Genomic DNA, 116,341 nt, shown 5'->3' on the forward strand with positions numbered 1-116,341 from the left:
GCAGGGGCAGGAGGTCTTTTGCTGCAGCTTTTGTTAAGACATCCTTGGGATCAATGGTTGCAACATCAGCACAACCCCCTTTCCCATAGCAACCAGGATGGTTCTTGAGGACAGGCACCAGTGGAAAGCCCCACAAACAGTTAGATCAGGGGTCAGCAACCTTTCAGAAGTGGTGGGCCGAGTCTTCATTTATTCACTCTAATTTAAGGTTTCGCGTGCCAGTAATACATTTTCATGTTTTTAGAAGGTCTCTTTCTATAAGTCTATAATATAGAACTAAACTATTGTTGCATGTAAAGTAAATAAGGTTTTTAAAATGTTTAAGAAACTTCATTTAAAATTAAATTAAAATGCAGAACCCCCCAGACCGCTGGCCAGGACCGGGGCAGTGTGAGTGCCACCTTCGGCACACGTGCCATAGGTTGCCTACCCCTGAGTTAGATTGTTACGAAAGCGGCACCAGGTTGGGGTGGAAGGGAGATGAACAGAAAGTGTTGTGTGCCCCCCCCACACACCTTTTAAATGCTGGCTGTAATACACAGTGATCCCTTCCAACCACAACCAGGGCATGCTTGGGAAAGCGTGGTTGTATGACCCAGAATTCGCCAAACAGGGGATTGTTTATCAAATTGCTTGCAGTTTAAGGGCTAGCATTTCAAGTTTTTCCCAGGTGACCCTATGTGACATCACTCTCCTGAGGGTAAGAGAGGTGAAAAGAGAGCAGATGCTGCAAGTAGGGTACCAGATGTCCCGATTTTTGGGTCTTTTTTCTTATATAGCCTCCTATTACCCCCTCCCCCCCGCGCCCCCCCCCCCCCCCCACACACACTCTCTGTCCTCATTTTTCACACTTGCTGTCTGGTCACCCTAGCTGCAAGAGTCTGGGTACAGACCTGGTCCTTGTGCTGCAATGATGCCAGAAGTGTTAATACTGGAGTGGGGTGGGAAAGTGTCCTACTGTGGTGGATGAAATAAGGCAGCCCTTCCCAGAAACCTTCTGCAAAGCATTGCAGAGTGTCTCCATGAGAGCTTCTTAGAAATCTCAAGGGAGGATTCCTGGGCCAATAGGCTCTGACTTCCTCTCTTTTCCCATGGGTGCTAGACCCCCTCCCCCTCCTGCCCCCACCCCCACTCCACCCCTTCCATACCTAGAAGAAATCATTAGAAGGCAGGAAATATTTAGATAGATGCGATCAGGATTATTTCTTTATTTTGGCTTGCGGCTCTCCTGTCTCCTCTGTACTAACCCAAGATGCTTTTGTTTGCTTGTAACCTTTAAGCTGAACCCTCAAGAAAGCTATTTTGGGTGCTTAATTTTTTGGAATTGCTCTTTAAAAATCTAGCAAAAGCCTAAGTTCCAGATGTATTTTCTTCTTTTTTGTTTTTAATAAAATTTACCTTTTTTAAGAACAGGACTGATTTTTCATGTCTGAAGAGGTTTGTGCATGTTTGATTAGCTGGGAGCAACAGCTAATTTCCTTTGTTTTCTTTCTCTGCTCTTCCCCGGAGGGGGATAAAGGGCTGGAGGGTACCTCACAGGGACGAATTCCCAAGTGCTCCTTCCTAGGGCCAAGGGGTTTTTTGCATTTGGGTGGTGGCAGCGTTTACCAAGCCAAGGTCAGAGAGAAGCTGTAACCTGGGGAGTTTAATACAAGCCTGGAGTGGCCAGTATAAATTTTTAGAATCCTGGTGGGCCCCTCTTCTGCACTCAGGGTGACAGAGTGGGGATTTAGCCCTGACAGATGTCTACTGAAGCGCTACACCTCTCGTGGAGGTGGAGTACGGACGTCAACTTTACAAGCCCTTTAGGTCGGTGGAAGGGATGAGGAAGTGTAGACACATACATTATTAACTCGACCTAACGTGGCACATGTCAACTTAACTTTGTAGTGTAGACCAGGCCTCAGGCATGACAGGGCAGTGGGTGAAGAAAGCAGAGTAGATTTGCAGCATGAGGCCAGGATCCAGCTAACTACAGGACCTGGAGATGCAGATCCCAGCTGCCTGAGTACCATCCCCACAGGATTCCTCCCTGGCAGAATGAGCCCCCTTGGCAGTGCCCATCCTGTACAGGGTCCCCCGGCAGCACCCATCCCTGCAGGATGTCCCTGGCACTGCCAAGGGGTGGCTTAATTCCCCCAAGCCGCATCTCCCCCATCTCAGGCTGACGCGACTCCATCCGTCTGGGAGCCAGGGCAGAGGACCAGGGAGCTGTTCTGGCCTCAGGCTGGCTATGCCCCACTGACTGGTGCCCTTGTTTGGGGCTGGCGAGCCAACAGCTGGGGCTATTGTATGCCAAGTGCCTGAGCAGTAAATAAAATCCCTCTGGCTGGTTTCCTCATGCTGAGCAGCACTGCGGAGATAATGACCGCACTGGGCATCTATGACACACAGGCCCATTGTGTGCCCCGGTGCTTCCCCAGGCTGACACCCGCCACTGGCCAAATAATGGCAGGGGAGCCCTGGCCAGCCAGTGGGCAGAACAGAGCCAGCCTGGGTCCCACGCACCCATCCGGGAGAGCATTCTCACTCTACAAAGCCAGGGTTGCCCACACAGATGGGCTCGAACCCTGACTCAGGGAGAGAGCAAAGAGTATCTGGGAATGGGGAGCCATCACCCCTGGGGCATGTCTGGTGGGGTCCTGCAGGGCTCTGCTCCTGGCCCGACACAAGTCAGGAGCTTTATCAATGTTCTGGAAGACAGTATCTAATGGCTGCTGGTGAGGTTACGAGGGACACGCAGAGTGGTGCGGGGTGGTGAGGACAGTTCCATCTCACGGAGTGATCGGGATCACCTGGGCTGCAGGTGCCCTGGGACCAAACAGGTTTAAAAGCCAACAGCAAGGTCATAATCAAAGGACAAAGGGTGTTAGCCACATGTCCAGGGTGGAGGCAGTGTCCTGGGAAGCAGGGACTCTGCAAAAGACGCGGGAGTCGTGGGTGGATGAGCTGCGGTGGATGAGCAGGGGTGGCTAGCAGGAGCAGGGCTGATACAGCACTGGTGAGACCATCACTGGATCCTGCGTCCGGCTTTGGTGGTCACACGTCAGACAAGGCACTGATAAACTGGAGAAGAGCTACAGGAAGGATGTGAGGGCTGGATGAGGCTGAAGGCGCTTGACCTGGGTAGTTTGTCCCAGAGAAGGGTCAGAGGCACCCAGCCTACCAGCACTGCCCTGGGGAGCAGGATTCGGAGAGCAGAGAGCTCTGCGAACAGCAGCCAACGGCAGACCCAGAGCTGATGGCGCAAAACAAATCTAGGTTTGAAATAAGGTGGTGCTGTAAGAGCGACAGGAATGAGCTCCTGGAGCAGACCCCTCCGAGCCTGGGGCAATCGCCAACACTTGGGGCTTTGTGCGGAGGCTGGGGGTTTCTTTGTGAAAGCCCCACTGTGGAAGTGCTGGGTGGGATGCCAGGGGTAGGCGTAGCCCTGGAGGTATGCTGAGGTCTTCCGCGAGGTACGTCAACTCATCTAGATATTGGTCTAGTTTTACAAAAGGCTTCAAAAAAGTACCAGCGAAGTCAGTACAGACTCAGATTTCATACAGGCAATGACTTGTTTGTATTGCTCTAGATATGATACACTGAAAAGTGAGCACAATATTTAATTCCAGTCAGTTTATTTTATAATGATATGAGAAAGTCAGCGATTGCTCAGTAACTGCGTGGCTGTGACACTTCAATATTTTGATGTCTGATTTTGTAAGCAAGTCGTTTTCAAGTGAGGTGAAACTTGGGGGTACAAATCAGCTTCCGGAAAGGGGGACAGTAGGCTGCATAGCTGGAGCACCCGCCCATAACTCAGCACCCAGCAACCACCCATGGATCAGCTGTTCAGTGGGCCCCGCCAGTCACCACCAATCAGATGCTCAGCAGCAGGAGGGAGGTGCTGGGGGAAGGGGACAGAGTGGGGTGGGGAGGGTGGAGTAGGGGTGGGAATAGGAAGGTCAGGGGTGAGACCTCGGAGGGCGGGTGAGAAGAGGTGAGGATTGAACTCACAACCTTGGGTTTAGTAGGCCAATGCTCAAACCACTGAGTGTATGTGAAGGGGTAAATAATATTTCCGTATTCACTGTCTCCACACCAGTCATGATTTTGTAGACTTCTACCGTATCCCTCCTTAGTCGTCTCTTTTCCAAGCAGAACAGTCCCCAGTCTTTTTAATTTCTCCTTATGTAGAAGCTGTTCCATGCCCCATAATAATTTTTGTTGCCCTTATTTGAACCTTTTCCAATTCTTTTCTAATATATCTTGAGATGGGGCAATCAGAACTGCATGCAGTATTCAAGATGTGGGCGTACCATGGATTTATATAGTGTCATGACGATATTTTTGGTCATATTATCTATCCCTTTCCTACTGGTTCCTAACACTGGTATCATTCTGGAGTGCTGCTGCGCACTGGGCAGATGTGTTCAGGAAACTATGGGTCCAAGGTCTTTCTTGAGTGGAAACAACTAATTAACACTCCATCCTTGCGTATGTAGAGTTGGGATTATGTTTTCCAGTGGGCATCACTTTGTACTTATTGAGAGATCCTTTTGTAACCTTTCTCAGTCTGCCTGGAACTTAACTATCTAGAGTAACTCTGTATCATCGGCAAATTTTGCCACTTCAATGTTCACCCCTTTTCCCAGATCATTTATGAATATGTTGAATAAGATCGGTCCTTGTACAGACCCGAGGGACACCACTATTTACCTCTCTCCATTCTGAAAACTCATCATTTATTCCTACTCTTTGTTTCCTATCTTTTAAGCACTTACTGATGCATGAGAAGACTTTCCCTCTTATCTCATGACAGCTGACTTTGCTTATGAGCCTTTCATGAGGGACATTGTCAAAGGCTTTCTGAAAGTCCAAGTAAACTCTAGCCACCAGATCACCCTTGTCCTCATGTATATTGACTCCCTCAAAAAATTCAAATGGATTGGTGAGACGTGATTTCCCTTTACAAAAGCCCTGTTGACTCTTCCCCAGCATATCATGATTTTCTATGTGTTCTTTACTGTAGTTTCAGCCAGTTTGCCTGGTACTGAAGTTAGGCTTGTAATTGCCAGGATCATTCTGGAGCCTTTTTTAAAAATTGTCAATCCTCCAGTTCTGTGGTCCAGAGGCTGATTTAAGCGATAGGTTACACACCCCGGACTGGAGTTCCCTCCGAACTCCTGGGTGATTCCATCTGGGCCTAGTGCCTGTTGGATGTATCAGTTTGTTCCAAAGCTGGATGTGGAATCTCGAGAAACCCCTGTTTCTAGGAGGGAACAGCCTGGGACACTCCCTCCTGCCCCACAAACGCTCCCCCCAACACGCACACAAGAACACCCTGTTTCTGGTGCGTCGGTGCCTGGGCCGCGAGCAGCCCAGCCTGGGTCATGCACTGCAGCCCCGCTCCCTGGCTGGAACAGAAACGCGCTCAGCTACTTGCAAGGCTCTGACAGGGTAGATGGTGCTCGGGGTCGGGGGGCTAGTCAGGAAGATGGTGCCAGGGAGGGCTCTGGCAATGCTGGCTTGGGGTAGAAGGTGCAGGAAGCTCCGGCAGGGCAGATGGTGCCCAGGGCTCCAGGGTGGGTGCAGACAACCGTCAGGCTCAATGAATCACCTACAAACATACAATTTCTATATAGTTCAGGAAATGGGGCTGAGTGGGGTTCGAGAAGGGAAACACTCAGAACAGGGTCCTAGCCCAGTGTCCTCCCAACACCACCCACTGCCCGGAGCAGGCCCCTTGGCCTAGCCCTCCCCCATTGCACAGGGTGAGAGTGAGGGGCCCAGCCAGCCTGCCATACCCTGGCAGACTCTTGGTCCCCTCTAGCTAGGCCTGGGAGCAGCACACAGAGGGGAGAGGGGACCCTGCCACTGCATGGGGCCCCAGTGAGGGGGACCTGAGGAAGATCCTGGCCTCCCTCAGGCTGCCAGATTCCCTGCCCCACCCCCAGGCTGCCAGCCCCCCAGCCCCACTGCCAGCCCCATTGCCAGTCCCTTGCCTACCTCAGTCTGCCAGCCCCCCCACTTGCCTGCAAGCTCCCCTGCCTGACCCACTCTGCCAGTCTCCCCACTCACCCACCCCTGCCAGTCGCCCCACCCCTGCCAGTCGCCCCACTCTGCTCCCCTGCCCGCCCCAAAGGGAGTGTCAGACCCAGGGCACCCAGCTGCGCTGTCCGCGCTGGGGAAGGCCACAGGGGGGCAGCAGAGGGCCAGGAACGAGGTGTCGCTGGTGCCTCGACAGACACCTGCCACTTGTTCGCTACATTATTTCAGTGAGCTAATTTGCATGTCAGTAAATAATTTGCATATGAGCAGGGCTTCTCTCCAGGGCTCTGCTAACGGTCTGGGTCTCCCCATGGCCTGCCCTGCCCCCTCGCCCAGAGGGGGAGTAAAGCCTTTGTGGGGTCCTGGGCCAGAGCAAGAGGGGGCCCTTCCCCACCCCTTCTGCCTGACACCCCCCCACACGTGCTCCTGCTAGGGAAATTGAGTCGGGGTGGGGAGCACCCATTTTTGTGGGGTCCCCCAACTGGCCGTGGCCCCTGAGCATGGGCTCTGTTGGCCCAATGGCTAATCTGCCACAGACCCCCTCACCCCACAACCCAGTGCTGCAGCTCCCTGCTCCCCTGCCCACCACAACCCAGCTCTGGAGCTCCCCGCACCCCCCTCAACCCAGCCCTGGAGCTCCCCACATCCCTGCCCTCCTGCACAGCCCAGCGCTGCAGCTCCCTGCCCCCCCCCCCCCGCTCCCCCACAACTCAGCTCTGGAGCTCCCAACCCAGCCCTGCAGCTCCCTGCACTCCCCTCCCCACCCTCTGCATTGCCCAGTCCTGGTGCTCCTTGCCCCCTCCTCCCCTCACAACCCAGTCCTGGAACTCCTCATGCCTCCTGCGCCCCTCTTCCCACATGGCTCAGCCCTGGAGCTCCCTGCACCACGCTTCCCCCCTCACCCGAATTGCCCAGCCTTGGAGCTCCCTGTCCCCCCTGCCTCCCTCTCGCCCCCCTTTTCCCTGCATGGCCCAGCCCTAGGATTGCCAACGCTCCAGGACTGGCCTGGAGTCTCCAGGAATTAAAGATTATGTCATGTGATGAAACCTCCAGGAATATATCCAACCAAAACTGGCAACCCAACCCAGCCCTGGAGCTTCCCATCCCACCCATGGCCCAGTCCTGGAGCTCCCCATCCCTCCACAGTCCAGCCCTAGAGCTCCCCATCCCCGCTGAACAGCCCAGCCTCGGAGCTCCCCATGCCCCTGGACCCGCCCACATGTCCCTGCCCAATCTGGGATTGGTCCAGGGTTGGTCGCTCTCAAGGGCCCAGCTGGTCTTGGCCTCACTGCTGGGCCTGGGACACGTGGGCTGAGACCCTCATCCCCACATAAGGCCCCCCGCGGTGGCCGTGGCATCTTTGCCCTTTGCTCACAGCCGTAGCCGGGAGGTGCCACACAGATCCCCAGCAACCGTGTTCCCCAACTATGCAGCACAGCAGGCCTGGCCGCCCGCACATTCGCGCCCCTACAGGGCTCACCGACTAGTCTAAGGGATCCCAGCCAATGCCTGCACCTACCGACGGGGCCACCCCTCAGTCCCTGCTGCGCTGGCGGGGCTCGCACTGGGCCCTCCGGCCCAAAGGCTCTGTAGCTCCATGACCCTGAGGCAGCCAGGCCCCCAGGAGAAGGAGGCTGGACAGCTCAGATCCGGCGAGAGGACACAGGCCGGGTCTCCCCCAAGCCGCAGACCCGCCTGACAACCTCCACCAACCACCCCCTACAAGCTAGTGCCCTGCATGGCTCCCTTCACCAAAGCGCTGCCTAGCAAAATACAGCAAAGACAATCACAGAGTGCACTGCAAAACCAGCCTCATACAAACCTAACGGCCAGGGGCCGGGAGCTGGGGCTGGAGACCCAGAATCCCAGACAAACTCAGCCATGCGCGGGCGCCCAGGTCAGGCCCACGCTCGGCACCAAAGCAGGCGGTCCCTCCCAGGCCCGTCAGTGAATGACACTGCAGCCAAGGAGACGCGGGTTTCCTTGGGAGTTCCCTGCCCAGCCAGGAAGCGCTGTCTGTTGGGGATGAGGCACCCAGAGCGAAGAGCTGGCTTCTTGGCTTTAAACGGGAAACTCGGTTCAGCCTGACCCAGGCCTATGTCTATAACCTTTTATCTAAACCAATGAATGGGAAAAAATGGTATGGGGGGGTTCCCACAGACTTAACAAGTACCCCACAAAACCCTGATGTGTGTACATACCTGTCATCAATGCGCACATACATATTAGCCTCTGAGGTGAGCGTACCCGAACATTTCTGTGGGTAAAAAATAAAATTTGGACATAAAAGAAAAAATGTCCTGCATTTGCCCTATAAAAAAGGTAACTCACCTTAATAAAGTATCTCCATTTCTCATTCTCCATTTCTAACTTACTTCCTCCACTCTATCTATCTACAATAACTGCTACTATTTGTAGGCTGTACTTGTTCTTCTGAAACTTTAAATTTCAAGGAAACTAGGCTAAGTTTGGTTTCCCTAAGTTTTATTCTTAGTTTGTTTATTAGGTTTCAATTTAAATTTAAGCCAGTCAGGTAAACCCTAGTCAACTTTAATAGCTCTTAGCATTTTCTAAGCACTGCATCCCTCGCTCAAAAATTAAAAAACCTAAACCACAAGGCCGTTCCTGTGTCTCTTATCACCAGGTTATCAGAAAAGGGTGTAAGTAGATTAGCCAAAGCTTTGTTGCATATAATACTATATTATCATCTGTATCTTTTAAATAGCAGTAATGCAATTATAACTTTGTAACTCTAAAGTATTTTACCATTTACTATTATTAATTTTAATAAAAAATCTTTAAGGTTATATCTGTCTCAGTGTGAGCTTCCTGTTAGACCCCTGAGGGTCCTTTATAAATTCTGTAAAGCCTAATTCAGAACAAAAACTTTTATCTTCTAATCAAACAAATTGGCAAGCCTAAACCGATACTAATTAATGATATAATAATAATATTAAAATAAAATAAAATTAAATTAATAAATTAAATTCCCCTCTTATCCAAATTAATATTATCAGCACACCCTCAGTCAGGCTACAACGCCTCCTCTGGACCCCGTGTGCCCAACTGGCTACCCAGGTTCAAAGATGAGGGGTTCAGACTGGCGCAGGTGCCGGGATGGGCTGCTGGGTCTGTTCAGGCACCATGAGCACCTTTGTCCTAGGTTTGTTCAGCGCCGAGCACAGCGGGGTCCTGGGGCAGGGCTGGGCTCCTCGGGACTCGGTCACGACCATATCAGAGAGCAGGAGATGGGCACAGCTGGACTCTTTGGCTGGCAGTGCAGGCTGCCCGGAGTGGGGGGTGAACACCAGGGTGGGCACAGAGCTAGTGAAGCGCAAAGACAGTGTTGGCACCAGCACAGCTGGGATCAGCTGGCCAGGAATCGGTGTCACCCCACGGAGGGGGTGGGTCAGGACCAGCCTCCCAGCAGGAGCAGGGAGCAGGGCTGCCCAGAGGATTCAGGAGGCCTGGAGCAAAGCAATTTTGGGGGCCCCTTCCATAAAAAAAAGTTGCAAAACTATAGAATATTATATTCTTGTGGGGCCCGGGCAAACTGCCCCACTTGCCCCCTGGGCGGCCCTGGCAGGGGGCACAGACTCGAACTGGTCTGAGGATGGAGCTGGAGAGGTTTCTGGCCGGGATTCTGTGCCAGGACCCCCCGGCCCTGTTGCTGCTCCCCTCTGGCACATGAAGGGACCCTGGGTGGGGATGGCCCCAAGGGGGCAGTGGCTGGGGTGGGGGAGCTGCAGGTCCGTGTCTGGCAGCACCACAGAGGATGCCCTGGGGTTGCTCCAGCCCTGCCCTGGGCAGCGCCTTTGGGTCCCGTTCGCCGCCGCCCAGGAGCAGCGCGCCTCGGGCCTGACGTCAGCTCTGCCCCCGGGAGCCCGGTCTCCAGCTCCGCAGACCTGCACCGAAGCCAGCCCCCCAGCAGCGCCCCCTAGCGCCCTGTGCTGACGCTCTCCTGGGGCGGGGCGGGGGGGGGGTTCGGGACGGGACCCCCTCTCCAGACAGACACCGGCGCCCCCCTTCCCCCCCCCAGCCCAGGAACGGTGATTACCCTGCTGCGGCGTGGGAGGTGTCCAGCCAGGGCCACAGGGAGGGGCTTCCTCTCAGGAAACCCCCCCGCCACCGTCCATCTCCTCCAGGCGTCCAGCTCGCTGCGGAGCCACTGGCCAGTGCGGCTGGGTCCCGGCAGCCAGGAGATGGAGTGAGCCCCCGAGTCCCCTTCAGAGCACGGTAAGGGCGGGGGGGGGGTGCCAGGCTCCCGCTCCCATCCGCCGCCACCCCCATCCGCCCCACCTCCTGCCCCTGTCCGGCTCTCACTCCCGCCAGCCCGGGGGCCCAAAGCGCTTCATCAATATCCCCAGAGGCCAGGCAGGACCGATCCCATTGCAGGGAAGAAACTGAGGCACGGGGAGGGGAAGGGAGCTGCCCTAAGGTGACCAGACAGCAAGTGTGAAAAATCAGGACGGGATGGGGGGGGGTAATAGTAGCCTATATAAGAAAAAAAAACCCAAAATTGGGACTGTCCCTATAAAATTGGGACATTTGGTCACGCTAAGCTGCCCAGTGTCTCACAGCAGGTCAGGGACTAAGCCAGGAATCAGAACCCTGGACTCCTGTGGCTTAGCTCCCTGCTCTAACCACTAGACCCCACTGCTCCTGCAGGATTCTGTGTGTCTGTGAGCCTCACAGCAGGGAGCCACAGGGCTGGGGCAGGCTGTGTGGTATGTCAGGGTCATTGAGCCACTGCAGTGCTGGTGCCAGGTGCATGCCCTGCCAGCTGGGGGAGCCGGAGCCAGTGCTGGGTACGTGCCCTGCCAGCTGGGGCAGCCGGAGCTGTGTATGTGCCCGGCCGGCTGGGGAGCCGGAGCCAGCGCTGGGTACGTGCCCTGCCAGCTGGGGCAGCCGGAGCTGTGTATGTGCCCGGCCGGCTGGGGAGCCGGAGCCAGTGCTGGGTATGTGCCCTGCCAGCTGGGGCAGCCGGAGCTGGGTATGTGCCCGGCCAGCTGGGGAGCCGGAGCCAGCTGGAATTGTCGGTGCCAAGTGGATGGGAATGAGCCAAGTCTCTGCCCAGCTGCTGCCTTCCCCATCCTGGCGAGTCCCTGGTCCTGGTGTGGTCCAAGCAGGGTTCCCCTGGCAGGGCAGATGGGCACAAGCCCCGGCAGCAGCCAGCCCTGCCTTGGGGTCCCTGATCTCAGGCTTGTCCCTGCGGGGTGGGGCCGGGCTGGACCTACTGGCCTTGTCTTGGTGCCACACCCCTGGGGCGGGGCCCAGTGGGACTGGGTCCCCGGGAAGGGAAAATGGGTCCTCCCCCATCTATGCGTCTGCTGGACTGCACATACCCCCATATTGCCCTGTGCCCGTCCAGCCCCCCCGGCCCACCCCACCCCCACAGCTGCCCCATCCCCCACATCCCTCTTCTCCCTCTTCCCACCTGTCACCCATCCCCCCATGCCTCTGTTGCTGTTGCCCCCCCACTCTGCCCCCACCAACTACCCCTCTCTATTGTCTCTCTGCCCCCTGCTCCGCCAACTTTTCCCATCCCCCTCCAGCACCAGAGTGCAATTTGACCCCAGGGAGCCTCAGGCTCTGGGACTTACCCAGGCCCCTGCTGCAGGACAGAGGCAGAGTCAGGAAACCTGGCATCTGCCAATCTTGTGGCTCTAGAAGGCCAGCCACTGCTAGCGCCAGGGAGAGAACCTAGGAGTCCTGGCTCCCATCCCCCTGCTCTAACCACTAGACCCCAGTGTTTCCTCAGTTCTCCTCCCCATGCAACCTGGCCAGATTCTGCAGCATTTTGCTCTGACGCTGTGCAGAGGGGAACTCCTCATCGCCCTGCCGTGGGAGCAGAGCTTCCAGGGACATGGGCTTTGGCTGCTGGTAATTACTATATGGATATAACCCCGTTCAAATGCACTGTCTGCCCCCCTCTCCGTGGATGCCCCACAAGGTCTCTGTCCCTGGGCTTGGCCAGGGGCCATCCTGCAGGCCTTGCTTCTGCACCAGCCTCAGCTCCTCCTGTCTGTCATCCCCGAGTAGCCGCTCCTGCCTGGTGTGCTTGGGGGTGCGAAGGTGACTGGGGCGTGTGTGTGTATGTAGGGGGATTGGGCAGGGAGCAGAGGGATGGGGGGAGCACATTTGAATTATGATCTGTGATACTGTAGCCTCCAGGAGCCTCAAATCAGTCCCCTCCCCCATGGCGCTAGGTGCTGTACAAACACACGGCAGACAGTCCCTCCCCCAAGGGGGCCTTCCCAGTTCTGGCCGGTGTCTAATCTGCGCCTTTCACTGTCCCCAGAGCCACTCCCATTCCCCGTGCCCTGCCCCACCCCCAACCCCCCATTGTCAACTCCACAGGGCAGGGGTCTCCTTTATCTCCTGCATGGCTGGAAAGTGGTGGGTGTCCTGGGGCATCTATGCGCCTGCCAGCCTGATGGCAGGAGCGGGTGCCCCTGCCCCACCGGTCGGGGAGGGGTGGTCCAGACCCGCTCAGGAAGCTGCCAACTGGTGTGGCAATAAGAACCGGCAGACGGCTGGGCTCCCTGCAGGCTCTGGGTGAGGAACAGCTCCTTGTCCCCCAGCCAGGGGCTCTCAGCCCCCAGCAGGCCCAACAATCCAAGCCCTGCTAGGCACCTTTCAGCAGAGGTGCTAGGGTGCCCTGAGGGAGCGGGTCCGAAGCCTTAACTCCTGTCCCTGATGCAAAGAGGGGCAGGCAGAGGGTTGATGCAGATTGCAAAGCAAGGCAAATGGGCAGGGGTGGGGGAAGACCCAGAGTCCTGTCCCTGCCCCCTGTCCTGCCATCAGGGCACGTCTACATTGCAAAGAACAAACGCTGCAGCCGTGAATCAGACCCCAGCTCGCGGGGCTCGGACTGTGAGGACAAGAACAGCAGCGTAGTCCGACTCCCAGGGAGGTGGAAGGGGCTCAGAGTCTACATGGCTATTTTTAGCCCTGGAGCCTGAGTAAATTGACCTGGGCGCTAGGACTCATTGCTGCGAGGTTATTTTTGCAGTGTAGATGTACGCTAGACCCACTCCCCTCCCAAAGCTGGAGACAGAACCAGGAGTCCTGGCTCCCACTCCCCTGCTCTGACCACTAGATCTCACTCCCCTCCCAGAGCTGAGAGTAGAACTCAGGAGTCCTGGCTCCCAGCTCTTTCTTAAGCTGCCAGACCCCAGTCCTTCCTCTCGTGGACATGAGCTCTGACCTGCTGCCAGACCCTGCCGCCCAGGCCCTGTGTGCTGCGATCAGGGGCCGCACATGCTGCCCCCTCCCCCGCTCCTGCCTGGGTTGCCAGTTCAGCGCAGAGGGAGCCAGACCCGTTTCCTGCCGTCTGCAGCCCTCCGGCCTGGGGGTCATTTCCTGGTCTCAGCCGGCGCCTCCGGAGTTTGGGGATGTGACTCACGGGCTCCCTGCCCCCCAGGGTCCCAGTGCCATGCCAGCATGGCTCCTGTCCTGCTGCTGGGGGCAGCCTCCGGGCAGGGCTCCCAGCCTCTGGACCTGCGTGGCACCAGGCACAACAGGTGCACTGCTCATTGCTGGCCTGGGCACAGCTGGTATCTGAGCCAGGCAGGGAGCTGCAGAGGGTTTACCTGGCTTCCCCTCTGTCTAGAGGCCTCCAAGGGGCACCCTGGGGTGTTGAGCCCCACAGGGCTGGGGTGTGTGTGGGGGTCTGCAATAGTGCCAGTTGGACACAAACAAGGGGAGACATGGCAGTTTTCAATGTTCAATCCCCGGGTTTGGGCTGGAAAACAGGTTCGCTCTGTTTCCCCAGAGAGCTTTGCTGGCCTCTGAGCTGTAACCTCCAAGCATGGGAGCAAGTCAGAACAAGGGGAGTTCCTGCCCCCAGGGCTGGCTCCAGGGGTATTGCCGCCCCAAGCAGCCAAAAAAAAAAAAAAGCCATGATCGTAATCTGCGGCAATTCAGCGGGAGGTCCTTCGCTCCAAGCGGGAGTAAGGGACCCTCCGCCGAATTACCGCCGAATAGCCGTACGTGCCGCCCCTCTCCGGAGTGGCCACCCCAAGCACCTGCTTGCTAAGCTGGTGCCTGGAGCCTGCCCTGCCTGCCCCGCAGGCTCAGCTGGGAGCCCCGGCAGGCCCTGGGTGGGAAGCAGAGCCTGGAGCACTGCCTGCCCCGAGTGAAGGGCGCAGACATGGGGCCTGCTTCGGTGCCTGTCTACACTGCCTATGTTACAGTGCATCTGTGGCAGCGCTGTGACCTGGCCAGTGTAGCCACGCTTTATTGCCGGGGGAGACCTCTCTGGTGATAAAAAATAACCACCCCAAAGGAGGAGGGGTAGCTCTATCGGTGGGAGCACGGCTTCTGGTGATAAAGTGCTGTCTGTACTGTTTTCTTACACCCCTGCATGACTAAAGTTTTAGTGCCGAAAGTGGCAGTTTAGACCAGGGCCGGCTCTAGGTTTTTTGCTGCCCCAAGCAAAAAAAATTTTGGCTGCCCCCAACCCCAGCCCTGGGCTCCCTCCCGCACTCCCCTGCTGCCCCAGCCCTAAGTTCTCCCCCCCCACCCACACCTCTAGCTGCCCCAGCACTGGGCTCCCCTCTTTCTCCCACACCCCCCCCTGCTGCCCCAGCCCTGGGCTCTTCCCCCAACCTGCACCCTCCTGCCGCCCCAGCCCTGGGTCACTGGTAACTCGCTCCCAGGGCAGGTCATTCAACAGGAATTTTGGATGTGCACAGAACACAGACAGGATTGATTCCCATACGGTTACAGAGCTGCAGTAAAGTGGAACAATTTTCAGCTTGTGTGATTGGAGGAGATCTGGATGCATGTTATAAGACCATCCTCCAGAAATGAGGAAAAGTTGAGGTGCCTTTGTTATTCTTTTGTTCCACTCCTTCTTTCTATGGGGAATTTGCCAATGCAATATCACTGTCTTCCTTTTAAACAAACAAAAAGGCAATGGCTGTTGAAAATAGCAATTCCAGTCCTAATAACCACTGGGAAGCATTTCTTGCTCAATTTTATCCTACTTTTTCTACAGCAAGTTACAGTGGATCAGTATATTTGATTTGGGAGAAATGAAGTAACAGCTGCCCAAATTGAGCTTGAGCGCTCCTGAGTTTTGAGGGTGTTCAAATCTGGAAGGCAGGTGCTAGATTCCCTTTCTGAATATTCGCTAAATCTGGAAAGGAAAAGTCAATTTCTGCTTCCATGGCTCAGAAGTGGAAATCCTCCTGCGTGCCTGGTACTGTGTCTAAAGCGGCCCAGGTCCAGAGCCTCCCCACCCTTACTTTTCATTTTCATTCCCACAATTCTAGTGGGATCCACGTACCTCCCTTGCTAGCCTTCAGAGAGAGAGGGGCACGGTCCATTTACACCACCCAATTCCTTCTTTGGGGGCTGCAAGGTGAGGTCACACCAGTATCCCTAATCCAGTCTGGGGAAGTCTTCTGAAGGAGATATCTGGGGCAAAGCCTTCTACTCCTTGGGCACACTTGTTCCCCATTCACAGTGCCACCTCTTTCGACTCATAGCAAGCTGCAGCATGGCTCAGCTACCTCACTCCCTACCCCTTCCTTTCCTGTTGATAGCTGCCAAGAGATTGCTGGGAAACATAGTTCTTTCCCTGCTCTAGGGCTGGCTGTCTAGGCAGGGAGCTGGCCAAGGAACTACAGCTCCCAGGGCCCTGTGGGTCCTCAGCTCCCATGCTGGATCCCCAGCTGCTCCGTGGCTCTGCTTCTGCAGGATTGTGAGAGGGGAGGAAGTGAGTTTAAAAAAAAAGGATGTCCCAGATGCCGCCCCCTGCAATTGTGCTGCCCCAAGCACCTGCTTGTTTTGCTGGTGCCTAGATCCAGCCCTGGTTTAGACACAGTCTTAGCTCCAGGGAAAGGGGAATGAAGGGGCTGGGAAGGGCCCATCCTACTCTAGGCTCCTTACTGTTCACCAGCTGGGTTTTCTGAGTGCTCTAAAATCCACAGGCTGACTCAATGGCTGTGCCCTAAAGGTGCAGGGGGGTCCCTACCTAGCTCTGGGAGGGGTGTGGGGTCTAGTGGTTAGAGCAGGCAGAGACCTGGAATCAGGACAACAAGGCTCCTTTCTTGGCTTAGGGAAGTGGGGTCAGTTGGTTAAAGGAGGAGGGCTCAGAGCCAGGACTTTTGGGTTCTGGCCTCAGCTCTGAGAGCGAAGTGAGTCTGCTGGTTAGAGTGGGGGGACTGGGAGCCAGGGCTGCTCTAGCTCTGAGAGGGGAGCGGTCCCAATCTGGGATTCTTTGAGCCAAGCGTTCCTAAGAGATGGCGCCTTGTTGTAAAACAGAAAGGACACCAAGGTTCTGCAGATCTTATCACGCCTGTGTGCACACCCGGGGCTCAGACTCTGGCTCCGACCCTCCCTTGTGAGGAATTCAGGGCTGGTCCAGCCTGCCCCGGGGATGTGGGCACCCGAGCGTGGGGAGAGGACTCTGCAAAATCAGCCAAGGTCCCAGCTGCCTGCACCCCAAATCAAGGGCCCCTTTGGATCTGGGGGCAGCTGAGCCTGGCCCGGCTGGGGGCTGCATTGGGGCCAGTGAGGCTTCTCCCCTCCAGGGGCATGTAGCACATTCCCATCTGCAGGGCTCAGGTACCAGCGATGGGCCCTACACTCCCTCGCCTCAACAAACACCCACACAAGGGGGAGGTGAGAGGGGCTGGAGACAGCCTGGCTCAGGGGCAGGGCATTGGCAGGACCCAGCCTCCCACAGCAGCTGCATCCAGCTCCTGGGGAGGGGGAGGAGGGTGTCTGGGTGCAGGTGTGTGTACATGAGCATGTGGCGTGTTTGTGTGTGCACCCTGGGCATGTCCATATGAGCATACAACTGTGTCCATGCATATGTGTGTGTTTGTGTGCATGCTCACACCATTCTGCAGGAGCCCCATAACCCGGGTGGCTCCGTGCGGGCAGCTCTGCACCCTGCACCAACGCAGCTCAGTGTGGGCAGCTCCGCACCAGTCCCACCCCATAGCCCGACGCAGCTCAGTGTGGGCAGCTCTGCACCCGTCCCACCCCATAGCCCGACTCAGCTCAGTGTGGGCAGCTCTGCACCCGTCCCGCCCCATAGCCCAACGCAGCTCAGTGTGGGCAGCTCCGCACCCTTCCCACCCCATAGCCCGACGCAGCTCCGTGGGGGCAGCTCCGCACCCGTCCCACCCCATAGCCCGACGCAGCTCCGTGGGGGCAGCTCCGCACCCGTCCCACCCCATAGCCCGACGCAGCTCAGTGTGGGCAGCTCCGCACCCGTCCCACCCCATAGCCCAACGCAGCTCCGTGGGGGCAGCTCCGCACCCGTCCCACCCCATAGCTCCACACAGCTCAGTGTGGGCAGCTCTGCACCTGTCCCACCCCATAGTCCGACGCAGCTCAGTGTGGGCAGCTCCGCACCCGTCCCACCCCACAGCCCGACGCAGCTCAGTGTGAGCAGCTCCGCACCCGTCCCACCCCACAGCCCGACGCAGCTCAGTGTGGGCAGCTCCGCACCCGTCCCACCCCACAGCCCGACGCAGCTCAGTGTGGGCAGCTCCGCACCCGTCCCACCCCACAGCCCGACGCAGCTCAGTGTGGGCAGCTCCGCACCCGTCCCACCCCACAGCCCGACGCAGCTCAGTGTGGGCAGCTCCGCACCCGTCCCACCCCACAGCCCGACGCAGCTCAGTGTGGGCAGCTCCGCACCCGTCCCACCCCACAGCCCGACGCAGCTCAGTGTGGGCAGCTCCGCACCCGTCCCACCCCACAGCCCGACGCAGCTCAGTGTGGGCAGCTCCGCACCCGTCCCACCCCACAGCCCGACGCAGCTCAGTGTGGGCAGCTCCGCACCCGTCCCACCCCATAGCCCGACGCAGCTCAGTGTGGGCAGCTCCGCACCCGTCCCACCCCATAGCCCGACGCAGCTCAGTGTGGGCAGCTCCGCACCCGTCCCACCCCATAGCCCGACTCAGCTCAGTGTGGGCAGCTCCGCACCCGTCCCACCCCATAGCCCGACGCAGCTCAGTGTGGGCAGCTCCGCACCCGTCCCACCCCATAGCCCGACGCAGCTCAGTGTGGGCAGCTCTGCACCCGTCCCACCCCATAGCCCGACGCAGCTCAGTGTGGGCAGCTCCGCACCCGTCCCAGCCCATAGCTCCACGCAGCTCAGTGTGGGCAGCTCCGCACCCTTCCCACCCCATAGCCCGACTCAGCGCAGGGTGGGCAGCTCTGCACCCGTCCCGCCCCATAGCCCAGGTGGCTCAGTGCTGGCTGCTCTCTGCTGCATAGCCCTGGGTGTCTCCATGTAGGTGGCTCCCTGCCCCATATTTAAAGCCTGTTAGCAGGACCCCCTCAATCTTCTGTTCTCAAGACTAAACGTGCCATTGGGGGAGGAATAGCTCAGTGATTTGTGCATTACCCTGCTAAACCCAGCGCCTTGAGTTCACTTCCTAAGGGGGCCACTTAGGGACCTAGGGCAAAATCAGCGCTTGGTGACTGGACTGGGTGATTTTTCAGGGTCCCTTCCAGCTCTGTGGGTTAGGTACAGCCCCGGCTGCTCCCCGCCCTGCCCCCAGGGAGGGCGGGGCCGGGGCTGGCCTGTTGCCCAGGAGTTCCCGGAGCTGCTCGCCCAGCCCCAGCGGTCAAAGGGATGGTGGCGAGCGGCGGCGCGGGGTGGCCACCTGCCGAGGCGGACGCGGGGGGCCCGGCTGTGGGGGCCGCTCTCAGGGGGGCGATGCAGACCCAGGTACCGCTGCTCGGGGCAGAGTTTGGGGCAGCGGGGACCGCCGCAGGGCCACACCCGCGCTGGGCTCCCGGGGGACCGGGCGGGGGGTTGCAGCCGCCCAGGGCTCGGGGTGCCCGGGAGCCCCCCCCCCCGTGCCAGCGCGTCCTCGGGGCTCGCGCCCGGGCACGGTCCGTGTGGCTGCCGCAGCCCGGGGAGGGGGCGGCACCGGGGCACGTCCAGCCCCGGATCGGGTTACGGTGTCGAGCTGGGGGCGCCCCGCGGGGCGCTGTGCCGGTCTGGACCTGCGGGGGGCTCTGTTTTGGTTGGGGTTGAGAGGGGCTGTGTTGGCCTGGGGTGTGTGGGAGGGCAGTTCGGGGTCTGTGTGCGGGAGCGGGGATCGGGGGGGGCTGTGTGCTGCTGAGGATGCGGGAGGAAGTTCAGGGGGGCTATGTGCTGGCTGGGGGGTGCGGAAGCGGGGATCAGGGGGGCTATGTGCTGGCTGGAGTGTGCGGAAGGGAGTTTGGGGGGGCTGTGTGCTGGCTGGAGGTGCGGGAGGTGGGTTCAGGGGGGCTGTGTGCTGGCTAGGGGGTGCAGGAGGGGAGTTCGGGGGGCTGTGTGCTGGCTGGGGGTGCGGGAGGTGGGTTCAGGAGGGGCTATGTGTTGGCCGGGGTGCGTGGGAGGGAGTTCAGGGGGGCTGTGTGCTGGCTGGAGTGTGCGGAAGGGAGTTTGGGAGGGCTGTGTGCTGGCTGGGGGTGCGGGAGGTGGGTTCAGGGGGGCTGTGTGCTGGCTAGGGAGTGCAGGAGGGGAGTTCGGGGGGCTGTGTGCTGGCTGGGAGTGCGGGAGGTGGGTTCAGGGGGGGCTATGTGCTGGCTGGGGTGCGTGGGAGGGAGTTCAGGGGGGCTGTGTGCTGGCTGGGGTTGCGGGAGGCTGGTTCAGGGGGGCTGTGTGCTGGCCGGGGTGCATGGGAGGGAGTTCAGGGGGGCTGTGTGCTGGCTGGGGGTGCGGGAGCAGCGTTCAGGGGGGCTGTGTGCTGGCTGGAGTGTGCGGAAGGGAGTCTGGGGGGGCTGTGTGCTGGCTGACATGTGGGAGGGGACTTCGGGGGGGCTGTGTTCTGGCTGGGGGGTGTGCGAGGGAGTTCGGGGGGCTCTGTATTGGCTAGGGGGTGCAGGGCTCAGTGGGTCAGTGCCAAACACAAGTTTGGTCCACTGGTGCCTTCCCCATTGCATGGCCACGTACACCAGTGCCCGCTCTCCTGTCGGGATTCCTGGGGTAAGTGGCTTCAAAAGGTGAGGGCCAGGAGCGTGGCTGGGCTGACAGGGAGCCGTGGCTAGCTGGGCTGTAGCTTGGCGTGCGGCCAGGCTGTCAGCTGGCATCACCATAAACTAGCCTGTGCTGGATCCTGACGCAGTCAGTGCCTGGAGAAGCCTCCTCCCTCCACCCTTCTTCCCAGGTCTGGGCTCTGCTCTAGGCCTCTGCGGAGCCAGGTGCTCAAGGCCACTGCGGAGCCTGCTGGCAGAGCAGGGCAAAGTCCTGTACTCAGGCCTGGCACGTGGGTGTCAATCTGCTGGCTTCAGGACAGGTGGGCACCGGCTTGCAGAAGCCCTTTCTCCTCTGGGTGGCAGAGGCCCCCGGGGTGTTTGCTCTGCTCCCAGGGAGCAGCACTTTCGCTTTCATCTTGGCTGCCTGCAAAGTGGGGGAGGGGGCATTTCCTTTGGCAATGGAGCAGAGCTCAGCTCTCCCCAGCGTTCCCCGGCCCCTGGGCACTCAAAGGGCAGGGAGAGCCTGTGGGTCGCCCCTGCGGAGCAGTCACCCAGTGCTTGTCAGCCTCCCCCAGCAGGGCAAACTCACCAGGCACCTCCCTGGGCATGGCTGGCATCCTGCCACTCTCTCTGCCTCTCATCAACAGCCCTGGCAAATCTGGGGGCCAGGGGGCACTGCCCTGGGTATGGCTGGTGCTCTGTCTGCCTCTCACCAACAGCCCTGGCAGAACTGGGGGCCGGGGGCACTGCCCTGGGTATGGCTGGTGCTCTGTCTGCCTCTCACCAACAGCCCTGGCAGAACTGGGGGCCGGGGGCACTGCCCTGGGCATGGCTGGTGCTCTGTCTGCCTCTCACCAACAGCCCTGGCAGAACTGGGGGCCGGGGGCACTGCCCTGGGTATGGCTGGTGCTCTGTCTGCCTCTCACCAACAGCCCTGGCAGAACTGGGGGCCAGGGGGCACTGCCCTGGGTATGGCTGGTGCTCTGTCTGCCTCTCACCAACAGCCCTGGCAGAACTGGGGACCAGGGGGCACTGCCCTGGGTATGGCTGGTGCTCTGTCTGCCTCTCACCAACAGCCCTGGCAGAACTGGGGACCAGGGGGCACTGCCCTGGGTATGGCTGGTGCTCTGTCTGCCTCTCACCAACAGCCCTGGCAGAACTGGGGTTGAGGGGGGATCAGTCCCCATGGAATCCAGTTCTCTTTGCCACTGGGCCTTGCCCAGCCGCCCAACCCTGGGGAAGCAACGCCCCCTCCGGGCCTCCATCTGGCCCTGGGCGAAATGGGAGGGTGCTCCTACCCTGGCGAGGAGCTTGGAGATCAAAGGTTGAGAAGCCCTGTGCTAAGGTTATTAGAACTGCTGTTGTCTGAAAGTTCGCCCAGGCCTTGGGGGTGGGGGGCTCCGCCTCCCCATTGTGCGTTTGCGGTGCACGGGGAGGCTGCAGCTGTGCTGGGTCTGGTGGTGATAAGCATCCGTGAAAGGGGGTTGGAAGGAATCCACCTCCCCAGTGGGGCAGCTCTAGCTCCCAGTCCGAGTCCCCCGTGTGTGCCTCTGTGGGCTGGAGGTGTGGGGGGGTGCGGAGAGGAGGGCGTGGAAGGGGGGCTGGGGGGTGCGGAGAGGTGTTGGGGGGGTTGTGTCAGTATATTTGGTTTGTCTCTCTCACTCCATTAAAAGGAATTCTTGTGACCTACGCTCCCCCATCCAATGTTTGCAGCAGATCTTTGCTGTTCAGCTGAACGCACCCCTTGGGCCTTTGCTTTGTCCCAGGAAATTCCCTTCCCGTGTGGCTGACCCTTGTCTACGTGGGAGAGTCCGACTAGTTCTACAGGTGTAACTAGCTCTGCCTGGCTGGGGAAATGGCCCAGAATGGCCCTTGCGGAGTCTGTCCCCTGCCCCCCCCCCACCCCCGACACTGAGGTAGGAGCACCTGGGATGGGTTTAGCTCAACCCTCTTCCCCAGGGACGTGAGCTCAGGGCTTGTGTACACCTGAAATTCTTCCCAGTGTAGTGAAAGCCCTCCAGCCCTGCTAGGGCGAGGGCAGTTATACTGGGATAACTGGCAGAGCTGTTACCATGCTGGACGGGGAGGGAGTTCTCTGGGTATATGGCCCCTTTGTCGCAGTGTTGCTGCGGCCAACTAGGCTGGTTAAAATCAGATGACGTGCTCAGCGTAGCCTCATGGATAGACTCAGGCCTGTTCCTGGCTCTGCCACTGGCCTGCTGTGTTACCCTGGGCAAGTCACTTTGCCCCTCGGTGCCTCAGTTTCCCCACCTGGGGATAATGACAGCGACCTGCTTTGGAAAGCATGTTGAAACCGACTGTTGATGAGAGCTGGTTGGGCACGAAGAGCATCCCCAGGGATGGCGCCGTCTGAGTGGGTCACTTTAAATTCACACCTGCCGCAAACACTTCCCATGGGGCCCAGGCCTGAGCTACAGGGGGCTCCTATGGGAAATGTGCGCAGTGCCAGAACCAGGGAACATTCCCAGGCCAGGCTTGCACCCCCACCAGATACTGCGCTGGGAACCCCTGGGCCCAGGCTTCCCCCTCTGCCAGCGTCCCATTTCCCCTAGGAGCACCACATGGGCAGGAGCCCCCTCCTTCAGGGTGGGGAAGAGAGACAGCTGGGTTGGGCACCCTGGCCAGTCTGTGTACCCAGCACTTCTCCCCTCCGAGATAACAGCTAGTCCTGACATGCCAGTGCCCGCAGTCTGGGTGATGGTGCTGAAGGGTCAGGGTTCAGACCCACCCACGAGACAGCCCGGGGGGGACAGGGACAGATGCACATACAAGATTTTGTTTTACCTCTGTCTTTTCAAAGCCAAACCCAACCCTCGGAAATGGTGGGGAGGGGACAATGAGGCTGATGTCGGGGGGGGGGAGGGGAGACAAGGAGGCTGATGGGGGGCAGGGACGGACAGGATGATGAGGTTGATGGGGTGGGGGATGATGAGGTTGTTGGGACAGGTGGGGACCATGAGATCGATGGGAGGGGAGGGGCCCATGAGGCTGATGCTGGGGTAGGGGGCAGGGGAAGGGATGATGAGGCTGATGTGGCGGGGAGAGATGAGGTTGATGGGACAGGTGGGGACCATGAGGTCAATAGGAGGGGAAGGGACAATGAGGCTGATGCTGGGGGGGCGAAGGGATGTTGAGGTTGATGGAGGGGGGAGGGATGATGAGGTTGATGGGACAGGTGGGGACTATGAGGTCAATGGGAGGGGAGGGGAGGGGAAGGGACGATGAGGCTGATGGGGAGTGGGAAGAGGAGGGGACCAGGAGGTTGATGGTGGGGGAGGAGACCAGGAGGGTGGCGGGGGGAGGGATCTTGTCTGCTCTTAGCAAATATCCCCAATGGCTGCTGGACGTGGGGTGCTAGACAGGGAGGACTCTGAACTACTATGGGGAATCCTTTCCCAGCTCTCTGGCTGGTGGGTCTGAGCGCTAGAGGTGGAGCCAGGGCTTAGTTTCTACTAGCTGTGGTCTCAACTTGTATGTTCAGCTTGGCAGAGGCCCTGGGAGGTTTCCTCTTCCCCTGCAGCCTGGGACACGAGTCACTTGCAGATTTGAACCAGCGCCAACAGTGGATTTTCTGAGACTCGATTCATGTAGGGAGCCAAGGACATTGGTGACTCCACCCGAAGTCCTGGGATACCGTGGGGTGAGGAAGTGGGGGAGGATCTGTGGCTGGATGGACGAGAAGCTCTGGCTGTGGAGGGGGCATAGACAAGTTAATGAGCCCGACTGACAGTTGCCTGGGCAATCCTAGCCCTTCACCCCGATGTGGGCACCAGTCCTTGTTACCACAGGCTATCTGGGGTTTTGGATCAGAACCACACACTTGTCAACATTTAATTTTGACATTGGAGAGTTTAAGGGTTAAAAATCAGTTACAGTGAGTGACCCGTGATCGAGATCCTGACAGACAAAGCCTGGGAGAATTGTGCGTACAGAGAGGGGGGTCTTTTAAGAAAAAGGCCCCAAAGCAGGAACAGAAACATCTGTTAATTGCCAGTAGGGTGATCAGATAGCGAGTGTGAAAAATCGGGATGGGGTGGGGGGTAATAGGAGCCTACATAAGAAAAAGCCTCAAATATCGGGACTGTCCCTATAAAATCGGACCATCTGGTCACCCTGTTTGCCAGTGTTAAAGAAGCAGACCCAGCGAAAATGCTTGTAGTGAGAAACCAGCAGTTAGAACTTGAACAAGAGCAAAAACTAGCTGATCTGGACGGAGAAGCTGCTGGAAGAAAATGCCTGTGTTTGGAACATGCACAAAGAATGGCAGATCTTCGAGAGCAGGAACTGGAGGCTAAGGCAGACGTGGACAGACTTAGGCCTGGTCTACACTACGCTGTTAAACCAATTTTTAAGAGCGTTAAATCGATTTAACGCTGCACCCGTCCACACTACACTGCTCTTTATATCAATTTAAAGGGCTCTGTAAATCGATTTCTGTACTCCTACAAAACGAGAGGAGTAATGCTAAAATCGATATTACTATATCGGATTAGGGTTAGTGTGGACGCAAATCGATGTTATTGGCCTCATTATTTTACAGTAGCTACCCACAGTGCACCGCTCCAGAAATCGACGCTAGCCTCAGACCATGGACGCACACCACCGAATTAATGTGCCTAGTGTGGACACGCACAATCGACTTTATAATATCTGTTTTATAAAATCGGTTTAAGCTAATTTGAATTTATCCTGTAGTGTAGACGTAGCCCTAAGCTCCAACTCAAGAGAATGAAAGAACAACAGGAACTGTGTCATCCTGGAAAGCCAGCTCCTCTCACCAACAGAGATGGGGATAGAATCTACCCAGTTTGTAACAATGTTGGTAGGTTGTTTGACTCTAAGCAGTTGTCTGCGTGTAACCAAATTTACCCCAACGCTGCCACCTTTTATGTAAATGCTTTTACTGGGAGTGCAGGTGAAGGGAACCCCATAACTTGCGCAGAGAATGTAAAAGTCAATGGGAAAAGCTGCTTAGGGCAAATTACAGCTTCTAACATCACTCTCGTTAAAGCAGATCTTGTCAAAGAGGAAGATCATTTACCAAATAAGAGGATGGATATTGTAATCCTCTATGAGTTTACTGTACGTGTGCCTTTAGCCAGAATCCATCTTGAATGGAATGATGTTAAACATGAAGTTATAGCTGCTGTAAGGAAGTTATTGCCTAAGGAGCTTATGATTGGGGATGATATTAATGCTTCGTTCATTCAAGTTGATGACATAAACCTGTGTCTACTAGGGGCAAGATTTGCCTATGGAGGGCTTCTCCAAATGTTTATCTGAGGAAGATGGTTGTTTGTCCGTGCAAAGAAGCAGGACAGTTGTGGAAAACATTTCTGAGTGTCTGTCTGGTATCTTAGAAGTGAATCTGGCATTCGATAAGGCTCAGGAAGATGCTTCTCTAGAGCAAATTAAAGTTGGTGATCAGGTTAAAGCCCTAACTGAGGAAGGAAGAGGGACAGTCTTGGGGAGTGATACACTGTTGGCAAGTAAAGCTTGGGAAAGTGAGTCTGACCCAGGTAAAAGTCATGTGCTGAAAGTAGCTTAGTGTAATAAGACACTATTTGGAGAAAACAGCAGTTTACCTGTTAAGGGAGGGGAAGGCAAAGAAAGTTTAGATGAACCTAGGCAGCCTTGTGAGCTGATGGCTTTGTCTAACGAGCAGTTTGGGGAAGGCAAGGTCAGTGATGAGTGTCCCTGTAGGTTACCTGTTATCAGTGTGGAGAATTGTAACAGTGAAGGAAACGTTCCTGTGTCTGTTGGGGTAATGACTTGCCTGTGGAGCTACCCTGATCTCCAGGCAACTGTCCATGAACAGCCCTGCATGCTGGGACAAGGGAAACGAGATCCCAAGCTGTCTGGCTGTTAAAGGGGAATGTTTCTCCAGCTGTTTTCTGTTTGTAGAGCAGATAGAAAAAGCCTGTCCGCCTATGATGGCTGAAAATGTATCAGTTGACCCCAAGTTGATTCTGGATACAACTAAAGCCCAGGAAGGAAGAGGTCCTGCTTGTGTGTACGTACTGTGCACATCAGGGTGTATCGGTGGGGGGCTGCCTGGCATGGGACAGGAGTGTGGCATGGCATGGAGTGGGGGCACATGGGATGGGTGTGCATGGGAGATCATAGGGGGTAAGTGGTGTGATGGGTATGGTGAGTGTGGGGTGGGGATACACGGTGTGTGATGGGGGCATATGGTGTGGGTTGAGGGTATGCTGGGTGTTATGGGGTACAGGGCATGTGCGATATAGGGTACAGGGTTTGCAATGCGATACAGGGCATGTGCGATACAGGGCATGTGCGATACAGGGTACAGGGTGTGTGATACAGGGGCCATACTGGCTAATATGAGGGGGCACGGAGTCCAGGAGAGCTGGCTGTATTTTAAAGAAGCCTTATTGAGGGTGCAGGAACAAACCAACCCAATGTGCAGAAAGAATAGCAAATTCAGGCAACCAGCTTGGCTTAACAGAGAAATCTTCGGTGAGCTTAAACGCAAAAAGGAATCTTACAAGAAGTGGAAACTTGGACAGATGACTGGGGAGGAGTATAAAAATATTTCTTGCGCATGCAGGGGTGTAATCAGGAAGGCCAAGGCACAACTGGAGTTGCAGCTAGCAAGGGATGTGAAGAGTAACAAGAAGGGTTTCCACAGGTATGTTAGCAACAAGGTGGTGGTCAGGGAAAGTGTGGGACCCTTCTGATGTGGAAAAAACTGAAGTACTTAAAAATATATATATAATAAAAGTCGGAAGGCCAAAAAAGAATTTGAAGAACAGCTAGCCAAAGACTCAAAAAGTAACAGCAAATTTTTTTAAAGTACATCAGAAGCAGGAAGCCTGCTAAACAACCAGTGGGGCCACTGGACAATCTAGATGCTAAAGGAGCACTCAAGGACGATAAGGCCATTGCAGAGAAACTAAATGAATTTTTTGCATTGGTTTTCACAGTTGAGGAGGTGAGGGAGATTCCCAAACCTGAGCCATTCTTTTTAGGTAACAAATCAGAGGAACTGTCCCAGATTGAGGTGTCATTAGAGGAGGTTTTGGAACAAATTGATAAACTGAACAGTGATAAGTCACCAGGACCAGATGGTATTCACGCAAGCATTCTGAAGGAACTCAAATGTGAAATTGCAGGACTACTAACTGTAGTCTGTAACCTATCATTTAAATCAGCTTCTGTACCTAATGACTGGAGGATAGTTAATGTGATGCCAATTTTTAAAAAGGGCTCCAGAGGTGATCCTGGCAATTACAGGCTGGTAAGCCTAACTTCGGTACTGGGCAAACTGGTTGAAACTATAGTAAAGAACAGAATTGTCAGGCACAGATGAACATACTGTAATTTGTTGGGGAAGAGTCAACATGTTTTTTGTAAAGGGAAATCATGCCTCACCAATCTACTAGAATTCTTTGAGGGGGGGGTCAACAAGCATGTGGACAAGGGGGATCCAGTGGATATAGTGGATTTAGATGTTCAATCATTATGGAAGTTCTCTGAAAACATCCACTCAACGTGCAGCGGCAGTCAAAAAAGTGAACAGAATGTTGGGAATCATTAAGAAAGGGATAGATAATAAGACAGAAAATATTCTATTGCCTCTGTATAAATCCATGGTACGCCCACACCTTGAATGCTGCGTGCAGATGTGGTCACCCTATCTCAAAGATATATTGGAATTGGAAAAGGTTCAGAAAAAGGCAACAAAAATGATAGGGGTATTGTTACCAGATTTGCTTGTTACTTTGGGGTACACTCATTTATTAGGGTTACTCTGGGGGGGTAGGGGTTCTGTAATTCTATCAATGTACTGCCTGTGTCACATGTGTTCACATGGAGCTCTGTTCCTCCCTTCTGCAAGTCCCCTCCCAATGGAGCTATTCTGCAGGACCTAGGTTCCCCAGGGCTGGGTTCCTCCAGCCCCAGAATTAGATGAAAACACCTCCACCCCCACCCACCAGAGCAAGTCTGAGTGGACCGGGTCAATCAAACTGACCCCCTTATATGCTCCTGGACTCCACAGGCTGGGCCAAGCAGCACTTTCAGCTGCCACCCTTGTATGTCACAGGTTCAGCACGTCCCTATCCCCACTTTCACGTTACTATTGTTCTGGTAGTAACCCACCTGATGAGCAAACCCCACAGTATTTTGGGGCACTACAGGGATCTTTAGCTTAGGTAAGAGGAGCGTTGCTGCAGAGTAAAGTTCAGAGAGAGAGAGAGAGAGAGAGAGAGACGCAACCAGCTTAACCATCCAAGTTATGTATTGACTAATAATGATAATGACACAGGAACTGCCTAAACCAACATAACAGTTACATCAGGAGTAGGCAACCTGCGGTATGCGAGTTGATTTTCAGTGGCAGTCACACTGCCCAGGTCCTGGCCAGTGGGATTGGGGGCTCTGCATTTTAATTTAATTTTAAATGAAGTTTCTTAAACATTTTAAAAACTTTACATACAACAATAGTTTAGTTCTATATTATAGACTTATAGAAAGAGACCTTCGAAAAAGGTTAAAATGTATGACTGGCACGCGAACCCTTAAATTAGAGTGAATAATTGAAGACTCGGCCCAGCACTTCTGAAAGGTTGCCGACCCCGAGTTACATTATTAAAGAAAACACAGAGAGAGAGAGGGATCTCACCCACTCCATGAGGCTTGAACTGGTTGGGGTTCCCAGGTGATGGCGATAGCTCAGGGTTCTGAGTGCTGGAGACAGGCAGAGCCCCCAGCACGATCGGTCAGGAGAAGACAGTGGAACTGATGCGGAGTTTGGATCCAAGTATCAGACACTTACTTTGGCATGGATAGGGGGTTTTGTAGAGAAAATGCAATGGTTCAAGGGAGAACACTAGATTCGTTTATGGGTAAACAGACAACTCAAGGGTTTTCTTTAGGCTAGATGGTAGGAGCTGATCATTCTTGGCTATGGATGATGTTTCTTCCAGGGAACTTACAATGCAGTTAGGCTGCTTCAGTATCTTGGATATCAATCAAGGATTAATTACTAGAATTGGTCTGATAACTGCTGAGCTGGGTGTGGGCAGGCATAGGTTCATTAACATCTGGAGCAGAGATTCCCATGATGCAGTGCGTCCCCGCTTTTCTGGTCCCAGAGTTCAGTTCTCCATTCTGTATGCTAATGGAGATGTTTTTGTTTTTGTCACCCTTTTCAGGAGGGGTCTAGGTGTGTCTCCCAGTGCCCTTCGCTGCTCTCTGCAAGTCTTTTCTCTGATTGGTTTTGGCTCAAACCTCAGAGGGGTGAGGGGTCTTTCATGAATCAGACAGTCTGGATACTGCCCCCTGGTTCTCAAAGAGCACAGAGCTGAGTGGTATCAGGATGGAACAGCTGCTGTATGATTAATAAGACTGGGACTTTTCAGCTAGGAAAAGAGACGACTAAGGGGGAATATGACAGAGGTCTATAAAATCATGAGTAGTGTAGAAAAAGTAAATAAGGAAGTGTTGTTATTTACTCCGTCTCATAACACAAGAACTAAGGGCTACCCAATGAAATTAATAGGCAGCAGGTTTTAAGACAAACAAAAGGAAGTATTTTTTTCCACACAACGCACAGTCAACCTATGGAACTCCTTGCCAGAGGATGTTGTGAAGGCCAAGACTATAATAGGGTTAAAAAACGAACTAGATAAATTCAGGGAGGATAGGTCCATCAATAGCTATTAGCCTGGATGGGCAGGGATGGTGTCTCTAGCCTCTGTTTGCCAGAAGCTGGGAATGGGTGACGGGATCAATCACATGAGGATTACTTGTTCTGTTCATTCCCTCTGGGGCACCTGCCATTGGTCACTGTCAGAAGACAGGATGATGGACTAGATGGACCTTTGGTCTGACCCAGTATGGCCCTTCTTATGTTCTTACTCAGTGCTTTTTTTGCCTTGGTCTTCACAGATAAGGTCTCATAGACTTAAGATCAGAAGGGACCATTATGGTCATCTGGTCTGACCTGCACAATGCAGGCCACAGAATCTCACCCACCTGCTCCTGTAACAACCCCCTGACCTATTTCTGAGTTACTGAAGTCCTCAAATGGTGGTTTAAAGACCTCAGGGTGCAGAGAATCCTCCAGCAAGTGACCTGTGCCCCACGCTGCAGAGAAAGGCGAAAAATCTCCAGGGCCTCTGCCAGTCTTCCCTGGAGGAAAATTCCTTCCCGACCCCAAATATGGCGATCAGTTAAACCCTGAGCATGTGAGCAAGACTCACCAGCCATCACCCAGGAAATAATTATCTATAGTAACTCAGATCCCACCCCATCTCACATCCCATCACAGACCATTGGGCATATTTACCTGCTAATAATCAAAGATCAATTAATTGCCAAAATCAGGCTATCCCATCATACCATCCCCTTGTTAGGTAATAAAGCAAGTCCTCACTCACCTCTCCAGCACCCGAGTTCGTGCGGAGTTGGTATGGGGCACACAATTCTGTCAGAGACCAGACACCAATGCGTTGATCAACGGGCTCACACTATCCTTAGCTCTAAAAAGCTTTAGATTAAGTGTGGCCCCTTTATTAGGGGTGAGCATCAATATTTATACACAGAAGTAAACAAAGTGATTAACAAAAGATAATGGTCATGCATAATTAATCAAGATTTTACAGGAAAAGCAAGTTAACAAGTAAATGCATAGAGATAAAGGCTAATGGCTACTAGGGAAAGGGGGTGTCATGAGTAGTTTGCAGGTCAGTGCTTTGTTCAAAAGGGTTCAGGAAGGATTATGCAGAGACAGTCAGTCTGGGTGTGTTTTGGCTCCCCAAAGTTCACCAAAAGTTTAGACCCAACATTCCTCCATTTGTAGCTTTGAGATAACTATTAATCAAAAAGCTACACCCTATTTCAAGATCTCAAGGGCCGCTTGGCAATTTCAGCCTGGGCCAATTCGAAGAGAGTAAGGCTTTTAGCTGAAGTGGGAAAAGAATAAACTGACTTACATGAGTTTATGAGGGAGGGGACACACTGAATACAGCAACACAGTATTATAAGGACTACTATGGCCCCAACAACACCCACCAAGAGTTTTTTTAACCCACCCAAATCCGGGCAGCCAATTTCATAAGGCTCCCCACCAATCATAAGGTGGCTGGCCAGAGGAGTAGTTTTTAGCCATTTCCCTTAGGTGTTTGGTACGTTGAAAAGTGTCAGAGTAGGTGTCATTTACAAAAACACAGCATTCTTCATAAGCAGAAAATAAACTAAAAAAGCATAAAAAAAACATACAGTTGTCAGAATAAAGGGTCCTCTCATTTTTTTCGAGTCAATTTAAGTCTAATGTCTGAGAGAGGTAAGCTGGTCCACTGGTCGAAGGCAGTGTCCTCAGTGGTGACAAGAGCTGCTGGTCCGTCACTGTGGTCCACTACGGCTGGCTTGACGTGGGAGTGGTGGATCCAAGATTTGCGTCCTTCCAGGAACACTGCAGTCTGGGTTGTTAAAAGAACCTGGTGGGGTCCAGTAAACCTTGGCTGGAGGGTGTCGTCACGAACGAACTTTTTGGCCCAGACGAAGTCCCCTGGTTGGAACGGGTGGATCTGTTCCTCCAGCGGCACGGTCTGGGAAAACTGCGAGGCTTTCCAAAGGGTACGGAGGCGAGCCTGTAGGGAGAGAAACTGACACGCGGTTAAATGATCCCCTCCCAATAGTGAAACATCAGCACGTGGTAGCGCCCCGCCTTTGAAAGGGGGGTGTCCATAGAGCAGTTCAAAGGGGGATAATTCCAATGCGCGGGTTGGGCGAGTACGAAGGTGAAACAGGACCAAGGGAAGTACCTGAGGCCATTTTAATCCTGTTTCCTGACAGTATTTAGCCAATGTAAACTTAAGTTCCCTATTTATACGCTTAACTTTCCCGCTAGACTGGGGGTGGTAGGGTGCATGAAAGGAGTGTGAAATGCCCAGTCCTTGTTCTAAACGGCCAAGGACATGACCAGTAAAGTGAGGTCCGCGATCTGAGTCGAGCACAAGAGGGATGCCAAAACGGGGTACAATGTCTCTAAGGAGAATTTTCGCCACTGTGGCAGCAGTACAATTAGCAGTAGGAAAAGCTTCGACCCAGGAAGTCAGAGGGCAAACCAAAACAAGGAGGTGCTTTTTCCCAAAAGCCTTTGGCATATTTGCAAAGTTAATTTGAAGATGTTGAAATGGAGCAGCAGGCGGAGGTTTTCCACCCTTAATTTTGTTAAGAGGTGGAGCAGGTCCATTACGCTGACATGTGCTGCATGCTTTTACTATTGATAGGCAATAGGGTTGAATGCCTGGAGCATACCAAAAGCGAGCGATGGTGTTCACGAGGCGTGCGTGCCGTAGTGACCCCCTTTATCATGGTGCCAGCGAACTGCCACGGGGTATGTGGAGCGAGGGAGGCAGGCTCGGCCATCTGGCATAAGCCAGGTCCCTTTGACCAGAGTGGCCCCGAGGCTCTTCCACGATTGTAGTTCAGCAGCGGGTACTGGTACGGGGTGCGGTGGAGTAAAGGAGGAGGCTGCAATAGCCAATGTGGGCATGGCTAAAGGTAAGGTGGCAGCCTTCTTAGCGGAGGCGTCAGCCAGGGCATTCCCACGGGTAACGGGGCTACTATCTTTAGTATGGGCCCGGCAGTGAACTACAGCCAGGACAGAGGGTTTTTGGAGGGCGTCCAAAAGCTTGTGGATGAGGGGGAGGTGCTGAATGGGTTTACCGGCAGCTGTCTGGAAACCTTGAAACTTCCAGAGGTGGATATGACAATGCACAACTCCAAAAGCATATTTGCTATCAGTAAAAATGGTAACGGTCTTACCAGCGGCCAACTGGCAAGCTCGGGCCAGGGCATAGAGTTCAGCGGCTTGGGCTCCCCAGTTGCCTGGCAGTGAGGCGGCCTCTTGAATGTCCCATTCAGAGGTGACAGCATAACCAGTGAAACGCTTGCCATCAACATAGAAGGAGCTTCCGTCCGAGAAGAGGATGCAATCGGGGTTGTCCAGTGGCACGTCAAACAGGTTGTCTTTTATCTGTAAGATGCTGTAAACTACTTTCACACAGTCGTGCTGATCCTGGAGGACTGGCAGGTCAGGAAGCAAGGTAGCTGGATTAAGGGGTCCACACCTTTCAAAAATTAGGTTAGTGTTTTCTAAGAGTTCGGCCTCTAGCTGTTGCTGACGATGGGCCGAAAAGACTTGGGTTGTGCCCCTACGCAGAAGGGCTGACAAGGCATGAGAGGTCCAAACCGTAGTAAAATGACCCAGGGTTAGGCTCTTTGCCTTTGTGATCAGCAGGGCAGCTGCTGCCAGAGTTCGGGTGCAGGATGGGGTTCCCTGAGCGACAGGGTCGATTTGCTGAGAGTAAAAAGCAAGCGGGAAATGGTGGGGCCCGCTCAGCTGGGTAAGGACACCACTAGCAATTCCGCCCCTCTCGTGGACAAAAAGGTGAAAGGGTTTGCTGTAATTGGGGGGGTGGAGAGACATGGAGGAGGCCACACTGTCCTTGAGTAACTGAAAGGCTTGAATAGTGTCCGGGGACCACTGCAAAGGGTCAGGAGCAAGGTTAGCAGTGAGTCGGTGGAGCGGTTTGCTTAACTCCCCGCAGGACGGCAACCAGGGGCGACAGAAGCCAATTAATCCTAAGAAACCTCCAAGTTGTTTCTTGGTGTTCGGTAGAGGGCAGTTTTGAATAGTCTTTATGCGGGCTGGGTTCATCTGTCTTCCCTCTGGGGTTAACAGGAAGCCCAGATATCGGACCTTTTGTGAGACCCACTGAATCTTTTTAGGGTTTACCTTGTGGCCTCTGGTGTGTAGGTATAATAAAAGTGCCTTACCATCGATGCGGAGGGCAGCTTCTTCGCGATTACCTAATAGGATGTCATCTACGTATAGGACCAATGTGGATTCCTGCGGACTGGTGAAACCTTCCAAGTCGTGGCGGAGGCACTGGCTGAAAATCGTGGGGCTGTCTCTGTAGCCTTGAGGAAGTTGTTGCCAGACATAACTTTGTCCCTCCCAGGTGAAACCAAAGAGATACTGAGAGTCTGGGTGCACAGGAATGCTGAAAAAAGCTGATTTTAAGTCAATAACAGTGAACCACTCAGCATCCCAGGGGATTTGGCTGATGATAGTAGCTGGGTCAGGAACTACTGCATGAAGAGGGACCACATACTGATTAACAACTTGTAGATCCTGTACAAAGCGCCAACGAACAGGGTCTCCGTCCTTTTTAGGAGGCTTTTTGACAGGCAGTATAGGGGTGTTACAGGGAGTGCGCTGAGGGCGGACTAGCTTTTGTGCAATGAATCCCTCGATAATGGGGCGGATGCCCTTCCGGGCTTCCAGCGACAGGGGGTATTGAGGGACTGACGGGGGGGTTAAGGAAGGCTTTACCTGAATCCTTACGGGCTCTGCCGAAAGGAGCAGGCCAACATCAGTGTCAGAAATTCCCCAGAGGGTTGAAGGCAAGTCAGTGAGGTCAGGGGAGAGAGAGAGGGGTGTTTCCCAATTACCCTGAGTAGGGGCCGAATCTCCTAACACTGTCATCAATAATCCTACCCCTTCAGGAGTGCAGGTTAAAGTAGCCTCAAGCTTACAGAGTAAATCCCGGCCCATCAAAGGGATCGGACAAGCTGGGGAAAAAAGAAAACGGTGAGGAAAACATTTATCAGCATAAATAACATTCAAAGGCAAAGTGAGTCCCAGAGACTGTGGGTTGCCCTTCACCCCAGTCGCAGTTTTAACCTCAGAGGATAGCCAGGGAGAGGGGGCATGATTTAAAAGAGAGAAAGTAGCCCCAGTATCAATGAGGAAAGAGACAGGCAGTCCCTGGACTGAAAGGGTTAAACGAGGCTCTTTGCTGGGAGGGGAGAAAGTGAGAAAGGAGCCGGCTAAAGACATTAAGGAAATAAGACCATCACATTGTTTGTCTTCGCCCCCGGGGTACCGTCATTGAGGAGGCTGAGTTTGCTGCGGCTGCTGCTGTTTCCCGTAGTTGATCCAGGCCTGGGGAATGGGCTGAGCTGGTGGTGCACCTGTAAAGGCATCTCTTTAACTATACTTTTATTACTCGCAAGAGATTTGACGGGGACATCCTCTGGGCTATCCTCGGGGGGGGGGGGGGGCATGCACCCTGCTGTATCTGTTTGGACATTAGCCTAGTAACTACTCCTTCCGAGGTTTGCCCCTTTATTTTTTCCTCATCCTTCTGCAGAAATTCCAATTTGGGATTCTGCAGATTCCCCTCTGCTACATGGAGAGAGTCCCCCTGCGGAGGAATAGGGGCAGGTGCAGAGGGGACCAGCTGACGAGTCAAAACACGCCGTGGTCTACACCCTTCATCGAAATAACCTGGAGGGGGTTCACTCTCGGGGGTTCACCTGACTGCCATAATTTTTAAAGATTTCCACAGCTCTGCTGCTGTGTCCCAACAAAACCAGTAACATAACTGTCCCGGATGGTCTTTTTCGATCTGGCTCTTTACTTCTCTTAAGGCAGCCTGTTCGAAAGAGCCATACGAAGGCCACCTCATCTCCGGGTCGGCCAATACCGCGGTATACCCAGTCCAATTCCTTACACATAGTGTGTACAACTTCTTCCTAGACATTCCTGTCTGTACTGGGAGTTTTCCTTCGTTCCATAACTTATTTACAATCCCCAACGGACTCTCAAGAGGCACGCTAGTCCCTTGACCCATGGTGTCTGACAGGAGCCCTCCAACTGGCGTTTACCCTGCTGTCCAATACACAACCCCTCAATATTGAATTGGCTGGGAGAAATCTCCTGTGGCGCCTTGCCAATTTATATATGAGTGGTCTGACCACTGGACAGAGGTACCGCACCAGAAGGAATCCCGGACGAGCCCCCAAATTGTTAGGTAATAAAGCAAGTCCTCACTCACCTCTCCAGCACCCGAGTTCGTGCGGAGTTGGTATGGGGCACACAATTCTGTCAGAGACCAGACACCAATGCGTTGATCAACGGGCTCACACTATCCTTAGCTCTAAAAAGCTTTAGATTAAGTGTGGCCCCTTTATTAGGGGTGAGCATCAATATTTATACACAGAAGTAAACAAAGTGATTAACAAAAGATAATGGTCATGCATAATTAATCAAGATTTTACAGGAAAAGCAAGTTAACAAGTAAATGCATAGAGATAAAGGCTAATGGCTACTAGGGAAAGGGGGTGTCATGAGTAGTTTGCAGGTCAGTGCTTTGTTCAAAAGGGTTCAGGAAGGATTATGCAGAGACAGTCAGTCTGGGTGTGTTTTGGCTCCCCAAAGTTCACCAAAAGTTTAGACCCAACACCCTCCATAAACTTATCAAGCTTAGTCTTGAAGCCAGATATGTCTTTTGCCCCCACTACTCCCCTTGGAAGGTGTCACGGAGTCCCCAGGCGATGCTCTGGAACTGCTCCCCACCAAGCCAGTCAGGACTTTGGGGAGCCTCCTCTCCCTTGGAGCAGACTTGTTCAGGGCAAGAAGCTCACACAGCTTCACCTCCTGGGTCTCTCCTTGGAGCATTCAGCATCCTCTGCCCCTCCGTGCGCTTCCCACAGCGAGTCCACCCCAGCGGGGTCCTGGGAAGCCACTGGGTCCTGCACCCCCACTTTGCAGTCAGACGTGACTCTCAGCCAGCCAGTAAAACAGAGGTTTATTCGATGACAGGAACAGGGTCTAAAACAGAGCTTGTAGATACAGCGAACCGGACCCCTCGGCTGGGTCCATTCTGGGGGGCAGTGAGCCAGACCCCCAGGTCTGCCCTTGACCCCAGCCAGCTCCAGACTAACAACCCCTCCCAGCCCCTCCTCTCTCCTCAGCCCCTTTCCCGGGCCAGGAGGTCACCTGATCTCTTTGTCTCCAACACCTTCAGCTGGCACCTTTGCAGAGGAGGGGCCCAGGCCATCAGTTGCTAGGAGACAGAGGGTCAGGCATTTAGGTGCACTGGCCTTTGCTCTGCCAGATACTTAAGAACTGCCATGGGGACACTGAGGCACCAACACAGTATTCAGGGGAAATATTAAGAACTTTCCCAGTTCGTCACATCTCTCCCCCCTTCGAGACCGAACTGAGCGAGGTCACTCCAGCCAGTGACCTGGGGAAGTTCGAACCCACCAACTTCCATGGATGCCCCAGCATCTCTCCCATTCCTTGGTGTGAGTTACACCAGGACAGTCCAGTCTCACGCCCTCCCTTAGGTCGGGTGTGCTTGATGGCACTTGCAGGCCGCATGTGGGAAGGTTTATGCGGCTTGAACCCTTTTGCTACCCCAATACCCCTGGGGTTCAAACTGGGACGGGGTCTTCTCCCCGCATGCTGGGCTGCGATTCGGGCTCTCTTGCTTAAGAGCCCCCATCTTGGCCTTGGCCAGCTCTGGGCTTGGGCAGCTGCTTTCCACTTCGTGGCCCAGATACAACACCTCTGCCATCCCCAACTTACACTTTCCAGCTTTTACCGTCAGTCCCACCTCCTTGAGGCAGCTCATCCCCCTTTTCACCTGGGACACCTGTTCCTCCCAGGTCTGGCTAAAGATGCACATGTTATCAGTGTCTGCCAGGGCCAAGTTCTCCATCTCCCTCTGCTTGTTTAGAATCTCCCCAGGCCTAGGCATGGCGTCGGCATCGGACACTGTGATGGCTTTAAGCTTCTGATAGCCCCCATAAAACCAGATCATCCTGTCTCCCTTGGGGATCAGCCCCACGGGTGAGGCCCATGGGCTGTAAAATGGCTGGATCCCATCTAAAGGCAGCATGTCCCTGACCTCTCTCTCCAGATTCTGGGCTGCTTTCCCAGTGACTCTGAACGGGGAACACTTGATGGGGAGATTGGCTCCCACCTCAGGAAAGAGATCCCCCAGGGGGTCTTCCCCCTTCTCCATCCAATCCTCCCCCTTCAGGTCCAGGGGTCCCCTCACTCTCCTCCCATCCAGCAGCTCAAATGGGAAGAGCCCTGTGGATTCCTGGAGCACCACCAGCTGCCTCCCGATTCCCCCCAGTTCTACATCCCCTTGGGGAGCCCATTCCCGGTACAGGAATCCCTTCTCCTGCAGGACTCTGTCCCTGCAGCCTTCCCCAAGGGGGTTTGCAGCGCTGTGGCCAGCAAGTTCTCTCAGCTTCTCCAAGGAGGGATCCTTCTGCAGCTCGGTCTGGGATTCAGCAGCTGGGGCAAGGAGTGGGACCTGCTCCCTCTCACTGGCTGGGCCTGGGGTCACAGCCCCCCTGAGCCCTGTCCCTGGTAGCTACCTCCCTGCTGTGTAATCACTTCCCAGCAGCACATCTGGACCAGGCAAACCTGTTTGGCAGCCGACCTGCCTTTCCTGGGTATGTCCCCACCCAGCTGGGGTCTCAGCTCCCCCCGTGCTCAGTGCTGCCCTTGCTGTCCCAGTGGGGCAAGGCAGCGAGCTCTCTGCTCTGGTCACAGCATCAGAGCCAGCGTGAGCCCCGTCTCCGGTGTGCAGGGGGGCAGGGAGCATCTCTCCCTCCCATTCAGCCCCAGAGGGCTGGTTACAGGTAGGCAGGTATCCTGAGCCCTGCAGCCCCTCCCCCCTGCCAGCCAGGTCATTTGCATTTTCACTGACCATTTCCATCCTAGCCAATTGGTTCCCTGGATTTGAATTCAAACCCTCGGCCGTTACAGGAGCGGGGCCTGGATCCTGTCCCAAGGGGAGACAGTCACTCCCCAACAGGGCCTCCCAGCCGATATCCTGGAGAACCCCAACGACCAGCCAGCCCAACCCCTCCTGGGTCTGCACAGGGATCTGGGCCATAGGCAGGGCAAGGGGCTTCACCCCAGGGAACTTCACCCATGTCCCACAGTCCCTCAGCATCTGGGGCTGCACCACCACAGTTCTCTCTGTCCCAGGGTCTCGCCCCTGCAGGCGTGTTTCCCCACTGACCCCTGGGCAGCCCCCTATGTCTCTCTGCTCCACCATCACCAGTCCACGCTGCTGCTGCTTCTCCTGCAGCTTTTCCTCGGGCTCTTGCTCTCTCTCACGGTCCTCTCGCTCTCTCGGGCTCTGCTCCCATCCCATCCGTCTCCAATCTCCCGATGAGGAACCCAGTCGTGAAGACCCTCGTCTGATTGGGGACCAGACTCCCGGGGATGCCTGGCTGATGCTCCAGCTGCTCTCAGATCCTCTTGTAGCCTCACCTGGGCCAGGAATCTGCTCCTCAGAGCGGTGCTTTTCCTCCAACTGCACGATTAACTGTGCCTTGGTGAATTTCCCCATGCGTAACCCTCTCTTTGTGCACAGGATCACAATGTCCTTCTCAAGGAGATGGTGATAGGCCATCACTTCACCGTTCCCAAGTGGCTCTGGACTCACAGGCCTGTGTGCTCTTGGCTCCCCCATGGTTTCCAGGAAGAACCCCTGGTGTGCCAGCCCTTCTCGTGATCACCACCTCTTTGCCAGGGTCGAGCTGCAGACTCCTCCGCCCCTGGGACTGCTCCTGCAATCCCCCCGGGGAACCCTGCTACTGCAAAAATCCTTCTCTCTCCCAGGGTCGAGCGGCAAGCTCCTCCGCCCCTGAGACTGCTCGCTGCAATCCTCAGGGGGACCCCGTTACTCCAACAGTCCTTCTCGCTGGTCACACACTCCCAGACGTTAACTGCCCCCTGAAACCGTGCCTCTCTGAGCCTTCAGCACACCTGGTCCTCATTATCCCTCCTTTGTTTTACTGTTCCCCAGTCACTTACTGCAAGCAGCGCCATTCACAGGGTGCAGTATATCCCACCGCTGCCACCAGTTGTCACGGAGTCCCCAGGCGATGCTCTGGAACTGCTCCCCACCAAGCCAGTCAGGACTTTGGGGAGCCTCCTCTCCCTTGGAGCAGACTTGTTCAGGGCAAGAAGCTCACACAGCTTCACCTCCTGGGTCTCTCCTTGGAGCATTCAGCATCCTCTGCCCCTCCGTGCGCTTCCCACAGCGAGTCCACCCCAGCGGGGTCCTGGGGAAGCCACTGGGTCCTGCACCCCCACTTTGCAGTCAGACGTGACTCCCAGCCAGCCAGTAAAACAGAGGTTTATTCGATGACAGGAACAGGGTCTAAAACAGAGCTTGTAGATACAGCGAACCGGACCCCTCGGCTGGGTCCATTCTGGGGGGCAGTGAGCCAGACCCCCAGGTCTGCCCTCCACCCTTGACCCCAGCCAGCTCCAGACTAACAACCCCTCCCAGCCCCTCCTCTCTCCTCAGCCCCTTTCCCGGGCCAGGAGGTCACCTGATCTCTTTGTCTCCAACACCTTCAGCTGGCACCTTTGCAGAGGAGGGGCCCAGGCCATCAGTTGCTAGGAGACAGAGGGTCAGGCATTTAGGTGCACTGGCCTTTGCTCTGCCAGATACTTAAGAACTGCCATGGGGACACTGAGGCACCAACACAGTATTCAGGGGAAATATTAAGAACTTTCCCAGTTCGTCACATCTCTCCCCCCTTCGAGACCGAACTGAGCGAGGTCACTCCAGCCAGTGACCTGGGGAAGTTCGAACCCACCAACTTCCATGGATGCCCCAGCATCTCTCCCATTCCTTGGTGTGAGTTACACCAGGACAGTCCAGTCTCACGCCCTCCCTTAGATCAGGTGTGCTTGATGGCACTTGCAGGCCGCATGTGGGAAGGTTTATGCGGCTTGAACCCTTTTGCTACCCCAATACCCCTGGGGTTCAAACTGGGACGGGGTCTTCTCCCCGCACGCTGGGCTGCGATTCGGGCTCTCTTGCTTAAGAGCCCCCATCTTGGCCTTGGCCAGCTCTGGGCTTGGGCAGCTGCTTTCCACTTCGTGGCCCAGATACAACACCTCTGCCATCCCCAACTTACACTTTCCAGCTTTTACCGTCAGTCCCACCTCCTTGAGGCAGCTCATCCCCCTTTTCACCTGGGACACCTGTTCCTCCCAGGTCTGGCTAAAGATGCACATGTTATCAGTGTCTGCCAGGGCCAAGTTCTCCATCTCCCTCTGCTTGTTTAGAATCTCCCCAGGCCTAGGCATGGGGTCGGCATCGGACACTGTGATGGCTTTAAGCTTCTGATAGCCCCCATAAAACCAGATCATCCTGTCTCCCTTGGGGATCAGCCCCACGGGTGAGGCCCATGGGCTGTAAAATGGCTGGATCCCATCTAAAGGCAGCATGTCCCTGACCTCTCTCTCCAGATTCTGGGCTGCTTTCCCAGTGACTCTGAACGGGGAACACTTGATGGGGAGATTGGCTCCCACCTCAGGAAAGAGATCCCCCAGGGGGTCTTCCCCCTTCTCCATCCAATCCTCCCCCTTCAGGTCCAGGGGTCCCCTCACTCTCCTCCCATCCAGCAGCTCAAATGGGAAGAGCCCTGTGGATTCCTGGAGCACCACCAGCTGCCTCCCGATTCCCCCCAGTTCTACATCCCCTTGGGGAGCCCATTCCCGGTACAGGAATCCCTTCTCCTGCAGGACTCTGTCCCTGCAGCCTTCCCCAAGGGGGTTTGCAGCGCTGTGGCCAGCAAGTTCTCTCAGCTTCTCCAAGGAGGGATCCTTCTGCAGCTCGGTCTGGGATTCAGCAGCTGGGGCAAGGAGTGGGACCTGCTCCCTCTCACTGGCTGGGCCTGGGGTCACAGCCCCCCTGAGCCCTGTCCCTGGTAGCTACCTCCCTGCTGTGTAATCACTTCCCAGCAGCACATCTGGACCAGGCAAACCTGTTTGGCAGCCGACCTGCCTTTCCTGGGTATGTCCCCACCCAGCTGGGGTCTCAGCTCCCCCCGTGCTCAGTGCTGCCCTTGCTGTCCCAGTGGGGCAAGGCAGCGAGCTCTCTGCTCTGGTCACAGCATCAGAGCCAGCGTGAGCCCCGTCTCCGGTGTGCAGGGGGGCAGGGAGCATCTCTCCCTCCCATTCAGCCCCAGAGGGCTGGTTACAGGTAGGCAGGTATCCTGAGCCCTGCAGCCCCTCCCCCCTGCCAGCCAGGTCATTTGCATTTTCACTGACCATTTCCATCCTAGCCAATTGGTTCCCTGGATTTGAATTCAAACCCTCGGCCGTTACAGGAGCGGGGCCTGGATCCTGTCCCAAGGGGAGACAGTCACTCCCCAACAGGGCCTCCCAGCCGATATCCTGGAGAACCCCAACGACCAGCCAGCCCAACCCCTCCTGGGTCTGCACAGGGATCTGGGCCATAGGCAGGGCAAGGGGCTTCACCCCAGGGAACTTCACCCATGTCCCACAGTCCCTCAGCATCTGGGGCTGCACCACCACAGTTCTCTCTGTCCCAGGGTCTCGCCCCTGCAGGCGTGTTTCCCCACTGACCCCTGGGCAGCCCCCTATGTCTCTCTGCTCCACCATCACCAGTCCACGCTGCTGCTGCTTCTCCTGCAGCTTTTCCTCGGGCTCTTGCTCTCTCTCACGGTCCTCTCGCTCTCTCGGGCTCTGCTCCCATCCCATCCGTCTCCAATCTCCCGATGAGGAACCCAATCGTGAAGACCCTCGTCTGATTGGGGACCAGACTCCCGGGGATGCCTGGCTGATGCTCCAGCTGCTCTCAGATCCTCTTGTAGCCTCACCTGGGCCAGGAATCTGCTCCTCAGAGCGGTGCTTTTCCTCCAACTGCACGATTAACTGTGCCTTGGTGAATTTCCCCATGCGTAACCCTCTCTTTGTGCACAGGATCACAATGTCCTTCTCAAGGAGATGGTGATAGGCCATCACTTCACCGTTCCCAAGTGGCTCTGGACTCACAGGCCTGTGTGCTCTTGGCTCCCCCATGGTTTCCAGGAAGAACCCCTGGTGTGCCAGCCCTTCTCGTGATCACCACCTCTTTGCCAGGGTCGAGCTGCAGACTCCTCCGCCCCTGGGACTGCTCCTGCAATCCCCCCGGGGAACCCTGCTACTGCAAAAATCCTTCTCTCTCCCAGGGTCGAGCGGCAAGCTCCTCCGCCCCTGAGACTGCTCGCTGCAATCCTCAGGGGGACCCCGTTACTCCAACAGTCCTTCTCGCTGGTCACACACTCCCAGACGTTAACTGCCCCCTGAAACCGTGCCTCTCTGAGCCTTCAGCACACCTGGTCCTCATTATCCCTCCTTTGTTTTACTGTTCCCCAGTCACTTACTGCAAGCAGCGCCATTCAGGGGGTGCAGTATATCCCACCACTGCCACCAGTTGTCACGGAGTCCCCAGGCGATGCTCTGGAACTGCTCCCCACCAAGCCAGTCAGGACTTTGGGGAGCCTCCTCTCCCTTGGAGCAGACTTGTTCAGGGCAAGAAGCTCACACAGCTTCACCTCCTGGGTCTCTCCTTGGAGCATTCAGCATCCTCTGCCCCTCCGTGCGCTTCCCACAGCGAGCCCACCCCAGCGGGGTCCTGGGGAAGCCACCGGGTCCTGCACCCCCACTTTGCAGTCAGACGTGACTCCCAGCCAGCCAGTAAAACAGAGGTTTATTCGATGACAGGAACAGGGTCTAAAACAGAGCTTGTAGATACAGCGAACCGGACCCCTCGGCTGGGTCCATTCTGGGGGGCAGTGAGCCAGACCCCCAGGTCTGCCCTCCACCCTTGACCCCAGCCAGCTCCAGACTAACAACCCCTCCCAGCCCCTCCTCTCTCCTCAGCCCCTTTCCCGGGCCAGGAGGTCACCTGATCTCTTTGTCTCCAACACCTTCAGCTGGCACCTTTGCAGAGGAGGGGCCCAGGCCATCAGTTGCTAGGAGACAGAGGGTCAGGCATTTAGGTGCACTGGCCCTTTGCTCTGCCAGATACTTAAGAACTGCCATGGGGACACTGAGGCACCAACACAGTATTCAGGGGAAATATTAAGAACTTTCCCAGTTCGTCACAGAAGGCTGTTCCAGAACTTCACTCCTCTAATGGTTAGAAACCTTTGTCTAATTTCAAGTCTAAACTTCCTAGTGTCCAGTTTATATCCATTTGTTCTTGTGTCCACGGTGGTACTGAGCTTAAATAATTCCTCTCCCTCCCTGATATTTATCCCTCTGATATATTTATAGAGAGCAATCGTATCTCCCCTCAGCCTTCTTTTGGTTAGACTAAACAAGCCAAGCTCTTTGAGTCTCCTTTCATAAGACAGGTTTTTCATTCCTTGAATCATCCTAGTAGCCCTTCTCTGTACCTGTTCTAGTTTGAATTCATCCTTCTTAAACATGGGAGACCAGAACTGCACACAGTATTCCAGATGAGGTCTCACCAGCGCCTTGTATAACGGTACTAACACCTCCTTATCTTTGCTGGAAATACCTCACCTGATGCATCCTAAAACTGCATTAGCTTTTTTAACGGCCGTATCACATTGATGGCTCATAGTCATCCTGTGATCAACCAATACTCCGAGGTCCTTCTCCTCCTCTGTTACTTCCAACTGATGTGTCCCCAATTTATAACCAAAATTCTTGTTATTAATCCCTAAATGCATGACCTTGCACTTTTCACTAATAAATTTCATCCTATTACTATTACTTCAGTTTACAAGGTCATCCAGATCTTCCTGTAGGATATCCTGGTCTTTCTCTGTGTTAGCAACACCTCCCAGCTTTGTGTCATCCGCGAACTTTATTAGCACATTCCCACTTTTTGTGCCAAGGTCAGTAATAAAAAGATTGGTCCCAAAACTGATCCCTGAGGAACTCCACTAGTAACCTCCTTCCAGCCTGACAGTTCACCCTTCAGTACGACCCTTTGTAGTCTCCCCTTTAACCAGTTCCTTATCCACCTTTCAATTTTCATACTGATCCCCATCTTTTCCAATTTAGTTAATAATTCCCCGTGTGGAACTGTATCAAATGCCTTACTGAAATTGAGGTAAATTAGATCCACTGCGTTTCCTTTGTCTAAAAAATCTGTTACCTTCTCAAAGAAGGAGATCAGGTTGGTTTGGCACGATCTACCTTTTGTAAAACCGTGTTGTATTTTGTCCCAATTACCATTGACCTCAATGTCCTTAACTACTTTCTCCTTCAAATTTTTTTCCAAGACCTTACATACTACAGATGTCAAACTAACAGGCCTAGAGTTACTCGGATCACCTTTTTTCCCTTTCTTAAAAATATGAACTATGTAAACAATTCTCCAGTCATATGGTACAAACCCTGAGTTTACTGATTCATTCAAAATTCTTGCTAGTGGGCTTGCAAATTCATGTGCCAGTTCCTTTAATATTCTTGGATGAAGATTATCTGGGCCCCCCGATTTCATCCCATTAAGCTGTTCGAGTTTGGCTTCTACCTCGGATGTGGTAATATCTACCTTCATATCCTCATTCCCATTTGTCATCCTACCATTATCCCTAGGCTCCTCATTAGCCTCATTAAAGACTGAGGCAAAGTATTGGTTTAGATATTGGGCCATGCCTAGATTATCCTTAACCTCCACTCCATCCTCAGTGTTTAGTGGTCCCACTTCTTCTTTCTTTGTTTTCTTCTTATTTATATGGCTATAGAACCTTTTACTATTAGTTTTAATTCCCTTTGCAAGGTGCAACTCTACATGGTTTTTGGCCTTTCTCACTTATCCCTACATGTTCTGACCTCAATAAGGTAGCTTTCCTTGCTAATCCCACCCTTCTTCCACTCCTTGTAGGCTTTCTGCTTTTTCTTAATCACCTCTCCAAGATGCTTGAGTTTACAACTCCCGCCTATGATTTTTTTCCCCTTTCTTGGGATGCAGGCTTCTGATAGTTTCTGCAACTTTGACTTGAAGTAATTCCAGGCCTCCTCTGCCTTTAGATCCACAAGTTCTTCAGTCCAATCCACTTCCCTAACTAATTTCCTTAATTCTTTAAAGTGAGCCCTTTTGAAATCAAAAGCCCTAGTCCCAGATCTATTTTTGTTTATCCTTCCATCTAGTTTGAACTGAATTAGCTCATGATCGCTCGAACCAAGGTTGTCCCCTACAATCATTTCTTCTATGAGGTCCTCACTACTCACCAAAACCAAATCTAAAATTGCATCCCCTCTTGCTGGTTCAGCAACTACTTGGTGAAGGAATCCATCCGCTATCACATCCAGAAAAATCTGAGCCCTATTATTATTACTACTAGCACTTGTCCTCCAGTCTATATCTGGGAAGTTAAAGTCTCCCATGATCACACAATCCCCATTAGTTTTTACTTCATTAAAAACAGTAAAGAGGTCTCTATCCATATCCAGATCAGATCCCGGCGGTCTGTAGCACACCCCAAGCACTATCTCAGGGGATGCTCTAGTAGCTTTCTTCCCCAATGTAATTTTTGCCCAGACAGACTCTGTCTTATCCATTCCATCACTTCTTATTTCTTTACAGTCTACCTCATCATTGATACACAATGCTACTCCACCACCTTTGCCTTTATTTCTGTCTTTCTTAAACAGCACATAGCCTTCAATACCTGTACTCCAGTCATGACTACTATTCCACCATGTTTCTGTTATCCCTATAATATCCGGTTTCACTTCCTGCACCAGTAGCTCTAGTTCCTCCATTTTGTTACGTAGGCTCTTGGCTTTAGTGTACAAACATCTTAATTTTTGCCATTTGGCTTCACTGACATTCTTCATCCGGTTAGGCACAGACATTCTACCACCAGTATCACTATAATAACCTTAGTCCCAGATTTGGACCTTAGCGTCCAAAATATGGGGGTTAGCATAAAAACCTCCAAGCTTAGCTACCAGCTTGGACCTGGTACCTGCTGCCACCACCCAAAAAATTAGAGTGTTTTGGGGCACTCTGGTCCCTCTGAAAAACCTTCCCTGGGGACCCCAAGACCCAAATCCCTTGAGTCTCACAACAAAGGGAAATAATCCTTTTTCCCTTCCCCCCTCCAGGTGCTCCTGGAGAGATACACAGACACAAGCTCTGTGAATCCAAACAGAGTGAATCTCCCTCTCTGTTCCCAATCCTGGAAACAAAAAGTACTTTCCTATTCCCCCAGAGGGAATGCAAAATCAGGCTAGCGATCCAACACACAAATCTCCCCTTGATTTCTTCCTCCCACCAATTCCCTGGTGAGTACAGACTCAATTTCCCTGAAGTAAAGAAAAACTCCAACAGGTCTTAAAAGAAAGCTTTATATAAAAAGAAAGAAAAATAAGTACAAATGTTCTCTTTGTATAGATGATACAACACAGGGTCAATTGCTTAAAAGAATATTGAATAAACAGCCTTATTCCAAAAGAATACAAATCAAAGCACTCCAGCACTTATATTTATGCAAATACCAAAGAAAAGAAACCATATAACTTACTATCTGATCTCTTTGTCCTTACACTTGGAAACAGAAGACTAGAAAATAGAACTACTTCTCCAAAGCTCAGAGAAAACAGGCAGGCAGACAAAAGAAAAAAGACAAAGACACAGACACTCAATTCCCTCCACCCAAAGTTGAAAAAATCCGGTTTCCTGATTGGTCCTCTGGTCAGGTGCTTCAGGTGAAAGAGACATTAACCCTTAGCTATCTGTTTATGACAATCACCTATTAGACTGGTATGTACAGTACCCTTCCTCCTTGTGTACATTCTCCTACCCACAGCTGTATCCTTTCTTACTTTGTTTTCTTCCCTCTCAATGTTAAATTCCAGCGTGGAGATTACCTGGACATCTCCCAACCATTTCCCCTAAATTCCTAGTTTAAAGCACTCTTAATCAGTTGTGCCAGCCTCCATCCTAGAAGTCTATTTCCCTCCTTACTCAGGTGAAGTCCATCCCGAGAGAACAGTCCTCTTTCCATGAATGCCTCCCAGTGGCCATACATCCCAAAGCCCTCCTTATAGCACCATTGCCTGAGCCATCTGTTGATCGCCATAATCTTGTCATACCTTTATTTCCCTTCTCTAGGAACAGGCAGAATCCCACTGAAGATCACCTGAGCCTCGATTTCCTTAAGCGTCTTCCCCAGCCTGGCATAGTCTCCCTTGATATGTTCCAGCGAGAATCTAGCCGTATCATTCATTCCCACATGAAGGACAATCAGCGGATTCTTTCCTGCTCCCATTAGGATCCTTTTCAGCCTCAGGTCCACATCCCTTATCCTAGCACCCGGCAGACAGCACACCCTTCTGTTCTCCGGATCAGCTCTAGTTGCTGGCCTGTCTGTTCTGCTCAGTAAGGAGTCCCCAGTCACGTAGACCTTCCTTTTTCTGGTGACGGTGCGATTCTCCAGTCTATCCCCTGTTCCCTCTGGCTGCAAGTCAGCTCCCAGACTGCTGCACTGGGCAGCACAGTATGGGGAGGAGGTGAGCAGCTCTCAGTGGTGAAAGAACAGGTTAAGGACTATTTAGAAAAGCTGGACATGCACAAATCCATGGGCCCAGATGCACTGCATCCGAGGGTGCTGAGGGATTTGGCTGATGTGATTGCAGACTCATTGGCCATTATCTTTGAAAACTGGCGATCAGGGGAGGTCCTAGACAGGCATCCCCAATGTGGTGCCCACGGGCACCAGGGCGCCTGCCTACTGGCCGCTGGACAAGCAGCTGCCGAAATACCATCGAGAAGTGGCAACGTCAAAAAGCGCTACTGCCGAAATCCCACCGAATTTTGGCAGGATTTCAGCTGTGATGCCTCTTGATGATGCTCCTTCATGGCGGCATTTCGATGGTGATGCCTCTTGATTTTGCCACTTCATGGCAGCATTTCGGCGGCTGCTTGTCCAGTGGCCACGGGCCTCAGTGGCTAGTTGTCTGGTGCCTGCCCCACAGAAAAGTTTGGGGACCACTGTCCTAGATGATTGGAAAAAGGCAAATATAGTGCCCATTTTTAAAAAAAGGAAGGAGGAGAATCTGGTCCTACCGACGGGTCAGTCTCACCTCAGTCACTTTAAAAATCATGGAGCAGATTCTTAAGGAATCCATTTTGAAGCACTAGGAGGAGAGGAAGGTGATCAGGAACAGTCAACATGGATTCACCAAGGGCAAGTTGTGCCTGACCAACCTGCCGTCTGTGATGAGATAACTGGCACTATGGATATGGGGAAAGTGATGGTCATTATATACTCTGACTTTAGCAAAGCTTTTGATACAGTCTCCCACAATGTTCTTGCCAGCAAGTTAAAGAAGTATGGATTGACTGAATGGACTACAAGGTGGATAGAAAGCTGGCTAGATCGTCGGGCTCAACAGGTAGTGATCAATGGCTCAGTGTCTAGTTGGCAGCTGGTATCAAGCAGAGTACCCATAGGGATTGGTTCTGGGGCTGGTTTTGTTCAACATCTTCATTAATGATTTGGATGATGGGATGGATTTCATCCTCAGCAAGTTCACGGATGAGCTGGGGGGAGAGGTAGATACCCTGGAGGGTAGGGATAGGGTCCAGAGTGATCTAGACAAATTGGAGGATGGGGCCAAAACAAATCCAATGAGGTTCAACAAGGACAAGTGCAGAGTCCTGCACTTAGGACAGAAGAATGGCCGACTAAGGATGGCTAAGCAGCAGTTCTGCAGAAAAGGACCTGGGGATTAGAGTGGACAAGAAGCTGGATATGAGTCAGCAGTGTGCCCTTGTTGCCAAGAAGACTAACGGCATATTGGGCTGCATTAGTTGTAGCGTTGCCAGCAGATCAAGGGAAGTGATTATTGCCCTCTCTTCGGCACTGGTGAAGCCACATCTGGAGTATTGAATCCAGTTTTGGTCCCCCTCACTACAGAAGGGATGTGAACAAACTGGAGAGAGTCCAGCAGAGGACAATGAAAATGATTAGGGGGCTGGGGCACATGATTACTAGGAGAGGCTGAGGGAAGTGGGCTTATTTAGTCTTAAGAAGAGAAGAGTGAGGGGGGATTCGATAGCAGCCTTCAACTACCTGAGGATGGAGGATGGAGCTCAGCTGTCCTCCTTGGTGGCAGATGACAGAGCAAGGAGAAGTGGTCTCAAGTTGCAGTGCGGGAGGTCCAGGTTGGATATTAGTTTCACTAGGAGGATAGTGAAGCACTGGAATGGGTTACCTAGGGAGGTGGTGGAATCTCCACCCGTAACTTGACAAAGCCCTGGCTGAATCATAGAATATCAGGGTTGGAAGGGATCTCAGGATGTCACCTAGTCCAACCCCCTGCTTAAAGAAGGACCAATCCCCCAACTAAATCATCCCAGACAGGGCTTTGTCAAGCCTGATCTTAGAAACCTCTAAGGAAGGAGAAGAAAGGAGAGAAGCAGAATATGGACCCTGGATTTCAGAAAAGCAGACTTTGACTCCCTTAGGGAACTGATGGGCAGGATCCCCTGGGAGAATAACATGAGGGGGAAAGGAGTCCAGGAGAGCTGGCTGTATTTTAAAAAAATCCTTGTTGAGGTTGCAGGAACAAACCATCCCAATGTGTAGGAAGAATAGTACATATGGCAGGCGACCAGCTTGGCTTAACAGTGAAATCCTTGCTGATCTTAAACACAAAAAAGCAGCTTACAAGACGTGGAAGATTGGACAAATATAAAAATATTGCTCGGGCACGCAGGAGTGAAATCAGGAAGGCCAAATCACACTTGGAGTTCCAGCTAGCAAGAGATGTTAAGAGTAACAAGAAGGGTTTCTTCACGTATGTTAGCAACAAGAAGAAAGTCAAGGAAAGTGTGGGCCCCTTACTGAATGAGGGAGACAGCCTAGTGACTGAGGATGTGGGAAAAGCTAATGTACTCAACCTCTACGGCTGGAATAATTTAGTTGGTGTTGGAACTGGTTTGAGCAGGGGTTGGACTAGATACCTCCTGAGGTCTCTTCCAACCCTGATCTTCTATGATTCTGTGATATGGGATACAGGTTGTGCAATGGAGTACAGGGCATGGGATGGGATACAGGGTACAGTAACTCCTCACTTAAAGTCATCCTGGTTAACAGTTGTTATGTTGCTGATCAGTTAGGGAACATGCTCGTTTAAAGCAGCTGCCTGCTTTGTCCACTGCTTGCAGGAAGAGCAGCCTGTTGCAACTAGCTGGTGGGGGCTTTGCAACTAGCTGGTGGGGGCTTGGCATCAGTGTGGGCCGCAGCCCCCCTGTGAGCTCCCCCATCAGCTGCCCACTCTTCTAAGTTCCCTGTGCAGCAGCTGCCCAGCAGGCTAGCAATTGCTGGGCAGTTCAGCTGTCCCTCCCCTCACTGCCCTGTCTTGGAGCTGCTCCCTGAGACTCCTGCTTGCTGTGCGGGGGGAGGGGAGGAAGAGGGGGGCTAATGTCAGGGTGTCCCCCTCCCCTCTGCTCCTGCACCCTGCTTACCCCATCTTCCGTAGAGCAGGGGACACACATGACAGGACTCAGGATGGAGGGGGCTTGCTGGCAGCAGCTGTGTCTCAACAAGCTGATCTAATTAACAAGGCAGTCTACTTAAAGGGGAAATGCGCATCTCTCTCACACACACAGTGTGTGTCTGTCTGCCATGCTGTCTCCCCTCCCTCCATTCCTGCTGCCTTGCAGAGTGTGAGAGTTAACCCTTGAGGGCTCAGCCAATTGGTAGGTCATCATTTAGCAGTAAGGAATTCCCTGGGAAGTATCCCACCCTCTGACTCTTCCACCTCAACCAAGCTTCAGAATCATCATCACTGTGTACCAGTATTAAAGTGTTTGTTTAAAACTTATTTTGTGTGTGTGTGTGTGTGTGTGTGTGTGTGTGTGTGTGTGTTTTTCCCTGGAACCTAACCTCCTCATTTACTTTAATTCTTATGGGGAAATTGGATTTGCTTAACATCGTTACGCTTAAAGTCACATTTTTCAGGAACGTACCTACAACATTAAGTAAGGAGTTGCTGTATGTGCGGTACAGGGTACAGAGTGTGCTATGGGGTACAGGGTATGTACAATACAGGGTACAGACCGTGCAATGGGGTACAGGGTATGTACAATACGGGTACAGGGCATGCGATGGGGTACAGGACGTGTGATGAGATACAAGGTATGTGCAGTACAGGGCATGGGATGGGATACAGGGTATGTGCGGTACAGGATACAGAGTGTGCAATGGAGTATAGGGCATGGGATGGGGTACAGGGTATGTACAATACAGGGTACAGGGCATGGGATGAGGTACAAGGTATGTGTGGTAAAGGGTACAGAGCGTGCGATGGGGTACAGGGCATGGGATGGGATACAGGGTATGTACAATATGGGGTACAGGGCATGGGACAGGGTACAGGGCATGCAATGGCAGTATGTGTTTCTAGGCTGCGGTTGGGTGTTCCATGTCCCCAGCTGCTCCTCCTCCTGTGGCACCAGGATTGCTGTGTCCCGCACTTGGCGCCTGACCCTGTCTCCTGTGTTGCCAGGTCCCGGGCAGAGGTGGTCATGCCGGTCCTTAAGAACCCCTACAAATTGAAGATGGCCAAGGCCAACAGGGCACCGGGCAGCACCGGGGAGCTGATCCTGGCCCAGGAGAGCAGCACCAACCCCTTTGAGGAGGATTTGGAGGAGAACTTGGGAGACTCTGTCCTGGGGGACCAGAACCCCTTCCTGGAGGAGGCAGAGGAGGAGGGTGGTGGCTTTGAACGTGACCTCTTCAATGGCAGCCTGGACCAGCGCCGGGTGACGCTAGAGAAGCTGGTGGGCCTGTCCCCCTTCCGGCTGGGCAAGGGCAAGAAGGGGGCAGGCAAAGAGAAGGCTCCTGCCGGGGACAGGGAGCCCGACCGGCGCTCCTTCCTGGGCCTCAGGGCCCTGGAGAAGAGGAAGGCGCGGCGCAGCTCCGAGGACTTCAGCCTCCTGCAGCTCTTGAATGGGCGGCGCAGGGAGAGCCCGGGCGGGCCGGAGAGCTCCCCGGCCGAGCGCGAGGGTGTCCCCGATGCCGGGAAGCGCATGAGCTTCCTCAAGCTGGGCCTCGGGGGCCGGGTGCGCCGGGCCTCGCTGGTGGACAAGCCCAGCCCCCCCGAGGCCCCGGAGCCGGCACTCGCCGCCCAGGAGGTGGAGACCGTCGCCAAGACCCAGGAGCCTCTGTCAGGTAAGCTGGTGCACGGCCAGGGGAACCGGGCCCTGGGCTCGCCCTCCGTGTTGCAGCTGGGGGGCCCTGCCACGAGGGGGGATGTGGGGGAGGGTGTGCCCACATACATCCCGGAGAGGCAGCCTGCCCGGACGGAGCCACTGATGGGCCGAGTCATGTCACCGGGGCGCCCCCTCCCCTGGACTGTGAGGAGCTGTGGGGGAGCCCCTCCTCTCCCCCTCTTGGGCACCCCCTGCCCCCCAACCCCATGAGCTCCTACAGCTACCCTGTCCCAGGAGCCTCAGCTCACGGGGGAGCCCCCTCCCAGGAGCCTCTCTCTTCCCCCCTCCAGCCTTGCTTCTTTCTGTGCTCCCCCCACAACTAAGTCCTGCCCTTGGGTGACAGGTCGGTCCCGCTTCCCGGCCAGCCCCGGTGCTGGGAAGAGCTGCCGCGGTGAGAGCCAGTCGCAGGGCATCCTGCTCGCAGAGTGGGACCCTGGTGCTGACCGTGACATGCTCCCAGCCAAGATGTGTGTGGGTTCTAGTCCTGGGTCTGGGTGGGGGTCTAGTGGTTAGAGCAGGAGGCTGGAAGCTTGGACTCCTGGGTTCTATCCCCAGCTCTGAGAGGGGACCAGGATCTAGTGGTTAGATTAGTGGGGCTGGGAGCCAGAACTCCTGGGTTCTATCGCCAGAGTGGGGAGGAGAGCGGGGTCTAGTGGTTAGAGCAGGGAAGCTGGGCGCCAGGGCTCCTGGGTTCTGTCCCTGGCTCTTTTGTATGTCCATTTGCCTCTCTGCCTCAGTTTCCCCATCTGCATAGTGGGCTCTCCCCACAGCTGGGCTCGGTGTAGAGCATCACTCTGCATGAGGTGAGCCCTGTCCCTGGGAGTGGGGTTCCCAGACAGGGCAGCCCTGCTGCTGCTAATGGTTCTTGGCAAAACCCCTAAAACCACAGAGGTGCTGTGAGTGACACAGGACGTAGCTGCATGGGAGGTCCCGGCAATGCCCCGGCTGGTGCCTGACGTGGGACTCCGCCCGAGGGGAGCCAACAATGGGAGGCAAATGGGAAGATAACAGGGCACCAGGGCCTGGAACAGCCAGTTCTGAGCAGATCCCTTATCATCCCATGGAGCCGCCCTGTCTGCCCCCGGCCCCAGTGAGGCCCCATTGTCCCACCCTAGGGCACCAATCCCAGTGGATGGAGCGCAACACCAACCCATTAAGGATCCTTTGAGGTGCAAATACATCCCCCCCTACCCCCACCATGTGTCCGCTTTAAAGCCAGCCGGTTCCTGATTGGAGAGCTGGTGACCATGAGGCCTGCACCTGGGAGGTGCTGGGACCGATACAGACACAGGGGGTCAGGTCTCTACCCATGGGTGCCTGGGCAAGGGGGGGGTGCATTCTGAGGCTCCCTCTCCAAAAACCATTGGAAAATTCAGAGTCAGGTGCTATGGATAGTCTGAGCTGGGCCTAGGAACCCTGCCCTTGGTGCCCATGCTGAGGCCCACTTTGCCCCCTGGCATCTGCGCCTCGGTCTCCCTAGGCCACGTGCCCAGCTGCCCTCCGCAGGGCTGGATGTGGGATGTTTCCATCCAAATGCCAGTGGAGTTTCCCCCGGCACGGTGCTGGGAGGGGGCACGGAGTGAAGTCCTGCTGTGCCCCCGGAGCGGGCATCCCGCAGAGCTCAGCATGCACCGCCCCATGGGAGGATCTGTCTTGCTGGGGGCGAGGTTTGGCGGGCGCAGGAGCTGGCCGGTGGGGACATGTGCCTGGAGCAGGCAGGCTGGGGGGAAGCAGGAGATGACCCCAGTGTTCGCTTTGCCAGGGCCGCATGGTGCTCAGTGCCCCTTTCCCTGCTCAGAGGGTCCTGCTGCAGGGCAAAGGCAGATGGGGGGTCACTTGCAGGTCACAGAAGGGGATCAGAGGTCATCTGAGAGCACCTCCTGCCCCCCCAATGCCCAGATTAAAGACTCTTCCACCCCTGTGCTCTGCCGCTGGTCGAGCGCCCCTCCCTGGCAGGGGAGGAGAAGGGGGGGCACTGTCTGCTCCCCCGGCAGGCCCAGCACCCCATGTCACCAGCCTGTCCGGGCTGGCCGTAGGTCCCAAGGGCTGGGCAGCGCTGTGCCCCCAGGTGTTGGGCCATGTACTGTGCCCCTCACCCCAGCCAGGGGCCATGCTGTGGGCCATGCCTCACCCCAGCACTGTGCCAGGTGCCGTTCTCCAGGGCCAGGTGACTGGACACCATGAGGGCACAGTGGCCGGCCCCTGGCTGGGTTGGGGCTCAGCTCGGGTTGGCTCATGGCCATGCTTGGGGTCGTCCCCTGTTCTGCCCTGCCCAGCCCAGCCAAGCTGTTGTTTGATTGATTGTTTCTGCTGCCGGCCTCCCCGGACACTGGTCCAGCAGCCAGCGGGCTCGGGCAGACGGAGTGTCCCACCCCACTGGGCCCATGGGACGCAGGGCAGGGTCAGGGCAGTGCAGAGGTGGGAAGTTCCCAATCAGCATGTGGGGCACAGACACTCTGTCCCCCATATATGCCCCTGCCAGCCGGGCACAGGACCTTCCCTTCCTGACAGTTGTAGCTGCCCCCCTGGGCTGGGGTTGCTGGCTGCTGGCTCTTCAGCTGACCTCTCGGGCAAAGGGCAACCCTGGCATGGGGTGCAGGGTGGCAGGGGGCATGTCTGGCTCCCACCTAGAGTCCAAGTTCTCCAGAAGGACTGGGGCCAACGTAGAGCCAAGCTGAGACTCTGCCTCCCGGCTCCGCTTCCCCCCAGGCAGAGTTTGCACTGGGGAGATGGCCAGAGCCGGAGTGTGTGTGGGGTTAGCGCTCCTGACCCACAGCCCTTCTGAGTCCCCCGCCCAGCACTGCCGGTGACCCTCACTCCCAACCCACAGCCCCCTGCTGTGCCAGCCTGGGGCTCCCCCCCAGCTCTGCTGACACCCCTCACTCTCAACCCTGCAAACCCGAGCCCTGGGCTCCCCCACTCTGCCAGTGCCCCTCACTCCTGACCCGCAGCCCCCTGCCAGCCCAGCCCTGGGCTCTCCTTCCCCCGGGGTCTGTGCTGACCTCTCTGCTCCGCTGCCCGCAGTGCTGGAGATCCTGAACCTGATCCAGCAGCGGGACCTGCTGGCGGCGGACAAGCACATCATCGAGCTGGAGGCAGAGTGCGGGCGGGAGGGCCCCCCGAGCGGCGAGGCTGGGGCTGGCAGCCGCAAGGCCAAGGACGTGGCGCTGCTGTACGAGGCCCTGCTGCAGCAGCTGTGGGCTGTGCTGGCCGAGGCCCTGGCAGCCCGAGGCACCTACCCATCCCTGGAGCTGGTGGTGCGGGTGATCGAGCAGGAGGAGGCCGCGGACCGGCGGTGGCTGGAGGTGCAGGAGGGCGGCACGGGGCCCCGGCCCCGGGCCATGCGCCGCAGATGGGCCGAGGAAGTGAAGCGGGCGGTGGCCGAGCGGCTGGGCCAGTGCGCGGAGGACAGTGGTGGCCCCCTGGCGGGGCACGTGGAGCGCCTGACCCGCTGCCTGGTGGAGGACCTGAGCGCCGTCAGGAGCCACCTGCTGCCGGCGTATCCCCCCGAGTACCAGGCCCTGGACGTCTACGCCCGCAGCTACCATGAGGGGCTGGCGCAGCTGCTGGGCAGCATCGCCCAGAGGAGCCTGTCCATCGCCGAGCTCTACTTCCTCCTGGACTGGCACAGCAACACCTACCCCAGGTGTGGGGGGGACGGGGATGGGGATGGCTCTGGTACCTGGCACTGGGGGGTTGGGGCAGGGGCAGGGCCGGTACCTGGCACTGGGGCCCTGTGAGCTGGCACTGGGAAGGGGCCCATGCAGGGAGGGTGCGGGGGGGCCCTGGTCTCATGGCTGTCTCTGTCCCCAGGGAGGTGCTGGGACGGCTGGACATCGCCCCGCTGCTCAGCGCCCACGAGCTAGAGCCCCTGCTGCCCCCCGATACCCAGCACCGCTTGGAGGAGGCCTGCGCTGCGGCAGTGAAGGTAACAGCGGGGCCTGGTGCCCACCCCTCACGGGGCCTCCTCCCCCCACTCTGCCTCCCCATGGCAGCGCCAGGCCCCTCCCCTCCTCCCCTGCGGTGCTGCCCCGCTCCCTCCCCATGGCACCTCCCCACCCCCTTCCCTTCCCTGTGGTGCTGCTGAGCTGGGAGTGGGTGATTTTCCCCACCCCCAATAGTCCAGGGGGTTGCGGGTGTCAGTCCTTTAATAAGTAGGTGGGGGGAGCTGCTCGGGGGGGTGCGGAGGTTACAGTCCTGCTGAGCTGCAGGAGCTGGCTGGGAGCCGGCCAGCTGGATGCCAGGCCATAGGGCGAGTGGTGCTAGGGCAGCCCATGCACCCCCCCTTGGAGCTCCCTCCACCTGTGACATCTTCTCTGTTTCCACCTAGACCAAGATCATGGCAGACATGAGCCGGGAGCTGCGGGAGGAGGAGCAGCGCTGGGCACAGGAGCCGGGATGGGACCACAGCCAGCTGGAGCTGTCCAGCCGGGTGATCTCTGTGAGTCAAGGGCCAGGCCGCTCACCGCTGCTCATCTGCACTGGGCCCCCGACTCCCTCTCCTGCTGTGCCTGGCCCCCGGGCTCCCCACTCCCCCTCCTGCTGTGCCTGGCCCCCGGGCTCCCCACTCCCCCTCCCCCGCCATGCTTGGCCCCTGGGCTCCCCACTCCCCCTCCCCCTCCCACCGTGCCTGGCCTCCCCTGCCACACACATACCACCCCCCCATGCAGTCAGCTGTTCACCCTCCAGGCGCTGGTGGCCTCAGCCTCTCATGCTGACTGAGTGGGGCCAGGAGTCGCCCGTTGGGCCCAGGGGTGCCAGGGCAGAGGGGCAGCCCCTGGCTCAGCCGAGGGGGGAGATTCATGGGAGCCTCTGAGCCGGCTTGGGGCCTGATTGAGGCTCCTCCCCTGCCCCCCTTCCCTGATGGCTAGGTCCAGCCTTCCCCTCCCTCACCGCCCCCCATCCCGCCCTCAGAGCCGCAGCCAGGCCCTCCCAGCTCCCTGTGGACCCTGGGTGTGGAGTGAGCCCATGGGCCCATCCCCCTGGAGCCAGGGCACGGCTATAGGCTTATCCCCGGGCTTGCCCATCCTGGATCCCAACCCCTGCCAAGACACGGCTGCCCCCCACCGGCTGCCCCAGGGCTCTTCGCTTGCCCTGTGGGTGCCTGGCCTTGGGGATGCCGTCAGGGGCCCATGCTGATCAGCTGCGGGCTCTGCCTGTCTCTCTGCCCTCCCCGGGCTCTAGGGGCTGCAGGGGAAAGCTGCCAACAACAGACGGGGCCCTGGGGCAGGTCTCCTGGGCCAGAGTCAGTCCTCTGCCACTGTGAGCTCTGCAGTGGGCTTGTGCGGGGCTCCCCTCTGCCAGGCAGCCAGCGCCACCCCCCCAGGCTGCCCACTGGCCAGTGCCCTCAGTGCCACGCCCTGCAGGAGCAGACATCTGCTGAGCCAGGCCTGGCCTGTGCTGGGTACCTAGGGCCTGGCTGGGCTTGTCCTGGGCTGGCAGCTCGCAGCCCCTTCCCAGGTGGTGCTGGGTGCAGCCGATGGTGCCCGGGACTTGGTCAGGGCCTCCTGGGGCCTCCCTTTGGTTGCTGTCATGGTGAGTCAGTCATGCCCGCCGGAGGTTTGGGGGCCCCCAGTCTGTGTGCCTGGTGGCAGTGGGGGAGGAGGCTCCCCACTCCCCTAGCAGCTCAGCGGCCTGCTCCTCTCCCTGCAGGTGCTGAAGGCCCATGTGGACAAAGCCCCCCAGATCACGCCGGAGTTTGGGGAGCAGATAGTGCTCTGCTGTCTGACCAGTCTGGCCGAGTTCCTGCAGAGGTACACGCCGGGGGAGAAGGAGGCTAAACCAGGGCCCTGTTCTGGGGGGGGTCACATGGAACTCATGGGGAGGGACGACAGCAGGTGGGAGGGCTTCCCAGTGTGAGGGAATCGGGGTGGGTTCCCAGCTGCCACCACCACCCTGGCTCTCAGCCACACACCCCCGCCCAGCGCAGCCAGCGCCCCCGGGCTGTGCAACCTGTGGGCTGTGCGGAGTGATGGGCTCTGTTATAATACTGTGTTAATTGCCAGTTGGTCAGAGGGTCCCTAGGCTCTGCAAGGCTCAAACCCAGGAGCTGTCTCTTGGCGAGAGCCCAGGGTGCGGGACCAGGGCGCTCACGCTGAGCACACAGCAAAGCCTGGGGGACTTTCACTGGACTCGGCGAAGAAGCCAGGAGGGCTCCAAGCCACGTGACCCGGTCAGGGCCCCCGGCCCAGCCCGCAGAACTAGCTGGGGTGTTACCCTGGGCTGAAGCACTTCCTGGGGGCCCCGGCAGTGAGAGGCAGCAGCCGGCCCTGTCTCTGGTGTGCCAATGGCTCTGATGGGCCCAGCGGGTTGCAGGGCCCGATGGGGGACACCCAGCTAATGGCCAAAGACCCTGCTCTGCATGGTGGTTTCCCTGTTAGCGATAGTCAGGCTAGTGCCCAAATCCAGCCGCTTCCCCTGCGTAGGGGGGAGGTGCCCTTCTCCTGTAGGGTAACAGATTCATCCATGTCCAGGCCTGTTTAGCTCAGCCCCGGCACACCCTGCTTGGCCGATGGACGGTCGTTACTCCCTTGTCCCTGCAGTGGCGTCTCCCATTGAGCAGACTCGTCTGTCACGTTCCCCAGACCTCGGGGGAGCCACCAAGCCAACTGTCCAGCCCCCTGCCCAGGCTAGCATCTCCCAGGCCTGCAGATTTCCTGCCTTACGGCTGAAGATGAGGCCAAGCCAGCCCCCTGGGCTACAGCTCTTGGCTCAGGTTTCTCTTCCCTCCCCATGCTGGGCGGGGTTTGGTCTGGGGGAGGAGGGGGCCTAGGAGGTGACAGCTGAGTGGAGATGGTGGGGTGCGGGTCCCTCCCATGGGGTGCATCAGAGAGAGCACAGTGGGACATATGCCTGGCAGTACAAGGATGCCCTTCCTGGGCAGGGATGGGCAGGGCTCCCCCCCCGCCAGGGCTGTCCCTGGTATGGGGGGGTGGGGATCCCCCCGGAGCCTCAGGACACCCCTTCAGCACGTGCCATCTCTCCCCTTTTGCAGCTTTCAGAGCAAGGTGGAGCAGTACCACGAGGGGCTCGGCAAGAGTGGCCCCCCCTCCGACAGCTATGTGGCCAGGACCATCGCGCTCGTCAACTGCTGCCCCCCCTTCAGGTGCGGGGCCCCCCATACCTTTTGCCTGTCCAGGGCTGGGGGGTGGCAGACTTGAGTGCTGGGGTGAGCCAGCCCATTCCTCCTGCCCGGGTCCAGGGGCCTACAAAGCCTGTAGCAGGCACTCTGTGTCCCCTGGTATGATTGTGCCTGCCCCCAAATCTCCCATTGGGTCCCTTGTGGCCAAATCCCTCCTCCCCAGCTTCCTGCTGGGTACCCCCGTGGCCCCCCCCCCCCAGCTCCTCACTGGGCTCCCTCCCTAGTCATGCCCCCAAGGACCCTTGCTGGACTCCCCTGAGGTCCCCCTGCTGGGCTAGGCTCTCTGCCCCGCAGCCATACCCAAGGCCCTTGGCTGGAGAGCATGGCAAGGTCTGGGCCCCTGCCAGGGTGATGGGGGCAGGCTTGGATTTCGGGGCCTGGGGCCTATGCCTGGAGGGGTGTTGCTACAGTGCATTGTGGGCCGGCTTGCTGACAGGTGCCATCCCCCAGGAAATACATGGAGCAGCTGGTGCAGTTTGGTCACCCGGAGAGTGATACCCCCCAGCGCCAGGCCAGCACCGCCTTGGACAAGGTGACCCGGCTCTGCAACCGTGTCCTGGCCCAGCAGCTCTTCGAGGAGCTCCGGGTACGTGAGGGCCAGGCCAGGGCACTTGCGGGACACAGCCTAGGTCTGTCTGATGGGAGAAGGTGGGTCTGTCTGAGGACCCAGTGTTCAGATAGATCAGGAGTTCTCAAACTGGGGTCGGGACTCCTCAGGGGGTTCATGAGATTATTACATGGGGGGTCACGAACTGTCAGCCCCCCCCCCCAAAACCCCGCTTGCCTCCAGCATTTATAATGGTGTTAAATATATAAACAAGTGTGTTTAATTTATTGGGGTGGGGGGTGTCACACTCAGGCACTTGCTGTGTGAAAGGGGTCGCCAGTAAAAAAGTTTGAGACCCACTGAGATAGATAATGAGACAGTCAATATCCTGCCCCTCTATCAATCCGTGTACGCCCACACCTGGCAGACTGCGTGTGGGGCTGGTCGCCCCAGCTCTAACCCAAGAGAGGGCAGGGATAGCTCAGTGATTTGAGCATTGGCCTGCTAAACCCAGGGTTGTGAGTTCAATCCTTGAGGGGGCCATTTGGGCATCTGGGGCAAAAATCTGGGGATTGGTCCTGCTTTGAGCAGGGGGTTGGACTAGATATCTCCTGAAGTCCCTTCCAACCCTGATATTCTGTTAGAATTGGGAAAGGTGCAGAGAAGAGGGTGGAACAGCTTCAATGGGGAGCAGAGATGAAAAGACAGGGACTGTTGAGCTTGGAAAAGAGACAACTAAGGGGGATATGACAGAGGTCTATAAAATTGTGCCTCGTCTTGAGAAAGTGACTAGGGAAGTGTTATTTACCCATTCACATCGTACAAGAACCAGGAAAGTAATAGGCACCAACAGACAGAAGGAAAAGCAGCAAAGAATCCTGTGGCACCTTATAGACTAACAGACATTTTGGAGCATGAGCTTTTGTGGGTGAATACCCACTTCGTCAGATGCATGTCATGTATTCACCCACGAAAGCTCATGCTCCAAAACGTCTGTTAGTCTATAAGGTGCCACAGGATTCTTTGCTGCTTTTACAGATCCAGACTAACACGGCTACCCTCTGATACTAAACAGAAGGAAGTAATTCTTCACACAATGCAGTGGACCTGTGAAACTCACTGCCAGGGGATGTTGTGAAGGCCAAAACTATAACTGGGTTAAAAAAGCTCCTGGAGGACGGGTCCATCAGTGGTTATTAGCCAAGATGGGCAGCGTCCCAGCCCCATGATGTGGATGTCCCTAGCCTCTGGGACTGGACGACAGGATGGATCACTCGATAATTGCCCTGCTCTGTTCATTCCCTCTGAAGCATCTGGCACCAGCAGCTCTCAGAGACAGGTGTCATGGAGTCCCCCGGCAATGCTCTGGAACTGCTCCCCACAAAGCCAGTCAGGACTCTGGGGAGCCTCCAGTCTGCTCCGAGAGAGTTTTCAGGGCAAGAAGCTCACACGGCTTCACCTTTCTGGGTCTGACCTTGGAGCATTCAGCATCCTCTGCCCCTCCGTGCATTTCCTACAGCAATTCCGCCCAGGCAGGGTCCTGGGGAAGCCAGAGGGTCCTGCACGCACCCCTACTTCACAGTCAGACGTGGCTTTTAGCCAGCCAGTAAAACAGAGGTTTATTAGGGTATGGCTACACTCGAAACTTCAAAGCGCTGCCGCGGGTGCGCTTTGAAGTGTGAGTGTGGTCGCAGCGCCCGTGCTGGGAGAGAGCTCTCCCAGTGCTGCACGTACTCCACCTCCTCATGGGGATTAGCTCCCAGCGCTGCGGCACTGTTTACACTGGGGCTTTACAGCGCTGTATCTTGCAGCGCTCGGGGGTGTTTTTTTCACCCCCCTGAGCGAGAAAGTTGCAGCGCTGTAAAGCGCCAGTGTGGCCAAGGCCTTAGATGACAGGAACATGTCTAAAACAGAGCTTGTAGGTACAGAGAACGGGACTCCTCAGCGGGGTCCATTTGGTGGGAGGGGGCAGCTAGCCAGACACCCCCGTCTGCTCTCACTTCCTGTCCCCAGCCAGCTCCAAACTGAAACTCTCCAGCCCCTCCTCTCTGGCCTTTGTCTCTTTCCTGGGTCAGGAGGTCACCTGATCTCTTTGTTCTCCAACACTTTTAGCTATCCCCTTGCAGGGGGGAAGGGCCCTGGCCATTAGTTGCCAGGAGACATAGTGTCGTCCATTTATGCACACTGACCCTTATCCCACCACCTAGAGACTTAAGAAATACATAGGGGAAACTGAGGCACCCCCGCAGTGTTCAGAGGAAACATCAAGAACAGTCCCACTTCATCACAACAGGATACTGGGCTAGTGGGCCGTTGGTCTGACCCAGCCTGGCCTAGCTGGGGGACAGGTAGGCCTGTCTGAGCCGGGGGAGGGGCGAGATGGCAGAGGCCCCCATTCACCCCAGCAGATGTGAGTGCTGCCAGCATAGGAAGGGGGCAGAGGTCCAGGAGCTGCAGGGGGTCATAGCAGTTTGCCCCTTTCCTGCATGGAGACCTGGGGACTTTGCCCCCCACTGCCCAGCCCTCTGGCTCCAAACTGAAGGGAGTTGTGAGCGGGGTGAGCAGCCCAGCCTGCCAGAGGGGACACTGCTGAGATCTGGCCCACTCCTGGCCTGCCTGAAGCAGCAGCAGACGGGAGGGGGCCCGGCCTGGTCCCCGGGTGCCCCCTGGGAGTGCCCGGCTCTGCCCTGGTGCTGAGGCTGGCCTCTCTTTTCAGCCCTACTTCCCCAAGCTAATGAAGAGGAAGTGGCTGACCAGCTCGGAGAGCTTCGACGCCATCATTGCGCTGCTCACGGACTACGCCCAGAAGCTGCAGAAGATGCAGCCGGAGCCGTACGAGGTGGGTGCTGCCAAGGGCATGCGGAGCAGGTGCCAGGGCCACAGTCTGCCCCTGGGCCGCCGCCTGGGCAGAAGGGAGAGCAGCCCATGCTGCCCGGACACCCCCAGTGGCTCCTGCCCCCGCCACGGCCCTGCCCCTCTATCCCAGCCCCACGCCCCCACAGCCCTGGTGCTGCTCCAGGCCATGCCCCCCTGCCATGGTGTCACGGAGTACCCGGGCGATGCTCTGGAACTTCTCCCGACAAAGCCAGTCAGGACTTTGGGGAGCCTCCTCTCCCTTGGAGCAAACTTTTCAGGGCAAGAATCTCACGCGGCTTCACCTTCCTGGGTCTCTCCTTTGAGCATTCAGCATCCTCTCCCCTCCGTGCGCTTCCCACAGCGAGTCCACCCAGGTGGGGTCCTGGGGAAGCCAGAGGGTCCTGCACCCCCACTTTGCAGTCAGACATGACTCTCAGCCAGCCAGTAAAACAGAGGTTTATTAGATGACAGGAACAGGGTCTAAAACAGAGAGCTTGTAGGTACAGAGAACGGGACCCCTCAGTCGGGTCCATTCTGGGGCCCAGCGAGCCAGCGTCTGCCCTCACTTCCCGTCCCCAGCCAGCTCCAAACTGAAACTCTCCAGCCCCTCCTCTGTGGCCTTGTCTCTTTCCCAGGCCAGGAGGTCACCTCTGGGGTGAAAGTAACTTACAGGACTTACGGGTACAGCTGGAGCCCTGAGGGGGGCATGGCCTCATCCAGAAGAGGCGGGGCCTCTCAAGATTTAAAGGGAGCCCCAGGGCCTTTAAATCACCCTGGGGCTCCCAGCTGCAGAGGTGGCTGGGAGCCCTTCGGGCTCCTCGCCCGGTGCAGCTCGGCACGGCATACTGGCCCTTGCCAGTACACCATACCAGACTGGACTGGCTTACTTTCACCTCTGGGTCACCTGATCTCTGTTCACCTTTAGTGGTCCCCTTGCAGGGGGGAAGGGCCCTGGCCATTTGTTGCGGGGAGAAGGTGTCAGTATGCACACTGGCCTTTATAAGGCCCTGAGGGCAGGGAATAGTCACAGCACAGTGCACTCTGGCCACGCCCCCGATTTGCCCCCTGTGGGCGCTGGAGGCAGGAATAGCCACAGCGCAGTGCACAGCAGCATCCCTGGGGGGCCCCCCCTGGTGGAGTTCACCCCTCCCCTGCAGGCTGCCCGGCTGAGCCTGCTCTGTGCCCCGCAGGTGCTGGTGAATGAGGTGCACCGACAGGTACTGGTCGAGTACGTCCGGCCCCTGCTGCAGGTCCGGCTCGTCTGCAGCTCAAACAAGATGAGAGGCAAGGTGGCGGCCCGGCTGGAGGATGAAGGCCGCCAGCTGCAGGAGCTCTTCATCCAGCTGGTGAGCCGAGGGGAGGCTGGGAGGGTGTTGGGGGTCTGTGCTGTAGCTACGCTGTGGGGCAGGGCGGGCTGCCCTGTGAGGACCCCCCTGGGGCTGAATCTCCACTATTGCTCAGCTGGGGCGATGGATTGAGAGAGGGGAGGGGGTCTGAGCTGCAGGCTGCTGGGAGGAGGGTTCCTGGTGGAGGAGCAGAGCCAGCTGGACCCGGCTTGGGGTAAAACAGTGAGGGTGGAGCAAGGGTGCCCAGCACATCCTGTTGCCATGTGCTGCACAGACACAGAGCCCTGCCCGCTGGAGTTCCCCGTGTGAACAGATGTGGGGTGGAAGAAGAAACTGAGGCACAGTGCAAGGCAGTGATGGGCCTAGGCTCCCCCAGCGGGGTGGTGATGGAGCCAGGACTAGCACCAGCCTCCAGCCCTGCCTGCTGGGCCATGCTGCCTTGGGTGATGTGCAGCTGCTTGGCTGAACCCCATTGCTGGGATTCTCCTGGGGGACCCAGGGGGGAGGGTGGCGGGAGCTGAGCTCTAGCTGGCTTGTCCCCTCAGTCTTGCTGCTGGTGCCAGCCCGAGTGGCATGGTTGGATGGGAGAGGGTGGTCTCCTTAGCCCCTGCCCTGTCCTGACTGCCCCCTGCCTACAGAACTCGACCTCGTCCTGGCTAAACGAAGTGGTGCCTCACCTGGCCGAGATCCTGCGGCTGGAGGACACGCCCTCCATCCAGATGGAGGTGGGAGTGCTGGTGCGGGACTTCCCTGACGTCCGGTGAGTGGGGGGCACCATGGGACCTGTGCACAGCCTCCAACCTACCCCTCCCCCGGCAGGGTCCCCCAAATCCTTCCTCCAGGGGACCCCCCCCAGTGTTGCTCCATCATCGGCCCACGGCTGGGGGGCTGGGGAGGGGTGGGGGGAAACAGGTCCATCCCTTGAAGTGTCAGTGAGGGGGCCAGCACCTTGGCACCCCCACTGGACTCCTGCTGCCAGGGCATTGGGGGCCCTGCTGCTTCTGGCCTCCCCCCCTCAGCAGGAGTGCAGTAGGTGGTCAGATGGGAGATCTGTGCTTTTGAGGCTGTTAAAGGTCTCGGCTGAACTACATCTCAGCTAATGAATCCCCCTCCATTCCTGCCCTCCCTCTGAGGCATGTTAAACAGCTGCCGGGGCTGCAGTGCTGGGGGGATCCTTCTGGGGTTACAGCTGCGCTGCCCTCTCCGCTCCCCCTCCCACTCCTTGTGCCCCGACTGAGTGTCATAGAGCCAGGCGGGCTGAGGGCCAGGCAGAGCCCTGAGCTTGTCACGGGAGGGACCCGGTCTGGCTTGAGCTGTGGCAGCCACATGGCCGCAGGCAAGGCCTCGGGGGAGCCAGCTGAGAACTGCCACTGGGGAGGGGCTCTAGGGGTGCTGGGGAGGGGCCACCCATCACTTGAATGCACTTTGCCCTGGGGCAGTACTGGTGGCTCCCAGCTCCCCTAGGTTCGCACGAACCCCATGCCTCCCCACTAGGACCTCTCCTGTAGGGGGCGCTGGGCCATGCTCTGCTGGGCAGCAGGCGGGTTCTGAGCAGCATGCAACTCCTGTATCTGGTGCTCTTAGGGACGGTGAACTCCCATAATGCACCTGGCTAGGGGTGCGATGCAGGTCCATGGGCCTTCCTCCTCCCGCGCTAGGGCTTGGCGCTTGGCCCTGAAATCAGGCAGATCTTGGGAAGGCCAGGCCCAGCGTGTGACCTCACACCTCCTGTGGCAGAGAGTTCCACAGGTCACCCCGGCTGAGCCAAAAGATTGACAGGGTCAGATGGCTCCAGGGTGGACAGAGGCATGAACTTGCCGTTGTGACAAGCTGGGAAAAGGAAAATGGTTTTGCCAGCAGAGCCAGGGCCGCTACATGGGACGGGAAAATGCTCCACATGCCCCCCCAGGGGGATGCCCTCTGGGGCGACAACTCTCCTCCGCCCTGCTCCTTCCCACGCACCAGCAGAGCTGACCGCCGGCAGCCTCCTGCAGGGATCTCTGGCTGCTTGGTCCCACAGGGGTTGGGGTTCTGGCCCTGATTCTACAGCGGCTGTTGCATTTGACCCTGATGCGCACACCCTCTCCAGCAGGAGGCAGCAGTGACACACACTGGCAGCACGGTGGGTGCAGGTGGTGCTGACGTGCCAATGCCCTGCTCGGACAGCCTTCCCCCTGGCACCAAGCCAGGCCTTTGGCAATGTGCTTCCCAGGGGCCCCAGCTGGCCTCCCTGCCGTGCTCCAGGGACTCTGCCTGCTGCCCTGGGGTTGCTGCTCCCACCAGGTAGGGAAGGCTAGGGGGTGCCCCCATGTGGCACACACTGGTGCCAAGGAGCAGAGCACCGGTGAATTGGCCTTGGTGTGCTCTGAGGAGTGAGAGGAGCAGGCCTGCTGGGGTGGGGACAAGTCCCTGTCTGGCACAGAGGAGCTGCATGGATCTGCACAGGCCCCGGTGTGCCGGGTACCACATGGGTGCAAGACCAGGGACAGTCCCAGCCGCAGAGCGCTTGCCGGCCAGGAGCCAGGCCCTGATCCAGGGCAATGGCACCCGCAGCACGTCCTTGCCAGCTCACCGGCTGATTCCAGCCACTGCCAGAATGCGATCCCCGCAGTGCGGCCCCTGGTGCTGCGGCCAGAATTAGGAGGCTGATCGAGCTGAGCAGGCCCCTGGGCGTGGGACGCCTCCCATTGCTCCACACTCCCTGCAGCGCTCTGCCGCAGCCGCCTGCGTCACTCTTGGGGCGAAGAGGGGTTATCGTGCTCCTGGAGCAGCTCCTCTTTCCATCTTCCGCTGATTGCATCCGGGCGCAGGGCTGGGAGGCGACAGATCGCCTGCGAAGCGTGGCTGCGAGCCGTTTCCTGCAGCCGGCCAGGGCGGGGCGGCCAGCGGGGTGGCTGAAGACGGGGCTGGAGGAGAAAAACAAGCGGCTGGGCTCAGACAGGAAGGGGCCCGGGAGTGACTTCCCCTGGCTGCCACCGTGGGGCAGTTCGTGGTTGTGGAGATCCGTGGAAAGGAGCCAGGGGTGGAGGGCTGCTCCGCAAGAGATCTTCAGTGTGTGTGTGGGGGGGGGTCAGAAATGTATAACCCTCCACCCCCGTGCAACCCACCCTGCCCTCCACCCCATCCCCTCCCAGCACAACACAACCCACCCGCCCGCTGGCCTGGCATTGCCAGGGGCTGGATTGCGCTGCCCTGGGAATGGATCTGGGACACCTGCCTCTGGAGAGATCTTCCTAAGCCAGCCCCCTGCCAGCGGCTGCATGTTCCCAGCAGTGGGATTCACAGGTCACAGCCCCTGGGCTCAGCGCCGTGGCGGAAACCCCCAAGGAAGGAAGTGTTGCAATTGCGCCGGGCACATCTTCCCGCCTGGAGCTGGCGGCTGCATCGGGCTCTGGGACAGCCACCGACTCACGGCAGGGCGCTGGAGCAGTTTTGGGGGCCAGAGCTGACAGCAGCGGGGCTATCCCCCAGAACCAGCTCCGGGCCAGGCACCAGTAGGCGCACCAAGCAGCCTCCCCTTGCCCCCCGCCCAGCAGGAGCTGCCCGGGAGCAACGTGTGCCTGGAGGGGGAGCCGGGGCTTTACTGATTACACGGGCGCTCAGCCAACATCCTGAAAATGCCGGCAGGAGCTTTAAATAAACTCCTGCCCTGCAGTGCGGCCAGCCGCCCTCGCACAGCGTGTCTGTGTGCGGCGGGGTCCTGGGGGGCAATGGGCTGGAACCGCTTGGGGAGGCCACTGGGCACCATGCTGACCGGCAGGGGGTGTTGATCTCCCATCAGGCTGACACTGCCAGGGGGTGCTGATGGGGAGACCTGGCGGGCACCAGACTGACACTGCCAGGGGGTGCTGATGGGGAGACCTGGCGGGCACCAGGCTGATACCGCCAGGGGGTGCTGATGGGGAGACCTGGCGGGCACCAGGCTGACACTGCCAGGGGGTGCTGATGGGGAGACCTGGCGGGCACCAGGCTGACACTGCCAGGGGGTGCTGATGGGGAGACCTGGCGGGCACCAGGCTGACACTGCCAGGGGGTGCTGATGGGGAAACCTGGTGGGCACCGGCTGATACCGCCAGACACTGCCAGGGAGGTGACTCCATTTATTTCTGGTGAACCCCCCCCCCCCACTCTGCACCTTCCCTCAGTCAGTGCCTCTGCCCAGGTGGGGCACGGTTGCCAAGGGAGGGGTGCTCCCCTCACTCCCCCATGGCAGGAGGCAGCTGCATCCCCAGCCCCCCTCACATTGGGTCCTTCCTTGCACCCTTGGCTGGGCTATGGCGGGACTGCGCCCCCTTGTGGCCAGTCTGAGGAGTTGCCCCCTATCTAGGCTGGGTTAAGAGTGGGTTCCCAGGCTTCCCCAGGGAGCTGGCCTGGCGTCTCCCATCTCTGGCTCTCCGGGTGGTGCCCTGGCTGCAGGCTCTGGGCACGGCTCTGCCCCGTACCATGTGCCCAGTGGTGTGGGTGGACATGGCAATGGACCCAGTGGCATGGCTCTGCCCGGTGTCACGGGGGGCTGTTCTGAGCACCCTCTCCTTGTCTCGGCAGGAAGAAGCATGTGGCAGCCCTGCTGGACGTGCGGGGCCTGCGGGGCCAGGCGCAGCGCCAGGAGATCTTGGCTGTGGTGAAGGACCTGGAGCTGAGTGAGGGCAAGGTTCCAGTGTGTCGGGAGCGGGCCTTCTTCTCGGAGATCCCCGCCGCCCGTGAGGTGCATTGCTTCAGTAGGGTCCTGCCACGCCTGCCGCCCATGCACCTCGCCTGCCTGGGCTGGCTGCACTGGGGGTGCCTGGGCCCCCCGCCTGACACATGCCAGCCCCAGCCCAGCGAGCACGAGGCGGAGACCTAGGTGTGAGCCAAGCCCCTCCGGGACCCAGCCCCTGAGCCGCCCCAGGCCAGGCGCCTTGTGCCAGTGGGCAGCTCCCTGTATCCTGCTGGCCTGGGGCCATGCCACCCAGACTGCACCCAAAGACCCGGTGCCGGCAGCCAGGTGGGTGAGGCTGGGACACAGGCATCCAGCCCTGCTGCCTGTGAGCCCCCCTCAGGCCCCAGTGCTTCGGTCCTGAACTCACACTGGTGCCCAGTGCTGCCCCTAAGCAGAGGGGTTTCGGATGTTCATTTATGGCAGCCCGCCCCAGAGATGCACCTGGGCCCTTTGCGTGGGGCTGCAGCTGCTGGGGCAAGGCCAGGCCTGTGGGTGGGACATGCTGGGGGGGATATTTGACCCTTTGTGCCCACTGGCCATGCCACCTTCCCCTGGGGCTGGCAGCCCTGCTGCCCTGCTCCCTTCCGGCTGCCCCATCTCCCAGGGCCCACCAGTGGGGTAATGCCATACCCCCAGGGCCCCTCCTGGCTGTGACCTGCCAGCCCCCCAGAGGATCTAGCCACCACTGACCCCCTGAGCGCTGGGCAGAAGCTGCAACTGGGTCTGTGCCAGAGCCCTGGGTGCTGGAGCCAGGTGTGGTGCCCGCCCCCACGTCCCCACAGCATAGGCCCAGGGCAGGAAGGAACTCATTTCACCCTGGGGGGGCCCTCTGCACAGCCCCTCTCGCCATGCTGCCCGGGGTGGGGGGCGTGTCTGGCTCGCCTAGGGCTCTAGTTGAGTCTGTAACTGTATGATAAGGAATAAAACTTAATTTAAAAGCCACTCTCGGGTGTGTGGGGCCGTCTGCACTGATTGGGGCCTTGGCCAACCGGGCGCCCCAGGGGCTGCTGGTGGGGAGGCTGGGCTGAGCGGCGAGGGAGAGGCTCTTTCCCTCCCTACTTCCCAAGCAGTGACCCCTTTGCCTCATCTCTTGGGCTGGTGTTGCTTTGGGGCAGCTCATTCTCCAGGCCAGGGCATGGCACAAAAGTTAGCCCCAGGGGCCATGGAGTCGGGGCCGGTGGTAGGGCAGCGGGTTCCCTGCCGGTGCCTTGGACAGCACCCGGCACAGGTGGGTCAGTGTCTCCCACACAGTCCATGCCCGGCCCCGGCTCACACGCACCGTGTGACCCTTTGTCCCAGCCCTGCCCCGCCGGAACCGCTCCACCGTGTGGCACATCCTGGCCAAGCTGGCTGTGTTTTCCAGGAACAGCCTGTCCCTGGCCACACCGGTGTACACCCCGTGGCAGCAGGGCAGGGGGCTCGGTTCTTCTCACTGCCCGGGGGCAACATGGATCTGCCCCCCTACCAGAGGGGAATCTGGGACAAGGTGCCCCCTCCCACACCCTGCAGGGCCCCCCGCCCCTGCTCCTCCCCACCACCCCTCACCCCTGGCTCACTCCAGGGAAGCTGGTTGAGTCCAGCCGGGGCTTGGAGGAAGGAAATTCCTGCGTGTGAGGGGACGGAAGCTGGGAAAGTCATCAGGCCGCTTCTGCCAGCCCTGCCTGGCGGGGGCCGGTGGTGTTTCCCGCACGCCTGGAACCTGGGGGGCTGGGGCCAATTGGGGAAGGGGACAACAGCGCTCTTACCACCTGGTCTTTGCTAGTGTCCAAGGGGAGCAGGGCTCTGGGGAGCCCCAGAGGGAGGGGGCAGCAGCAGGGCCCTAGGGCAGGCCCAGGCATGGGGAGCCCCCGGCAGGAGGGGGGGCCACAGGGGGCAGGACCTAGGACGGGCCTGGGAGAGGGGGCCCCTGAGGTCCAGGTATGGGGGAGGGGTGGCAGGCCATGGCTTGTCATTCTCAGTCACCCCGCAGGTCCCTCCCCTCGCCCCACTGCCAGGGCCTCAGACCAACCCCATGGCCTCTGCTGAGCCTCCCAGCTCTGCCAGTGCCCCTCAATCCTGACTCATAGCCCCCAGCACCCCCTCAGCCCCTCAATCCCAACCTGGAGACTCCCGCTGCCCCCAACACCCCCCAGCTCTGCCAGTGCCCCTCAATCCTGACCCATAGCCCCCAGCACCCCCTCAGCCCCTCAATCCCGACCTGGAGACCCCTGCTGCCCCCATCAGCCCCCTGCTCTGCCAGTGCCCCTCAATTCTGAGCCATAGCCCCCAGCACCCCCTCAGCCCCTCAATCCCAACCTGGAGACTCCCGCTGCCCCCAGCACCCCCCAGCTCTGCCAGTGCCCCTCAATCCTGACTCATAGCCCCCAGCACCCCCTCAGCCCCTCAATCCCGACATGGAGACCCCTGCTGCCCCCATCACCCCCCTGCTCTGCCAGTGCCCCTCAATTCTGAGCCACAGCCCCCTGCTGCTCCCAGCCTCCTCTCCCCCAGCTCTGCTGGTGCTCCTCACTCCCGACCTGCAGCCTGCTGCCAGCCCAGCCATGGGCTCCCACCCACCCACATACACAGTGCCCCTCAATCCCACAATGCAGCCCCCTGGCCTCCCAGGAATCCCCTGCCCAGGCCACTGGCTGCCCTCTGCCCTTGTGCCCTGGCACCAGTTCATCCAGTGTGTGTGTGGGGGGGAAGCGCTGGCCTGGCGGCCACAGCTACTGAAATCCGGCCAGAAACACAAACATCCATCCCAGCCGCCAGCCCCTGGCTGCCCCGACACCCCTGGCCCCATGGAAACAAGGCGAGGGCAGGAGGCCATTTATCTTGACAGATGTAAACTGTGCTGATGGCAGAAGAATAGTAAGGGAGCGGGCCAGGTCTCCCCCCCCCACACACACACAGCTCCCAGCCAGGTCCCGTCCTCCCTGCACACACACTGTTCCCAGCCAGGTCCCGTCCTCCCTGCACACACACTGTTCCCAGCCAGGTCTCCCCCCCCACACACACAGCTCCCAGCCAGGTCCCGTCCTCCCTGCACACACACTGTTCTCAGCCAGGTCTCCCCGCCCCGGCCCACACTGCTCCTGGTCCACTCCCCCCATACACACTGCTCCCGGCCAGGTCCCCCCCCACACACACACTGCTCCTGGTCCCCTCCCCCCACACACACTGCTCCCAGCCAGGTCCCCACACACACGCACACACTGCTCCCACCCAGGTCCCGTCCCTCCTGCACACACACTGTTCCCAGCCAGGTCCCCCCCCCCCACAAACACACACTGCTCCCAGCCAGTTCCCATCCCCCCTGCACACACACTGCTCCCAGACAGGTCCCCCCCACACACACACACAGCGCCCAGCCAGGTCCCGTCCCCCCTGCACACACACAGCTCCCAGCCAGGCCCCGTCCCCCTTGCACACACAGCTCCCAGGCAGGTTCCCCCCCCCCGCCAACACACACACACTGTTCCCAGCCAGGTTCCCCCCCGCCCCACAAACTGCTCCTGGTCCCCTCCCCCCCCACACTGCTCCCAGCCAGGTCCCCACACACACGCACACACTGCTCCCACCCAGGTCCCGTCCCTCCTGCACACACACTGTTCCCAGCCAGGTCCCCCCCCCCACAAACACACACTGCTCCCAGCCAGTTCCCATCCCCCCTGCACACACACTGCTCCCAGACAGGTCCCCCCCACACACACACACAGCGCCCAGCCAGGTCCCGTCCCCCCTGCACACACACAGCTCCCAGCCAGGCCCCGTCCCCCTTGCACACACAGCTCCCAGGCAGGTTCCCCCCCCCCGCCAACACACACACACTGTTCCCAGCCAGGTTCCCCCCCGCCCCACAAACTGCTCCTGGTCCCCTCCCCCCCCACACTGCTCCCAGCCAGGTCCCCACACACACGCACACACTGCTCTCACCCAGGTCCCGTCCCTCCTGCACACACACTGTTCCCAGCCAGGTCCCCCCCTCCACAAACACACACCGCTCCCAGCCAGGTCCCATCCCCCCTGCACACACACTGCTCCCAGACAGGTCCCCCCCCCACACACACACTGTTCCCAGCCAGGTCTCTCCCCCCTCCACCCACACAGCTCCCAGCCAGGTCCCGTCCTCCCTGCACACACACTGTTCTCAGCCAGGTCTCCCCGCCCCGGCCCACACTGCTCCTGGTCCACTCCCCCCATACACACTGCTCCCAGCCAGGTCCCCACACACACGCACACACTGCTCCCACCCAGGTCCCGTCCCTCCTGCACACACACTGTTCCCAGCCAGGTCCCCCCCCCACAAACACACACTGCTCCCAGCCAGTTCCCATCCCCCCTGCACACACACTGCTCCCAGACAGGTCCCCCCCCCACACACACACAGCGCCCAGCCAGGTCCCGTCCCCCCTGCACACACACAGCTCCCAGCCAGGTCCCATCCCCCCTGCACACACACTGCTCCCAGACAGGTCCCCCCCACACACACACACACTGCTCCCAGACAGGTCCCGTCCCCCTTGCACACACACTGCTCCCAGCCAGGTTCCCCCCCCCCTCCCGCCAACACACACACACTGTTCCCAGCCAGGTTCCCCCCCGCCCCACAAACTGCTCCTGGTCTCCTCCCCCCCACACTGTTCCCAGCCAGGTCCCACACACACACACACACACACACACTGCTCCCGGCCAGGTCTCCCCCAACACACACACAGCTCCCAGGCAGGTCCCATCCCCCCTGCACACACTGTTTTCAGCCAGGTGTCCACCGCCACACACACACACTATTCCCAGCCAGGCCCCCCCACACACACACAGCTCCAAGCCAGGTCCCGTCCCCCCTGCACACACACTGTTCCCAGCCAGGTCTCCCCTCCCCTCCACACACAGCTCCCAGCCAGGTCCTGTCCCCCCTGCACACACACTGTTCCCAGCTAGCCCCCCCCCCCACAGCTCTCCCCCCACCACACACATACACACTGCTCCTGGCCAGGTCCCCCCTGTCTCCCACACACACACACACTGCTTCCAGCCAGGTCCCACTCCCAGCCAGGTGCCCGCTGCTCACACTGCTCCTGGCCAGGTCTCCTCCTCTTAGCTGCCAGTTGCAGGTCGACAGGTTTCAGAGGGGTAGCTGTGTTAGTCTGTACCAGCAAAAACAACGAGGAGTCCTTGTGGCACTATAGAGACTAACAAATTTATTTGAGCATAAATTTTCGTGGGCTAAAACCCACTTTATCGGATGCATGGAGTGAAAAATACAGTAGGAAGAGATATATACCCAGGGAACATGAGAAAATGCGTGTTGCCATACCAACTCTAACAAGACTAATCAATTAAGGTGGGCTATTATCAGCAGGAGAAAAAAAAACTTTTTTAGTGATAATCAGGATGTCCCATTTCCAACAGTTGACAAGAAGGTGTGAGTAACAGTAGGGGGGAAATAAGCATGAGGAACTAGTTTTTACTTCGTGTAATGACTCATCCACTCCCAGTCTTTGTTCAAGCCTAATTTAATGGTGTCCCGTTTGCAAGTTAATTCCAGTTCTGCTGTTTCTCGTTGGAGTCTGTTTTTGAAGTTTTTTTGTTGAAGAAATGCGACTTTTAGGTCTGTAATTGAGTTTCCAGGGAGGTTGAAGTGTTCTCTGACTGGTTTATGAATGTTATAATTCTTGACGTCTGATTTGTGTCCATTTATTCTTTTGCGTAGAGACTGTTCGGTTTGGCCAATATACATGGCAGAGGGGCATTGCTGGCACATGATGGCATAATCACATTGGTAGATGTGCAGGTGAATGAGCCCCTGATGGCGTGGCTGATGTGATTAGGTCCTATGATTGTGTCCCTTGAATAGATATGTGGACAGAGTTGGCAATGGGCTTTGTTGCAAGGATAGGTCCTTGGGTCAGTGTTTCTGTTGTATGCTGTGCGGTTGCTGGTGAGTATTTGCTACAGGTTGGGGGGCTGTCTGTAAGTGAGGACTTGTCTGTCTCCCAAGATCTGAGAATGAGGGATCATCCTTGAGGATAGGCTGTAGATCCTTGGTGATGCACTGGAGAGGTTTTAGTTGGGGGCTGAAGGTGACGGCTAGTGGCGTTCTGTTACTTTCTTTGTTGGGCCTGTCCTGGAGTAACAGAACACCACTAGCCGTCACCTTCAGCCCCCAACTAAAAACTCTCCAGTGCATCATCAAGGAAAGTCTCTACACAAAAAAATAAATGAACACAAATCAGATGTCAAGAATTATAACATTCAAAAACCAGTGGGAGAACACTTCAATGGACACTCAATTACAGACCTAAAAGTTGCAATTCTTCAACAAAAAAACTTCAAACAGACTCCAACGAGAAAGTGGAGAACTGGAATTAATTTGCAAATGGGACACCATTAAACTAGGCTTGAATAAAGACTGGGAGTGGATGGGTCATTACACCTTCTTGTCAACTGTTTGAAATGGGCCCCTGATTATCACAACAAAAGTTTTTTTTCTCCTGCTGATAATAGCCCACCTTAATTGATTAGTCTCGTTACATTTGGCAACACTCATTTTTTCATGTTCTCTGTGTATATCTCTTCCTACTGTATTTTCCACTCCATGCATCCAATGAAGTGGGTTCTAGCCCATGAAAGCTTATGCCCAAATAAATTTGTTAGTCTCTAAGGTGCCACAAGTGCTCCTCGTTCTTTTTAGTGGCAGGGCGGTGGCCCTGACCCTGTGCCGTATTTCCTAGAACCCAGCCCTGGGCTGAGCCCGAGACCCCACACACGCACAGAGGTGTGCCCAGGGGGCTGTGTGGCATCACGCTGGCTGGCAGCACCTCAGCAGCTTGGGCACTAGCTTCACACTGGCTGTGAGCTCCACACTTAGTTTTCACCGACAGTTTATGAAGTGTGAACTCCCCAGGTCCTATAACAGCCTATGTGTGGCAGCAGAGCCAGGCCCCGTGGCTGGCCCCGTACACCGGGAATCACAGCAATATTCAGGGTCCTCCCCAGTCACTTATGCAGGCCATGGGCCCCTGAGCGCTCACCCCAAAGCCCCTGCTGTAACAGCCTAGCTGAAATGTGGTAACTAGGGAAAGGAGCCGAGTGCTACGGCCGGGTTAAAGCAGGGACCAGCCCCACACCATGGCTGCAAAGGCAGATGCGGCTACAACCAGCAAGCTCTGGCTGGCCTTTGGGGCTGGCCCATGCCGGGCACCCCATTTCCTCCTTGTTGAGGCAGTTTCCTCCTTCCCCCTTTTGCTTTGAGTTGCAACCTCAGCTGGTGGGAGGAATCCAGCCACCCAGTCCTCTTCACAAGAGTGGGGCGCAAGCCACGAAGGCTTTGCTCCTCCGGTGGGCACAGCAACTACTCTGGGATCCCCTGGCAGAAACATGTCAGTCCGTGGTCCCTGCACTGTGGGTACAGCTGTGAGTCCCATGCTGGCAGCACCTCACAAGTCTAACCAAGCAGCCCGCCAGCCTAGAGCTACCAGCCCAGTGAGCTGGGTCTGTCGGGGTCCCACTGCGGCATGGGGACCTTCGCAGGAGATGGCACGTGCCTGGCAGAGGCACAGGCTGGCTGGCTGGGTGGTGATGGATCAGAGGCTCAGATAGAGTGTGTGTGTGGGGGGATGAATGGCCCAGTCATCCCCTGGCTGGAAGATCCTGCGGTGAGTGGGGCCTGAGGCGCTAATGGGGCCATGGGGCGCCCCTTTCTGAGTGGGACCATCCACAGGCCTGGCCCCTTTGCCCTCCTGGGCAGATTTCAAGGCAGCCTGGAGTCTCAGCTGCTGAGCAGAGACTGGGGAGATGTCGAGGGTAGGGGAGTGAACAGCCCATTCACTCGGAGCTGCCTCAGGAGAGTGCTGGGCCCTCTGGCTCCAGGACTCTGGGGTGTCATGGGGCAGCTCGGGCTCTGTGATAGCCTGGCCCTTCCCGGAGCCTGCACTGGGCGTGTTCCAGCGGTCCCCAGCCCTCCCCTCACTCAGCTCCCCTGCTGGCCCCAGGGAGCACCCACTGGCTTCCGCAGGGTTGGCCCAGTGCCGTGGGTGGGAGGCCGACTGGGGTCGTAGACAGCTCCCTGCTGCTCCGGGCCCCAAGCCACACCTGTCCTGGCAGGGGGCTGGGCAGGGCACCCCATCTCCCCTCCTCCATTTCCCCCAAGTGAGCCAGGGCACAGCTCATCCTGGGGGGCTGGAAGAAGTGGGGAGGGGGGCCCTTGTCCTTTGCACCAGGGCATGGGGAGGAACTGCGGCCCGGCCGGACAAGGAGCACGGCACTGGGGGAAGTGGTCCAGGCAGTGCCACCCTGGCTGTGGTGTGGAGAGCTGGGGGTGTCAGGCACAGGTTAGGTCTGAGCACCAAGGCCTTGGCATGGTTTGGGGGCATTGATGGCCACAATCCTGGCAGAGCTGGGGGAGCCCATGGCAGCTGTGGGGCTGGCATCACAGTGCTGGGGGAGGGGGGAAGGGTGGAGCGTGGCCGGCCTGTTCAGTTCTCTGGGGTTCATCACCCCCATTTGACTCTGACACCCAATAAACCATCTGGAGAGGGGCCCCGAATCATCACTTGGAGGCAGGGCTGGCAGCCCCCCCAGCCCAGGTGGGTGCAGGGAGACATCATTAAGTCCCTGCCCCTTCCAGACTCCAGGCTGCCCTAGAGTCCTTCACACCCAGGGACAGCCATGGGCCCGGCGGAGGGGGGGCTGTAGATGGTGACCTGTGGCTCGGCTGGGCCCCCCTGACTGCATCACACACAGTGCTGGGTCCGCCCCAGCCCCAGAGTCCTCCCTGAACCCCCTCCCTGCTCTGTGGGATCAGACCTGCCTGCTGGCTCCTGAACATGTCACATGTGGCTGGGTCAGATCAGGAGCCACGGAGCAAAATGTGTTTGGGCTCTGTAGTTCCTGCCCAGACCGTCCCTCCAGACCCCCGCCACCCCATGGAACGGGCCAGACCCTCCCTCCAGAACCCCCCCACACACTGGGCCAGACCCTCACCCCATGTCCCCTCATGCAACAGGCCAGAACATCCCTCCAGACCCCCCCACACACACACACGCAATGGGCCAGACCATCCCTCCAGACCCCCCCCCCAATGCAACGGGCCAGACTGTCCTCCAGACTCCCCACACACACACACAACAGGCCAGACCATCCCTCCAGAACCCCCCACACACTGGGTCAGACCCTCGCCCCATGACCCCCCTCATGCAAAAGGCCAGAACATCCCTCCAGACCCCCCCCCCGCCACACACACAACGTGCCAGACCATCCCTCCAGACCCCCCCCCGCCACACACACAACGTGCCAGACCATCCCTCCGGACCCCCCCCCCACTCAACGGGCCAGACCCTCCCTCCAGACCCCCCCACACACAATGGGCCAGACCCTCCCTCCAGACCCCCCCACACACAACGTGCCAGACCGTCCCTCCAGACCCCCCCCCCACACGCAACAGGCCAGACCCTCCCTCCGGACCCCCCCCCCACGCAACGGGCCAGACCCTCCCTCCAGACCCCCCCACACACAATGGGCCAGACCGTCCCTCCAGACCCCCCCCCCCCACACGCAACAGGCCAGACCATCCCTCCAGACCCCCACCCCTCCATGCAATGGGCCAGACTGTTCCTGCAGACCCCCCCATATGCAACGGGCCAGATTGTCCCTCGAGAACCCCCTCTTCACTGGGCCAGACCATCCCTCCAGAACCCCCCCCACACTGGGCCATACCATCCCTCCAGAACCCCCACCCTCACCCCAAGCAATGGGCCAGACCATCCCTCCAGAACCACCCCTCCCCCCCACGCAATGGGCCAGACCAATCTCCAGAACCCCCTCACACTGGGCCAGACCATCTCTCCAATCCCCACGCACTGGGCCAGACCGTCCCTCCAGAACCCCCCCCACACGCAGTGGGCCAGAACCCCCCCATGCAACGGGCCAGACGGTCCCTGCAGACCCCCCCCAATGACGCTGCACATCCTGCCCCCCCGTGCGGGGCCAGAGCCGGGAGGCGGCCCGAAGGGGGAGCTGGGGCGGGCGGCGAGGCTATAATCAGCCGCGGGCCCCCCCCGGGCGGAAGGAGCGGGCGGCGGGCGCTATAAATACCTGCCCCCTGCGCGGCGGCTCCCCCGGGGTTATCGCGTGCGGAGCGGAAACGCGGAGCCTTCCCGCGCCCCCCCCCCCCCCCCCGGCCAGGGGATGTTTGTCCTCGGGGCAGCGCAGGAAAAGCTGCTGCTCCGGCCGCGTTTCCTCCCAGCAGCACGGCGGCGTGGGAGGGACCCGGCCCGGCTGCGCCAGGCCCCGCCTCTGCCAGCAGGGGGCGCTGTGGGGCAAGGGGCGCTTGCTGGGATGGGGAGTGCTGTGGGGCAGGGGGTGCCGGCTGGGGGAAGTGGGAGCTATGGGGCAGGGGGTGCCGGCTGGGGGAAGTGGGAGCTGTGAGGTATGAGGCAGGGGGTGCCGGCTGGGGGGAGTGGGAGCTGTGGGGCAGGAGATACCGGCTGGGGGAAGTATGGGGCAGGAGATACCGGCTGGGGGAAGTGGGAGCTGTGGGGCATGGGGCAGGGGGTGCCGGCTGGGGGAAGTGGGAGCTGTGGGGCAGGGGGTGCCGGCTGGGGGGAGTGGGAGCTGTGGGGCAGGGGGTGCCGGCTGGGGGGAGTGGGAGCTGTGGGCATGGGGCAGGGGGTGCCGGCTGGGGGAAGTGGGAGCTGTGGGGCAGAGGGTACCGGCTGGGGGAAGTATGGGGCAGGAGATACCGGCTGGGGGAAGTGGGAGCTGTGGGGCATGGGGCAGGGGGTGCCGGCTGGGGGAAGTGGGAGCTGTGGGGCAGGGGGTGCCGGCTGGGGGGAGTGGGAGCTGTGGGGCAGGGGGTGCCGGCTGGGGGGAGTGGGAGCTGTGGGGTATGGGGCAGGGGGTGCCGGCTGGGGGAAGTGGGAGCTGTGGGGTATGGGGCAGGGGGTGCCGGCTGGGGGAAGTGGGAGCTGTGGGGTATGGGGCAGGGGGTGCCGGCTGGGGGAAGTGGGAGCTGTGGGGCATGGGGCTGGGGGTGCCGGCTGGGGGAAGTGGGAGCTGTGGGGCATGGGGCAGGGGGTGCCGGCTGGGGGAAGTGGGAGCTGTGGGGTATGAGGCAGGGGGTGCTGGCTGCGGTGGGGAGTGCTGTCGGGCAGAAGGTAATGGCTGGGGGTGGTGTAGGGCAGGGGGTGCTAGGTGGGGGGGTCCTGTGGGGGAAAGGGCAGTGGGTGCTGGCTGGGGATGGGGTGCAGTGTAGGACAGGACATGGGGTACTGGCTGGGGGTGAGGGATGCTGTGGGGGACAGGACAGTGGGCGCTTGCTAGGGAAAGGGGGCCCTGTGGGGGACAGGACATGGGGTACTGGCTGGGGGGGATGTTGTGGGGGACAGGGCAGTGGGTGCTGTCTGGGGATGGGGAATGCTGTGGGCATGGGGCATAGGTTACTGGCTGGGGGTGGGGGATGCTGTGGGGTACAGGGGTACTGGCTTGGGGCAGGGGATGCTGTGGGGCAAAGGGCATGGGGTACTCTGGGGGTGTTGTGGGGTGCTCAACCGATCCAGCGCACCCCTGCAGGCCTCCCCTGGCCGTACCCTGCGGCACTGGGTGTTGCTGGGGGTGAGGCTGCAATGAGACCCCAGTGGAGCTGCACAGGATGACAGTACTGGGTGAGTCCGGCTCCTTTTTGCCGGGGGGGGAGGGACTGAGAGCTGTTGTGACCCCTCCCTCCAACTCCTCTTCCCCCTCTGAATGTCCCTTCCCCAGGCTCTCCTTCCTCCCTCCCCCCCCCCCCGCGGGGACTCTGGCCACAGGAAATATACTTTGAGAGGGAGACCCCTGCCCCCTGCCATGCCTGGGCACCCCTCTGCTCTGCCAGTGCCCCTCCCACCCTGCAGCCCCCTGCTAGCCCAGCCCTGGGCTCCCCCTAGCTCTCCTTGTGCCCCTCACTCCTGACTCACAGCCCCCTACTAACCCAGCCCTACCTCCCCCCAGCTCTTCCGGTGCCCCTCAGTCCCAACCAGCAGCCCCCTGATATTTCTAGCCTGCCTCTGCTGCACCCCCCGCAAATGTTGCTGATGCCCCAAACACACCTATAGTTCTTTGTGTCTCAATGATGCTTTGGCTGGAGCTCTTGTGCCCTGGGTTCCTGGGGATCCTTCAGCTGGGGGATCCCTGGTGCCGTGCAAGTCTGTGCCTGAGTCTGAGCTTCTGGCTCTTGTGCTCATGGAGGAAACTTCCAACTGGGCCCTGAGAGTGACACAGCAACACTGCCTGAGCCTGAGCCGATTGCTCTGTGCAGGAAGGGGTAGCTGCCCCAGTCATCACAGGTGGATGTTAACTCTGGAACCTAACAACAACCCCAACAGCAGCATCATTAACTATTGCCATTTAGCAGCAATAGCCAGGAAACAAGCTTCTCCCCCCACCTAGTCACCCGTCAGAACCTGCAGCTACCCTGTTGCGGTCCTGTGGCACCTGCACAGCCCACCGCATAGTGAGAGGCAATCCCGTGGAGACCATGTCCCAGCCATGTCCCCAGGGCCGCAGTGCTGAGGGGCTCATTCGGGCAGCACTCATCCCTGTCCTGCGCAGGGGATGCTCCCCACGGCAGGCAGTGTCTGGGCAAACAGCCAGTGACAAACGTACCCGGCTCCGCTGGGCCGATCGCTCGCTCTTGTTCTTCCATACGGGAATGAGAAGCATCACCTGGTCCCCAGTAGCATACGAGCAGGCACATGCTGAGCAGTTGTACCAGACCTTCTGCTTCCTCGGGGCCCTGGCCAGGTTTCCCCTGGCCAAGCCCATGAGCTCTGTGAGCTTTTCCTGGAAGGTCAGTACATATTCCACCACTGATTCTCCAATGGGAGAGGCCTTCCCCTCCCAGCATCCCTCATCAAGTCCAGGGGTCCCCTCACACTCCTCCCATACAGCTACTCGAACGGGGAAAACCTTGTGGATTCCTGGGGCACTTCCCCATATGCAACAGCAGGTGAGTAAATACTTGTCCCAGTCCTGCGGGTGCTGGTCAATAAATGTTTTCAGCATCATCTTTAGGGTCCCATTGAACCTCTCCACCAGCCCATTGGACTGAGGGTGATTCACCAAGGCCCAGGTGTGCTGGACTCCACACATCTCCCACAAGCACTGACGCATGGCCGACATGAAGATGGACCCCGGTCTGTAAGGACCTCCTTGGGGAACCCCACGCTGCTGAAAATGGTCAGCAGCACATCTGCCACGGTGTCTGCCTCGACAGAGGACAAGGCCACTGCCTCAGGGTAGTGCATGGAGAAATACATCACCACCAGAATGTATTTCTTCCCCAAACGGGTCGCCCTGCTGAGGGACCCCTCTATGTCCATGGCCACCTTCTGGAAAGGCTCCTCTATGATGGGCAAAGGTCTCAGAGCTGCTTTACACTTATCCTGGGCCTTCCCCACCCTCTGCAGGAGTCACAGGACCTGCAATACTGTTGGACAGCGTCAAAGATCCCAGGCCAGTGAAAGTTCTGCAGCAGCCTCTGCCTGGTGCGTCGGATGCCCTGAGAGGGGAATATCGTGGACCAAGTACAACAGTTTGCGGCGGTACCTCTTGGGGAACCACCACCTGCCTCCTGGCCTTCCCAGGTTCAGTTTGCCCTGAACCAGCGCATTCCCAGTACAGGATTCCCTTCTCTCACAGGAATCTCTCCCAGTGGTCCTCCCCCTGGCATCCTGCACTGCTGTGGCCAGCCAGGGCCCTCAGCTTCTCTAAGGAGGGATCCTCCTGCAGCTCCGTCTGGAATTCAGCTGCTGGGTTTGAGGGTACAGCCCTGGGTGGTGGTCCCTCCGTTTCTCCACCTAGAGATGGAGGCTTCGGTCCAGCCAGGTCAAGCCCTACCCTCAGAGCTTTGGTCCCCCCCTTCGGGAGGTCCCACGTCTGGCTCTGGCTCCAGGTAAGGACCAGGGTGTTCTGAGTGCCAGCCGGCCAGTTCTCCAGTCATTACCCATTAGCACCTCGGTGGGCAGGTGATCGTGCATTCCAGCCTCTTTGGATCCCTCCTTAGCCCCCAACTTCAGCAGCAAAGCCTGTTTGAAAAGGTCATAGTGACCCATCTCAATACCATCCATTTGGCTGAATGCCTCCATGGCCTTGGGACCCAGTAGAGGGGTCACATGGCAAAGCCTGTCTACAGGGTCAATCTGGTTCAGATCACAAGCCTTCCCAAAGGCTGTGAGGTAGGCATCAATATTCCCCCACCCCCTCGTTAAACTGGGGTAGCAGTTTGGTGTCTAGATTCCCCACAAAACTGGCGTCTCGGGGCCCTTACCCTCTGGCAGGCCCTCTTGGTCCGCCACTTTTCCAACTCCAGCTCATGCTTCTGCTATTCTGCACAGTCTGCCAGCCTCTGCTCCTCCAGCTCCTTCGCTTTCAGCTCCAGTCTCTGCAGCTCCTCCCGGCAGTCGGGTCTGATAGACTCCTGGCTGCTACACGGACTGTCCCCACGGGTACTCGGGAGCTCTCTTGGGATCTGGAACCTGTTCCTCAGACTGTTCATTCTTTACCAGCCGGGCAATCAGCTGCTCCTGGGTGAGCCTCCGCATGCTCAGCCCTCTCTCTCTGCACAGACGTGCCAGGTCCCTCTTATGGAGCAGGTTATAGGCCATTTCCACTCTGGTTCCGTCAATTCCCTCGTTTTATCACTGGCAGCCATTCATTGCAAGGCACCTGCGCTTGTAGCCCACTGTCTACAGGGTGCATCTGCCAACCATCCTCTGCTACCATGTTGTCACAGACTAACAAGTGGTGCCCTCTCTTGGCCCCATACGGTCTCTGGGGGGAACCCCCTTCAATGCAACAGCCCTTCTCAGGGTCCACTCTCTCTCCGGGGTTAAGCCCCTCTACCTCCTGGAACCACACCTCTGAGCCTCAGCACACCTGTTTCTTGCCGTGGGCCTCCTCGGGGAGTCCACTCACTCTGGACCTCCAGGGCCTCCACTCCCAGAGGGAATAATGTCACTTTGTTCTCTACGCTGGAGCAACTCTCAGCCAGTGTAACACAGAAGGGTTTATTGAGTGTCTGAACACAGCGCAGGAAACGCTCCAGGGCCTCAGGCCTGGCCTCCCTCAGCACAGTACATCTAAGTCGCTCCTGCATCGAGGTGGGCTCTGCCTGCTCCCTCTCTCCAGTCCCGAGCCCCCCTGCTTGACATCTGTTATCACCTCCCCCAAGTCCCGCCTCTGTCCATTGTCTTCTATCCAGGTAAACAGGGTTGCCTGGGCCTCCTCTCCTCTCTTCAGTCCTCTGGCCCCCTCTGGCTGGAACCAGGTCCTCTCTCCGCAGCCCATTATCCTCCCATTGGCCAGAACCGGCTGTGACTCCCGAGCTGGGCTTCCTGGTCACCAGTCACTGGCTATCCATTCTCCAGGACATTGGCTGGGGTCCCAAGTTTCATCACCGGCACTACCTAGACACACAGTGACCAAGATCAGGGCCCTGTCACACTGGGCGCTGCCCAGATACACGGTGACAGAGATCAGGGCCCCCTCGGGCCGGGCACTGCTCAAACACACAGTGACTGAGATCAGGGCCCCGTCGCACCGGGTGCTGCCCAGACACGCAGTGACTGAGATCAGGGCGCCGTCATACAGGCACTGCACAGAAAGACACAGTGACCTAGGTCAGGGTCCTGTCATGCCAAGTGCTGCACAAAAACACAGTGACTGTGGTCATGGCTCTGTCACGCTGGGATGTGAGGCCCTGTAAGACACAGCGATCTGCCCAAGGTTGCCCAGGGCCAGGACAGCAGAGCCAGGCTTACCGCCCCAGCCTTGGGGCCCAGGCCAGCCGCTGAGCCACGAGGTCGCCCTTCCCCTGCCAGGTGTTATTTTTAACCTGCCAGGGCAGCACCCCCTGTGCATCCCCAGGGGCCTGCCCTGCTCGGGTGAATCAGACACAGGCCTGTCTCCTAGCGACGGGCAGGACGAGTAGACAGGGCAAGCAACGGTCAGGGGAACAAGAGAAACAGGTATCAGAGGGTAGCCGTGTTAGTCTGGATCTATAAAAGCAGCAAAGAATCCTGTGGCACCTTATAGACTAACAGACGTTTTGGAGCATGAGTTTTCGTGGGTGAATACCCACTTCCTCAGATGCAGATGCAAGATGCATCTGAGGAAGTGGGTATTCACCCACGAAAGCTCATGCTCCAAAACGTCTGTTAGTCTATAAGGTGCCACAGGATTCTTTGCTGCTTTTAAGAGAAACAGGCAGGAAGCCCGTCACCGGATGTCTGACGGGGGCAGAGTGGGCACTGGGCGTGTCAGGGTACAGGGTGTGGTAACAAGAGGGGTACAAGGAACCCCCCCCACCTCTGTCAGGTGCCCCTCACTCCCAAACTGTAGCCCCCTGCTAGCCCAGCCCTGGGCTCTCCCAGCGCCCCTCACTCCCAACCCACACCCACTGCTAGCCCAGCCCTGGGCTCCCCCCAGCACTGCCAGTGCCCCTCACTCCCAACCCATATCCCCCTGCTAGCTCAGCCCTGGGCTCCCCACAGTTCTGCCAGTGCCCCTTGCTCCCATCCCACATCCCTTGCTAGCTCAGCCCTGGGCTCCCCTCAGCTCTGCCAGTGCCCCTCACTCCCAACCCGTAGCCCCCTGCTAGCCCAGTTCTGCTGGTGCCCTTCACTCCCAGCCTAGGTGCTCAGACCCCCAAGCGAGAGTTGTGTGACCCAGTCTCAGGCTGACACCCTGAGGTGTCCCTGGCCAAGGAGTCTCTGGTCCTTGAGATGCCAGAATCTTTGACCCCATCTCCATTCTAACCCTGCGGGTTTAGTGTTGCCTTTGGGAGCCATGGCCTGTATCGCAGGGGCAGAAAGGGGTCGGAGGCCCCTCAGAGTGGGCCCCGGAGTGGGAATGGGCCATGGGCTGTGCAGACAGTGTGTGGCCGGCTCACTGGGCACTGCCCCTGCCCCTAGCCCCAGGGCTGGGCTCCCAGCCAGGCAGCACTGGATGCACTGGCACAGCCGCACTGCTCGGGTCTTGCAGATACCCAGGTGACCCTGAGCAGCAAAGGCTGGGATGAGCCTGCGGTGTCCTAGCGACAGCAGAGATATGGTCACCGTGGCAACCGGGGGACCAGCGGCCTGACACAGAGAACCTGAAAACACCCGCGGCCAGAGAGCGAGAGAGATGGGCAGGTGGATGGATGGAGCGGGACAGACAGATGCTGGAATTAGGAGGGAGGGAGTGGGACAGACAGATGGGCAGAGGGAGCAGGACAGACGGCTGGAGAGTGAGACCCTCGGCACTGAGCTCTGGGGGCAGGGGCCTGCCCCCCACCCCACTAGAAGCTCTGCGCTGGGCATCCCCATGATCCCTGCCTGGTTGGGTTCCTGGCTCCCGGGTTTGGCGACTGGGTCCAGCTGGGAAAACCCTCCAACCACACCCCGGCATTGCTGGAGAGGCTGAGCTCTGTCCGGGGGAGACAAGGGCTCATGTCACAGGAGGAAGGAGTGAGGAGCTCGCGTGGGGCTGATCTGGGAAGCTGAGGCTGGTTCTGGGCTAAGCAGGGAGCCCAGCTGGGGCCAAGTGTCCCATCCTGGATGTCTCCCATGGGCTTCAAACCTCTTCCTGCTCCTGGCCCCTATTCCCTGACCCTGGCTCCCCAGCCCAGAACCTGGGGTCATCACTTCCCCCCCACCTGGACCCCCAGCCCAGAACCCAGACTTGTCCCCTCCCCCCACCCAGACCCCCAGCCCAGAACCCAGGCTTGTCCTCTCCCCCCCACCCTGCTCTCCAGCCTGGAACCCAGGGTCATCCCCTCCCCCCACCCAGACCCCCAGCCCAGAACCCAGGCTTGTCCTCTCCCCCCCACCCTGCTCTCCAGCCTGGAACCCAGGGTCATCCCCTCCCCCCACCCGGGCCCCCAGCCCAGAACCCAGGCTCATCCCCTCTCCCCACCCAGACCCCCCAGCCCAGAACCTGGGCTTGTCCCCTCCCCTTACCCAGAACCTGGGCTTATCCCCTCCCTCCGCCCAGCTTCCCAGCCCAGAACCCGGGGTCATCCCCTCCCTCCATCCAGACCCCCAGCCTGGAACCCGGGTTCATCCCCAGCTCCCTCGCCTCACCTAGGCTTTGCCCACATCATGCGGCTCTGCCAGACCTGTCAGCAGTGTGCACCCCAGAGCCGGCCTCAGGGTCCAGTGATGGTTTCCAAGGTGACACCACTTCCCTGTTCCTAGTGGGCAGTCCTGACCATGCACCTTTCTCACATTGGCCATCTTAGCTGCAGGGTTCCTGCCGGCCCCCCGAGAGCCTCTCCAGAGTTGCTGCTCCCCAGGACAGAGACACGCCCCTCCCACACACATGCACCACGGACACGCTGGTCACTGCCCGCAATGGCCCCAATGCAGAGTTATTGTCTGGCAGCATCTCATACCCAGCCTGAACCCACAAAAACCCAGGGGATGCGGAGTCCTGGGACATCAGCCCGGCCCTGCCTCCTTAACTCTGTCCCTTGGAGCTGGCCTGAGCCACAGGGAATGTACCACAGGTGGGATCCTGCATGCGCTGCCCTGTAACAAGGCAGAGGAAATGTGCCATTGATGTGGGGCCCCTGGGTGTCCCCTCTCTGTCCCCTGCTGAACTAGGGATGGCTGCAGTGACTGGTCATGGATTGTTTGCAGCAGATGGCCATGCTGTGATGTGAGAAGGGGAGCATCTGCACCCACTGGGCCCGGCCCCTGCAGGTCTGGGACCATGCAGTCTGAGACCAGAAGGGCCCCTGAGAATTTGAGGAAGAACCAGCCAGCCAACCTGCTGGAGGAAATGCTTGGTGCCCCCCCGTCCGAGCCCTGGCCCATGCCAACCCGTGTCCCCTCCAGCCGTGGCCATCCCTGATGCTTCAGTGGCAGGAGGCCAATCCCCGCTCCCCCCCAAATACAGTGGGGAGGCAAAATTCCTTCCTGATCCCTGCCAGCTGCAGCCCTGGAGAATGAGCTTTAGGAACATGGGACATAAACCAGGACTGAGGCCAGGGCTGTTGAGCCCTGACCCCCCAAACAACCCCGTCATACAGACACCCCCCCCCCCAATCAATGTGTCCAACCCTCCCTTCAAACCAATGCAGCTGTTTGCCCCAGCAGCTCGTGGTGGGAGGCCATTCCTGGAGCTCATCCCTCAGATGGTGAGAATCCGTCTGCTAATTTCCAGCGTGAATTTGTTCCTGGACAGTTGCTCCCCATCTGTCTCTGGGCCAGCAGCACTGGTAGCTCTCCTCCCTCCCTGGTGCTTACCCCCCCAGCTGCTGTATTTACAGGGAGCAATCACATCCCCTCTCAGCCTTCCTTTTGCTGGGCTAACAACCTTACGGTCTCCTCTTGCAAGGCAGGCCCTGCCTTCCCCTGAGCAGCCTGCTAGCTCTTCTCAGCATCTGGGCCAGGCTGGGTTCGTCTTTCCTGAGCATGGGCGACCAGACCTGTGTGCAGGCTCCCAGCCAAAGCCTTGCCCGTGCCTGGCAGAATGGCAGTAACACCTGGCAGTCCTAGGATCACGTCATGTTGTTGGGCTCCAGCCTCCCTGTGCTCCCAGTCTCTCTCGGCTGAGCTCTGCTGGTTGTGTAGAGAGAGAAGCACAAAGAGCTGTTCTGGGCACGGAGATTTAACTACCAACCCACCTGAAAGAAGGCCTTTACCCGAGCTGGGCCCCATGGGAAGGGCAGAGGGCAGTTTCCCTGGGTGTTACTGGTTTAACGAGGTGAGGGGAGAGGGAGTTTGTTGTTACAGAGGACCAGCGACGGAACTTGGAACCCCAGCTGATGGCCTGGAGAATGGATACCCCAGCGACTGGTGAGCTGCAGTTCTGGCCAGTGGGAGGATAATGGGCTGTAAAGAGAGGATCCTGGTGACCTGACCGGCCAGATCCAGCCAGAGGAGGGCTGAGAGGAGAGGAGGCCCAGGCGACCCTGTTTTGCTCAACAGAAGACAATAGACAGAGAAGGGGTTTGGGGGAGATGATATCAGATGCCCAGCTGGAAAGTAGGGGATGGGGGAAGGGCTCAGGACTGGAGAAAGAGCAGGCAGAGCCCACCTGGCTGCAGGAGAGACTTAGATGTGCTGGGCTGAGGGAGGCCAGGCCTGAGAGCTCTGAGAGTTTCCTATGCTGTGTTCAGACGCTCAATAAACCACCCTGTGTTACGCTGGCTGAGAGTTACTCCGGGCTAGAGAACAGGGTTGCATTATTCCCTCTGGGAGTGGAGGCCCTGGGGTTCCAGAGCGAGTAGGCTCCCTGAGGGGGCCCACGGGGAGAGACAGGTGTGCTGAGGCTCAGAGAGGTACGGTTCCAGGAGGTGGAGGGGCTTAATCCCCGAGAGAGAGTGGACCCCCGAGAAGGGTTGTCTTACTGAAAGAGGCACCCCTGGCAGGGCCAGGAGTGGGTATGTCCTGTGAGTCCGTGACACCCCTCTTTCCCAGCACTTCGAGTTGGGCCTATAGCGTGAGTCCTCAGGTTGCGGCGATTGCACGAATTGCTGCCGAAAGCTGCACGTTAGTTTTTGTTTATTTGTCGTGACAAATGTAAGTTGCTGTTCAGGCCCAGAGCCAAGGCGGGGGAGGAAATATCTTTTATGGGACCAACATCTGTTGGCAAGAGAGACAAGCTTTTGCGCCTCACAGAGCTCTTCTGCAGGGCTGGGAAGAGAGCTCCCAGCATCACAGCTACATACGTGGTGGAACAGATTGTTTAGCATAAGTAAGGCCGTGATGTAGTCGTGGAATCCATGACTTCCAAAGACCTCCATGATTTCAGCCAGCCCTGGCCTGGAGCTGAGGCAGCAGAACGCCCCTGCAGCTCCCAGCCACCATGGGCAGCAGGCGGAGCCCCTACAGCTCCCGGCCACCGCACATGGCCGGGGGAACCCCTGGAGTTCCCAGCTGCTGCCAGCAGCAGCGGGGACCCTCAGAGGTAAGGGATGCCACGGGTGGCAAGAGAGACCCCCACCGCTCCCAGCCACCCCAGTGGCAAGGGAGATCTCTGCCGTTCCCCACCACCGTGGGTGTCACAGGGAACCCCCGCCATGGCAGGGGGTACCCCCGCAGCTCGGAGCTCCTAGCCTGCCCACAGCTGCCCAGGCTTCTCAAAATCGTCCCCTTAAGCATAACTGGTTAGCATATTTCAAGGGATCATTAAAGGAGGAGAGGCCGGTTATGTTAGCATCTCTGCAGTCAGAGGACAAAAAGGGGGTTAATGGGTTACAGATTGTTTTAATAAGCCATAAACCCAGTCCTTTATTGAGATCACAATTTTTAGTTGTGACGAACTGGGAATGTTCTTAATGTTTGCTCTGAATACTGTGTTGGTGCCTCAGTGTCCCCATGGCAGTTCTTAAGTATCTGGCAGAGCAAAGGGCCAGTGCACCTAAATGCCTAGCACTCTGTCTCCTAGCAACTGATGGCCTGGGCCCCTCCTCTGCAAAGGTGCCAGCTGAAGGTGTTGGAGACAAAGGGATCAGGTGACCTCCTGGCCCGGGAAAGGGGCTGAGCAGAGAGGAGGGGCTGTGAGGGGTGGTTAGTCTGGAGCTGGCTGGGGTCAAGGGTGGAGGGCAGACCTGGGGGTCTGGCTCACTGCCCCCCAGAATGGACCCGGCTGAGGGGTCCGGTTCGCTGTATCTACAAGCTCTGTTTTAGACCCTGTCATCGAATAAACCTCTGTTTTACTGGCTGGCTGAGGGTCACGTCTGACTGCAAAGTGGGGGTCCAGAACCCGGTGGCTTCCCCAGGACCCCGCTGGGGTGGACTCGCTGTGGGAAGCGCACGGAGGGGCAGAGGATGCTGAATGCTCCAAGGAGAGACCCAGGAGGTGAAGCTGTGTGAGCTTCTTGCCCTGAACAAGTCTGCTCCAAGGGAGAGGAGGCTCCCCAAAGTCCTGACTGGCTTGGTGGGGAGCAGTTCCAGAGCATCGCCCGGTGACTCCATGACAACTGGTGGCAGAGGTGGGATATACTGCACCCCCTGAATGGCGCTGCTTGCAGTAAGTGACTGGGGAGCAGTAAAACAAAGAGGGATAATGAGGACCAGGCGTGCTGAAGGCTCAGAGTGGGACGGTTTCAGGGGGCGGTTAACCTCTGGGAGTGTGTGACCAGCGAGAAGGACTGTTGGAGTAACAGGGTCCCTCTGAGGACTGCAGCGAGCAGTCTCGGGGCGGAGGAGCTTGCCACTCGACCCTGGGAGAGAGAAGGATTTTTGCAGTAGCAGGGTTCCCCTGGGGATTGCAGGAGCGGTCCCAGGGGCGGAGGAGTCTGCAGCTCGACCCTGGCAAAGAGGTGGTGATCACGAGAAGGGCTGGCACACCAGGGATTCTTCCTGGAAACCATGGGGGAGCCAAGAGCACACAGGCCTGTGAGTCCAGAGCCACTTGGGAACAGTGAAGTGATGGCCTATCACCATCTCCTTGAGAAGGACATTGTGATCCTGTGCACAAAGAGAGGGTTACACATGGGGAAATTCACCAAGGCACAGTTAATCGTGCAGTTGGAGGAAAAGCACCGCTCTGAGGAGCAGATTCCTGGCCCAGATGAGGCTACAAGAGGATCTGAGAGCAGCTGGAGCATCAGCCAGGCATCCCTGGGAGTCTGGTCCCCAATCAGACGAGGATCTTCATGATTGGGTTCCTCATCGGGAGATTGGAGACGGATGGGATGGGAGCAGAGCCTGAGAGAGTGAGAGGACCGTGAGAGAAAGCAAGAGCCTGAGGAAAAGCTGCATGAGAAGCAGCAGCAGCGTGGACTGGTGATGGTGGAGCAGAGAGACATAGGGGGCTGCCCAGGGGTCAGTGGGGAAACACGCCTGCCGGGGCGAGACCCTGGGACAGAGAGAACTGTGGTGGTGCAGCCCCAGATGCAGAGGGACTGTGGGACATGGGTGAAGTTCCCTGGGGTGAAGCCCCTCGCCCTGCCTATGGCCCAGATCCCTGTGCAGACCCAGAAGGGGTCAGGCTGGCTGGTCGTTGGGGTTCTCCAGGATATCGGCTGGGAGGCCGTGTTGGGGGCTGACTGTCTCCCCATGGGACAGGATCCAGGCCCCGCTCCTGTAATGGCCGAGGGTTTGAATTCAAATCCAGGGAACCAATTGGCTAGGATGGAAATGGTCAGTGAAAATGCAAATGACCTGGCTGGCACGGAGGAGGGGCTGCAGGGCTCAGGATACCTGCCTACCTGTAACCAGCCCCCTGGGGCTGAGTGGGAGGGAAAGATGCTCCCCGCCCCCCTGCACACCGGAGACGGGGCTCACACTGGCTCTGATGCTGTGACCAGAGCAAAGAGCTCGCTGCCTTGCCCCACTGGGACAGCAAGGGCAGCGCTGAGCACGGGGGGAGCTGAGACCCCAACTGGGTGGGGACATACCCAGGAAAGGCAGGTCGGCTGCCAAACAGGTTTGCCTGGTCCAGACGTGCTGCTGGGAAGTGATTACACAGCAGGGAGGGAGCTACCAGGGACAGGGCTCAGGGGGGCTGTGACCCCAGGCCCAGCCAGTGAGAGGGAGCAGGTCCCACTCCTTGCCCCAGCCGCTGAATCCCAGACTGAGCTGCAGAAGGATCCCTCCTTGGAGAAGCTGAGAGAACTTGCTGGCCACAGCGCTGCAAACCCCCTTGGGGAAGGCTGCAGGGACAGAGTCCTGCAGGAGAAGGGATTCCTGTACCGGGAATGGGCTCCCCAAGGGGAAGTAGAACTGGGGGGAATCGGGAGGCAGCTGGTGGTGCTCCAGGAATCCACAGGGCTCTTCCCATTTGAGCTGCTGGATGGGAGGAGAGTGAGGGGACCCCTGGACCTGAAGGGGGAGGATTGGATGGAGAAGGGGGAAGACCCCCTGGGGGATCTCTTCCCTGAGATGGGAGCCAATCTCCCCATCAAGTGTTCCCCGTTCAGAGTCACTGGGAAAGCAGCCCAGAACCTGGAGAGAGAGGTCAGGGACATGCTGCCTTTAGATGGGATCCAGCCATTTTACAGCCCATGGGCCTCACCCGTGGGGCTGATCCCCAAGGGAGACAGGATGATCTGGTTTTATGGGGGCTATCAGAAGCTTAAAGCCATCACAGTGTCCGATGCCGACGCCATGCCTAGGCCTGGGGAGATTCTAAACAAGCAGAGGGAGATGGAGAACTTGGCCCTGGCAGACACTGATAACATGTGCATCTTTAGCCAGACCTGGGAGGAACAGGTGTCCCAGGTGAAAAGGGGGATGGGCTGCCTCAAGGAGGTGGGACTGACGGTAAAAGCTGGAAAGTGTAAGTTGGGGATGGCAGAGGTGTTGTATCTGGGCCACGAAGTGGAAAGCAGCTGCCCAAGCCCAGAGCTGGCCAAGGCCAAGATGGGGGCTCTTAAGCAAGAGAGCCCGAATCGCAGCCCAGCGTGCGGGGAGAAGACCCCGTCCCAGTTTGAACCCCAGGGGTATTGGGGTAGCAAAAGGGTTCAAGCCGCATAAACCTTCCCACATGTGGCCTGCAAGTGCCATCAAGCACACCTGATCTAAGGGAGGGCTTGAGACTGGACTGTCCTGGTGTAACTCACACCAAGGAATGGGAGAGATGCTGGGGCATCCATGGAAGTTGGTGGGTTCGAACTTCCCCAGGTCACTGGCTGGAGTGACCTCGCTCAGTTCGGTCTCAAAGGGGGGAGAGATGTGACGAACTGGGAAAGTTCTTAATATTTCCCCTGAATACTGTGTTGGTGCCTCAGTGTCCCCATGGCAGTTCTTAAGTATCTGGCAGAGCAAAGGGCCAGTGCACCTAAATGCCTGACCCTCTGTCTCCTAGCAACTGATGGCCTGGGCCCCTCCTCTGCAAAGGTGCCAGCTGAAGGTGTTGGAGACAAAGAGATCAGGTGACCTCCTGGCCCGGGAAAGGGGCTGAGGAGAGAGGAGGGGCTGGGGCCAAGGGTGGAGGGCAGACTTGGGGGTCTGGCTCACTGCCCCCCAGAATGGACCCAGCCGAGGGGTCCGGTTCGCTGTACCTACAAGCTCTGTTTTAGACCCTGTTCCTGTCGTCGAATAAACCTCTGTTTTACTGGCTGGCTGAGAGTCACGTCTGACTGCAAAGTGGGGGTGCAGAACCCGGTGGCTTCCCCAGGACCCCGCTGGGGTGGACTCGCTGTGGGAAGCGCATGGAGGGGCAGAGGATGCTGAATGCTCCAAGGAGAGACCCAGGAGGTGAAGCTGTGTGAGCTTCTTGCCCTGAACAAGTCTGCTCCAAGGGAGAGGAGGCTCCCCAAAGTCCTGACTGGCTTGGTGGGGAGCAGTTCCAGAGCATCACCCGGTGACTCTGTGACAGATGTATCTTAGGTATATCACTGGCTTTTGTGGTGCATCTGTCCAGAAATTCTTCTCCATGGGGCCCCACAAAGAGGTTGGCATATTAGGGAACCATCCTAGCACCCGTGGCTTTTACCATGGTTTGGACAAAGGGTTTGTTGTTGACTGATCACTGGTCAGGTCGAGGATGAAAGGGGTGAGGTTGGTGATGTGTTTGGGGTGAACAGCTGAGGGTTGTCCAGTGTCTTGTAGATATCTGAGCAGCCAGCGATCCCGTCACTGTGAGGAATGTTGGTGTGTAGGGAGGTGACACCCATGGTGGCGAGGCTGGTGTTCTGCAGGAGATAGCTAAGGTCGCAGCATTTCTGGAGGAAGTCGGTTGTGTCCTGGAGGAAGCCGGCCCTTTGTGTACTGAGTGGATTTTGGATGGTTTCTGTATTTGGGCTGAGGACAGTACCGGGTGCCACATTAGTCAATGTTGACCTTGCGTCAGTCGTTACAATAGGTCTCTCTATTCTGGGTGCATTTCCTGTTGCTCAGCAACCCCTGTGATCATGCCAACTTTGATGAGTCGCAGCTACTCAGTTTTCTTTGATCATATTCAGTCCTGTTGTTCAGGAAATGAGGAAGGAGCACAAGGCATAATTACAGCCCCTGAATGCTGCTGCTTCCTAGAATCTTTCACCCCCCCTCTAATTAATGCTGTTTGCCTTGGCCAAACGTGTAATGCAAAATGTGTGGGTTTGGGGGCGCTGCAGAGCACTTTGAAATGTCCTCTCTTAACCCAGACGCTTTGCTCTGAGAGCAAAACTTCTAGAATAAGCCTCTGCAGAACAGAGGCAGAGAGCAACTAACATGCACAGTACACACCCTCAGAGAGCTGTGAAGGGCAGGACTCACACAGTGCCTGCGTGCTGGGCAGGATCAATGGCCACAGCGAGCCACCTTCAGCCACTCGCTGACTCTGATGTCAGGCTGCCCATGAACCCTCTGGCTTCTAGCCGCAGTAGGGTCACCAACTTTCCAATGACAGAAAACTGAACACCCCTGCCCCAAGCCTTTCTCCAAGGCCCCACTCACTCACTCCATCTCCCCTCCCTCCTCGCTCTCCCCCACCCTTGCTTGTTTGCTCATTTTCACCAGGCTAGGGCAGGGGGTTGGAGTGTGGGGGTGGGGGTGGCGGGGAAAGCTCTGGTTGGGGTTGTGGGCTCTGGAGTGGGGCCGTGAATGAGGAGTTGGGAGTGCAGGAGAGGGCTCCAGGCTGGGTCTGAGGAGTCTGGAGTGTGGGAGGAGGCTCCAGGCTGGGGCAGGGGGTTGGGGCGTGGGAGGGGCTGCAGGATGCGGGCTCTGGGGGCAGCTTGGGTGCAGGAGGGGGCTCTGGGCTGGGTCCAAGGGATTTTGAGTGTGGGAAGAGGCTCAGGGCTGGGGCAAGGGGTAGGGGCGTGGGAGGGGCTGCAGGATGCAGGCTCTGGGAGGGAGCCTGGGTGCAGGAGGGAGCTCAGGGCTGAGGCAGGGGATTGGGGTGCGGGAGGGGGTGAGGGCTCTGGCTGGGGGTGTGGGCTCTGGAGTGGGGCTGGGGATGAGGAGTTTGGGGTGCAGCAGAGGGCTCCAGGCTGGGTCTGAGAGGGTTGGAGTGGGGGAGGAGGCTCCAGGCTGGGGCAGGGAGCTGGAGTGTGGGAGGGGCTGCAGGGTGTGGGCTCTGGGAGGGAGCTTGGGTGCAGGAGGGGGCTCAGGGCTGGGGCAGGGGGTTGGGGTGTGGGAGTGGAGGAGGGAGGAGTGCGGGCTATGGGCAGTGCTTAGCTCAGGCGGCTCCTGGAAAGCGGCCTGCATGTCCCTCTAGCTCCGTGCATAGCCCCCACCTGCAGCTACTGCCCCCACAGGTCCCATTGGCCACAATTCCTGGCCAATGGGAGCAGTAGAGCCGGTGCTTGGGACGGGGACAGCATGTGGAACCCTTGTGGCCGCCCCTCTGCCTAGGAGCCAGAGGGACATGTCACTGCTTCCCAGGAGCAGTGCAGAGCCAGGTAGGGAGACTGCCTATGCCGCCGACCAGACTTTTAACAGCCCAGCTGCCAGGGTCCCTTTTCGACTGGGTGTTCTGGTCAAAAACTGGACATCTGGCAACCCTGAGCCCCAGTCATCCTGCGGCTTATGTGAAAATTACGTTCTCTGGCTCGTCAGTGTGGTTTGGGCCCCAATGATAAGGACTGTAACATTTCGATGTCACATGTTTTTTTGGGGGGGGGGTCTGTATCTTGGGAACTCTTTGCTCAAAATCCCTCAAATTTGGATCATTCATGCTACCCTGGATTCCCGTTCAAGACAATCTGAATGGGCATATGGATTTTAGTGCACTTAGACAAACAGCTGTTAAACAGTAAACTAGTTTCAATCTTACCTGTTATGGTGCTACTGTCACGGTCTGTATTAAAACACACTTCTGTACCAGAGTTCCCAGGATTTTAGCCCGGATCAATGTCATATTAACCAGCCTATCATTACCCTGAGCATCCCATTTCCACTTTTTAAATACTGCTCCAACCGTGGCTTTTTTCTGGATCTGTGGAACTTCCCCAAAATTCCAAACTTTGTTAGAAATCAATATTAACAGTTCATAGAGCACCTCGGCCAGTTCTTTTAATACTCTTGGATGCAAGTTATCTGGCCCTGCTGATTTAAACATGTTTTACTTTAAAATTTAATAGTTGCTGGTTAACATCCTCCTGTCTCCTTGTCACTGTAAGATGGAGATGCATCATCCAATTTCTTTACAAATTCAGAACAGAAATGTTTATTGAACAGTTCTGCCTTTTCTGCATCATGATTGTTTGTTTTTCCACCCTTGCTGTGACTGAACCTATCCCCTTTCTAGCCCCACTGGGCAGATCCATTGATACCTTTAGCTTCCCTCATCAGTTGTCTGCACATCCTGACTGCTCATTTGAACTCAGTGCTTTCAGCTTCCCCACTTTCCACTTGTTATACATTGTGTTTGTATTTTTTTATCATTGCTTTCACCCCTCTTCTTGATTTATTTTAACCAAAGAAGTCTTCTTTCATGCTTGTGAAACTGTGTACTGTTGGGGCATCGAAAACAACCTCCCAATGATTATTCAGATCTTAACGTTTACATTTTTATCCCCATGCAGCTTTGATCTGAGCTTTTGCAAAGTTGGCCCTTGGGAAGCACCAAGTTTCTGCATCACTGGTTGGGACGTTGTTCCGTTTGCACGTTGCCAATGAAACTGGAATGTGATCCCATGTTCTAGGCAACCAGGAGAGTTCAGTTCAGTGACTAGTTCCCCTGTATCGGCCAGCATGAGCCTCACATCAGAACATCTCAGTGCGTCTGTGTGTGTGGGGGGGTGAATACTACTGCAGGCGATGCAGCTTTGCCGATTCCCCCGCCGTGGATGTGAGTTTTCCCCCGGGTGGCATGCTGTGTAAGGCAGGGCACATGGCACCAGGGCAGAGCCCGCTGTTCTAGGGTACGATGTGGCTGCAGGACGGCCCTGTTCCCTGCTGCTGACCTCCTTGCGCAGCCACTGACGTCGGTGCTGAGTGAGGGCTCTGGGCCTGACTGCGACATGCCCAAGCCCCGCGCCGGCCGTGCTGTCCTTGCCTCACCCCCGGGCAGCAGCCGGAGGCCCAGGATTTCCTGCCATCCCAACTCACACCCTGCATGGGTCCTGAAAGGCTGCTGCTCCTGCTTCCTGTTTTGTTTCTTTTCCTTGGCGGGTTCAGGGCGTCCGAGCCAAGGGAGGGGAGGGGGATCAGACTGTCTGTGCCACTTAAAGGTCAAACACAGCAGAGAATGTGAAAACATGGGACCAAATCCGCAGCTGGTGTGAACTGGCTGTAGCACCATTGGAGTCAATGGGGGCCAGATCCCAGCTGGTATCAATCAGCATCGCCCCATGGGGTACAATAGCCCCCATAGTACAATAGTACAAGGTTGCTGCACGGAGTGACCCCCGTCGAGCCAGGAGTGTGGCAGCGTCAGGCTGTGGCCTGGGTGCAGCCCAGCCAGAGCTGGTGATTTTAGCCTCATAGATAAAGCCCCAGCTCTGGGCTGCAAGGCTGGGCCAGGCTGCGTCCATGGCTGGTGTGTGGCACTAGCCAGGCTGGGAACACGCCTCCTACGCTTCTGTCCCTCTGCGGGCAGAGCCAGCCCTCCATGGCAGGGCATGAATGACATCTAGTGCCTGATCAGGGTAAGACACTTAGGGGAGAGCAGGCCAGGGGCTGCTGCAGGGAAGCAGGGTGGCTTGGGATGCTCCACGTTCCTTCTCGCTCAGCAGCCCAGGAGGCTATAGGGAGGGGCAGCTCAACAGAGGGAAGCAGTGGGGCTTGAGCGCGGGCCTCCTGCCAGCCGGCCTGCTCTGGCATGGGGTCCCTCTGCAGTGGGGCTGCCAGCTTTCTGCACACACAAAACCCAACACCCTTGCCCCACTCCTCCTCTGAGGCTCCGCCCCTCTCTCAAGACCCCGCCCACACTCCATCTCTCCTCCCTCTGTGGCTCGCTCTCCCCACCCTCACTCATTTTCACCAGGCTGGCTCAGGGGGTTGGGGGGTGGGAGTGGGTGAGGGCTCTGGCTGCAGGTGTGGACTCTGGGGTGGGGCCGGGGATGAGGGGCTTGGGGTGCAAGAGGGGGCTCTGGGGTGGGGGTGGAGATGAGGGGTTTGGAGTATGGGGTGGCTCTGGGCTGAGGCAGATGGTTGGGGTGTGGGAGGGGATATGGGCTCTAGGCTGGGGGTGTGGGGGGCCAGAAATGAGGAGTTCAGGGTGCAGGAAGGTGCTCCAGGCTGGGGCAGGGGGTTGCAGTGCAGAGGGGTGAGGGCTCTGGCTGGGGGTTGTGGTCCCTGCTATGGGGCCAGGAATGAGGGGTTCAGAGGATGGATAGGGAATCAGGGCTGGGGCAGGGGGTTGGGGCACCGGGGGGGTGAAGGCTCTGGTTGAGGGTACAGGCTCTGGGGTGGGGCTGAGACCAAGGGGTTTGGAGGATGGGAGTGGGATCAGAGCTGGGGCAGGGGATTGGGGTATGGGGGGAGGCAGGGATGCAGGCTCCAGGTGGCACTTAGCTCAAGCAACTCCCAGAAGCAGCGGCATGTCCCGTTCCAGCATCTATGCCTTAGCCCCGCTGCGCCGCCAACTGGACTTTTAACGGCCCGGGTCAGCGGTGCTAACCAGAGCCTCCAAGCTCCCTTTTCAACAGGGCATTCTAGTTGAAACATGGACCCCTGGCAACACTACTCTGCAGCTTGGAACCACATTGTTAAAGAGATTTAGGTGCCTGAGTCAGCCATGTAGGTACCACTGACATTTTCAAAGCCACAGCTCAACTGCTGCCTACTTCCATCGGTGCCTAACTCCCCTAAGCACCAAAGTTCCTAAGCAACCTATGCACTGACCCTTTCCCATAGCTAATAAGTGGCTCCGAGCCCTAGCACGAGCCCAAGCCCAAGCCCTGGAGCAGGATTCTCACCCAAGGTGGGTGAGCGCCTATCCCGCTAGCAGGGCCCAATCCTCTAGATGTTCTCTGAGACCTGCTGGGCTGGGGATGGGCCAAGGATGATAGGGGCAGCACAGCCTCTGCACATCCAGCCGAGAGCACAGGGAGAGGGTGAGTGTGAGGGAGGTGGTCAGGGTGAGCACAGACAGAGTGTTTGGGCTGCTAGGAGAAGGGCTAGTGAAGCAGCTGGCATGGCCTGGTTGCTGGGCTCCAGGAGGGGGTTTAGGGCTGGGGAGAAGGTTCGGCAGAGGGCAGTGCCGAACTCTGGCCCCTCAGCTCAGTGCACCAAGGCAGCTGTTTAGGTACCTCAGCCCATAGGCACTGACTCTGGGGGTGCTCCGGGGCTGGAGCACCCACAGGAAAAAATTGGTGGGTACTCTGCACCCACAGGCAGCCAAGCTCCCCTCCCTGGTCCACCCCAGCTCGCCTCCGCCTCCTTCCCTGAGCGCCCTGTGTCCCCGCATCTCCTCCCAGTGCTTGCCACCACAAAACAGCTGTTTTGTGGCGTAACAAGCTGTGGGAGGGAGGTGGGAGGAGCGGGAACGCGGTGTGCTCAGGGGAGGAAGCGAGGCCGGGGTGGGGATTTGGGGAAGGGGTTGGAATGGGGGCAGGGCAGGGGCGGGAGCAGGCAGGGCGGGATGGAGCCTGCGTGGGGCTGGGGTAAGGGGTGGTCGAGCACCCACTGGTGCCCGGAGAAGTTGGCTCCTATGCCTCAGCCCCTCTCCTCTCCCAGCCTTCTGCTCTGCATTACACCGCCTACTCTGCTGGCTGGTTCGGAAAACCCTCATCTCAGGCACCTGGCTCGCCCCATGCCCTGTCTGGGCAGCCCAGGCCACACGGAGCCACCTAAGGCCGGGCTGAGGATGCCACTAGCAGGGGTCTGAACCAGCTCTCCCCTGCCATCTAGTGATGAACCAAGGGAACAGGCCTCAGAAGCAGACTGTATTTGCATAGACATGCCTACTCTGCATAGGGGACCAACAGGCACTGGCAGGGTGATCAATTTGAGCTGTTTTGGGTTGTAATTCATGTTAGTCTTGGACACCGGGGTACTGAAGTGTTGTATGACTGTTGTATGACTAAGGGGAAAAAGAGCTTGTTATATGACCTCACTAAGAGATGTCACCCTAATGGGTCCCTCACTCACTGAGTAGGGGTAATGTTGCCCCCCCCCCCAATGGATTTTTCTTACCTGAGTGATGTCATTGAGTTGTTCTCACTGTTTAGTGGGGTCTGAAAGCCCTTGCCTGGTCTTAGTGTTCAATGGAGCTGAAATTTTTGGTCTCGGGGCCAAGCACTTGGTGAGGTGTGAGAACAGTGTCATGGTGTAAGACACCCAAAAGGAGAGTGTGATACTGAGGGAGCTGAAATCACTAAGGTAGAGGTCCCCAAACTGTGGAGGGTGCAGAGGAAAGTTTTGAGGGGTCATGTCTGGGGCCTAGGCCAGCCCCCACAGGGCTGGGGGGTAGCACCCCCCCATCAGCTCTGCTCCTGGCCCCAGTCCCGGTTGCCAGCCCACGGCCCTGGCTGTTAGGCTTGGCTCCTGTCCCTGTCCCCACCCCCAGCTGTGGCCCCAGCCTCAACCCCTTTTCCCCATCTGTGTCCCCCTTCCCAGAGCCGTGGCCCTGCTCCCAGTCCCAGCTGAGGGGCTTGTGGACAGGGGTAGTGGGGGCATGAGGTAAAAACTTTGGAGACCACTGCACTAAGGGCTGGGCCAGGGGTGGAACCCGGAGCATAGTGGGAGCAGCAGTGAAGAGCAGCAGAAGTAGCAGAGGTATCATTCAACCTCCCACTCCTGACAAGTAGAGGCAGGTAAACCCACCTGAGATGCACCGTTGGACTCTGGGACTTGGCTGTCCTTGGACAACCAGCTGTGAGCTGGGTGCAGAGGAGGGAAAGGGACTGTATTGAAAGGACATTCCTCTGTCGGACTTTCACACTGCAAGGTGAGAAACTGAGGTGAAGGTCATTTCCCAAGATACCATGGCATAGGGCTTGGGGTTTCTCATCATCTGCTTGCTTTTGAGTCATCGTTGTGGAGTTTTACTAAATTAATGCTGTGTTCTCTCTCCTCTTAAATATTTTCTTTAGTTAGAGAGGCAAGGCAGGGGAGGCAATCTCCTTCATTGGACCAACTTCTGTGGGTGAGAGAGACAAGCTGTCGAGCCGCACAGAGCTCTTTTTCAGGACTGGGGAAGGTAGTCCGAGCGTCGCAGCTCAATGCAAAGTGGGACAGCTTGGAGTTAACACCTTGCAAGAGACCATTCGAGGTTAAGTGGACCGGTAACACACCGACAGTCATAGGACAAAGGAGAGTTAATGGGCTACAGGTTGTTGCTATGGGCCATAAATCTTGAGTCGGAATTATGAATTGAAGCGTTATGAATTGAAGCTCCCCGGTTCGTTGTTTGAAGGTGCTGTGTAGGTTTCCTTAGAAGCTGTTGGGTGCATTTTCCTGTTCAGTTTTCCCACTTTTCGAGCCAGTTCCGTTTTATGCTGTTAAGAGAGACATCCTGATATTGAACCTGGTCTGTGTTGCTCCCGACATCGCCTGGCAGAAGCGTCATTTTCTGGGGGGCATGTCTGGCGTCCTGGGTAGGGTTTCCAGACAGCAAATGTGAAAAATTGGGACGAGGGTGGGGGAGTAATAGGAGCCTATATAAGAAAAAGACTCAAAAATCAGGACTGTCCCTATAAAATCGGGACATCTGGTCACCCTACTCCTGGGTCAGTGCCCCTCACAAGTGTATTTTGAGTAAATCATTAACTTGGGGAAGCAATTTTGTTCTGTTTTGGAGAAATGGCTGTAAATGCGACTGTATGCATATTAGAGAGTTGGTGCAAGGGGATGAACCCTGACCCTAAGAACGGCCTTCTAGTAACAGGGATCCCTGAGGCGTTCGACAAGGGCTCAGTTGAATGGGCACTTTATGGGCCAGTGCAGAGCACGTGGGCGCATGTTGAAGGGAGGATGGTGCCGTGGTGGTGCTGGGCGAGCTGCCAGAGGCTGTGAGAGAGCAGCAGTGGGGGGCAGGTGAAAGCTAGTAGCCGTTGGTAGCCAGTCCCACCAGCCCCTGCCTCAGATGCAGAGTTGTGAGAGAAAATGTCAGGAAAGAGGGAAAGACCTTGGCTGATATGACCCAGCAGCTCCAAGCCTGGAGGTGCAGCCTCCCCCAGTGTGTGGGCAAAGGCACTGGGGCAAGCATTGGAAAAGGTTGTGCTGTCCTATCCTGAGTCAATCCCCTACTGTATGTTAAGGTTATTCTCTGGGGAGGGGGTGTGTGTGATCCCAATACCTGGGGGAAGGGGCTTGAACGCTGACGGGAACACCCCACGGAGCTGCTGCAGGAGTGACCTGTACCAGGCGCAGAGATGTGAAGGAGTCTAGTAGAGAGCTCCGGCACCCAGCACAGGGGCAGTGGAGCCTTCCCAAAAGTGAGGGGGCCCTGCCCCTTCTGTGGCCCTGCCCCTGCTCTTCCTCTTCCCCCCGAGGTCCTGCCCCCAGTGAATCATAGAATCATACAAGATTAGGGTTGGAAGAGACGTCAGGAGGCAGGGCCAGCTCCAGCTTTTTTACCACCCCAAGCAGGGAAGTGGAAAAAAAAAAAAAGATGACGCTCCCAAAAGGACTGAGGGACCTGCTGCCGAATTGCCGCCGAAAACCCAGACGTGCCGCCCCTTTCCAATGGCCGCCCCAAGCACCTGCTTCCTGCGCTGGTGCCTGCAGCCGACCCTGTCAGGAGGTATCTAGTCCAACCTCCCTGCTCAAAGCAGGACCAACCCAACTAAATCATCCCAGCCAGGGCTTTGTCAAGCCTGACCTTAAAAACCCCTAAGGAAGGAGATTCCACCACCTCCCTAGGGAACCCATTCCAGTGCTTCACCACCCTCCTAGTGAAATAGTGTTTCCTAATATCCAACCTAGACCTCCCCCACTGCAATTTGAGAGCGTTGCTCCTTGTTCTGTCATCTGCCACCACTGAGAACAGCCGAGCTCCATCCTCTTTGGATCCCCCTTTCAGGTAGTTGAAGGCTGCTATCACTCTTCTCTTATGAAGACTAAATAAGACCAGTTCCCTCAGTCTCTCCTCGTAACTCATGTGCCCCAGCCCCCTAATCATTTTTGTTGCCCTCTGCTGGACTCTCTCCAATTTGTCCACATCCCTTCTGTAGTGGGAGGACCAAAACTGAGTGCAACAATACTCCAGGCGTGGCCTCACCAGTGCTGAATAAAGGAGAATAATCACTTCCCTCGATCGGCTGGCAGTGCTCCTACTAATACAGCCCAAAATGCCATTGGCCTTCTTGGCAATAAGGGCACACTGCGGACTCATATCCAGCTTCTCGTCCACTGTAATCCCCAGGTCCTTTTCTGCAGAACTGCTGCTTAGCCAATCGGTCCCCAGCCTGTAGCAGTGCATGGGATTCTTCCGTCCTAAGTGCAGGACTCTGAGAAGCCAGAGCCAGAGTGGGGCCAGAAAGCCCAGGCCTCTCCACCTGCCCAGGGTGGATGAGCTCAAGAGCAGCCCTCACCCATGTCCCCACCCTCCCTCAGGGCAGGTGGAGGGTCCACGACTCCTCACAGCTGCCCGTGTGGCTCTTACCCTGACCTGGCTGAGGCTGGGGGGCAGGGCCCCAGAGCCGCAGCCTAGCTCTGGGGAGCCGCAGACCCTCCATCTGCCCTGGGTGGGGAACCTGGGGGGGTGGAAATATGGGAGGGGGCTGTTCTCGGACCCCTCATCCCAGGCAGGTGGTGGGTCTGCAGCTCCTCACAGCTGCCCAGGCTTCCTCAGGGGAAAGAGGAGAGGTGGAGTGGGGTCCATGGTGAAAAGAGGATGGGCCAGGCCCATCGACTTTCAAAAAGAGGGAGGGCCCTGGCTTCCCTGGCCCCTCTGTTCTGGCAGCCCCAGAGCGAGCATTAGATGTGATTCACACCCTGAAGTGCTGCGTGAAGGACGCCGAGCACCCTCAGTAACGCCCTGGAGAGAGCAGAGGGCTTGGACGACATTCAGCATACAATGCTCAATGTTCATCAGCAAAGGGGTGAGAAAATTTCAGCCTCTAGACTGAGGCTGGAGAAACAGAGGGCCGGGGAGCAGTGACTGCCGAGCAGATGGACCTGGGCGCTCTGAGTGCCACTCGGAGTTTTCCAAGTCACTACTCATTAGCACCTCAGTAGGCAGATGAACATGCACCTCAACCTCTTTGGGTCCCTCCTTAGCCCCCCATTTCAAGTGCTCTGCACTGGCCCATAAAGTGTCCTTGCTACAGGCACCTTGACAGGGGGCCCAAACACTCCCCTTAGGGTCATTGGGCACTAGCTGGTCTGGGCCCACCACCTTGGGCCACGCCAGTGTCACCTCTGCGCTCATGTCTCAGAACCTCTGGACGCTCCTTCCCCTCACCTCAATGGGGATGATGTGGTGATTGTCCCCCAGGCCCTGTTTCACGCTCACCCGACAGATTGAGTATGGGCGCTCTGGACCTGGAGCCTCACCTTCCCCTGCTGGCCTCGCCTGGCAGTTCCCTCCCCTTGGCACAGCCCTACTGATTACAGGCCCCCTGGACTGGCAGTGCCCCCGTCTCAGTAGGTTTCCACCCAACTGACACCCCGCAAGTTCTGCTTGGCTGCCATTTCCTTCATCTTCAGGCATCAGGGACGGCTCTAGGTTTTTTGCCGCCCCAAGCAAAAAAAAATTTGTCCGCTCCCTCTTTTTTTTGGCTTTTACACATGTTTGCACCTTGCAATTATTTTTGTTTTGTTTTGACTGTTTAAAATTTTAAAAAAATGAAAACAGAGAATTTGTAGTTAGTGAAATAAAACAATTTCCTACGAGTGTACTCATTTACTGTTAGCAAAATCACAATTACAAACAATCTGGGTTCAACTATACACTGTAATGAAAAATGTTAGTGTCTTCCGGTGTGCCTAGTTTCTCATAAATTAAAAGACTTTATATGAGTTGAATTTTTCTGTTTTTTAAACTTGTGTAGTCTTTTAATAATTCAGTGAAATCTAAATTTTTTTTACAGTGGTGCTTTCAATTGAAATTAATGCAAGTCCTGACAAACAATTTTGAGACCTCAAATAATTTTTTGGTAATTTCAGTTTTGAGAAACGGCGCTCACCAGAAGCCACTGATACTGGTAATGTTAAAAGAATGCATAATGCTATAGCAGTGTTTGGAGTGAAAAAATAATGTCTTGCTATAAAGTCTAATACTTTTAGAGGAGAAGTTTTAGGACTTATTAGCTCAAATAAAGCTATTAATTCATTGTACAATTCTACTCCATCAATGCCAGCAGTGTTATCAGTACTGAGTGTTAAATGTAGGTCTTGGCAATGCTTCAGGAGGTCTTCTTTGGAAAACTGATTTTTAATATTTCCAATATCGTATAAAAATTCAAAAGTTTCACAATGACCATGCAGCTGATAAAATCTTTCTTCAATGGAAGTTATAGCTGCATCCAAAATACAATAGAAACATTCAACTTTAAGCCTTTCTTTTGGATCGAGAATAGGATCATCATGAGCCTCATAACAAAACTGTCTTTTTTTTCAAGGACGAATGAATTGCTGAGGTCCAAATGCCGGTTCAAAATCAAGATCCTCTGCTGTTGTTGTTACTTCTTTGACAGTTTCTTCAAATCCTTCATCTGAACGGTATTTTTTTAAATATTCCAGCGTTTTATTCAAAATCATCTTTGCCTCAGATATGCCTATGATTATGTTCTGCATAACTTTGCTGGTCAAATTAATTTGATTTAGAATATTATGCCAAATAACCATACAACATGAAAATTGAAACTGCATCATTTTCTGAGCCAATGTTTCAGCTTCATGTCAAAATGAAGGATCATACGGCAAGTCCTGGCTTATTTCAAAGAGTGCATCGTAAATCTCTCCTGATGAATATCGGAATGGTCTAATAGCGTCTAGCCTGCTTTCCCATCTAGTTTGACTTAGAGGTTTAAGTGTGAGTTTTTGTTCAAGATGCTTCTTCAAGACTGCCCAACCTTGTGTGGAAACACTAAAAAAGGTGTAAATTGCTTGCACTGTGGTAAAATATGAAACAGCATCCTTAGATGGTTTGGCGGCATCACTGACAACCAGATTGAGCGAATGCGCATGGCAAGGAACGAAAAAAGCTTGATTATTTAAATTCAATATTCTTTGCTGTACACCTGCATGTCGTCCTCCCATGTTTGAGCCATTATCGTACCCATGGCCGCGCATATTTTCTAAAGGTATTCCACAGTGTTCCAGTCTCTGTAGAATTACATCTGTGAGGGCTTTTCCAGTAGTTTCATTCACTGGTATAAATTCTAGAAACCGTTCACAAATTTTCACTTCTGCATTTTCATCAGTTTTCACAAATCATAAAACTATTGACATTTGGTCGGTTTTGCTCGGATCTTGAGTACAATCAACTATAATTGAGTAATATTTGGCATGTTTCAAATCCGATAAAATTTCATTACGCACTCCATTAGAAATTAATTGTATTATCTCATTTTGTGTATTTTTACCCAAATAATGGGTGTGAATCTCTCAATCTTTCACTCTTCGTACATGCTCAGCCATAACACTATCAAATTTTGCAGATAACTCAACCAATTTCAAGAAATTTCCATTGTTATTCTCGTATAAAATATCCGAGGATCCACGGAATGTGAGGCACTGTTTGGCTAGGAAATTAATGATTGCCAGTAAACGTTCCAAAACAACTTGCCAACGTAGAATTTCTGAATTTAGTAGACGTTGCTGTACTGCATCGATTGTTGTACTGGAACATAATCTGTTTGACAGCTCAATCCAATTGGTCATTGCGCATAAATGATTTTTCTTTCAAATGCTGCTGCACATTTCGCCAGTCATTAAAACTGACAGTTGCCAGAAGAATGTCTGAGTTACAGAACAGTTTGCAGCAAAAACAAATAACTACATCTTTGGCCTGTGAATACACTAACCACAATCTATTCATTTGGTCCCAATTCTTCGTTTTTTTTCTTCATACTGGATGGCATAAATCGATGATTCAACTCATTAAATGGATATTCAAATGTAGGATCTAGTTTTGAAGGACCTTTTCTCACAAAAATCATTAGCATCAGTAATTACTGTCGGCCATATACTTGGTCCGATCCTATGTCAGTCTCTCCACCTTCCAATAATTGTTCTTCAGTTTTAGATTTGGATAGCAGTTCTTCGTTTCTGGACTCTTCAGCTGAAGAAGTAAATCTTTGGTTGGGTTGTGATTGTTTGTCTTTATCAGTTAGCGAAGATAATCTTTGGTCGGATTGTTGTTCATCTTTATCAGCTGAGAAAGATAATCTTTGGTTCGATTAGTCTTCATCAGTTGATGAATAATCACTTTCAATGCATTGCTTAGAGCTTTCTTCTTGATTGTTCATTTTTAAAAAATACTTATTTGAAGTATGAAATAGTTTTTCTAATTCTTTTTGCTGTTTCTCTCTCCACTCGCTATCGATCCCCGGGGCCTCCACTCCCAGAGGGAATAATGCAACCCTGATCTCTAGATCAGAGTGACTCTCAGCCAGTGTAACACAGGAGGGTTTATTGAGCGTCTGAACACAGTGCAGGAAACTCTCAGGGCCTCAGGCCTGGCCTCCCTCAGCACAGCACATCCAGGTGGGCTCTGCCTGCTCTCTCTCTCCAGTCCCGAGCCCCCCTGCTTTCCAGCTGGGCATCAGATATCACCTGCCCCCAAGCCCCGTCTCTGTCCTTTGTCTTCTATCCAGGTAAACAGCATTGCTTGGCCTCCTATCCTCTCAGCCGTCCTTTGTTCCCCACTGGCTGGAACTGGCTGATCAGGTCACCAGGGTCCTCTGTTCACAGCCCATTGTCCTCCCACTGGCCAGAACTGGTTGTGACTCCTGAGCTGGGCCTCCCGGTCACCAGTCGCTGGGGTATCCATTCTCTAGGCCATTGGCCAGGGTCCAAAGTTACATCGCTGGTCCTCTGTAACAACAAACTCCCTCTCCCATCACCTCATTAAATCAGTAACACCCAGGGAAACTGCATCCCACTCTCTCTGCATGCAAACCATTGAAAAATCTAAGAAAATCCCCCACTTTGTCACATGACCCAACACCAGTTGAGTTGATTACAATGAGCAAAACACCACTTCATCTGCTGAACATCTAAGCAAATCTCAGCAAAGCAAGAGAAAACTATATTTGCATAACCACATCCAGAATCTTTCCCCTCCCAGCTATCTGTCAGGGAAGCATTCATTCAGACCCTGCTTAAAGGACCATCCCACTAGGGGAGGCGTATGGGCTGTGGGATTCTGCAGTGATGCCCTTTGCAATCGGCTCCTGAAGAGGACGCCACACATCCTCCATCTCTGAGAGCGCAATCTTCCTAGATTACTCCCCAAAGCATCTTGAGCCTTGTCATATGATGTTGTGCACCACCCCCTTCGCACGTCCCACGTCCCACTCATGCAGTGAGGAGCTTTGGATCTCCCACCCAGGTCTTTATGCCAGTGATCCTTCCATGCCCCAAAACCAAACCTGTCGGTGGGGCCAAACCTGTCGGTGGGGCCTGGGTTTCGCAGTGGGGTTTCACAATGGTTTAGGGCTCAGCAAGGTCTGCTGCCTTCTGCCAGGGTCTCACAATCATATCTCGGCTTGATCTTTAGCCAGCCATGTAGTCCCCCTTGCCTGGGCTTTGTCGGATAGGACTATGATGGTGACCGCTCCACCATTGCTAATGGCCCCTTACTGCCCTTTGGAGCTCATATGTCTCCTTTCTTGTCTTCGCGATTTTTCTACAGGCAGCAGCATGAAGTGTGTGGCTCCTCGTGCTGTTCAGGTGTTGGTCCCCCCTCGCTGTCTGCAGTGATCAGCCAGTGCCTTGAAGAGATTGTGACTGGTCCCTAACAGCACAGACACAGACACCTGTGACGTTATTGATATAATCCGGGACTATATAGAACATGGGTGCAAGCAAGGTCCTGTAGTGGCACCAAATCTTGTATAAAGGGGGTCAAATGAGGTGTCTTAGACGAGGTTATGGTTTGCTGGTTATGATTATGCTGTCTTTATGTGTGTAACAATGTTGTAGTTGAAGTTATTAATATTGGCTCTATACTGTCTGTATTTCAAACTTATGCCATGCTTCTGGGAGACATCCCAGACAAGTTGGTGTTAGCTCTGCCTAGCCTGCTTGATGGCCCATTAAGGACCATCAGCTACACAATTGACCTATCGAGAGAAGGCAGATATGCCTTGTAATTCAGCAATGTATGCAGGGACTGGCCCATGTGACTCCAGACTCCATTTTGCTGTAATTTTCCAACAAAGAGGTGTTCTTACACCTGGAAAATACTATAAAAGGCTGATGCCTCTCCTCCATCTTGTCTTCAATCCTGCTTCATACCTCTGGAGGGACTTTGCTACAGACTGAAGGTCTGAACAAAGGACTGAATGACTCATCCCAGCTGGGGATGTATTCCAGAGACTTGATTTTGAACCTGCAGTTTATTTCATCACTGCTACAAGCCTGAACCAAGAACTTTGCCATTACTGTATGTAATTGATTCCATTTAACCAATGCTAGCTCTCATCTCTATCTTTTTCCTTTTATGAATAAACCTTTAGGTTTTAGATTCTAAAGGATCGGTAACAGCGTGATTTGTGGGTAAGATCTGATGTGTATATTGACCTGGGTCTGGGGCTTGATTCTTTGGGATCAAGAGAACCGTTTTCTTTTATTGGGTTGTGGGTTTTCATAACCATTCATCCCCAAGACGAGTGGCACTGGTGGGATACTGGGAAACTGGAGTGTCTAAGGAAATTGCTTGTGTGAGTTGTGGTTAGCCAGTGGGGTCAAACCAAAGTCCTCTTTGTCTGGCTGGTTTGGTTTGCCTTAGAGGTGGAGAAACCCCAGCCTTGGGCTGTAATTGCCCTGTTTAAGCAATTGGTCCTAAATCAGCACTCTCGGTTGGGTTCCGCATCATCACACCTGGTGAACCAGTTACTAAGGGAGATAGAGGACTTTGGTCTAGTGTATATTGACAATATCTGTGTCTTTAGCCAGATCTGAGAGAATGTGTGTCCCAGGTGAAGAGAGGGCTGGGTCACCTCCAGGATGCAGGACTGATCATAAAAGCTGAAAAGTGCAAGGTGGGGATGGCAGAGGTGTCATACCTGGGCCACAAAGTGGGGAGCGGCCACTTGAAGCCGGAGCCAGCCAAAGTGGAGGCAATCAAGGACTGTCCCGCTCCCCAGACTAAGAAGCAGGTCCAGACTTTCATTGGGATGGCGGGGTACTACCGGAGGTTTGTGCCACAGTTTAGTTCCCTGGCAGCTCCCCTGACGGAGCTGTGTAGGAAGGGAAAGCCGGACAAGGTGGTCTGGACCGAGCAGTGCCAGAGGGCTCTCTGTGCGCTGAAGGGGGCACTTATCCAAAGCCCGGTGCTGGTAAACCCAGATTTTAACAAACCCTTCCTGGTGTTCACTGACGCATCAGACACGGGCTGGGGGAGGTGCTGATGCAAACCGATACTAGGAGAGAGAGACACCCCATTGCGTACCTGAGCAAGAAGCTGCTGCCTTGAGAGCAGCACTACGCGGCCATGGAGAAGGAATACCTGGCCATGGAGTGGGCCCTTAAAAAACTGCAGCCATATCTATTTGGGTGGCGCTTCACCGTGTACACTGACCATTCGCCCCGATGTGGCTGCACCAAAGAAAGGGGCTAATGCCAAGCTCCTGAGATGGAGCCTGCTCCTCCAGGGGTATGACATGGAGGTGGTCCATGTGAGGGGGAGTGCCAATGCTTTATCATGGGGCAGGGGCCCTGAACTTCCCTAAGTCACTGGCTAAGTGACCCCACTCAGTTCAGACTTGAAGGGGGGAGAAATGTGACAAAGTGGGGGATTTTCTTGTTTTTTTCTATGGTTTATATGCAGAAGGGGTGGGACACAGTGTCCCTGGGTGTTACTGATTTAACGAGGTGATGGGAGAGGGAGTTTGTTGTTACAGAGGACCAGCAATGGAACTCGGGACCCCAGCCAATGGCCGGGAGAATGGATACCCCAGCGATTGGTGACCTGGTAACCGGGAGGCCCAGCTCGGGAGTCACAGCCGGTTCTGGCCAGTGGGAGGACAATGGGCTGAGGAGAGAGGACTCTGGTGACTGACCAACTGGTTCCAGCCAGTGGGGAACAAAGGACAGCTGGGAGGAGAGGAGAGGAGGCCCAGGCAACCCTGTTTAGCTGGACAGCCGACAATGGACAGAGTCAGGGCTTGGGGCAGGTGATATCTGATGCCCAGCTGGGGAGCAGGGGGTCTCTGGACTGGAAAGACAGAGCAGGCAGAGCCCACCTGGCTGCAGGAGAGACTTAGATGTGCTGTGCTGAGGGAGGCCAGGTCTGAGGGCTCTGAGATTTTCCTGCGCTGCGTTCAGACACTCAATAAACCCTCCTGTTTTACGCTGGCTGAGAGTTGCTCCGGTCTAGAGATCAGGGTGGCATTATTCTCTCTGGGCTTGGAGGCCCCCGGGGGTCCAGAGCAAATGGACTCTCTGAAGGGGCCCACGGCGAGAGACAGACGTGCTAAGGCTCAGAGAGGTGTGGTTCCAGGAGGTGGAAGGGCTTAACCTGAGAGTGAGTGGACCCCCGAGAAGGGCTGTGGCACTGAAGGGGGTTCCCCCCAGGGACTGTATGGGGCCAGAAGTGGGCACGACCTGTGAGCCCGTGACAGGTCACAAATCACGTTAGTACTGAATGCAGGGGTAGTGAAATGCTGTTCAGGGAAGCAGGACTATGCTTAACTTGTTCCAAATGCCGTGTGAGGGGGTCACACTTGGCCGAGAGGACCTCACTGAGCCGGGGGTTCAACTGCCAAAGCTCTGTGACAGTAAGAGGAGTGGGGACAGGAGTTCTGGTCAGGAGGCTGCACACACACACACCCTGGGGTCCTCTCTAGACTGGCTTAACCTGTTTTTTTCCTACTGTTCAAAGAATGGAGCTGAATAGGCTTCATTAGGAGCCTCTCCTGTTATTTTAATTGCTCAGTCAGAGCTGCAACCAGTTATGGTAGGACTGTTTTTACTATGTCGGCTAAAGAACTAAAATTGCTGAGAACTGAAACCATTTGAAATGGGGCAGTATTTCTGCTCAGCCTGCAAAGAGCTAAAAATCACTGACACTGGTTTGCAGAGGTCACAGCAGAGAGGCAGAAGGTGATTGACAATCAGCTGGTGAATGAGTGGCCAGCAGGGTTGCGGTGGAGAGGTATGATAAGCAGCAAGCAGGGCAGCGGCAGAGAGGTGTGATGAGTGGCCACCAGGGCGGTGGCAGAGAGGCAAGATGAGTGGCCAGCAGGGTGGCAGCAGAGAGGCGAGATGAGTGGCCAGCAGGGCGGCGGTGGAGAGGCGAGATGAGTAGCCAGCAGGGTGCTGGTGGAGAGGCGTGATGAGCAAGTGGCCAGCAGGACGGTGGCAGAGAGACGAGATGAGTGGCCAGCAGGAATGTGGCAGAGAGGCGAGATGAGTGGCCAGCAGGGCGGCAGCAGAGAGGCGTGATGAGTGGCCATCAGGGTAGCGGTGGAGAGGCGAGATGAGTGGCCAGTAGGGTGGCTGTGGAGAGGCGAGATGAGTGGCCAGTAGGGTGGTGGTGGAGAGGCGTGATGAGTGGCCATCAGGGTAGCAGTGGAGAGGCGAGATGAGTGGCCAGTAGAGTGGCGGTGGAGAGGCGAGATGAGTGGCCAGTAGGGTGGCTGTGGAGAGGCGAGATGAGTGGCCAGTAGGGTGGTGGTGGAGAGGCGTGATGAGCGAGTGGCCAGCAGGGTGGCGGCAGAGAGGCGTGATGAGTGGCCAGCAGGGTGGCGGTGGAGAGGCGTGATGAGCAAGTGGCCAGCAGGGCGGTGGCAGAGAGGTGTGATGAGCGAGTGGCCAGCAGGGTGGCGGCAGAGAGGCGAGATGAGTGGCCAGCAGGGTGGCGGTGGAGAGGCGTGATGAGCAAGTGGCCAGCAGGGCGGTGGCAGAGAGGTGAAATGAGTGGCCAGTGTGGCAGAGAAGAGGCATGATAAGCAGCAAGCAGGGCGGTGGCAGAGAGGTGTGATGAGTGGCCATCAGGGAGGTGGCAGAGCAGCATGCAGCAGGGTGGCAGTGGAGAGGCGTGATGAGCAAGTGGCAGTGGCGGGCCGTGACGAAGGAGCATAGCGAGAACAGGTGGCTGGTGAGCAACCAGTGGAGCAGGTAAGATGCCTCTTTATCCCTCACCCAGGGTGAACTCTGCAGATGCACCTCTGAACTCTGGGTCTGCACTGCCCAAGGTCAGCAAACTGTGCAGAGAGCGGTCGGGCACGTGAAAGGGACTTTTGGGTTGCTGGACTTAAGGACCTGAGGGGAAAAGGGCACTGCCCAGTGTAGTTGGGGGTGGGTCTTTTACTCCTGGTTTATGTTTATGAACCCAAATTAACTCCAAGTTATTTTCCTCCTTTTATTACTCTGTGCTTGCAAGTGGGGAATTATCGCCAGGGGTGGTGTGTAATTTTCCCAGGTTACTGAGTGGGGGCTCAAGCCAGTTCTGTGTTGGATCGATGGAATGGAACCCCTAGATACTGAACCTGGCCTTGGTTGATGCTGGCTCCACCTGGCAGAAGGGTTACAGTCCAAAGGAGAGTGGGAAAATCCAGACATGAATCAACTACCAAAACCCGAAATAGGCACATTGCAGTTGACCTGTACACCATGGCATGAGTACAAGTGGCCTTGGACCATTTATTAGGGATCCAGTGGTTCTCAGTGTTGGATCTCTGAAGTGGAGGATAAGGGGAAGACAGACTGTCTGTTAGATTTCTCCCAGTTTGAATGCATGTCCCAAGGGATTTCTGGACTGCCTGCCACGTTTCAACCTCTTTGGAGGAAGTTGTGGGAGACAAGAACTTACTGCAAGTCTTAGTTTGTTTGGTATGTTTGAAAGACCCCTGGAGAAAAGACTTCTAAAAGTGGTCTTCAGATTGGAAATAAGGTGTAAATTTTTAACAATGAGAGTAATTAATCACTGGAACAATTTACCAGGAGTTGGGGATAGATTCTCCATCACTGACAATTTTTCAAGCAAGGTTGGGTGTTTTTCTAAGGTCATGTCTACACTACCACTTATGTCAGCAAAACTTATGTCTCTTAGGGTGTCATAAGATGGTTGCTTTCCCAAATTAATGGATTTCTCAAACCTGAGTGACATGAGTTACACTGGCATAAGTGGTAGTGTGGACAACCCACAACCTGGCCTCCATCAGTGGAACCCGTGGCAGCTCCACTTCTTTGGCCCAAAATCCCATGCTAACCCATTGCTGGAACACCCGTGCCACCAATGAGACCATCCTGGGGTGATGAGTCTGCCCACACGTTCCCAGACCTTCTTGAAGAAAGACAGGACACACCGAGGTTGCCGGACAGTGGGGGACATACAGATGAGAGGAGTCCCTGGTGCCCCAGACCCTCCAATACTAGACCGGGAGATGCGGGAGTCTATGGCAGTGTCTGAGGGCCCCTCACCATCCCTAGCCCAAGGAGACATCCCCCCCTGCAATGCCCACTCTCAATAGGCATGGTTAACATATGTCACTCACGAGCTTGCGGCAGCCATGGCTGGCTTCCCAAGACCCATGGGGAGAACTTGTGGAGCTGGGAGTGCAATTTTCTGGGATGAGACATTCTTGGCTGGGAGGAGGATTTAAGCAGGATCTGAATGAGCTCTGCCCTGCCATCTACTGACGAACCAGGTGAACAGACCTCAGGGGCAGACTGGATTTTCATAGACTCACCTTCTCTGCCTGGGTGATCCACAGACAGACTGGCTTTGCCAGAGTGATCAACTTTGGCCCTTTTGCGTTCAAATTCACTTTAGTCTTGAGAGCAGGTGTAATGAAATGTGGTCTGTATGGTGTGACTCAAGGGCAGGCAAACTGTGGTGAATGTGCTCTGACTGAGGGGGTCACCCTAATGAGCCTCATTTGCTGGGTGGGGAGTTTATGATGCTAAACCAAATGAAATTATGAGGGGGTGGGGACAGCGCGCCGATGTATTGGTGTCAATTAACAATCAGAGAAATGGTGGCCTAGACGGGATCTCAAGA

The 116,341-nt window shown here is 56.7% G+C and overlaps 2 protein-coding genes across 5 annotated transcripts; one reads left to right on the forward strand and one right to left on the reverse strand.

Annotated features, from left to right (window-relative positions):
- The first annotated feature begins 10,147 nt into the window (after nucleotides 1–10,147).
- EXOC3L2 (exocyst complex component 3 like 2) lies at nucleotides 10,148–70,387 on the forward strand. Of its 3 annotated transcripts, none has more exons than XM_050927781.1 (12): nucleotides 10,148–10,269; nucleotides 52,160–52,824; nucleotides 55,890–56,511; nucleotides 56,679–56,793; nucleotides 57,196–57,306; nucleotides 58,518–58,618; nucleotides 59,860–59,970; nucleotides 60,457–60,592; nucleotides 63,270–63,392; nucleotides 64,600–64,755; nucleotides 65,394–65,515; nucleotides 69,301–70,387. In XM_050927781.1, exons 2-12 carry the CDS (start codon nucleotides 52,179–52,181, stop codon nucleotides 69,596–69,598), a joined length of 2,541 nt encoding a protein of 846 aa, XP_050783738.1. In that variant the 5' UTR covers nucleotides 10,148–10,269; nucleotides 52,160–52,178; the 3' UTR covers nucleotides 69,599–70,387. The 3 variants fall into 3 exon arrangements, with proteins under 3 accessions (XP_050783738.1, XP_050783737.1, XP_050783739.1); XM_050927780.1 differs by lacking the exon at nucleotides 10,148–10,269 and adding an exon at nucleotides 20,136–20,294; XM_050927782.1 differs by lacking the exon at nucleotides 10,148–10,269 and adding an exon at nucleotides 24,730–24,817.
- LOC127036726 (uncharacterized) lies at nucleotides 36,359–42,508 on the reverse strand. Of its 2 annotated transcripts, none has more exons than XM_050927903.1 (2): nucleotides 41,924–42,508; nucleotides 36,359–36,690 (listed from the first exon to the last, which is right to left on the reverse strand). In XM_050927903.1, the coding sequence occupies exons 1-2, from the start codon at nucleotides 42,374–42,376 to the stop codon at nucleotides 36,469–36,471; spliced, it is 675 nt and encodes a 224-aa protein (XP_050783860.1). In that variant the 5' UTR covers nucleotides 42,377–42,508; the 3' UTR covers nucleotides 36,359–36,468. The 2 variants fall into 2 exon arrangements, with proteins under 2 accessions (XP_050783860.1, XP_050783859.1); XM_050927902.1 differs by lacking the exon at nucleotides 41,924–42,508 and adding an exon at nucleotides 38,550–39,011.
- Nucleotides 70,388–116,341: the final 45,954 nt, after the last annotated feature.

Source organism: Gopherus flavomarginatus, chromosome 18 (genome assembly GCF_025201925.1).
Source record: "Gopherus flavomarginatus isolate rGopFla2 chromosome 18, rGopFla2.mat.asm, whole genome shotgun sequence".
Classification (NCBI taxonomy): Eukaryota; Metazoa; Chordata; order Testudines; family Testudinidae; genus Gopherus; species Gopherus flavomarginatus.

Coding starts and splice junctions, on each gene's coding strand:
- LOC127036726 (XM_050927903.1), bottom strand. CDS start 42,376: ATGGGATGGGAGCAGAGCCCGAGAGAGCGAGAGGACCGTGAGAGAGAG. Junction 36,691..41,923: donor AATTGGCTAGGATGGAAATG/GTCAGTGAAAAT, acceptor GAATGGACCCAG/CCGAGGGGTCCGGTTCGCTG.
- EXOC3L2 (XM_050927781.1), top strand. CDS start 52,179: ATGCCGGTCCTTAAGAACCCCTACAAATTGAAGATGGCCAAGGCCAAC. Junction 56,512..56,678: donor CACAGCAACACCTACCCCAG/GTGTGGGGGGGA, acceptor CTCTGTCCCCAG/GGAGGTGCTGGGACGGCTGG. Junction 57,307..58,517: donor TGTCCAGCCGGGTGATCTCT/GTGAGTCAAGGG, acceptor CTCTCCCTGCAG/GTGCTGAAGGCCCATGTGGA.